A 144179-nucleotide genomic window follows, 5' to 3' on the forward strand; every position below is an offset into this window, starting at 1 on the left:
ACTCCTCTAGCCCGAGCTGGCCCGCTTTGGACCAAGGTATTCGACAGGCCAGAAAATCCTGGCCGTTGGCCCCGAGTAAGCCCCGAATCAAGCCCTGAATCAAGCCCCGGAAGTGACAGTGGAAACGCGACTGGCCCTGGCACGCACTAGCACGCCCGGCCCTGGCCCGACAGTGGAAACGCGGCTAATGATCAGACAATTAACCAATGACAAGACACATGGCAGGATCACATGACAAACAAGGAATCACATGACCAGACACAGAAACATGACAATGACAAAACCAAAATGTTACAGATCCGCCCCTCCCCCTCTAAGGGCAGCTCCCGACGCCCAACAAAATCAATACCAAACATAAGTCGAGGAGGGTGGTGGAGTGGAGGAGGTCTTGGGGGAGGGATGGTGGGGCAGGCCCGTGCAGGGGGACAGGACATGGGATGTGGCATGGCGTGGGCGGGCCTGGGCCGTGGCATGGCGTGGGCGGACCTGGGCCGTGGCATGGCGTGGGCGGACCTGGGCTGTGGCATGACGTGGGCTGACCTGGGCCGTGGCATGGCGTGGGCAGACCTGGGCCGTGGCATGGCGTGGGCGGACCTGGGCTGTGGCATGGCGTGGGCTGACCTGGGCCGTGGCATGGCGTGGGCGGACCTGGGCCGTGGCATGGCGTGGGCTGACCTGGGCCGTGGCATGGTCTGGGCGGACCTGGGTCGTGGCATTGCGTGGGGGGACATGGGCCGTGGCATGGCGTGGGGGGACATGGGCCGTGGCATGGCGTGGGCGGACCTGGCAGGCTATGAAGCCTCCAGGGTGGCATCAGCAGTTCAGGGGGCCAGGGCGGACCTGACAGTTAAGGGAGCCAGGGCGGATCCGACAGTTCAGGGAGCCAGGGCGGATCCGACAGTTCAGGGAGCCAGGGCGGATCCGACAGTTCAGGGAGCCAGGGCGGATCCGACAGTTCAGGGGGCCATAGAGGCACGGCCTCTAAAAAAGGGGCAGCTATGGGGTTATGCTCAGGAACAGACACCGGCTCAGGAACAGACGTGGCGGCGGCCATCTCTGCTGAGGTCTCAGGTTCAGGCGTGGCGGTGGCCATCTCTACTGAGGGCTCAGGTTCAGGCATGGCGGCAGCCATCTTGGGACGAGTCTCTGGCATGGCGGCGGCATCTTGGGACGAGACTCTCAAGCTTATTGAGAACCCAAGTGCAGTTTATTACAAACAAGATTAAACATGAAACAAAAACATGGCGTGGCATGATAAACTCAAAATGAAGACATGAAGACATGAACATGAATATTAACCAATGGCAAGACACATGGCAGGATCACATGACAAACAGGGAATCACATGACAAGACAGAAACATGACAATGACAAAACCAAAACGTTACACAATGACATCTGGATCACGTGCAGTGTGAAACTCAATACACCAGTCCTCTCTCAGGAGCACACTGTGTGAACCACTGACTGCTATTGTCATGTCATAAATCAGGGTAACTTGTACCCTCAATATACATGAAGGTAACATTCAATCACAATACAAGCAATGACGAGTGCAACAAGTGCAAATTGTGATAGATGCAAAATAGCAGGACTTTCTGTCCTAGTAGTGTAAATAGTAGTTAGATTTTATAAATACTTAATACTGTAAATCAGTGTTTCCCAACTCAATTCCTGGAGGTACACCATTTTGGATGTCTACATCATCTGACATATCTATTTCTGGTCTTGGAGTCTCTACTAACGAGCTGATGAGATGAATTAGGTGTGTTTAATTGGGAAGATGTGTAGTGTTGGTGTGCCTCCAGGAACAGGGTTGGGAAATAGTGGCAGATATTATTTGCACCCCAGTACATTATAAAACAGTATGCAATAATAACAGTGTTGGCGTCATGAACGAGCCCGGGGTGTGGCTTGGAAGGGGGTGACTGACTACTTCAGTCACTGTGCCCCTTACTTTTTAAAGTCATAAATAAATGCCTTATTGGCATTAAATGCCTTATTGGCCCTTAACCCTATTGAACCTGCTGATGAGTAAAGGTGTATCCAAAGGTCCAGAAAAGGAGCCAAGTTTTTTTTTTCTTTCACACGCATCAAAGTATTCCACTCCTCTGTCATAATCAGCCATTTCAATATACACATACGCAAGTTGACAGTCAGTAAGTCAGTCCTGGTGAGAGCGGCCCCTTTGTTTTGACAACTCCACTGAGGCCTAGTGTTCCCTTACAACCAAACACACACCGGTCTATCGGCGGCCAAATGTCAGCCCGCTGACTTCCAGACATCCTGCAGAGGATCAGGTTTACCTTTCACTACGTTGCCCATTAGCCAGGAATAGATCCGTCTAGAGCAACGCCATATGATCTCTTTTGTTACCTTAAACAATAGTGGCGATAAAGACATGAGGCACGTGTTGAGAACTAAATATAACAACATGTAAAGTTATTCGCTGGCTGTACTGTCACTAATGCGCCATTTTCAAATACATGCCCATGAGAGCCAGAATTCACCTTACAGATCATCATTATTTAATCAACCCTTGTGTCAGTCCCAACTTGTATGTAGTTATTTTTTTCCATGCAACACAAAAGTAGAATTAGAATGGAAAATGAATTGCTAAAGTGTGTAACAGACACCTTTCATGCGAGTTGTGTCAGAGGCATGTTGCTACATTACGCATGCTATACTTAAGGGGAAACTTAAAATGACTGATGTAGCATCAGTTAAAACTTAATTCACAACAAACTGACTGGCAATATCTGGTATGTGCAAACACAATTCAGCCCTCAACTTCCTCCCAAACTAACGGTTTCACTGACACAGTCTTAGCACACTGTTTTGAGTGACTTAAAACTAAAAATATCTTAATAAAGCCATAATTTATTTTACACTAAATAAATAAATAAACATATCATTTTGAACAGTGATCTCCCCTTCAAAAGTTACATGTTTTCATGTTTCTGGTCTTATCTGGAGACAATATTAAGAAATGTAATGTGATGTGTCTGTATGAATATAGACTAACAGCTCCTTTTAGAGCAGCACAAATGAGGGACCAGAACACGTAGAATGGACAGACATTTGCCAAGTGTAGATGAAATATAGATTCAAAAACATCCAATGTCCTATTTAACTATTTCACATGTGTTGCTATGCATTTAAAAATGTGTTGGTAATTTTAAAATTGTGAAGACATGTTATTTGATTGGCTCAGGAGACAGCTTTTTTTTCCTGTCCTCTCCCACTGTACAAGAATGGCTCTTTGGGGTTTGACATTTACTATAAGCATCACTGTAAATAATAATAATAACTTTTACAAAAAAAATAATGTAAGGTAGGGTGGTAGCCAAAGAGCACAAATAAGTCTCAGTAGTAGACAAACAAAAACAGAATGCAGGAGATCATTGGAGAGTTAATAATAGGAACTTGGGAGATTGCATACCACACATGAACAAATGAGAACATACAAGGATTAACTGGGGTTAATCACAGGGCTTAAAATACACAGGGCAAACAAAGGAAACTAGAAAAGACACAGGTGAAACCAATTAGTAACTAAGGCAACTAACTAGGGAGAATTCAGGGACTAAACTGAAAGGGAATACAAGAAACAGAAACAGAAACACAAGAACAAAATGACAACTCTTACATAATGACAGCCCCCTCCTAGAAGGCACTTAGGAACTTGAGGGGAGGAGGAGCCTGATAGAGCCGAAGGGATGGATGGAGAGGCACGGATGGAGAGGCACAGCCGGAGGCCCAGAAGTCCACTGCTGAACTAGGACGATGATGGACCAAGGCGGAGCTGGAGGATTGAGGGAGTCCGAGGGATGATGGGCAAAGGCGGAGTCAACGGACTAACAAGCCAAGGTAGAGTCATGGGCCCGTAGGCCTGAGGTGCAGCCAGGGAATCCGCCTCACAAGGCCAAACTGTTGTTAGAGAGGCCCGAAGAGGAGCAGAAGAGCTGAAGGAAGCCAGCAGAGAGAGAAGAGCCAAGCAGGTGACCAGCACCAGTAGAGAAGGTGGATCCAGAGAAGTGGATGGAGCCAGTGGAGGGGGCGGGGATTAATAATAATAATAATAAATAATATTAATGCATATCATTTATAAAGCACTTTTCCTAAGCTTAAGGTCTCTGTACAGGAAAATAATGAAGTAGACAAGGAATCAACAAATGGGAGCAGTTCATCCAATAAGCCTAACAGGACAGGCTGAGGAGGAGAGAGTTCTGGGCTGTGAACTTTGGTAGGGACTGGCTCCATAGACCACAAATTAATTAGCCACAGCTTCTCCTCTGGCTCTGGGGTGGACTGGTCTATCGGCACTGACTCCAGAATGGGCCTGAGGCAGGTCCGGACCTCAGGACAGATTCTGCGGTCAGCTCTGGCTCAGGAGAGTCGGACTTGATGTTGTCTTCCTCAAGATTTCATATAATAAAGTCGAATAAAGTCGAGAGACGGAGAGTGTCTTTTTAAAGATGTCTTTCCGCCTGTGTTTCTAGATGCGGTCAAAACCTTTTAGCCTCGGACAGTCATGATTGCTGTCTCATGTGTTTGGGTCTCACCCACACTGAGGCAGCTTTTATGGATGGCTCATATCCTCATTGCGAGAACATAACTGTCAAACCTGCGATTGTGATGTTTCTGCCGGGTCAGTCCCCAAAGCCTTCTTCTTGTATGTTGTGCCCGGTGGAGTTCCCGGATGACTTTTACGGTGCATCACATAGCACACATGATTGCTCATTTGGGGCTCCAGATGATGGAGAACTATCGATTGCAGCATCAGAGGACTTGGCTGGATTCCCACCCTCAGGTGCAGAAGCTCAGTTTGAGTCTGATGCAGAGTTGGCAGCCATGCTTGCCCGGGCTGCCATGAACATCGGGCTGAAGTGGAATCCTCCACCCTCTTCCGAGCTTTCACATCTGGTTAATTGGTATCTGGACTCAGAACGCAAGTCACAGCCCCAGTGCCTTTCTTCCCGGAAGTGCATGACGAGCTGTCAAAGTTGTGGAGGGCACGTTTCAATACCCGGTCCCACTTCACAAGCTCTTCCACCCTCCCTGTCCTCAATGGTGGGATGGCCAGGCAGTATACGGACATTCCACAGGTGGAGCATGCGGTTGCGGTGCATTTATGCCCGCAAAATACCGCCACCTGGTGGAATCGTCCCAGACTGTAACAGCAAAGGCTTACAGTGCTGCTGGACAGGCCGCCTCCACTCTGCATGCCATGGCAGATTCATCAGGCAAAAGCTCTAAAAGAGCTGCTCAAGGGAAGTTCTGAGCCGGGATTGATGCAGGAACTGCTTGGCGACCGACTTCGCTCTCTGAGTGACGAAGGTCATAGCGTGGGCTCTCGGACAGGTGATCTCTACACTGGTGGTCCATGAGCGCCATCTTTGGCTTAACCTTGCTGAGTTGAGGGAGGTCGACAAAGTCCGCTTTCTTGACGCCCCTATCTCGCAAGGTGGCCTTATGGTGACAATGTCAAGGATTTTGCCCAGCAGTTCTCTGCAGTCCAGAAGCAGACAGTGGTGATTAAACACATCCTCCCTCTCTCCACTGCCCCCTACAGGCCGCCGAGGTCATCGTCATGTCCGTCTGTGGCTGCCACATCAGCTCCTCTGCAGCCACTCGTCAGGTGAGCATCAAAACCCCAAGAAGGCTTCGATGCATCCCTGATACAATGACCCAGAGGTGAGAGGAGCTGCTCTTTCCCAGGAGATGGTGAATGCACCGCTCCTTCCCTCGGTGGAGGGCCAAGTGGAGAATCTTTGTGGTTTTTTTTCTTTTTTTTTTCTTTTTGTTCCGCCACTCACCCAAGTGGCAGCGGTACCCCAATTTTCATAGAGAGAGCTCACATAGGGTCACATAGCTCACAGCCAAATCATAATGGACGCAGACTTACCACCTCCTCATGTTCAGGTCAGTGTGGCTGGATGTGCGGCTTCCTCAACCATCACAGGCTGGTTCCCGTGTGAATCAGGGCCTTTCTTGCTGTGAGGCAATAGTGGTACCCACTAAGCCATTATGTCCCACTGTTCATCAGAATATGTTTTACTGATACTAAATATTAGAAATGCCATGGCAACGTAATCACTGTGGTTTTGGGTCTTGTGTGTGGTAATATAGCATTTTTTTTTATATTTGATACAAACGTAGGCCAGGCAAGCTTTTTATGGCCCTTAGAGAACCTGGAATACGAGTGTGTAAATCATACTTTTTTTAAGATTGTTCATATGGAAATGGTGCAGAAAGAACTTATAGAGCCACACAAGGGTGCATTTTTGGGTGAACTATCCCTTTAAGTCTTGCAGACGTGCTGTCTCTATCAGAGCAGAGTTTGTGCTTGTAGGAGAGAGATGACCTTTGGGACAAGGGCAGATTGACTGAGCCTGACAGGACGGAGACAGTCTGTAACATTATTGAGCTAAAAGTCAGCTCAAAGTCTACTGTGATAAGATCATTTAATTGAAAAGGGTCTCTAAAATCTGACTTTGTCCTTTCATGAATAGGGAATAAGCATTTCATTAGAATAATTGGGAATATTGTTGTCAGTTAAAGGTGAAGTGTGTAATTTCTTTGCCACTGGAGGCACCAAACAGAATTGCAAAAATATCATTTTTTTTTTACATTTTCTCAAGAAAACGTGAAGATGCACAATGCTAGGATGGTATTTGCTAGGATGTGCCAGAGTGTTTTATGGCAAAATAATGTTCTTGTTTTTTCCCCCCTGTATGCTTAGTATAGTAATAGCCATGTGATTTGAGCTATCATTCACAACCAGAATGAGTTATGCATTTCAGAATGAGTCATGCAACTTACAATACCTACTTATAATAACTGTATAATAGTGATGCTTGCCATAGCAAACACCACTAATGATAGTCTCCAAACAATTTTCGTGAAAACTCGTCCAGGTTGCATTCAGTTTAAAATATTCACATGTGTCACGTTCCATGAATACGCACAGTCGTGAATGAGATTTGATGTGTACTGCAAAGGGAAAGATTTTTAGTGAGTAACAGCTTGACAGTTTTTACAAAGTTATGTTGTTAATTGAAAAGAGTAATTGCACAAGTCCTATGGATTTTGTGTGTGTGTGTGTGTGTGTGTGTGTGTGTGTGTGTGTGTGTGTGTGTTGGTGCTTTTACTATCCACCTTTGTTGTATGGAAAACAACAACCTTGACGTTTGTGATATAAATAGTCAAGACATAGATATACAGGATTGAAAAAGACGGTTTTCATTTTTGGGTGAACTGTCACTTTAAGGATTAAATTAGTTTGCATTTTTCATAGAATTAACTTTTAAAACCAGAAAATCGTATATAATATAGCATATGGTACAGTGTTATTTTAGTATCATTGAGATACTTCTGTAGTATTTATTAATATTTTGAATGCATTTGCATTTTTATATTTTCTGTTTTAATTTTAGTTAAAGTTTTAGTCATTTTGTTGTGTGTTTGTAATTTTTACTGGCGTCTTTGTAAATATGTCTGTTTAGTTGTTATAGCTTTTTATTTAAATTTTAAATTGAGCTATTTTAGTACATCAAGGCCTTGTTTCACAGACAGGAATTAGATTAAGCCAGGATTAGGCCTTAGTTAAATTAAGACATTTAAGTAGCTTTTATAAACGTGCCTTAGAAAAAAGAAAAAAAAAACATTGTTTGTGTGCATCTTGAGACAAAACAATGGCACTGACATATTTTATATGTCAGTGCAGTTGCTTTCAGTCAAGAGAGACAGCTCAAATATGCATTTTTGTCTGGAACTAGACTCAAGCCTTAACAGTGAAACCGGGCACAAGTCAATCTAAATGCAAAAGAAAGTACAAGATTTGCTATATTTTATATTCTTTCAGTTAATGTTTAAGTAATGGAAATGATTTATGGTTTTAGTTTTAGTTAACTACAATAACCCTGACAGTATCGTAATGATTTTTCACCAGTGAGTTTATTTGTATTACATTTAATTCCTAATTATCTTCTTACAATATTATTGAATGCCTTTCCCTACATGCTGAAGACGTATGATGAACCAGCCAGTCAGTTTTCGGCTCTCAGCCTCTGTAATGTCTGCTCTTTGCACACACGCCGTCTATTCTTCTCAGGTTCTTCCCTGATGTGACCTGCCACAGTAAAACAAGCATCCCACACCCGTGGCAGCGACCACCATCCTCAAAGCCTCCCACTGGCCACTCGCTGCGCTGCTGTGTGACACGACAGCCCCACCCTTACACTGCAACCGCTGCTCCCCTGCCATTGGCTGGCCAGAAGGCATGGGCTAGAATATATGTGGCCAACCTTGAAGTACTAAACTAGGGCACTGAGAGGGTTAGAATGCTAGAATGAGGGGAGGAGAGAGAGGGAAATGTTGAGGGAGTGGTGGGAAGGCGGGGTTGGGGGGGACAAGAACAGAACAGGGCTGTGTGCTTTGTGTTTTCCCCAGTTTCAGCACACAGCACACTTTAGCAACATTACAGGGCAATAACCGAATGGCTGTGATATATACAGATCATCTGCATCTGAGTGCTGTTCATTTATCATCTTGGAAAGGTGGAAATTTTAACAAAAATATATTTTGAACTGAATTATCTTAAATGTTGTTAGTGCAGCCCAAATGGGGTTCACGAGAAAATCTGCTAATGATTAATTATATCAAATGTACAATTAAAATAAATATATGGGGCTGTGCCATAATCATGATGCACCTTTTGTGAACATTGTGTGTGCTAAGGTTTGCTTTATTTACTTATTCACATAATTGCACATAACTCTAATAAATGCACAAGCATTTCAACAGTATTCTTCCCAATTTAAAAGCTTGAGGATTTAAAATCTCGATGGTTTGAACTTTTGGAAGTGAAGAATATATACATTTAAATATATTTCTGTCTTCGGTTTTATAATTAGAGTTAAAACATTATTATTATTGAAAAAAATAATGATGATGATGATAATTAATAGGCCTACATAATAATATGTCTGAGGGGTTTGTCCAACAAAAAAGTTTGGGAACCCCTGGTTTAGTCAAATAATACAAATTACTGTATCCCAAATAAATACAAATTGTGAAAGGAATTACCGTACTTCTGGTTAAATTGTTAAACTGCATACATTGCAAATCCTGTGCATTAAATTTTGGGATACAGTATTTTGGTGTATGCCAAGACGGTTCACTACAATTACAATGAATGGGAGCAACTGCAGCACGCAATAGTAAAAGGAAGTCCCGCCTTCTAAATGAAATAGCCAATCGGCAATTGGTAACGTCATCACATCACTGCAGATGCTGGTAGACACTCCAGTTCCTGTAGAAACTCAACATTCAGAAAGAGTCCTGAGACCACTGGCTGGACCAACCTGAAATATATGCTTTTTAATGCTATTTCAGCATATCAGATTTTATTGCTGATTTGAACTATAGTGTTGAAGTGCTAGACGTTTTAGAGATTTCAGTAAATAGGAGTTGGTCTTGCATGACCAAAACAGCTGAGAGAAACAGACTTTTGAAAAGGATTTTGGTGGTGTGTTCTGTTGAATACTTCACATTTTGTCAAAAACTATAGGTCATCCAGGTATTCAGTGCATACAGAAAAATCACAAACAGTGCATAATGCTGAAATAGCAATAGTACAGTATGTTAATATGCTAATACACTTTTTGTCTATGAAGGTACCTCAGATTTCAGCATGACTTCCAAATCTAGAACAAATTTGAAAAAGTGAGTCTAAGACCAAATCAAACACATACGTAATGAGTACAATGCAATACTTTTATCTCTTGGTAGAGATAAGACATGGTTTCACGAAAGTGAATTTACTTATTTTGATTTACTTTACAGCCATTTTTATTTGTTCTAGAAAAGTTCCAAATGATACATATATGCTGCTGCCAGTAACTGACCAGATCAAGGCATCTTACCCAGACAGCAACATAGTGTCGTCATTGTTGGGCCGACACTAAGTTGCTGTCTGGGTAGTAAACAGGTTCAGGGCTTGACATTAACACCCGCCAACCCACCAAATGCGTGTGTATTTCAGCAATGGCGTGTAACGCAGTCACTCCTACTAGCCACTTTGGCCTATTTAATATATAAAATATATACATTTTTCTATTATAGTCTTTTAAAAAGGCATCTGAAATAATAAACTAAGTGCAATGTACTGTAGTGTTGTCAAAAATATACATTTTTCGATACATATCGATACTAAAATATCTGAAACGCTTCCAATTTTCTGTAGAACAGATCCACAACACAAGCTGTAAGTTTTCTCTCTCTCTCTCATCTCTCCGACAGCGAGTTACTCACAAACCCGCCTCCTCTCACTCGTTTCTTTCGCTCCGGGTGAATATCACATGAATATGTTACAGGGCTTGAATTTCGGTGTGGGATTGTGTATATTGCGCATAAATTTAACTCATTCCCACAGATTTTCTGCTCACACCCAAAGTGCGGCACATAAAGCCGCCTCTCAGCACTAAATTGAGTTCTTTTACAGTGCTTATTGCGCTTAAACAGACAAACACACACAAAATAATATCAAAATGCCGGTCTTGGCGAGTGTTCACGTAAACACAGTCGGTTATGTTTTAAGTGAAAGTAAACAGTTGAGAAAGAAAGCGCATGTGTAACAGTATAATGGGATCTGTGTGTTCGGTCTTAAAGTGACAGCAGCCTAATGCCTACTGCCAAATTACGAATTAAAAATATCTATATGTCAGTTTTCCCCCATGGTATCGATGTCAAAATTGTGGCCAGTGAAAATTGTGAACTTTGGGACACCGCTAGCCACAGTGGCTGGTGGGCAAAAATGTTAATGTCAAGCCCAGGACATGTTGTCAAATGTGCCTCTTTCAGAGCCACTTCCCAGATCAAGAGATTGCTATAGTGATCACTTAATGTGGTTTCACCAATTACAAAATGTTCCTGGATCAACATCTTTGTTGATACTGGAGCAACATTCCAATCAACCAATCAGATTTGAGGGACAAGTTTACAGTTAATGTCAAGTTTAGGTTTACAACCAGGGTTAGGTGCTTCTACGTCAGTGTTATTCACTATCATTTCCCTCATATTTTCGTGATAAGTTATGGGTAGGGTTAGGTTTAGGGGAGTGGATATGGTTAGGACTATGTTTTTGGACAGGAATGTTGTTCCAGGATCAACAAAAGATGTACAGCATATCGTTTTGTGTTTGACAATTAGATTAAATGACCAGCAAGTGTGTCATTCTGCTCATGAGCAACTGTAAAACAAATAAAATAATAAATAAATAAAAGATGAGTCCAATAAAGCTTGTGAATTTGACTGCTCAGCTTCACAACTCAATCCAATACCGGGTTGCAGTGTTGCCTAGTAACGATGGCACACAACTGACCTTATCTCGTGCGGTCATAAAAATGTATGAAGTCCCCCCTATTTTCCTTCCTCGGTTCTCTATTCCCCGTTCTCCATGCACAATCACTCGCACGCAGCCAAGGGCAAAGCACACTATGCATTTTCTTATTCCCTACTACAGCACTGCTATCGTGAGTGCGTGAGTGTGTGTGTGTGTGTGTGTGTGTGTGTGTGTGTGCTTTGCCTGGGAGCTCCCTTGTTTCATTACAGCGTTGTTATCTGAACCAGAACACTGTCTCACAACACACACTGGGTAGGAGGGAAGCAGATCACATGGTTTAAATTTAACACACACACACACACACACACACACACACACACATTTCTATATGGGAGAGGGAAAGGGAAATGTCTGAAAGGGAGAGGGCTTATAGAAGAGGCTGTACCTTTATTGGATTGGCCTTGACAGTGATAATTTCGGCAGAATCCATTCAGCCTCCGGGGGGAGGACAGACACCAGCGTTCAATAACACCTGACACTTTTTTCCCATCATCCACCACACTGAGGCTACAATGTAATTCTACTGTGTCTGTTGCAGCATTGCGCCAATTTCTTTGGAATATGATTTTACCTCTAAAGATTGAATAAATGTACAACTCTGAAACTGCAGGCTGCTTTAGGGGACACTGAAGAATATTTATTAATGTTTTCAAAGGCAAGCATCCATATTGCTTTAGCAGATTTGAACAAACCTCCATTTCTAAGTATTACATTTGGGTGTGTGCCTCATACCTCAGCCTATGTGGTTAATTAGATTAATATACTAAAATAATTAAATATAGTTCATTTTGTAAATCCAGAAGCTATGTTCTGCAGTAAAATCAATCGTTATTGAAGGAAAATGTAAAATTTCAGTTTACATTTTGATGTGTTTTTTTATATTTGTGATATAATTTATCAATTTAAATACTTTTAAGTCATCCAGCAGCCTCCTTGGAAGTTTGTTGAGGCCAAATACCACTCATATTTTATTTAAAAAAGAAAACATTGTGACGATATACACCAAATGTTTTGAATGCGGCTGATTTCGGACAGATGAAACTGGATAATTTTCTTACACAAACACATCGCTTCACTTCAGAAGGCCTTTATTAAACCCCCTGGAGCCGTGTGGAGGACTTTTATCATGGATAGATGGACTTTTATGGACATCAAAACAGAAACAGCAATTCACTGCCATTATAAAGCTTGGAAGATTGTACTCCGATTGTATTCGTCTGAAAGAAGAATGTCATTTAAACCTAGGATGACTTGGGGGTGAGTAAATCACGGGCTAATTTTCATTTTTGGGTGAACTATCCCTTTAAGTTTATTCCGTGCACTGTCAAGTGCTTCATCATATTTGTCGTGTTGGCGGTCTTGGCAGCAATTATATTGTCGCAAATATTGCTTTGCGTGCTGTCGGCATCAAGCCTGGTGAAATGTAGCCACACTTTTCATCTTTTCCACATCTTTTCCAACCATCGGGGTTGGGACGCTTACACCATACAGCCTCACGTGTGAGCCACGTCTCTGGGCGTAACCGCCGTAAACTAGTGTTTATTGGCTCACTGTCATTGACGATATTAACCCCAAAGATATCGAAATTGGGTAACAAATGACAAGACAATTTTTAATACCCAAAGATATTGAGGCAATTCGGTCGGTGCCTAAAATGTATCAAACTCAATACTTATAGTCAACCAGCCCTACTTATAGTCAACAGAGGACCATCAAAATAAAGTGAAACCAAAACGTGATCATTCTGTCCTAACTGTGTATTTATACTGGCAGGGGTTAACAGGGCCATGCTAACCAGAGACACCTAAACCCCTTGGGTCTAACATCTCATCGTTCAACTGTCCATTTTCCTCGTCCTCCATCTTCTTCAAGGGTAAACCGTGTCAAGTCATGTTAGATTGAGTCAGGTCAAGGTTCAAAGGGATTTTACACACTGTCATCCACGGCGCATCTGTGTCACATGAGTAAAAAACGGATTTGACTGCACTGTGAAAGCAGCCAAAAGTGGATTGAACTTTTAATGGCGATTCTAGGCCTTTTCTCCTCTATGTCCTCTAGTTCCTTTTCAAAGGAGCCGGTGATCAACACACCTCGCGGTCATATCACAGAAGGTGTTTGTGATGCCGAGTGCAGGACGGCTCCGGCCCCAGGGGGCACCGTGAGGCAGCGAGGGTGGCAGCAAGACTTCACCACTCGACCTCCCGCTGTCCTGGGAACAGCTGCGGCGCAGTGTGGCGCACCAGCGTCTGTCGGGGCGCAGATGGTGGGCGAGGGTGATACCTCAGAGATGGCAAGCGGGCGATGCCCCTTAAGAGAGCAAGCTGGCAGGTACAGGGACGGTGAGCTTAACCCTGCCAGCGGAGCGGGTCGTCAGCAGTAGTGTAGTAGTGTGTAGTGTGCAGCGATGCTCACTGCAGTACGGACAGTTACACACCGCAACAGACTCGCGTGTGGCAAACCTAGTGTACTGTAGCTGAATGCTGTAGGGTACAAAACAAGCAGAAGGAAGGAAGGAAGGTAGGTAGGAAGAAAGAAAGAAAGAAAGAAAGAAAGAAAGAAAGAAAGAAAGAAAGAAAGAAAGAAAGAAAGAAAGAAAGAAAGAAAGAAAGAAAGAAAGAAAGAAAGAAAGAAAGAAAGAAAGAAACTTTTCCTGATGTTTCTCATATGGTTCAGTATGAGAAATCCAAAGAGAAGACAGTACAGAGCTATAAAATGAAGGTGGATCACCAATGTGATAAATGCGATAAGAAATCTTATGTTTGGTTGTAGACTGTGATATCTTGGCAAGGTCATTTGAGACTTTAAAGTCTCCTAAGGAGACAACTGAGATTACTGGACTCTTTATCAGGATAAGCAGGACACTTGTGCAAATGTCTCCATTTGTTCTCCAATGAATCTCTGGTGATTGACTGAAGTCATGGAGATAAAATAGGAGAAAAGCTGCTTTTTCTTCTTCTTCTTTATTACAGACAGGACTGAAGATGAACCCAGAAGAAAACTGAGACTGATGGTTAATAGGTTATTGGCCTATACTTTTCAATTATAATGTATAGACTCAAATTTGTATTGGATGTTTCTTCTGAACTTCCTTAATGTGGATATCATAGATCTGATCTTAAACTCTTTTTCTTAAAAGATCTTAAAAGTTGTATTCCTAAACAATCCCAATCTCATTTGGGTAAAATTAACATGGACGGAAGTGGGAATAGAGAGAAAAATAGTGACATAATGTGATCTTTGGTTTAAACATATTCTACTTCTACTACTACAGTGTTTGTGAATCCAGCTATAGCTAGTTTGGTGTAATCAAATAACACGTCTATTTTGAAGAATTTGACTGGAATTACTGTAATATCAACATGTACTGTACATGACCAGCTGTTCTTCAAAGTAAACCCCTTTAAGAGAAAATGTGTGAAGATTCTCAGATATCAAGGACAGTTATTTTCTAATCAACTGGATGAGTTTGTTGCTCAGGGACTCTTCTTTAAATACATAGCCAGTGAGAGTTTACCAGTTACTAATGATGAATCTTTAAACAAGCTTTTAGCAGAAACGCTCTGCCTGATTCAATTTAGCAGTTACGCAAGTAATACACACTGGAGATATAAAACAACATAAAACTAGCTATAAACATTCAGATGGAAAATAAAAACATGCAGAGAGAATTTAGGGAAGAAGAAGAAGAGAGGAAATAAGAGAAAGCTCAAGCCCCATTCTCTATTACTATATTTTATAAGATTTATCATGTTTAAATAGTTTTTCCTTTCATAATTTATTAGAATTTATTTCTGTTTTGTTTATTTAATTGAATTTTCTTTATATCTTTATAATATTTTATTATTTTATTTTATTTTTTACACTGTTAGCCTATTTTAACACTATTCATTATACTTGTAACCATTTCCTGCACTTCTTTAGAAATATATGGTAAATATACAGTTCATGTCATGCCAATAAATTCACTAAACTGAAACTAAAAAGTAAACTTTGCTTTGCTTAGAGCAGGGTGCCCAGACAGCAACATGGTGTCGGCCCAGATCCGGCCCACATCTGGTACACGACACGTGGATTCCATACGGCCCAGATGTGGGCCGGATCTGGGCCGACACTATATTGCTGTCTGGGTGGTACATTTCTCCTTGTGTTTTGGAACTTCCTCTGCCCACTTTTGGAACTGGATCATTGCTTTAATAAAAGCTGCTCCATCACCTGCACACTAAATGGTCCAGGGTGGAAATTAACACTAGAGCAAAATCATGTGGACAGGTCACTCCTACACACATCCCTTCCTTCCCCCTTAATCCCAGATTGTCCAGCTCCTCTTCCCTGCCTGTAATTACACAATATCACCATGCAAGATGCCAACAGATGCACTGCGTCTAAGACAAGCATTATGGACTTAGAGATGCTTCAGTAATTCGGCCTGCAGATTACTCTATTGAACAGGTCTTAGGTCGAGCGGCAGAAATGTACAACAGGTGGTCAGTTTCAGGGTGAACATGGCGTGAGACTGAGGGGGATGTTATAAGAGGAGGCGAGCATATGCTGTTAATAACCTTAATTAAATATTGGTTTTTAATATGAAATATTAGGAGACACTCTACGGTAATTGTTAAAGATAAATATGTGTAATTGGTTTCCTTGTTTTTCTACTAAAAATATTTCATAATCTTATATATTTTAAATCACTTAATTTGTTATTGTTTTGCATTTTAATATTTTTAATATTTTTTTTTTATCTTCAAAGGATTGTGGTGACTACACTAAATATAAAATGCTATAACCCACCATCTTTCCAGACAAAGGTGTTTGAACGTGCTGGGTTAAAATGGCAGTGGCTCTGTGGAGGAAGATGGGTGTTGTCTTGAGGTAAAAGGACGCTGGTGCATTTACCTCTGACTGGTTCTCTGTCTTGCTCCTCAGGCTTGTTCCAATCAGGGTTCGTGGAAGATTAGGGAGCAATGTTCCAGGAAAGGCGATTTGGACTGTAAACTGTTAGCCTGCTCACTCCGATAATCTCCCTCATTTACCGCACAGCTTGTTAGATGGGGTTAGTGAGGAGTGAGGAGAGGTGTACTGTGCCCTCATCTGACGATCAGCGGTACTGCAAGACAATGGCCCGAAGAATGCAAGGAGATTTATGAACATAACTCTGCTCATGTAGACTATTGTAAAACATGTTAATACACACACACACACACACACACACACACACACACACATATATATATATATAATTTAAAAAAAATTATGTTTTTTTTTTATGCAAATGACGTACACGTATGCACGGGGTCCCCAAAAAGGTTATGAATGAATGTCATTGTGGGTTTTTTTGTGTGTGTTTTTTTGTCAGCTGATTTTTAGTTCCTATATCAATTCAGGTCCCTTCAAGTTCATAGGGAGACAGACTGACAGACGGACGGACGGACGGACGGATGGATGGACGGATAGATAGATAGATAGATAGATAGATAGATAGATAGATAGATAGATAGATAGATAGATAGATAGATAGATAGATAGATAGATAGATAGATAGATAGATAGATAGATAGATAGATAGATAGATAGATATTCCTTCAGAAAATACAAATAGTTTTCTCGTTAGACTGAACACAGCAAGATTAAATTTACTCCCCAAAAGATTGTCCCCCTTTACTGACTCTCATTTTATCAGATTTATCAGCCTGGCCGCCCACAAATGCTGCCTAGGCAGTAGCCTACACTAACTTTTGAGACACAGCCCAATACTATAGTGTTTCCCTCTCCAACGCCTCTGGCCCTGGAATGTTTGCGAACGCTCGTCATATCCGTCATGTGCTCTTTCAGGAAGTTATCAATTGAACATATTACACACACATAGCCTACTTTATTTCCCCGCGGCATCTGTCTGGTTCACACACTCTCTGCCGAAGATTATTCCCATAACTAATAATCAGAATGGAACTTCAGCCGTCAATGACAGAGTTCTGCACTTTGAAGCAAAGCTGAGTGTCTATCACGGTGAAGTTTGGCGAGATGCGGCTCTACTACGGTCTCCTGCTACTTTCTCTCTCCTTCTGGACGTCCCATTCAGTGTTTCAAATACCTTTGAAAATATTTGCTGGGAATTTCGACCCGTCTGTGCAGCTGGACCTCAGGCCTTTGCGACAGAATGAAGAGGCAGTGGAGAGCGGACTGTCCCTGGCGTCAGACCCAGCGGGCATCGTCAACTTTCTGGACATGATCAATAATTTAAAAGGAGACTCTGGTAGGGGATATTACATGGAGATGGTCATTGGGACTCCGGAACAAACGGTATGTAGCATACACATTTTGAAACCTCAATCTATTTCATGTTTTCCTTTGTACATGAAGTGTCAAAATAGTTTCCAGTTAAAACCCTGCGGCATCTGTTTTACATAGTAACTTTAACTAGATTCTCTGTCATAGCCTCTTCAAAAGTATAGACATTTAAGTCGCACGAGCAAGATATCAAACCAACCATTATTTATTTGAAAGAAATATAGCACAAGCACACACTTTTCACAACAGCAGATGCGCTACATTTTATATGCTGTTCAAAACTAGGGCCAACTGTGTTTTGACACTTTCTGGAGGTCAAACACTTGTGGAAAAGGACCATAGTTGTGGTGAACTGCACCTGTGGTTACTCTGAGAGGAACTGACATCATTTACATCCACATAAAAACAACTTGGGACAGGTAAAAGACAGTAGTTCTGAGAAAAGCATCAGCATGATGTGATATTTTATTATATGAAATGACATTATATTTCTAGGCATGTGTTTTAAACCTTTTTTCATGTGGTTTGCCCTTCACAGTCTCGTTCAAAACTCGGCTGATCTCTGATTAGCTGTTACTGTGCTTCAAAAACATCAGATTAGATGGGGTACTGTAGGCCAGGCTGATCTCAGAGCAGTGTTTCAGCCTTTAAGAGCAAATCAGTTCAAGAAGCATGTGATGCGAAAGTCTCTATGAGACGCCTTGGGCGCCAAAGAGCCCTTGATCTTTGTGCTGAGAATAAGTAAGAGCCAACTCACATGGGTTCACATGACAGCGGGCCCCTCCATCAGAGCAGCTGACTCAGATTAGGGCCTGGAGGAGATGCGTGTGTCTGTACAGGCTTTATGGCCAGTCACAATTGCCGTTGTCCATTTCTCTTTCTGATCAAAAGTGTTTGGTTAATATTAGATGTGTTGATTGTGTAGATGGTGAAAGGTTTTAAGTGATCGGACTGTACGGTCTACCTCTCACAGCCTTGTTTTCAAACCTATTTTAATTGATCAATACATTTGATTCTTTGCTAAATTATATTGTATTTTGAAATATGAAATCTGGCCAAATTTGGACAGTAATGTAATTCATTTGTTTTGGGATTATTCATAATTAAAGCACACACACACACGTGCGTAACTGAAGCGACAATTGCATGGATCTGTTCTGGATATTAACTGAATGAACTGTACAACAGAAATTGGTATAACTGTAATTGCATTCCTCTCTCTTCAGAAAATGAAGCTTGACTGTAAGTGATCATAAATCCTTCACACGGTGTGTCTCTCTGGAAATATTGTAATGAAATCTCCAGTGTCATTGAACATCATGTTTATTCTCTCATCTCATCACAAACGAATGAGTGAGGTGAACTGCGAGAGGCCAGGATCTTCCCGCATCCTCTGCGAATATGTAATTAAGGGTACTCATGTTAATTGAGGCGCTCTTTCTAAACGAGCCACTAATTGCGGAATCTGTCGTATGTGCGGAGGCGTCGGACTGGAGTGGCTCACATCTGCTAATTGGTACAAACAGGTAGCAGATGCGTTCCCAGTGACAGAGCGCCTGCCAATTAGCTAAGCCACCTCGATAGGGGTGATTAGAGCCCGCTTTTACCAGTAGAGGAGCCATGGGAGCGCAGAGAGGAGGAGCGCAGGGAAGGGGCCCGATTCCTGGAACCAGCGGGAGTATGTGTGTGCCAGGGCCCTGCTGTGGACACACTTAATGTTACCGAAAGAAGCCAGTAGTCATGACGGGAACATTGCCATAGTGAGGAAGTTGTCCTTAAAGGCCCCCTGAAATAGGTTTTTAGTATGAATATGTTAGCCTTAAGGTTAGTCTCTCACTTCCGCTAAAATGGATCACGGAGACTTCAGCTTCTCATCACATCTTCTGTCCAATCAAATGCTCTTTAGAATCTAAAGCTCCGCCCCCTATGCTATAAACGCCACCTGGCCAAAGCGATCGTTTACACTTCACGGAGAAATATGGAGATGTGTGTTTGATTGCTCAAATGCTCGAGATTTATTCTGTTTTCCAACTGTTTGTTGGTTATGAATGAAACGGCTAGAATTTATTCACAGCTCTACTATTGAATCCAACGTATCATCAGCGCTCGGATTCACTTCCATGTCGCTGTCAAGTACGACTTGCAGTCTGTGGGGTAAACTAAACGCTATTGGCTATTTGAAAAGGGGGAGGAGCCATTTAATATGTCCCGCCTTAGCTTCCTGTTTCAGTGGGAATTGTCAACGCATCAAACAAAGCTGCGCGCTCCAATGCACTTCAGTGGGACTTTAATGTATCCTCCAGACTTATTAGTTGTAAGGCAAGCACTACTGTTAATACTGAAAGACCCCTGAGTTTTTAAACTATTGTTATTGTATTTATCTCTCCTCTGAAGAGTGTGATTGCAACCGTGATCGAAACAACGGTTGCACTTTGTGCCGTTTTCCTGAAAATTTGTCCTCAATAATCGTCTTGAGTTAAAGCTGGTAAGGAATGAGGAATTACACACAATAACAGGCAACTCTGATCAAGTTTCGGCTTACTTAGAAAGGTCTAGTTAAACAGAAGACGATTGTTCCTCTTGAATTTCTTTCACACCCTACACAAACAGAGGCTATGCTCAGAAAAACAAAAACGTATTTCATTCTATTTCTGAAGTACTTTACTAAGCAAGTACAAAGCAGACACATTATTGGCCAATGCTTGTTCTTATCAGTTTACTTGCTAATGTGAAACTATGTGTACTAATGTGCATCTTGTGACAAAACATTGGCACTGACAAGATTTGTCAAGGGAAACGGAGGGGAGTGGCTATCAGACTCTAATGTTGAATGACAAAATAACCATATCAAATTCATACACTACACCGTTAAGTGTATAGTGCATCATTTAGGACACAACTGTTTCTTTTTCATACTATGTGTATTCATTTCCCATATTACAGTAGACAGTATGCCGTACAGTAGTATTGTGTTTCAAACATAGCCGGGGCCTTTCATTCTCACTTATTCCTCCTCCTCAGAATAGATCTAAAAATCATTACTTAATAACAACTGAAGATTTTCCATAATGTTTAATTCAAACACGGCATTAAAATGCGTTCCTAGGTTCAAGAGTTTAAGTGTTTTTAAATAAGCTGTTAGGATCAGTGCAGTGGAGCAGATCTGTGTGTATATTATGATGGCGTTAACGATGAGGAATGCCCATAATGGCCTCTTTGGCAACTGGGTGAGATGGCACAGCTCTGTTATCTCATTAGTTCCCCCTCGTTGAACCAGCGCTCCAACAACATTATTCCAACTGCTGTGACCGCCTCGCAAGCGCCTGGCTAACAGAAACATGTGTGGAGAGGCTAAATTGGAGGGCTCTGTGCCAGCAGGGTTTGATGGTTTTTAGGTGGTTGACATTTGAGGCACAAAGATTTAATATAAACTAAAACAATACAAGATAGTTGTTTGTTTAGCTTTCGGTACTCTGAAGATTTGTATTTTAAAGATTTGTAAAAAATGAAGATGCATAGATGGTGTAAGAGAAGGATGGATGGATCCCAGACTAATTTGTAATCTAGACTACTCAAATCAAGCATTTGTTTATTTTAAAATCAATTCTTAATTTCTTTTTGTTGTTTAGACAGAAAACCATTCTGATATAATGTCATATATAATATTATTGTTAAAAGTTTATGCAAATTTATATATATATATCTATATATATATTTTTTATATATATATATATTTTATATTTTATATATATATATATATATATATATATATATATATATATATATATATATATATATATATATATATAAATAAATACATTTTATATATATATATATATATATATATATATTTATATATATATATATATATATATAAAAAAAATATGCATATCCAATATTTTCAGAAACTCTTATAACGTTAATTCTGATCAACTACTAAAATATTTTTACTTGGTGACATCAGATTTGGGATTATCAATAGATTAAAAACTTTGGTCAAAATAAAAATTGTGTGATATAGTAATTAATCAAACTAATCACAATTAATATCAATATTAGCTGAGAAAGGCTCCCAAATAAAGATAATTCAAAGACACTACATTATTGTGGCTGACTGCAAAGACATTATATACAGTGGATCTACTGTAGAAAGTTATGATCTAGAAATAAATCTCGTCATAACTTTTGCACCTCTATTGTAAAAAATTACAACCTGTGCAATGCCACTGAAAACCAGTCACACATTTCAGTACCTTCAGGGCATGGTGCTGATGGCATATACTGAGTTTCGTAATGTTACACCAATGCATTCGTTAATTATAGCATCACAATTAGGGATGTCCCGATCCGATCCACGTCATCGGTATCGTGCCGATACTGGCCCAGAACGCTAGATCGGAGATCGGAGGGGAGAAAAAAATATGATCCGATACCTATTAGGGGTGGAACGGTACATGCAACTTTCCTGCAAGCGGTTCTATGGGCTGCCATAGACTTCCATACAGAAGAAGAAGCGGGAGAATAATAAGAACGCCAACGATTTCAAGGGGTGCCTCCGCACTTTCAGTGCTTGGCCACTAATAACCTAAATGCATAAGTGTGCACACCCTCTTATAATTGGGTATATGTACTGTAGCTGTGTTTAGAATTAATCATCAAGCTCATGTGAAAGTACACTCCTGTTTTCACCTGAAGTGACTCAAAATAAACCTTAACTGTTGTTATAAGATTTTTCTGACATCTTCCTGGTTGCATGCTACTATAAGAGTCATGGGCCACAAAGAACATAGGAATAACTCGGATTAACGGGATCTCATTGTTGAAAGGTATCACTCACGTGAGGCATTAGATATACCATGGTACACAGTGAAGTCAGTCAGCAACAAGTGGAGAAAGTATGGCACAACAGGGATATTATCTAGAACAGGGTGTCCTTCTAAAACTGATGAGAAGTCAAAGAGAAAACTTGTCAGGGAGGCTGTCAAGAGGCCTACAGCCACTTTAAAAGTTTCAGCTCTTTCTGGCAAGTACTGGCAACATAATGTCGGCCCAGATCCGGCCCACGTGGATTCCACACGGATCACATCCAGATGTGGGCCGAAACTATGTTGCTGTCTTGGTTAGCCAGAGCCCAGACCTAAATCCCATAGAAAATATGTGGGGGAACTTGAATAGGGCCGTGCACAGGAGATGCCCTCACAATTTGACTGATCTGGAACATCTTTGCAAAGAAGAGTAGGAAAATATTCCCAAGTCAAGTCACCTTTGTTTATATAGTTCTTTTTACAATACAGACTGTATCAAAGCAGCTTCACAGTGATAACATGAAAATAATACAACAAAGTTTGTTTTTATAAGAAAATTGCATCATCGTCCACCTTAAGTAAGGCAGAGCAATAATATTGTTGAATATTAAATGTCCCCAACTAAGCAAGCCAAAAGCCAAGGCGACAGTGGCAAGGAACCAAAACTCCATCAGGTGACAGAATGGAGAAAAAAACCTTGGGAGAACCCAGGCTCAGTCGGGGGCCAGTTCTCCTCTGGCCAACGAGCGAACAGTGTATGCACAGGTCAGAAGTCACATTGGATCAGAACATTCAGAATATTTATCCAGTTCCATCTGGTTGGAAGTCGGAGTCATCACGCCGGTATGGAGACGAGTTTGTTCAAGTCAAGATGTGCCAAGCTGATAGACTCCTATCCAAACAGATTAAGTGCTGTAATAAAATCAAAGGGTGCAGTGTAACTTTATAGGTTGTAATTTTAACATTAAAGTCCCAGTGAACTGGAAGTTGCAACCGACTTTACTTCATTGTGACGTATTTCCAAGTGAAACGGAGTATTGAATAGAGGGCGGGGGGTTATTTTAGCGCACCTCCTCTCCATCCCCCCGCTCATAGCAGACTGATGGTTGGAGGGGAGTGGTTAAGGATATTCTACCCAAACCGTCAAACTGATCCAGAGCGGAAGCAAATTTGCTAATTTTGATTAAAGATTACCATGACAAACAATTGTTTTTCTATGTATTAACTTGCTCGGGTCTAGTCAAGTCTAGTAATGTGCGCTAAGAAAGTAGATGAAACTTTAAACATGCAAAAGTTCTGATATGATTTAAATTTTTACATCACAAAAAAAAAAAAAAAAAAAACGCTGTTGGTTGCTAAAAGGTGTGTAGACTTTTTATATCCACTGTAGACATGCAAAAAGTAGCTCAACATTTATTTCTTTTTATTTCCGTATATTTGAACACTATATGGCCAAAAGGATTGACCCCCTTCTAATTAATGGGTTTGGTTATTTCAGTCATTTCTCTAAGGACAAATCTTAATGCTACACGATACAATGGCATTCTAGAGAACTGTGTGACTTCACACAACAGCAGGGAAGGTCCCTTTTTTTATTCCAGCGTGGCAATATTCCTGTGAACATGAGTCTGGCAGAACATGACTGCCTGTGAAAAAAGCAGACAAGAACCCCACTTAACACATTCAGTATCAAGTGGAATGGGAGCATATCCCTGCATGTTCCAACATTTAGTGGAAGACCTTTCCAGGAGCGTATAAGCTGTTAAAGCTCTTGATGAACCCGGTAACTCTCATATGATATGGGATGTGATGTAACAATCCTTAAAGAACTTTTCACATGGAGATAACTCCATCCACAAGAATTATGTCGGTAGCGAAGTAGTCCCACTTAAAAAACAAATAAATTAGACTTTACAGCTCAACAGTTTTTAACAAAAAGAAGCTATACATTTCTGCTTAACAAAAAAGCATTCCATTAAAAGTACATTTATTTGTTGTTTTTTCTTTAACATTACATTTTATCCAAAGTGACATACACTGCATTCAAGTTAAACATTTACATTTAATCGGTTCTTTACTAGCCGAGTGATGTTGTTTTATTTTCACCGTTAATCAACAGCATGTTACAGATGATAAGAAGTTATATTTAATATGGAGTATTCCTCTGAAATGTCATTATTACCAAGTAATGCATAAAAAATGTGTGTAACATCATTGTTTTCTGTCATTGCAGCTGAACATCCTGGTTGATACTGGAAGCAGCAACTTTGCTGTAGCTGCAGCAGCACATCCCTACATCACACACTACTATAACAGAGCACTGTAAGATCACATCCCTACATCACACACTACTATAACAGAGCACTGTAAGATCACATCCCTACATCACACACTACTATAACAGAGCACTGTAAGATAACATCCCTACATCACACACTACTATAACAGAGCACTGTAAGATCACATCCCTACATCACACACTACTATAACAGAGCACTGTAAGATCACATCCCTACATCACACACTACTATAACAGAGCACTGTAAGATCACATCCCTACATCACACACTACTATAACAGAGCACTGTAAGATCACATTCCTACATCACACACTACTATAACAGAGCACTGTAAGATCACATCCCTACATCACACACTACTATAACAGAGCACTGTAAGATCACATCCCTACATCACACACTACTATAACAGAGCACTGTAAGATCACATCCCTACATCACACACTACTATAACAGAGCACTGTAAGATAACATCCCTACATCACACACTACTATAACAGAGCACTGTAAGATAACATCCCTACATCACACACTACTATAACAGAGCACTGTAAGATCACATCCCTACATCACACACTACTATAACAGAGCACTGTAAGATCACATCCCTACATCACACACTACTATAACAGAGCACTGTAAGATCACATCCCTACATCACACACTACTATAACAGAGCACTGTAAGATCACATCCCTACATCACACACTACTATAACAGAGCACTGTAAGATCACATTCCTACATCACACACTACTATAACAGAGCACTGTAAGATCACATCCCTACATCACACACTACTATAACAGAGCACTGTAAGATCACATCCCTACATCACGCACTACTATAACAGAGCACTGTAAGATCACATCCCTACATCACACACTACTATAACAGAGCACTGTAAGATCACATCCCTACGTCATACACTACTATAACAGAGCACTGTAAGATCACATCCCTACATCACACACTACTATAACAGAGCACTGTAAGATCACATCCCTACATCACACACTACTATAACAGAGCACTGTAAGATCACATCCCTACATCACACACTACTATAACAGAGCACTGTAAGATCACATCCCTACATCACACACTACTATAACAGAGCACTGTAAGATCACATCCCTACATCACACACTACTATAACAGAGCACTGTAAGATCACATCCCTACATCACACACTACTATAACAGAGCACTGTAAGACCACATCCCTACATCACACACTACTATAACAGAGCACTGTAAGATCACATCCCTACATCACACACTACTATAACAGAGCACTGTAAGATCACATCCCTACATCACACACTACTATAACAGAGCACTGTAAGATCACACACTACTATAACAGAGCACTGTAAGATCACATCCCTACATCACACACTACTATAACAGAGCACTGTAAGATCACATCCCTAAATCACACACTACTATAACAGAGCACTGTAAGATCACATCCCTACATCACACACTACTATAACAGAGCACTGTAAGATCACATCCCTACATCACACACTACTATAACAGAGCACTGTAAGATCACATCCCTACATCACACACTACTATAACAGAGCACTGTGAGATCACATCCCTACATCACACACTACTATAACAGAGCACTGTAAGATCACATCCCTACATCACACACTACTATAACAGAGCACTGTAAGATCACATCCCTACATCACACACTACTATAACAGAGCACTGTAAGATCACATCCCTACATCACACACTACTATAACAGAGCACTGTAAGATAACATCCCTACATCACACACTACTATAACAGAGCACTGTAAGATCACATCCCTACATCACACACTACTATAACAGAGCACTGTAAGATCACATCCCTACATCACACACTACTATAACAGAGCACTGTAAGATCACATTCCTACATCACACACTACTATAACAGAGCACTGTAAGATCACATCCCTACATCACACACTACTATAACAGAGCACTGTAAGATCACATCCCTACATCACACACTACTATAACAGAGCACTGTAAGATCACATTCCTACATCACACACTACTATAACAGAGCACTGTAAGATCACATCCCTACATCACACACTACTATAACAGAGCACTGTAAGATCACATCCCTACATCACACACTACTATAACAGAGCACTGTAAGATCACATCCCTACATCACACACTACTATAACAGAGCACTGTAAGACCACATCCCTACATCACACACTACTATAACAGAGCACTGTAAGATCACATCCCTACATCACACACTACTATAACAGAGCACTGTAAGATCACACACTACTATAACAGAGCACTGTAAGATCACATCCCTACATCACACACTACTATAACAGAGCACTGTAAGACCACATCCCTACATCACGCACTACTATAACAGAGCACTGTAAGATCACATCCCTACATCACACACTACTATAACAGAGCACTGTAAGATCACATCCCTACATCACACACTACTATAACAGAGCACTGTAAGATCACATCCCTACATCACACACTACTATAACAGAGCACTGTAAGATCACATCCCTACATCACACACTACTATAACAGAGCACTGTAAGATCACATCCCTACATCACACACTACTATAACAGAGCACTGTAAGACCACATCCCTACATCACACACTACTATAACAGAGCACTGTAAGATCACATCCCTACATCACACACTACTATAACAGAGCACTGTAAGATCACATCCCTACATCACACACTACTATAACAGAGCACTGTAAGATCACACACTACTATAACAGAGCACTGTAAGATCACATCCCTACATCACACACTACTATAACAGAGCACTGTAAGATCACATCCCTAAATCACACACTACTATAACAGAGCACTGTAAGATCACATCCCTACATCACACACTACTATAACAGAGCACTGTAAGATCACATCCCTACATCACACACTACTATAACAGAGCACTGTAAGATCACATCCCTACATCACACACTACTATAACAGAGCACTGTAAGATCACATCCCTACATCACACACTACTATAACAGAGCACTGTAAGATCACATCCCTACATCACACACTACTATAACAGAGCACTGTAAGATAACATCCCTACATCACACACTACTATAACAGAGCACTGTAAGATCACATCCCTACATCACACACTACTATAACAGAGCACTGTAAGATCACATCCCTACATCACACACTACTATAACAGAGCACTGTAAGATCACATTCCTACATCACACACTACTATAACAGAGCACTGTAAGATCACATCCCTACATCACACACTACTATAACAGAGCACTGTAAGATAACATCCCTACATCACACACTACTATAACAGAGCACTGTAAGATCACATCCCTACATCACACACTACTATAACAGAGCACTGTAAGATCACATCCCTACATCACACACTACTATAACAGAGCACTGTAAGATCACATTCCTACATCACACACTACTATAACAGAGCACTGTAAGATCACATCCCTACATCACACACTACTATAACAGAGCACTGTAAGATCACATCCCTACATCACACACTACTATAACAGAGCACTGTAAGATCACATTCCTACATCACACACTACTATAACAGAGCACTGTAAGATCACATCCCTACATCACACACTACTATAACAGAGCACTGTAAGATCACATCCCTACATCACACACTACTATAACAGAGCACTGTAAGATCACATCCCTACATCACACACTACTATAACAGAGCACTGTAAGACCACATCCCTACATCACACACTACTATAACAGAGCACTGTAAGATCACATCCCTACATCACACACTACTATAACAGAGCACTGTAAGATCACACACTACTATAACAGAGCACTGTAAGATCACATCCCTACATCACACACTACTATAACAGAGCACTGTAAGATCACATCCCTACATCACACACTACTATAACAGAGCACTGTAAGATCACATCCCTACATCACACACTACTATAACAGAGCACTGTAAGATCACATCCCTACATCACACACTACTATAACAGAGCACTGTAAGATCACATCCCTACATCACGCACTACTATAACAGAGCACTGTAAGATCACATCCCTACATCACACACTACTATAACAGAGCACTGTAAGACCACATCCCTACATCACACACTTCTATAACAGAGCACTGTAAGATAACATCCCTACATCACACACTACTATAACAGAGCACTGTAAGATCACATCCCTACATCACACACTACTATAACAGAGCACTGTAAGATCACATCCCTACATCACACACTACTATAACAGAGCACTGTAAGATCACATCCCTACATCACACACTACTATAACAGAGCACTGTAAGATCACATCCCTACATCACGCACTACTATAACAGAGCACTGTAAGATCACATCCCTACATCACACACTACTATAACAGAGCACTGTAAGATCACATCCCTACATCACACACTACTATAACAGAGCACTGTAAGATCACATCCCTACATCACACACTACTATAACAGAGCACTGTAAGATCACATCCCTACATCACGCACTACTATAACACTGTAAGATCAAAACACCTTACAACTACATCACACTGTTTTATAACAAAGCATTCAGACAAAACTTACATTCGTTAATTCCAGTCTTTTAATGTTTGTTAGTGAATTATGTTTGTATTGCATTAGTGATAAATCAATGTTATGATGGTTTGCTCAGTTCCAGTACATATCAGAGCACTGGGAGAGCAGTTGCAGTAAAATACACTCAGGGAGAATGGGAGGGGGAACTGGGAACTGACCGCATCACCATTCCTAAAGGGCCCAGTGGTAACATCACCATCAACATAGCTGCAATCCTCACCTCAGAAGGCTTCTTTCTGCCTGGAATCAACTGGCAGGGAATTCTTGGACTTGCTTATCCTCTATTGGTTCGGGTAAGTCACATGATGGTGTTACATAGGTGTTTTATTTATAAAAGGTGTGTTATGTTAGCAATGTGTGCAAACTGTGTAATTTTGCTCTGCTATGGTTGTTACGTGATAAGTTAAATGTCACAAAGGTGTGGTTTAGATCCTCAAACATCAATGGTGTTTTGAGTTTGATAATGGTTTATATACTCTACTAGTGAACACAATAATAATTGTATATTTGCTATTGTGACATAGTTTGTTTTTTTCAAATAGAATATTTGTGTTGGTTTCAAAGCAGTGTAACAGGTATTTTGACATGTATTCAAAATATTGGTATTCTTTGATGGATGGTCCCACTTTATATTAACAAATTGTGTAAATACATGTTGTTACAAAATGTAGTTAATAATTACATGTGTACTTCTGAATTGAAAAAAGTGTTGTTTCAAATGTCCTATTACACATTTGTACTTACACACACCATTCTGTGGGTTGTTACATATGTGTAGGTACACAAATATTACAGCTGTAGATATCATGGACCAATGTGTACTTGCATGGTAACTACATGTGTACATAGTATGTAACTACAGTGTAAGTTCACAGGTAGTAGGGCCACTTAATATAAAGTGGGACCATTTGGATTTAGACTATTAGTATTATTTGATCTGAAAATACTATGAGCTCCTTAAATAGGATGCATTTTGTCTCTTCTCCTCTCAGCCCGACCCATCAGTGGAACCCTTCTTCAACTCTGTTGTGCGTCAGACTGGGATTCCAGATGTGTTTTCTCTCCAGATGTGCGGAGCAGGAGTCTCAGCCAGCACTACAGCTGACCCAGCAGGCGGCAGCTTGGTGTGTACCAAACCTGAAGCAGTCTTACATTGAACTGCAAAAATATACAATCCAAATTAGTACAAAACTAATCCAACTACTAGGAGTGAACTGCTACTGTGTGTACACCAATTTGTTTATGTTAACATAAAAACGATACAATTTTCATGTGAAATAAGTTTCAGTATTAAGTATCTCTATTAATATTTATTAATTTAGTCACAAAACATTCTTTAAATAACTTCAGCTATAAAATAAATGTTACTGTCTTTGGTAATATCTCAAAAATACTTATGGCAAGAGTTGTTTAATTTTGCTAACACTATATAACTTCTTTTTTTAATTAAATGTTTTAGTTTTTTTTAGCATACTTTTGGTAATGTTTCTAAATTAGGGAAACAATGTATGTTAGATAACTTATTAATGTCAATATGATGGAAAGCATTTTGAGTTAAGCAAGGGTGTTTTTAAAATGGTAAAATTGTACCTGTAGTCAATAATTTTATCCCTTAAAACTCATCTTTGATCAATAAAATTACATATTTAAACTTTTTTAACTTGAAAACAATTTATCCATGCCTTATAATAGCTTGAATGTAACTCTACACCCTTTCCTCACTTAGTATATGCGGTTCTATGAATATGCAAATGAGCCCTGCCTCCACTCACTCACACCAGCTCAGAGATCCACTGGTTGACGATCACACGTTGATCTGATTGGTTACAAGGTAGTTTGTGACGTCAGAAACACCAGCGATTTCAAACCGTGTTTTTGAGACTGTCTTTGGTTCACTGCAGTTTTAAGGAGAAAATACTCAGCAATGGAGTTGACTGATGAATTTATACATGATTTTTCTAAAGCACATTAAAAACACCACATATACATATAAACAACATTAAAAGCTGGATTTTCACCACAGGGGGACTTTAAATGGTAGAAAATGTTCAGTACAGCTTATTCTGCCCAAGAACTGCAAGAAGAGACCGTTTATGTGTAGGTTTATTAGAAATAGATTATTATAGACGGCACCACAATATTAGACTGAAAAGTGTATTCAAACAAGGAGCAGCGGTCTCTATGGACAATTTGAACAAATCTGAAGAGTGGACCAGAGTTTGAGCCCATTGTCTACAAAATCAGAGACCCTGATCACAAGTGTCCCCTGGTAAAACATTTGAGAACATTGTTATTAACAGGTATTATTGATTTTAATCATACAAGTTGGTGCCGTAAGTAGTATTCCGGATTCCTGCTCTCATAAATCAGACCCGTTTACACTCATTCAAAGACAGATGAGATTGGGTTTCTCAGTGCTACTCAAGAAACATAATAAGCTCAGTGCGTCTGTGTCTCACACCTCCGCTGCCTCCTATAGGATGGCGTGTCTCGTTAGTGAGAAGCTAATTAAGCTAAAGAGAGCCCCCTGCTGCCAGCACATTCTGCTAGCAATACGGGAGCGCTGGAAGAAGAGACGGCCACGTGTCCCGCAGAGAGGAGCAGATGGGAAGAGCGGTGGGGAGGGGTGTGTCCTGTGTCCACCGCTGAACAATGTCCAAAGCCTTCTGGAAATATTTGACTAGCCTCTTAATTAGAGGCTATTTGCAGAAGGCAAATGCCAGATCTAGTCAGTTTTATTTTTTTTATTATCTTCATTTGAATGTATTTTGATAATCTTTTGCTTTATCTAATATTCTTAAATATAAGGAAGTAGATGCTGTAGATCCACAATTATATTATTGTTACTTTAAAAAAAAAGAGAACATGGGGATTCAGATGATACCTTTTCTGTCAAAATAGTTTTTCCATTCGTAATTTTTATTTATTTATAAATAAATAAAATAATTTTGTATTCATTTTAATTTATAATTATTTAATTATTTATACAGAGACTTTTGATAACTTTTGCTGTCAAGTAGAAAAGCAGAATTAAACTTAAACAGATAAATGAACAATAAATACAACTAGAAGACACCCTATTTTTGTATAGTGGAGTTGAAAACGTAGTAATGAAACACCAGCACTTAACTAAATATTTCGATAAAAGAAAAAGGGACTTTACCTGAGTGTGAAAAAGATTTAAGTTAAGACACTTTTTCTGGCTGTTGACAGTATTTTCGTGTTTATGGGGTGATTAAAAGAGATATCGAAAAATCCCCTCTGTAAAAACCTTTGGATAAAGCCAGATTAAAAATTATTATTTTTAGATAATGCCCTATTTGCATATTTAAACGTAACATTTCAGAAAACCTGCAATACAAAACAATTGTCTTGATGTGTCTAATCAACTGGACAAGTATGTTGATATCTATTAGTTAAATTAAACCCGTATTCACCTGTAGTTTCTTGCCTTAATTTATATCAAGAGTATCCATTGTTAAAGTCCCCCTGTAGTCAATCATTATTTCTCAAAAATCATCTTTGATCACCAAAATTACATATTCAAACGTTTCTTCATGCCTTAAAATAGCTTGAATGTAACTCTACACTCTTGCCTCATTAATATATGGCGGTTCTATGAATATGCAAATGAGCCCCGCCTCCATTCACTCACTCCAGCTCAGAGATCCACTCGTTGACGATCACACGTTGATCTGATTGGTTACAAGGTAGATTGTGACGTCAGAAACACCAGCGATTTCAAACCGTGTTTCGGTTCACTGCAGTTTTAAGGAGAAAATACTCAGCAATGGTGTCGAATTTGATGAATTTACATATGGTTTGTCTTAAAATGAGACAAACCATTTTGTACCATCATAAAGCACATTAAAAACACCACATAGACATATAAACAACATTAAAAGCTGGATTTAATTATCTTGGAAGATTTTTACAATAAACAAAAGAAAGATGATATGCCTCAGATGACATGCTTGTACAGTATGTCTTTGTGTTGCGTTTCAGATCATGGGAGGAGTTGAGCCAACCTTGTACCGGGGTTCAGTTTGGTACACGCCAATCCTGGAAGAGTGGTACTATCAAGTGGAAGTCTTGAAGCTTGAAGTTGGAGACCAAAATTTAAACCTAGATTGCAAAGAGGTACATGACACAGTCTAGCCCAAAAAAAGAAGTAAATTCAACCAGAAAATCTAGTCCATCCTTTTAGAAAAACACATTTATAATTACTGGAATTGAGCCAAGGGTGAGTTGAAATTGTACCTTTAATGGCTGCCAGTGGAGTAACTACAGCATTCGATAAAATATACGGCAGCAATAAGAATGTAGTGATCTTGTTTTTGATTGATCTTTCTCTCCCTTTGGTCATTTTGTTCAGTACAACTCAGATAAAGCCATCGTGGATAGCGGGACGACTCTACTGCGACTTCCTGGAAATGTGTTTAGTGCTGTGGTGGAGGCTATTCTGCAAACATCATTGGTATGACCTTCCGTTTTTGGCAAATTATTTACCTCAGAAACACACATTTTGTGCGTATTTAAGGGGTTCAGTCTTCAGTCTACTCTAAAACGACTCCTCAGTTACAATTGATTGGATGTAACCCTGCTCTCCTAGATTGAGGATTTCTCTGCTGGATTTTTTGACGGCACCAAGCTTGCGTGTTGGATGAGAGGAGAATCACCATGGAGGCTTTTTCCCAAACTCTCAATCTACCTCAGAGCAACGAACACCAGCCAGTCCTTTCGCATCACCATCCACCCACAGGTCAGGACTATCCTTAGAGAAACTGAAATAAAAATAATTTAATCTTTGTTATATTTATAACCACGACTACAACTGAAGTGTAAAAATAAAAGCTATTTCAAAATATTAATTCTAATATATTACTAACATTGGTTTGAAGCAGTCAGTTTTCAGGATTTTTTGGGGACAATCTCTTACCAAACATTTGTCTTTACTGGTGGACAGTTTGTGTCTGAGGAAGAGTGTCTTAAAATTCAGCGTTGGTTGAATCAATGTGTTTCGCTCCCCAATGGAGGGGGGAATCGTCCCGTTACGGCACCCCTGCTTGTACACAGGACCCTTAGGCTCCAAACCCATGATATACTTTGTGGTTTTTGATGTTGCATATTTTCTTAAATTGAACAGAAAATGAGATTGTACATGGCTCACAGATCTTCTTTTGACATCAGTTTTTCTCTCCGCAGCTGTACGTCCAGCCAGTCACAGATATTGACGGGACATTGGACTGTTTCCGGTTCGGAGTCTCCCCTTCAGCCAATGGCTTAGTCATTGGAGCCACTGTGATGGAGGGCTTCTACGTCATCTTTGACCGTGCACAAAAGAGGGTGGGCTTTGCTGTTAGCACATGTGCAGGTAGGTGGGACACAAGCAGACACAGGGGTTCGGGAGCCTCAAAGACGTGTGCCCAGGGGTGTCACAGCTGCATTTAGGATCAGTTTTCTGCTACGAGACTATTTAATTTAAAGGTGCAGTGTGTAGATTTTAGCAGCATCTAGCGGTTCGGTTGCGAATTGCAACCAACGGCTCAGCCCACCACTCCCTTTTGAAGAAGCTACGGTGGCCAAAACAGGACAAACATGTCGTCGTCTGAGACGTGTCAGTGTCTTAGTCGCTGACTTTAGCTAGTTAGCACAGTAGCGAAGCAATGCCAACAAATAAGTTGCACTTTATTTATGCAAATTCTGAAAGCAAGCATTATTGGTACACTGTCCTGTTATATGAAATTACAATCCAATGACATATTTTTCAACATTGACAAGGGAAAAACGTTACTTCTCGCTATGATTATGCCCATTTTGTAGCTAAAGAAACCAAACAACAGTTTTCAATTAACGTTACATTGCTGAAGTTGGACTAACTTGCCTGTCCAGCAGAAAACAGGCAATTTCACCGTCGTTTTTATTTCATTTTCCTGCATCAGCATCTTACATCTGGAAAAAGCCACACCGATGTTAATACAGGATTTCTGCCGTTGTCTGTCCTGACTTTGTCTGGCTGCATCATGTTTTCTTTTCTTTGCCTGTCTGGAAGGGTTGTGGTGAACAGAAGCCCAAGATATTTTCACGTTGTATTCTATGACATAAAATCCATCAGTAGTTTCATCAGTAATAAGAATGCATGAAGCTGTTCAAGCAGAGGGTTTGTTCTTTCTTTTGATACATTGCATGTTCAGATGTTCATACAACAAAATATTCTGGCGGCCATGAAAGTTTTGTGAAAATGATCAAAAACGCTTGCAGTGGCTGACTTAAAAAATAAATAATAATAATAAAAAAAAAAAAAAATATATATATATATGTTTAAATGTAAAAAGTTAAATAACATCACTCCGAACATGAAAACACATCTACTCACTGGTCTGCTTTCACAGCCTCATTGTCAATAATTCATAAAAGTTCATAAGTTGTTTATTTATGAAGACTATCATGATGAACAAAACGTGTAAGAATCATAAGATGTTGTTGGTCACAGAGCTTATTTTCTGCAATAATCCGAAATCCTATTGGGTTTTTGCCGAGGGAACCTTTTGTAGGTTGGCCAACAAAAATTTGTCAAGTAACTTAGATTAAGTTCAATTCAGAATTAAAATGTTCTTGATAATTTACTCACCCCCACGTCATCCAAGATGTTCATGTCTTTCTTTCTTCAGGCGAAAAGAAATTAAGGATTTTGAGGAAAACATTCCAGGATTTTTCTCCATATAGTGGACTTCAACGGTTATCAATGGGTTGAAGGTCCAAATTGCAGTTTCAATGCAGCTTCAAAGTCTCTACACGATCACAGCAAAGGAATAAGAGTCTTAACTAGCCAAACCATCGGTCAAATGTTAAATTTTTTTAGAAAATGACAGATGGTTTCTCTAGATTTCTCCTTATTCCTCGGCTGGGATCGTGTAGAGACTTTGAAGCTGCACTGAAACTGCAATTTAGACCTTCAACCCATTGATAACCGTTGAAGTCCACTATATGGAGAAAAATCCTGGAATGTTTTCCTCAAAAACCTTCATTTCTTTTCAATTCAATTCACATTTGTATAGCGCTTTTCACAATACACATCGTTTCAAAGCAGCTTCACAGAAAATGCATGAGTCGAGTCCACATTACAATTTAGTGACCGTCTTAGTTATGTAGTATGTTCAGAAATGTACATATACAAATCACAGTTAGCTAAAAATTTATTAATTTAAACAATGTACTTCAGGACCAGGGTTGGGAACAACCGAAGTCTACTTGGGGATAAACTGTTCAAATGGCCTCAGGAATGTTTGTTTGAGTGGACTAGTGTGTTACTGCAGCCATCTTGGTTATCGTTCTTTCTGTATACCTCTCCTGTCCTCCAAACAGAAAACGGCGGTGTACCCTTTGCAGAGATTGCCGGGCCGTTCCTAGCCGAGGGGGTAGCGTCCGACTGCACCAGTGGCGTGTCTCTTAGGGAGCCTATGATGTGGGTGTTCGCATACGCTCTGATGGGCATATGTGCAGTGGTCCTGATCGTACTCCTCATCCTGCTCATCCTGCCCTGCCGATGCCACCGAGACGGAGAGATTACGGACGAGTCCTCTCTGGTGCGCCATCGCATCAAGTGACGTCAGGCGTCGACGGAGGACGAGGAGACACCGACTCGGCAGAACAGGGCTGAAGGGAACTCAGGGCAGGTAACAGGTGAACACACTGCACTGAGCTCTGGGTGAGTGACTTTCCCCAAAGATCACAGTCCTGTTTGTCAAGATGCCAGGATTTAAACATTTCTGGACACTTTTTACGGTAGATTGAACTTTTCAAGCAGGACAAAACTACTGAATGATGAAGGAATCATGATTATACATGTGACTTTTATAGTAATCAGAAATCATAAAGTGCCAAAATATGAGTATCGCACATTACAGTGGAGCATCAACATTACCCTGTACTTCACTTCAAAGTATGCTGCTCTTTTTATTCGTAGTCTTCAATAGAATTGTGTCAATAAAGCTACTGGAAATCAGCAATTGCCTTAATGAGGTTTATGGTCCAATGAAGTAAAGTCTATGTACTGTTCACATCTAGAGGCTTTGGCTTCCTTTTAGATGCAGTGCTTTGAAAGGAATGTTTCACCCAAAAATTAAATTTGTCATAATGTACTCAACCTGTATGTTGTTTGAAACCTGTATAATGAAGATGTTTGGCTCTGCTCTTTTTTCGTACAATGAAAGTAGGGAGGGATGCTGTTGAGCTCAAATAATTGCTACGGCTTCAGAAGACTTGTTATATAGCACACAAGCAGTATGGACTACGATTATAACCCTTTTTGTACGGTAGTTTTCTGCCGTGTGACTGCATTCAGGAACTTCAGAAACCAAAAAACGCACAATTAAATAATAAACCTGGCTTCACATTCCACGCTCTCTGTATATGTACAGACTTCCGTGTCCCGCCACTCCGAATGTCTTTATGCCACATATATAGTAAACTAAGTGAGTTTGATTTTCTCTTTCATGTTTGGTATCAGTTTAAAAGTGTCTGTGTGATTGATACAATGATGTCATTCTCGTACCTATATAAGCTTGTTTCCGCCACAGAATAAAAAAAGGTAATTTCGACTTTTTATCTCACAATTCTGACCATTGCAACTTTTTTTCAGAATTGCATGTTTATGTCTCGCAATTCTGACTTTATAACACGCAATTGGGAGATATAAAGTCACAATTGCGTGATATAAAGTCACAATTGCGTGATATAAAGTCACAATTGCGTGATATAAAGTCACAATTGCGTGATATAAAGTCACAATTGCGTGATATAAAGTCAGAATTGCGTGATATAAAGTCACAATTGCGTGATATAAAGTCAGTCTTTTTTTCCTTAGAATTGGACTTTATAACTCACAATTGCGAGTTTATAGCTCACAATTCTGAGAAAAGATGTCAGAATTGCGTTATATAAAGTCACAGTTCTGACTTATATCACGCAATTGCGAGTTTATATCACGCAATTCTGACTTTATATCACGTAATTCTGACTTTATATCACGCAATTCTGACTTTATATCACGTAATTCTGACTTTATATCACGCAATTCTGACTTTATATCTCGCAATTCTGACTTTATATCACGCAATTCTGACTTTATATCACGCAATTCTGACTTTATATCACGCAATTCTGACTTTATATCACGCAATTCTGACTTTATATCACGCAATTCTGACTTTATATCACACAATTCTGACTTTATATCTCGCAATTCTGACTTTATATCACGCAATTCTGACTTTGTATCACACAATTCTGACTTTATATCACGCAATTCTGACTTTATATCTCGCAACTCTGACTTTGTATCACGCAATTCTGACTTTATATCACGCAAAAATGTTTTATTTTGTGGCGGAAACGAAGCTTCCTTGCGTACCAGCACGGCAGATCATAATAAATATTTAAACCAATGGGAAACTCTTCTCTGCTTTGAGGGTTGTGCCTTTCTTGTGTAAAATCTCCCCTTGATTAAAAATGACCTTTTGCTCCAGTTAAGCTGTGACCCCCGGGGTCATGGGATTGTGTTCAGATCAAATTTGATTTAGTTATTAATTCCCTCAGATTTCTTTAATTTCTGATCTGGGTGTTTAAGAAAGACTGGCAAAAGAGCCAGGAGAAAATCTTTAGAAAAATGTGCACTTTTTATTGCCTGGTATGCTTCTTGGACTTATTTTTAATGCTTTTTGTCATTGATTTTGGATAGATTTTTTGTTTCCTAATTCTTTCATTTACATGTGTAGTCCTACCTGCTAAATAAATTGTTAGCCTGGAATCTTGTGAAATGATTATTTCTAGTAGATTACAGGGCTTTTCACACTTAAAATAATTAAGCCAATTATTATCTGATTTGGCAAGTATGTACGTGACGAAATTAATTACTGTAAAGTTGTGGCGGGTTTGTAATGCTGAGAGGTGAAGCTGGTGTGACATTATGACTATAATTTAGGTATGTGAATCAAATATCTAAAATAATGCTCAATATTTAGTGAGAATCTCAGTCTAATTCAAGTGTATTTAGAGTTGGATAAAAGGATTTAATTGATGATGTTGTTGTTTTAACAGAAGCACAGGAAACGAGAAACCATTCAATATCCCATTCAATTGTTGGGTCAGTATTTTTTAGGTCCATCCCCATTCATTGTATGGAAAAGAGCAGTGTAAACATTCACTAAACATCATTAGACGATCTCACATAAGAAAGAAAATCATATGTGAAGATGGGCTGGAAAAATCTGGGCCTTTACATTGCAAGATCATGAGAAACATTCAGTTGAGTTTTTCCAGACTTTTAAATGTGAAAAAGAAATGCAATATCATATACATAACTGTTTTCAGTGGTGTATAAAGACCTTACTTAATGAACCGTTATGTTTTTATTACCTTCGAATGAGCCATTTCTATCTACACACGTCCGCTTACATTGTAATGTGCCGACATGTTTCTACAGTGGCCCTGAACGGACAAACGCGTTTTGTCACTATGTTGTTCTTCGTGCAAAGAAGCTAGCTAAAGTCAGCGAATAAAACACTGACACAATGATGAACAAGTAACAATAATATTCGCAATAACATCGTTTTACTGAATAATTAAGTAAACCTAATTTCTTACTTTATCGTTGTAAAGAAACCTCATTGTGTAACTGGCTACTCTCTGCTGTCTCAGACAACGACATCTCGTCGGCCACCGTAACTTCTGTTGGTTGCAATTCGCAACATCACCACTAGATGGCGCTAAAAATCACACACTGTACCTTTAACTGATGTGATATGTGATTTAAGGCCAGATTTAGTAACAGCTTGCATCAGCACAATCCATCTTTTGGTGTTAATAAATTAGGCGTGGACGGTTGTTTTTGCAGCTGACCTTATTATTGCATATGCATTTTTATGAGTTTCCCTTTTAGACGCAAAATTTAAGGGAGGAGAATATTTAATTGAATCATGCAACGTGATTTACTAAGGTTTGTGCTAGTCGATTTACTATTTGCGCCATTGTTTTAACACCCCCCAAAAGCGTGTCTTAACCCGTTTTGCGCTTGACATGCTGTGATAGTTGCTGTAGGAGGAACTGCAGAGAACAGAGAGAGTATGGAAGAAGGGACAGAATTTTATACACTCGTGTTTTGAATTGTGCATTTTGAATGCCAGAAGACGACGATATCCCAACATATAGTTTGCCAAGCCATGCTATCTTCAATTTTCTGTTCCTGTATTGTTAGTAGATTACCCACACCTGATTATCATTGGCTCTGCTTGTTTACAAATCTACGTTAATTTGCGCTGCTCTTGGTAGATTGTGTTGGTCATTATGGAAATGTTCATTGTCAGAAGATTCACCCGCAGAACATTCCCTCATCTGCACTTTTATGGGATTGCGCTCTCACGCCCTATTTAATAAATCTGGCACTTAATTTAAATTGAATGATTATAAATGTATTTGAATAATTTTAATATACATGTATATGGCTAATTAATGATTATTTATTATTAAAATCGATATTTAATTGGATATTTCTACTCACTACTCTAGAAAGTTTTAGACAGATTTGAATTGAACCGCTTTAGTCTGGAAAATCTGAAAGGTAACTGGAATAAATGCAAATGTCCACAAGCTTCCATGCCTCGATTCTTTCCTCAATCTCACATTAGTGTTTTGAGTGCAGTGCTCGACTCTCTGTGGATGAGCTCATATTCAGTCCAGGAAATGCTGAACACTGCCAGAAACAAGCAGGTCAAACTCCATTAACAAGATCTTCCGTCATTTATGACACATGTTTTTCACTGTTATACGGTAGGGGGCGCTGTTACAGATCTTCTGAAAGAGTACAGCATCTCCAGATCCAAAAACAAGTGACGATGATGATCTGCGTAAACTAGATGGGGCTTATAGAAGTTGCATACGCACAAGTAAGCTAACGTGAGCGTCAAACATTCAACAGCATATAAATCAAAACTGCCAGATGTTACCGAATTAAATATCGACCAGGACGAGGCCATTACAATTTTGTGAATATGATGAATATGAGGAGTTAAATGTTTAATAATTTGTCAGGTGATGGTAACTTAGTAGTCGAACTGAACTGGTACTCCAAAGTTTGTATGTTTTTCAGTACTTTCCAATATCCCACTTTATCCCCCACAACCATGGTTTTTAGGTGGGACAACTTTGGAGTAATGCCTCCAGAGATCCTCCATATGGACTGTCTCTGTAGTGTTGTATTGTATTCCATAAATAGCTTTGGATAAATCATTGGCTAAATAATTACTAATATCAACTTGGGAAAATCAGTAGAACTAGCTAGATTTTCAGATTGCGTTTTTTGTTTCTAGGGTTTTGTGGTCAGTTTTTGAGGAGTTGCGCGCACACACACACACACACACACACACACGCACACGCACACGCACACACACACTGAAGTCGTTTTGTGAGTTATGTAACAGCCTCTCGGCAACTGTTTTAAAGCATGTTTGCCTCATGAAGCCACTAATGAACCTCAAGCATCTCTAATGATTGTGCAGCTCAACTGCGGTCCTTCCACTGACTCTTTATAACTTCATTAACTGCACCCACACACTGATTAATGAAGCAGAGATTGTACAGTATGTGGTTAAGTCTCATGGGATACTGTAGTAGGTGTACAGTAGAGACAGTATGAGGTTATCAGGGGTACAAATCTGCTTCTATCGCCAGACATGCAGTGCCTTACGAAAGTTTGGAAACACTCTAGGTTTCAAAGTGGACAATATCAGCATGAATTCTTATTTCTTGGCTTGTATTACATTGTGAAGGATATTTAGGAGCTATGATAGTGATCAGTGTTGAGTACAAGGTTAAATAAATGTTTGAAAATGATTAACAGTTGAAAACATTAATTAGATAAGTAATCAGTTACATTACTTTAATAAAGTCATTGAAATAGGTACACTACGTATTACATTTTAAACAGGGTAACTTGTAATCTGTAACCTATTACATTTCCAAAGTAACCTCCCCAACACTGCTGAAATCATATTTCTGCGCTAACATTACAATGTTTTCCGAAAACCCTTTAAATAACAGTATATTGTTGATGGAAATGGTTTCTTTCATTGGAAATAAACTGGTTGTGCTTGTATCAGAAATACAATGTATAAAAGCTACAGTAAAAACCTGATTTTTGAGAGTTACATTGCAATATTTTACAGTAAAACTGTAACTATATGGTAAAGTTGGTTAGCAATACAGTTAATAATTTCCTTTAAAATAAATATATTTAAAAATACCCATAGCTTTACATTAAATATTAAAATGTTCTGTTTATCACCTTATTTACAGTATGGTGACCGTATATTTGAGTATTTTATGTACATGTTTTTGTAATTTATTATTTTGTAATATTGTTTTTGTTTAAATTTGTTCATGTTGTGTTTCTCTTTTTTGTGTGAGCAACACTTCATGTTCTTATTACCTATTAGTAATACCTATAAATAGTTTTAATATATAACGCCCCATTTATACTGTGTGAAAAAAAACGTATTATAAAACATGTTGTTTGAAAACCTTTGATCGAGATTTAACCAAATGCAATTCCACATGTTAAAATCAAAAATGTGTTTTAAACTGAAATGATTGAGAGCTTAACAGTTTAACCGTGATTTATTACTGTACTGTGAACATGAACCAAACTTTGATAGAATCAAAACGTGTCAGACCCAGGCCTGCCATCCGGGGAAGAGGCGGCTGAGGTTTTTGGGGTCCATCGCCTGCTGAATGAGGAGGTTTACCTGGCCACCCACACTGAGCACCGTCCCGTCCTCAACACCCTTTAGCTTCTCCTGCAGGCGCAGTAACACTCGCTCCGCCACTTTATTAAAGCTCTGACTGTCACTGCACAAACACACAACACACAATCACTGCTTTGCTGCAGGAATCCAAAGCGCCATGTAAATAATCCTGACTGTTAGAAACATGGCTTTGCACTGGAGAAATGTGTACATCACCTGTATTTTCACTTAAAACCTTTATTCAGATTAGGGTGTGAGTGACTTACCAACTCTATACTGCCGTACAAAGGTAAAATACTGGAACTACACCAGTACTGAGGTAAACGGATATACAGTCAGACCAACATTCATTCAGACACCTTTAACATTTCTCACATTATCACAGTTTATTCGCTACAGTTTAGAAAATGGTAATAAATATGACAAGAACTCAGTTGATATTTCACTGGTTTTGTCCATTCTTCTGTTAGACTGTGTCGCAGATGAATTATGTTGAATATCTGTCAGATGTTAAATTTAACTACACAATTAGATAATACCAGTTTAGCTCAACCGATCCCCAAGCAATGCTTCATTTTCTTCAGTCTGTGTGTATAAAGGTCGCAAAAATAAAGGTAAAAATGATCAGGTCAAAGTGTCTGAATAATTTTTGGTCCCAAATTTTAATAAATTTTACTGGTAGTCACTGTATGAAGAATGTTTGGGTATACTATGTCACAGTTTACTTTATTTTGCTCTCCTCACTTACATAAATGAATTATAGTGTCCTGCACACACTAGTAAAAAAATATCACAAATTATATCTGGTGTCTGAATAATTTTTGGTTTGACTGTATTTAGCAGTTATAGCCAAATCCTGTCATTGCGCAGATCATAATTTAAGAGACCCAATTGTAACAATTAGCACATTTACGAGACATTGTATATTTCATATTTGATATGGAAAAATCCTCTAAATTACTAACATGATCAAAACTTGCTGAAAATCCTATTGTGTAAAATCGACTATATGCCGTCTGATTAATAGTTATTTGTTTAACAAGTAAAAGCAAGTCTTTTGCTGTGAAATCTTAACTGTTTTTTTATAGTAGTAAATGTAAATAACTTTTATATTGTTAGTAATATTTCAAGATGAACACATACTGGACTGAAGCAACTCGAAGTTGACTTTATTATCCATACATCATTGTTTCGAAAACATTTCTAAATGTATCAAATATGATAAATCAGGTTTTTAATGAATGCTTATTTGTACAATCATCATTGCATTACATATGTTTTTCCCTCCACAATAAAAACTACAAGGCTTTGATCATAAAAGACAAACAGGAGTGCAACATTCTCGAAAAACAATAAGCAGCAATTACTGCAGTCTTCAACATGGCTGTGTTTACGATTAGAAATGTCAAACAAATTTCGCCTACGTAGGCGATTGTAGACCGTAGCCCGAATCTGTATCTGTGTGCATGAGACTGTCTGAAAACCGGCAGAATTCACAGTTGTGTAGTAATAAGAGAAACATTATGCAGAAGTATTGTTATGTGTGTTTGTCCGAGCCTGCAGTTGCTGTGTGACGCGCGTTCGCTGCGGGCGTATCGTGACGAGCTGGACGCGCTCCGAGAAAAGACCGTTAAAATCGATTCCCTATTTTCGTTTTCGAAACTTGTGTTGGTTGGTCCGATCGATTGTGCAATCGATTTTCGAACGTAAAGTGACAGACCTAGTGGTCGCACCAGTGTGACCTCTTACATTTACATTTATGCATTTGGCAGACGCTTTTATCCAATACTTGCGTTATCCTATACATTTATACATAGGCATGTGCAATCCCCTGGGATCGAACCCACAACCTTGCGTTGTTAACGCAATGCTCTTACCACTGAGCTACAGGAAACCTCTAACAAAGTTCAGTCGCACCGGCAAGAAAAAAGGATGAAAATGCGACCGCATCTGACGAACAGGACGTGGAACCGAACACCGGACTCTTAAGTGTGTGAAACGAGTGTTACCTGGCCTTGCGATGCGTGTCGATCTCGTCTGCGCCCGGCGTGGGGTTGAGCGTGGCATTGAGCTCCGCCTGCTCATCGTGCTGCTGCAGGTAGAAGGCCTTCAGAGGGTTCATGGTCCAGTCAAACAGAGGGTCGTACAGCAACACCTGCACACACACACACAAAATCAAACATTACTTTACAGACGAATGACACCTGTCAGTGTGTGAGATGGGATAAATTAATCTTGTTTACCTCCACAATGGTCAACAGGGCTTCCTGAGAACTCCTCATAACTTCCATTGTTTTCTCACAACATCTAAAAAAAAGATAATAATTGTTCAGTTCCTTTCACAGAAATGGATTATAATGTCACAAAACATCAAGATTTCCATTTTGGTGTTTTTACACTTGATTCATTTCAGTTATAGGTTTCAGAGTAGGTTTAGAGTTGCCAAAACCCGGTTTAGATCCGGTTCAGTGGGTTCAAATGTGAGAACACCTCCTTAAGACTGACCTCCGGAAGACACCCTCCACCCCTGTGATGCCCATCCCATCCACGATGTCCCGAGACAGTCTGAAGGGAACCGTCTCAGGGGTGGGCAAGATTTTACCCTGCTCAAACGCAACACCTGTGCGGAGAGACGACGAAGGCGAAAATGTAAAACACGAAAAGAGCCAAGACCTTCTGAAGCGTTAGTTTTCAGTGTACACATACCAAGGTCAATGTGGACCAGTTCTGCAGTCTGTTCATCAATGAGAATGTTCTGAATGTGCCGATCGCCCAGGCCGACGATGTAACCCACTGTCAGACACAAGACACATCACTACTTTCACATGACTGTCTATGAAATTCAGGGAATAATATTGTTTTAAAGGGGTTCGGAAAATCTGAGGCCAGATCTCTGTTCTGTCCCGCAGAAATTAACTTTTCCATTAATATTGGAACGGTATTGATTTCCAGGGGGATCTTTTTTTTTTTTTTTTTACCTTTGTAAATATCTAATTAAATGTATCCGTGTTGCCTTTTACGTCAAATAGGACTACATACATTTAACCAAGTACTTAAATCTATCAGAATACTACAGACCATTATCAATAAAATGTTATCAACATTAACAAATGCCATCTTTACAGCTAAGGTAGAACAGAAGCTGCATCTGACATAGCATTTATGTTTATTACACAGACCAGGGTTCGTACAGATACTGTAAAATGAAATTCCAGGACTTTTCAAGCACTTCTTATTTGGTTTTCAAGGGATCACACTTATCAAATAATATCTTTAGTGTTTTTTTAAGGATTTTTTTAAACTCAAATTACAGATATAAGGTATCCAAAATACAACTTACAACGTATTTAATGTACGAGAACATTTATAATGGCTATTATTGTTCAATAAATACTATTTTATATTATAATGTTGGCGTACCGTATCGAGAAAAGGTCTGATGGGGGTTTATGACACGGGCTGCAGTGTTCATTTTGCGTGAAAAGATTGCATTTGTGTGTTTTTTTTCCGAAAAAATTTGTCATGCACTTTTCAAGTCCCTCTTCGTAAATATGGCTGTTTTCCAGGACTTAAAACACCTTGTACAAACCCTGAGAGTTACTCAAAGGTGGTGATTATTATTGTAGTAGTAGTGAGTATTATTAATGTCATTTAATAAAATACATTTAAAAAAATGTTTTTCAAGAAATGGCACGTCATATTCTTGCTACACAGACATTTATATATTTGTTTATTGCTTTTTACACATTAGAACACTTCACAGTAGTTATTTTAATAGCATGTGAAACAAAACTAGGAATAAATTATGTACAGAAAGTGATACGATAGCATTCCCCATCACTGAATCGGTCCATGACTTCAATGAATCCTTTACTTATATCGTATCTGCACTTTGTTGTTTATGATGAGAGAATCTACGGGACAGCAGCATTTAGTCAGTGAGCAATGAACAAAACCCCAGTGTTTTCAGCGGTGACTCAGACTGGCCTCTGCATTCATAAACTCAACAGAAACGTCTGTGATTGGATTTAATGCTCAATGCTGCATCTAAATGTCATGTCGCAATCAACATTTTCATTCATTTCATGACAGGCTGTATTAGATTTATTTAGAAATTGTAGAGGCGCATTTTCTGCCCCCTTATCTTGAATTTGGAGACCATTTTTGCTCATTTTGGGTGTATTTTGCCCCAAGCCCCCGTTATTTTCCGACCCTGCATGTCAGCAATAATCAGTTTATGGTCAAATGGAAAACTTGTGAGTAATGATGTTGTGTGTATGAGTACCGATAGAAGAGGTGGCCACACTGCGAGTGTACGCTAGCTGTCTCTCCAGCCACACCGCAGGATCTAGGAAGCGCTCCATGCAAAAGTATCGGAATACTGGCCGGAATTTCTGGCACACCTCTGTGAAAGCCTGAAGTTTGTCATCGAATTCCAGCCTTTGAGCCTCCTACATCATCACAACGAGAACATGAGTCAAATATTTCACAAATAATCGTTTTTTTTAAAGACGATCCCTAATATTACAAACAAAAAGGTCATAGGAAAATGCCTGTAAGAATGAATTAGCAGGATGACAAATGAAATAAGGCAATAAAATCCAGTACCATCATTTTCTTGCGACAGGACATGTTGGCCCAGTCTTGTGGGCGGAAGCGTTTGTGTGCCCCCTTCTGTGGGTCCACCAGGAACTCTCCAATGGGCACAGTACCAGAACACCACTCCAAAACACCACTGCGCTGGGAAAACGGCACCACCTGGTACAAACACATGGCTCAGTGTTGATAAAGTCATATTTACATATTCATTACAGCTCTAAAAGCTATTTTACTTGACCCAGTAAGCACACACATTGTCAATTCGTGCATTAAATCGTGTATTCAAATCGTTTAATGCACAGCTAGCCGTGGGTTAACCTGCTTATATCATCGTTAATAAGTTAAAGCTGCTATTGATGTTTGCAGCGCAATATTTGACTAGAAGGGTAAAAATGATGTGTGTTTTTTTTTGCCTTTCAGTTATTGCTCATTAGATCTAGCATTCTGCCCACTTTAAATCAGACATAGAGATGAAGCAGTGTGGCAAGATTACTTTTATTTGATTTATAGCATCTATTTGCATTAATTATTGAGAGAGAGAGAGAGAGAGAGAGAGATGTGTGTGAATTACCTTTATCTGTGCAGCATCTCTCTTCTACCAATGAAGCTGTGAGTTTAATTACTTCAAAAACAGCGACGCTACCCCCTCATCGCTTATAAATATAATGTAGCAATTCAGAAGCAAAGCTGTTTTATTCATAAAAGCCACAGGGCAATGTTGATAAGATTCTGTGCTTCTGAATGTTTCTCCGTGTGCGAGTGTGATTCAATGAAAACAGTGCATTAATATAGAACGGTGATTAAACTGACTGGAACTACCTGTGCAATAAAGTCCCCCTGTGGAGAAAATCAAGCTTTTAATGTTGTTTATATGTCTTAAGTGTTAAATGTTTTTAATATGTTTTAAGACAAACCATGTGCAAATTTATAAGTCAACACCATTGCTGAGTATTTTCTCTTGAGTATTGTCTCAAAAAACGCTGTTTGAAATCGCTGGTGTTTCTGACGTCACAAACTACCTTGTAACCAATCAGATCAACGTGTGATCGTCAGCGAGTGGATCTCTGAGCTGGTGTGTGTGAGTGGAGGCGGGGCTCATTTGTATATTCATAGAACCGCGTATAATAAATAAGGCAAGGGTGTAGAGTTACATTCAAGCTATTTTAAGGCATGAATAATTTTTTTTCAAGAAAAAAAACTTTTAAAGGGGTGGTTGAATATGATTTCACTTTTCTATCTTTAGTTAGTGCGTAATGTTGATGTTTAAGCATAAACACAACATCTGCAAAGTTACAACGCTCAAAGTTCAAAGCAAAGGGAGATATTTTCTTTTAAATAAATTGCTTTTTAAGGACTACAACAAACGGCTGGTAGGGACTACACGACATTCCTGCCCGGTTTAGTGACATCACTAACCCTAAAATGTACATAAACCCCGCCCCTGAACACGATTTAAAGATTATCAAGACAGAATATGCTAATCAATGACTAGAAGATAACTACACATATGCTACATAAATTCACCAACTAACCATTTTGAAATGTTGTCTACATGTCACTTCTTCTTGAGTTTCTCCATCTTTCTGACTTCGGTTTGAACATAAAAGGCTAAAAGTTTTTGAAATTTTCAGTGCATGTCTGTGTGAGGTAAAAGGACACGAGCTGTTGTAGCTCCGCCCCCTGTGACGGGAGCAGCAGCTCATTTGCATTTAAAGGAACAGACACAAAAACAGTGCGTTTTTGCTCACCCTCAAAAAGTGACAAATTTAACATGCTATATAAAAATATCTGTGGGGTATTTTGAGCTAAAACTTCACATACACACTCTGGGGACATCAAAGACTTATTTTACATCTTGGAAAAAGGGTATTATACCACCACTTTAAATATGTAATTTTGGTGATCAAAGATGAGTTTTAAGGGATAAAATTACTGACTACAGGGGGACTTTAAAAGATTTTAATGCGCAACGTGTATTCAGACAGACCATGGTATTACGTTTTTAAGTGTATGCACAAAGTTTAAATCACAGACATCATCAAAACGTCTGCTGAATACTGTTAATGAATGTTTTAGTTAATGAAACCAGATGTGCTATCAGGATAGTGTATGAAAGGTGTCTTTACTTTGTAACGGCGGATGTTGAGCTTCCTCTTGCGGGTTTCTGCGTTGCGCTGGAGAAGAGTGGAGCACATATGAAAGACCTGCTGCATCACTGCGTCCTGCCGCAGATCATCCTGACCCTGTGTCAGAACACATTACCTCACTTCAGATTCAGTTATTAACAACACTGACTGGCAAACCTACACAAGTTTTAAACAAGTAGTAAGAAGATTAAGACATGTGCAAGCGATTTTGGCAGATTTTGTCCCCACTCTGTATCTAAAACAAGCAAAGGGGTCTCCAGGATTTTAGTGTCCAAATACTTGAAAGAAGAAAAGAAAAGAAAAAAACACAAAACAACTAAGTGAAATAAATAAGAAATCAGCTTTTTGACTGGATGTTGTTATTAAAGGCACACTATGCAGTTTCCGTTTTTCTCAAACAGCGACCCCTAGAGTCACTGTGGAGTACTTGTATTTAACGTTACTGTCGTAAATACCACTCACGCAGAGCCGTCTCTGCACTCTTCCAACCGCGCTTTCTTCGTCAACTCTGCCATGATTCACGTCTGAAATGCGTGATAGTGTCTTCCATAGAGTCAGGGTTTCTGCAGGTTTCAGTAAGTCAAATTTAAGACCTTTTTAAGACATTTTAAGACCATAAAGATTGAAACGACGCATTATCCAAGTTAGATAGATAGTTACCTCGGGATCATTAGAGTATCTATCTATCTAGGATTATCTGAGGCACTTTTTGTTTACGTAAACATTAAAATACCATTAAAAATGATGGCCAGATTTTAAAAGTGTGTCTTGCAACATGTTATCTACTAACATGTACAAGTTCAAATAAAGTTTTGACAAAAAAGGTTTTATACAAAGATAAACCTCATATTTCAGCCTTTAAATTTTTTTTTTTATATAAAAAGAATGAGTCAAAAAAGATAAATTACTGACATTTACACATTAGCTTATATTTATTAGTAGTGTTTGGGTGCACCCCCATCCTTCATGTTGACTGAGCTTTCAATGTTGTTAAGGAAAGGGGTGATTGGTTGGTTCCTGTCACATGACCTGCGGTGCGTTTGCGGCATTCTGAAAAGTTTAGATTTTTTCATCTCGTTGCGCCTGGTAAAAAAAATGTGCGCGTCGCTTCAATTATGAGCGCGCTTGCCGCGTGCCTACATTTGAACAAACTTGAGCACGCAAAAGACGCGATATGTGAACGGCCTCTGGCGAGCTAGCTCAAGCCACGAGGTATTGGAGCACGCGAGCGACGTGTTGGAGACCCCTGCTCTAGGGCTCCGCTTTGTAGGCTACAACTCGATACTTTTTTGCTACTTTGTAATAACTTTCTGTGGCCAGCGTTTCTGGAAATGAACGAGGGTAAACACTTTTTTAGACCTGACTAAATGAAATTTAAGACCTAGGATGAAAATCTGGCCGTTTTTCCTGAACTTAAATTTAAAGTTCAGAATTTTAGACTTTTTAAGACCCCGCGGAAACCCTGATAGAGGCTGCTTCTTATGTTGTTGGTGTATGTGACATCGTGCCGTAAAACGTTGTGATTCTGGCGAGATTTGGCAGGGCGCCACCTCGAAAACCTGCATTGCTGGTTTTGCCAGCAGCGTCTCCCCCTGCTTTGCTATCGGGATGATTCGCCCTACTACGAGTTCGTTTACCATCGAAATGATTTCGAAGCTGTTATACTAAGGTACAAATCTTGCATAGTGTGCCTTTAAGAAAAAAGAAAAACTCTGAAGAGGTGATGGTGTTCTTGGATAACCAGACCTTGACTAGCTGTCTCCTGCTCTTGCCGTCTGAACCCACACAGTCGATTATTTTGGGTAGGTTGACACCTCCAGCAAGGTGAAAGTGAGGTTTGAATGACCTGACAGTCACAAGGTCTTCATATTTGCCTGATGGGTCCACCTGAAAGAAATGGCCACATACACAACAACAAACTCAAGTAACCACATCACAGAGCACAGGCTTCTCTGACAAAAAAGAAGATCTTTCAGTGATCATATGTCACCTTGATGTCCATGGTGGGAATGACAACATCATTGAGGTCTTTGATTTGCATGATGGGTTGTTCTGGTGGAATAGGTATGGCTTCTGCACAGAAAAGACAATCATATTTAACAATAAACGGTCTGTAGTCAGAATATAACATTTATAACGTTGACCATTTTGACTTTAGTCTATAAGAACCACTTGCCTGAAAGTCACCATGAAATCAAAATGTACAATTCTTGTTTTTTATGGAATATTACAATATATATATATATATATATATATATATATATATATATATATATATATACACACACATTTTTTTTATACATGCACATCTTTTAAAAAAAAAAATGTATTCAAGTTCCTCATAATCTTTAATCAAAATAACTTCCCCGCCCTCTTGCAGCTCATCTCTTCTCTTCTCTGATGATGTGTTTACTGGCGTGAGGGCGAAGCAACCTGTCACTCACATGAGATCCACCAATAGCAAACCACAACAATCCAATAGATTTCCAATGGACCAAATCAAGTCCCGCTTGTTCGAGAAGCATATGTCACGATGCAAGAAAAGACTATTTCGTTTCTTACCTATTTTAACAGCATGTTAAGCACAATCCTGTAGTGTTATTGCACCCTATTAGTGTAAAACTCTGATAGGAACCATACAATAATATTGCTAATTAAATAACTACTAATTAGTAAATTACCTGGTGCTTTTATCCAAAATGACTTAAAGTACAGGTAGTACAAATTTTGTGGGTGAAAAATGGATCTTAAAACAATTATAAAAATGTGTAACAAATGGTCAGTAAAAGCAAGTGCCTAATCCTAAAAAAAAATATTAGTCCATTTTAGGACATTATATATTGTTTTTTAAATATGCAGTTTTTGCAATCATATTAAAATTGTAGACATGTCTAAAGGTTTAGTTTTAAACCATGATGTGTGTCTTTTTTTCCCTTTTTTTGGGCAATAAACACTAAATACTAACATAAACTAAATAAATAGATACAAATTATAATTACAATGTTTAAATAAAAATGTCAAGGAGGGTAACAATATTGACTCACATTAATATCAACACTTTCACAACATTGTGAGAATAAGAGTGGCCAGAATATTCACTTGGGTTTAGAATAACATAAAGGTTTAAATGTTGGTGAACTAATAAGTTATCATCCCTTAGTAGAGGCTAGTTAGTTTGACAAGGGCTCTGACATTAATAAACTAATACTTCTCATATATTAACCCTCTGGGGTGTTTTTAGGGTTAAAAAAGAAAAAAACATTTGTGCAAACATTTGAACAGCAATTAAATTACTTTTTACTTTCTAAAATGAAACACTGAATTTGTACTTTAAGTGCAAACTGACTTGCGTTATAATGGGAATAGACAGGAAGTGAATCTCATCAGATGGTTGACTTTTACTCACTCTTTTCAGTTTTATGGCGACTGGCGTCCATGTATGCCAACGTGATGTAGGCATTGCAAAGTGTCTCAATGTCTTTGACCATCTTGGGTCTCTTTTTACGAACCACGTCAATGATCTTTCGAGCGACCTCGGCCCGTTCCTACAGACCAACACATGTCATTAAGGTTTTAGTAACAAAAAGGTTAGTCAGGACACAACGCTACTGTAAAATTAGATTTCTACATAGTATGTTTCCATGTTTTATTAACAGTTCATATTAGTATTGTGTATTTAGCATGGTAACTTAGTTTCCAAATATTTCCACAACTTACAAACTTTATTGTATTATGAAAAACTAGTTTGGGACTGCCATTTAATAGCCTTCCCTTATACTGTTATTCATCAGAGTTAGTGAAATTCTTACAGTTTATGTGTCTGTTAAATAAAGTGGGACGGTACGTACGTGTGTGTGTGTGTGTGTGTGTGTGTGTGTGTGTGTGTGTGTGTGTGTGTGTGTGTGTGTGTGTCAACTATTTTTGAGAAATAAATAATTCAAATTCCTGAAAATTTAGGTCACGGCTTAATGACAATGGGAAAATGTGCGTCCCATGGCCAAACCAGTTGGAAACCACTGATTTAGACTTTATAGCTAGACATGAAAAACTCCTAGAGTCTTCTCAAAACAAATGTTTAGCCAATGCAGCCAAAACGTAAAAGACTTATGATTATGTCTTCTGTGTTTTATACCAAGTCCAGAGGTGAAGGTTGGCGGGCACTGCTCTTGGATAGACGACTGCGAGAGAAACTCTCATCCTTGTTGGCGTTGACCAGTGCCAAAATGATGAAGAGAGTGTGGTGGGGGTGGTCAGTGGATGACTGACAGATCAGCTGATGACAGAACACATGTCAGTTGTGCGTCTATGGTAGATTTCACTTGTGAGGTTCAAATTCTGAATAAAAATAAAGGAAAATGTTACCTGGTTCAGAACATGATGGAAGCCCACGTCCTGTGAGGTCATGGAACTGGATACTTTAGTGCCCATCCGAGCAGCCAACTGGTACATCAGGGGCAGGAACTTATGTGATGGGATTTTCTTTACACCACTCTAATAAAAGCACAAACACAAATTACAACACAGAATCTTGACCGTATTTAGAGACTTTCATCTCTGCTTCCTCTGTACTTCTAGGAGATGTTGTCATACCTTCATCATGTCATTCACGGTCTTGACATCTGCATTCTCCAGCCAGAGGGAGGCCAGTCTGAAGACCCAGGTGTCATGTTCTTCTCCCAGCTCCAGGCACTGAATGTAGTTCTCCACGGCCTTGAGAAGGAAGCGGTTGCGGTCGGTCTGTAGGTTAGCCAATGCCTTGACGTCCAGCTCTAGTTCTCTCTGAACTTTCACTGTGTATCTACACATGAAAAAAAGACGTGTTTAACACTTCGTATATATGTGTCACTGGTGAGCAAAAGATTTCTAAAAAAGGTAGTTTCATGCTCACCTGTTGTTGCCGACCTTCCTCTCCCGCATCAGGTCCACTTCCTCCTTGGCCTTCTCCAGGAGAGCATGCTTGTTCTCAAACTCGGATGACTTCATGTAGTTTTCGATGCTCTGGTACTGTGCGTCAGAAAAACGGGCCAGCGAAAGGAAAGCCTGGGTCTTCTGGCTCTGGAGTTTAGCGTCTGAATCTCCACAGTGGTCCTCAATGACCTCCACAGCCTATCCAACAACAACACATTATTAATACAAACACAAAGGCTATGGTACCATGGTATGACCATGGCACTTCGATATACTGTAGTGCTGCATGATTTGGGTAAAAAAAAATCTAATTTAGATTTGTCTTATAAAAATTGTGATATAAAATGTGATTTAAAAAAAATCCAGGTTTGCTGTGCTTGTTTGTATTTGTATTTGGATACAATTTTGTGGTTTTATATTAATATGGCAATAATAATAATAATTTATTTAATTATTATTATTACTAAATAAAAATATAAAAATGTCTGAATAAAACAAAATAAAAACAAAGATTCATACTGTTATATTTCAACTGTAAAAAAATATTTGAGAAATATAATATAATAATAAAAATTATCGTGTAAAAACAAATTGCCGCACATACATTTATACATTTATTAAAAGCACATACATTTATTTCATTAAATTGCAGCCTTTGCGATTTGATAATCACACTCCACTTCACTATGGTGATCCGCATTAGATATTGATGGTGTATTGGCCAAACCTGTTCTTACGGTTCGCAACCTAGGGGTTCCCTTCGATTCCACACTCCTTCACTTCACACATTTCTTCTCTCACCAATTTGTCCTTTCTTCATCTCCACAACATTGCCAGGCTGTGTTCTATGCTTAGCTCCACTGATGCTGAAACCTTTGTTCATGCATTCGTTACATCACGTCTTGATTCCTGCAATGCTCTTTTTTCGCTCTTCCCAATAATTTAATCAATAGGCTCCAGAACATTCATAATTCTGCTTTAATGGATCTCCCCTTTTCCAAACAGTGTTCTCATTTCACCCCATCCTCCGCAATCTACACTGGCTGTCTGTTTCCTATCAAATCCAATATAAATTCCTCCTCATCATTTTTAAAGCTCTCCACTGTCACTCTACAATATATTTATGATCTCCGTCACCCCTACTCCCCACGTCGCTCGCTTATGTCCTCCAGTAAGGGTTCTCTTGGTTCTGATATGATTGTAAAGCGCTTTGGGTGTACAGTAGTACATATGAAAGCGCTATATAAATGCCTCATTCATTCATTCATTCTCTTGTTACAGGTTATCTCCGTCACCCCTACTCCCCACGTCGCTCGCTTATGTCCTCCAGTAAGGGTTCTCTTGTTACACCTTGCTTTAAGCTGTCAATATTTGGAGGTAGGCGTTCAGTGTTGCCGCTCCCAAATTGTAGAATTGTACAATCGCTCCGGGATATCTCCAATATCCCTGACTTCAAGAGAACTGAAAACCCACATCACTGTAAAAAATCTAACCTCCCCAAATCAAAATTTTCAAGTGACTGGTCAATACAACAATAGAAAAATACAACAAAATTTTTCAATTGGCCCAAGTGAAATTCTGTAAATTATCAAATTAAATTTACAGAATTTCACTTGGGCCAATTGAAACATTTAGATGTGACCAGTCACTTTATTGTTGTATTTTTCCATTGTTGTATTGTAAAGCGTCCTTGAATTGGCAGAAAGACGCTATATAAAATAAATATTATTATTATTATTATTATTATAATATCGGGTTTTTGGTTTTATTTTGATTAAACATGCAGCCCTACTTTGTTATTTACCATTGTACAGAATTGTGTTATAAAGCTTATTCTATATGAATATCATATGCAATGGCACAAGAAAAGAAATAGTGCACAATTAGACTACTTCTACGTCACTGAATTCCTTTTATTTCCCATCATGCCTTGCAGAATATATGAGCACTTTACCCTCTCCAGATATTTCTCCAGTATGACAGCAGGGCTCTCCAGACAGGATTCAGCCAGCCAGCTTCCACACAGTCTCAAACACTCAGAATACACCGGCACCACAGCAGGGTTCACACACACCTGCTCACACAAAGACGTTCTGTGTTATTCAGCAGATATGCGAGTCCTTGGCACATTTGGCATTATCTACACCTGTGAAAGGGACTATAGAAGCCACCTTAAACACACTTCAACTCACCAGATCCTCTAGTTTTTGGATCATCTGTTTGAGCAGCCCCAGAGCCAGCCCGTGTTCCTTCTTCACCCAGAACACCTGAGCCTCCTCCAGCTGGCAGGCCCATGAGCGGCTGCCGACGCCACCACTGACCAGGCTGTGCTGCTTCATGTGGAAAACGGCTCGCTCGGCCAGCTAGAACAACATATGCATGACATATGCCTTTGCATTATATAAGAAAATACCATAAAAGGGGCATTTTATGTCATGACAGAGCACAAACACACTTTTCAGGTTAAATATTTCACAATAAGTTTGTTAGGTATTAATATATGAAGCAAAAGTCTTATAGTTCAAAATAATGATTGATTTATACAACTATAGGTATACCCAAGATTACCCGGATACATACAGTGCACTCATGTTACTCAATTCGGACTTTTTTCTCGCAATTGCGAGTTTATATTTCTTTATATCATGCAGTTCTGAGATAATAAGTCAGAATTGTGAGATAAAAAGTCGCAATTACCTTTTTTATTTTGTGGCGGAAACAAGTTTCCATCGACATCGGTGTTTATACAGAATCTGAACTATAACCTTTTACCCCAGTACTTCTGTGATCATTTGAATTATTGTAACACAAAAATGATGATACTGTGTGGTTAAAAAGACTGTGTGGCCGCAGATCTGAATCAGTGTGATCGTAGTTGTCAAAGGTTTAATAGACTCAGCCGAATCGTTGTCATATAGGAATAAGATCGTGTGGGTGTTTGAATCGAGATCACGATCTTTTAACGATTAATTGTGCCGCTCTATCACCCAGGGATAAATTAAACATTTATATATAATACATCCTACTTTACCTGCATACATACAGTATACTCATGTAAAGCAATATATGGTATATTAAATCTTTGCTACCTGATCGTTTATATCGTATCAAAATGTGAATTGTTTATTGCTCAGCTCTATATATAAAGCTGGACATATAACCAAATTTATCCACACATATACGGTACACTTTATAATATATACATATATATATAGCTAATCTACCAGATTTATATTAGACAGGAATTATCGGCCAGCTCTTTATATAAACTTGGATGTCCAACTTTATCTGCATACATACAGTATACTTGTGTAGGGCATGTATTATGTGTACTATATAGCAAACTACTTGCTTGTATCGTCACAAAATGTAAACTATATTATTGCCCAGATCTGCTAAAAGTGACTTTAAGGCATTAAGATGTTATAAGCATTAACATCATGATTTTCTGTTTAAAACAATGTGTATTGTGAAAAATGCTATACCAATTCATTTGACTTGTTCATTTGATAATATAATGCACTTCACCAATGACACATGAGTCTGGCTAACTGACACACAGACAGACCTGTGTGTTTCCTGCAGAGCGAGCCAGCTTGCACAGCTCCATCAGGTGGGAGGAATAGGCAGAAAGCAGGTATTTCTTCTTCTCTGGGTCCGTCTCTGAGGAAATCAGTGTTTCCTGTATGGAGGAGCGCAAGGCTAAGACGGGCTCCACCAGACTGAAATCACTGTCGTTTAGGAGATCCGAGTGCTGTTGCCACTTCCTGTAGACTTCATTGAGGCTGGAGTCACTTACAGGCCTGGCAAGAACAGAAACATACTATATATTAATATACAGTCATACAGTCATATACACTCATTTCTTGTCTTTGGATCTATAATAATAAAAAATAAAATAAAATAAAAAGAGTAATCACTTATTTTACCTTTTTTTAAGGAAAAAAGTAATTAATTACTTAATCGTGCATTACACCCAACACTGCAGCTATGTATGTGTAATATCAGGTTATTTTTTAACATTAAGGGTCAAAGCACTTCCAGATCTCACAAAAAGGAGTAAAGTTCTTGCATTAACATGGGGTTGCTTTAAATAAATAAAAACTGCATCTGCTTTGTAAAACAGATTTTTCAAGATTGTTTATGTCTATATAAAAAACTAAAATGATCCGTTTGAATTTCCATTCATATCAATAAGACTCAATACTTCTTTTGTTGATCCCTGAGGGGAAATTAAAGTGTTAACAGAAAGAACAAGACACAAAACTAAATAAACAATACAATCAATACTCACAATAACTCAAGAATATTTATCATTACAGAGTACCATGCAAAGAGCTAATTATCATAGTAAACTCAAAAACACCTCCACTCACACACAGACAAACTTACGCTCTTATATTGCATTATACCTTAACCGCCAAACATATGCCACTCGGGTTCTTAGTCCAAGCCAAAAAATAGTTTTATAGTTTTTGTTAATGATAATGATAATAACCCTGTGCAGAAGTATATCAGATACTCAGTTCTTGCTCAGTTCTGCTGGCAAGCTGATCACTTGAACCTAACATCACATGTGACTAACGACTACATACTAGGGGTTGTACCGACTAGTCGATTAGTCGACTAGTCGACCTTAATGCAATGCCGTGACGCTTTAAGCTTGACGTCGACTAGTCGCGTTGATCATGTGACACTATGATTGTCACCATCAAGTGTGTGGAAATACTTCACTAAAGATGAAGCTTGTAAAAATGTCACTTGGAAAGTAAGTCTGTCCTGAAGTACAACAAAAGTACAAGTGCAATGCACACTCATCCGCTAATGTTAAGTGAGGAATGCAAATCATCTCGACAGCAGTAAATTTACCCTTCGCAGGGAGTTTGATTGACAGGTGATCTGACCAATCATAATCCGCCGAATCCGCCATTTCTGTCCGACAAAGCAGTCAGGAGAGTTAGTAGATTAACGTTGGAGGATTTGAACTTGAATAACGGAGTGTACTGACGTCTTTCTGCAGTTAAAACAACATTCCTTCTTATGTATATTCATGTTTATTTGATGCTATAAATTAACTAGAAGGAAGAGATGATTGGTTCACGAGCAGCTTTAAGAGGCTCTACAGCGATCTGCCACAACACATTAAAGAGCCACAAAACGGTATTTATTGTTTAAATTTCTTTATAAAATGACCAAATATGAAAGTTGAGACTTTGTTTACATATTAAAAGTAACCTGTTCTGTCCTGTCTGTCAGCACGTTGTCAGTGTCCTCTCTGCTCCGCGATGTATATTTCACTGTGTCGGACATAGCAACAGTAACTAAAGGGGGAGGGTCTTTGCGAACGGTCAATTAGAAACTTCACTAAACATGCAAACCATGATCGAAAAGTAAAAACTGTGAATGAGCAGGACTGTGACAGTGAGTAAGTAGGCTTACTTACAGCCCATCTTGCATAAATGGCATTGTTATGCCAACATAATGCATCACTAAAAAATGTTTGCACTAAAACGGGAGTTATTGTTGCATTGTTACCGTTAAGTTGCAACATATTATGAACTGTATGTCAGCATCTGTATCATTTTCTGCTAATAAATTGCAAATTGGGGCATGTTGCAAAGCAGTCCCATCTCTTGTGTTTTTATGAATGACGTGAGTGACTAGTCAACGTCGACTCGACTTTGATGTCATAACAGTCGACTTAAAAAAATCTGAAGTCGTTCAACCCCTACTACATACACATGAAAATTAGGGCTGTGCTGATTGGCTGAGGAACATTTACAAGCCATTGAACTACCATGTCATCATAGAATCATATTTTAAGTGACTGTCAATGAGAAAGATGCTCTTTGCACCCAGATAGTTTAGTCACAAAAGCTACATAGCACAAATTTGACCTTGACTTGATAGAAACATATACAATCATATTCAGAATCTATGAAAATTTTACTCTAAAGTTCTTAGATTCCTCAAGAAAAAAAATCAAGTTTCAAGATTTGATATGATACTCAATTATCATATCAAATCTTGAAACTTGATTTTTTTCTTGAGGAATCTAAGAACTTTAAGAGTCAAATTGTCATAATGTAGAACCCTGCAATAGTGCTTCAGGGAACAGTGCTTTTGCTTCTATGAATGTAACGTGACCTGGAGAAAAGCTCCTCGACGCCCCGCAGCTCACTGATCCTCTGCAGGTTACAGAGAGCGGGATACAGTGAAGACACGGCCTCCAGACTCCCACGACACAACTCCTCCACCTCATGACCTCTGGCAGAACAGGCAAACACATACAGGTCACATGGATGATGCCTCGTGGACAGGATCTATATTCGTGAGTGTTACTCAAGTCATAAAGTGAGGACAAGTATCCACAAAAACATCCACTTATTTTACCAGTGTAGAGGCCCATTCTCACCAAGAATGATAACTATAACGATAACTATATAAGCATCCACACCAATGGATTATATCGTTGTTTATTATAAGAGTGCGCTGCAGCTTTGTCGTCTGCCACTTTAAACGCTAAAACATTTTAAAGTCAGATGGGTTGAAAAGTTGAAAGTTATAGACTTTCTTATTAGTTATAGAAAATATTACATTGTTATGCATTGTTATGTGAAGTCGTGAACTTTTTTCTGTAAAAGAAATTGTATAAACTGCAATCTATTCTTTTAACCAAAGACTTTGAGACTTGTTATGCATTCTTGTATTTCCAAACGTTGGATTATTGTAATGTTTTATATAGTGCTGTCAAATGATAAAAATATTTAATCGCGATTAATCGCATTAATGTCATAGTTAACTCGCGATTAATCGCAATTAATCACACATTTTTATCTATTCTAAATGTCTCCTGATTTCTTTTTGTCCCATTATTTTTTCTCATTTTAATGCTCTTATCAACATGGAAAAGTGGATCGGCTTGCTTTGTGCAAATGTTTTTTTATTGAAAACAACATTGGCATATACTGTAGTGTTCAATTTCACACTAACATTCTCACTTGGAGCAAATAATTTCTCACACAATGTAACACTGTCCATCAATAAAAGGGTGAAAGAACACTGGACGAGAAGCGAAGCGCCTCGTATTTAAAATTCGAACACATTATTCTCTATGAGTGTACACACACCGGCGGCGCCATTCAGCGTTTTTATTGCTGGCCATAAACTGAGAAAGTGCGCGTCCGAAGTGCGATACAAGTTGTCCTAGACGCGGCTTCTCGGAAGCCCAAACAAGTGTGTGCGGCGTGCCTGTTGTTTTGTTTCCGGTCTAGCTAGATCCGGTGTGGTGTTGTCGTTTTACTAACGTTACTAGTTGTTGCACAAGCATGTGAAAAAAACTACAAAGTTTGCTAGGCGTTAATCTCGCGATAAAAAAATGTACGCCGTTAAAATGGGTTTGCGTTAACGCGTTAATAACGCGTTTAACTGACAGCCCTAGTTTTATATTTAGGCATTAGTGAAGCATTAGTTGTATACTTTTAGTATGTCCAAAAAGCTTCAGCAAGACTTTTAACTAATACCAGGAAAAGCGATTATATAACACCGGTGTTGATATCTCTTCACTGGCTACCTGTAATATACAAAATACAAAACAAGGTTTTAATGTTTGTCTACAAAGCACTGCATGATCAGGCTCCAAAGTATATAATTTAGGTACAGCACTTTGGTCTACTTTTTTTGTGGTTTTGAAAGTGCTTTATAAATAAATTTTGAGTTGAGCTGAGAATATTACTACTTCATATTAGGTCACCATGATTTTACAAAGCAAGACATGTTCCTGGGCTGGGTCAACATATTTTGTTGATCCTGGAACAAAATTCCTGTCCAAAATTTGAATCCCAACCATAACCCTACCTCTAAACTAGGGCTGCACAATATATCGGAATTATCGAAATATCGCAAATGTATATATCGCGATATGCATATCGCAACGGCTTGCAATAACTGGGGTCAAGAACAAAAGACAAAGAAAATCACTCACTGCTCTTGGCTGAATAACTTTTGTAGCTTTAATAAGAATCAGAATACATATTTAATTCATTCAGTGAAAACTAAGCAGTGTTTTATTTTTACATTTGATTATTCAGTTTCTGTTGTTAAATAAATCTAATGAAGGATAACCTGAAACCCTAAACCCTGTGATTTACACTGATGTAAACATAACACTTCTTTTGTTTCAGTAAAACACTGCTGTTCACTATCAGAAGTTGTAGGGATGTTTTCTTGTCACAAAAAGAATGTGAAACACGCATGTAGGTTATATAATTTTAAATATATTTTAAAGATAATTTAAGTTCATTTTACACACTTTAAGCATAATCGTCTCGCATATCGAATATTGCATTATTTAATGAGTTATCGCATTTTTCTTCAATATCGTGCAGCCCTACTCTAAACCTAACCCTACCCATAACATTTCTCTAAAATCAGAGAGAAATGATAGTGAATAACTCTGATGTAGAAGCACATAACCCTGGTCGTAAGCCTAAACTAGACATAAACTGTAAACTTGTCCCTCAAATCTGATTGGTTGATTGAAATGTTGTTCCAGGATCTACAATGATGTTGGTCTAGGAACATGTCGCACTTGGGTGAAATTAGGTTTGACCTTCCTATACGCAGAGTACTCATTCTGTACTGTACGCATTAGCCACTTACCTTCTAAAAAGAGGGCAATAATCGCGGTTAAATCAAATAATAGATATTTAATAATCGCGACAGGCCTTGTTATCGTTATAATTGTGGTGTGGACGTCCCTATTGTCATTGAATTAGAACGATTATATTAACTTTATAGTTATTGTTATAGTTATCGTTATAGTTATCGTCCTTGGTGTGAACAGGGCTTAACACAGTGTAAACTGGTTACCTGGCGTAGTTGAGGGTTTGCTCAAATAGGGACAGTTCTCGATCTCGCAAAGCTTGGAGGGCATTGAACAAGGACTCATTGATGCCAGGCTTCAACTTCTCATTTCTGAAAAAAAAAAGACAGAGGGTAGAGCACAACTGAAAAAAACCTTCACTACAGTTGAAAGTAAGTAATGATTCTTCCGTTCCATGGTTAAGGCGGCACACACTGCGCGAGTTCAGACACTCGGGAGGTTTGTGAGCCACTGCACACGTCACGAGTCAGTTAACCTGATAATCTCGTCAAAACAGCTGGTACACGGCACGACTGTATTACAGGGTGAGCTGGCGGCGATCACACGAGCTTTCGCACTGAACACGAAGATTGGAGCTTTCAATGTTGCTGCTCTAGCGTCAGATAGAAAAAAGAAAGAAAATAAAAAGACGAGTGTGAAACTGACGCATCTGCAGAGAACGACGCAGCCATTCCTTTCAACAACTAGAGAGTGTATTTGTGTGTGTCAGTGTGTGCGCACGCTGTAGGGATCTATAATAATATTCATGGATCTAGCCTAGGGGTAGTCAATTAAAGTTCCAAGAGGTCCGGCCTCTACATTTCCTTCCCAGCGGAGGTCTGGACAATACTTTTTTGGAACAGTTATACATTTCCATCGAGGCACAAAAAAAAAACGAAACACTCAAAATAGTCATCAAAGATTAGAATTTTGGGCCAAGAGAGCCAAAACAGTGATGTCTAAGAATTTTTACTAAAAATGTATCCCAATAAGTAAATATTTCTACCAACTGGATATAAATATAAAAAGGTTAGATCAGATGTTTTAATGGGCCATTTTTATTTATTTATTTATTTTACATTTAGACACCTACGTGTACAGTATATGGCACATTGAAGGCCTTGGGACTGAGAAAACATAAACATATGTTCAGGATTACCTCTTAAGAAAAGTATGGACCATTTTTATATCTTGCTCAAAGCAATAACCTACTAAAAACAAACAATGTACAAAGTCTAATAATCAAAACTTTCATCATGAGGACAAAACAAAGTTAACTAGTAATTTAAAAGTTTTTTTGTCTTTTAGTGTCTCTATAAATAATTTTCCAAATTATATTATGAAATGCTCTTCATATGCTGATTAATAATTCTAAATGTATGAAAAAACGTCTAAAAAACAGATGAACTAGTTTAGTTAAACCATCAGAATCATCTGAATGACAGATCTAAATAATTGTATTAGCAATTCTCATTTCTCATTTTCTGCAGTGTTTTAGCAAAAGTATCTATTTTGCTGCTCACCATGTTTCTGCTACTGTTATTAAAATAACTGTGTCGTCTGCAGCCATTAATGTGGCGCTTTACGTTTTAAGCGAGGGAGAGAGAGAGAGACACACACAAGAAGGGAAAGAGCTGTTAACTAAAGAGTGTTGATCCAAACACACACCTCTCAGGCAGGTCACAGTCCCACTGTGTGCTTCTCCAGGCGGCCTGAAGGCGCAGCTCTCGGAGTTCAGGACTCCACTCCACCCCCTCTCTCTCCAGCCCGTGGAGATACGTGCGCAGAATGCCACACAAACCGAAGTTCTGCAGACCCTGAGAGAGACACACACTGACCGCTGTTACCCAGAGACCACCACTTTAAATCGCATCCTCATAATTTGGAAAGAAGCTTCAACCGTACCTCTACTATGCCGATCTGTCGAGTGACCTCTGGGAGGTTGGAGTGAAGGTCATACGAAACCAAAGCCTTTTCCCACATGGCCTCATGTTCATACGTCCGAATTCTGGAGACCACACACACACACACACACACACACACACACACACACACACACGCACACAAAGAAAACATCAGGACCTTTACATTTAGAACTTAATTAGTAAGAAAGTAAAAATAGCTACAGGGTAACACTACAATAAGGACCATTAATTAACATTAACAAAACATTATTAAGTTAGTTAATAAATAAAAAAACGTTAACACTTTACAATAAGGTTCAGTTATTAAACATTAGTTCATGTATTAACTAACATAAACTAACCATGAGCAATACATTTGTTACTGTTTTTGTTCATCTTTGTTAAAAATACAACTGCTCATTGTTCGTTCATGTTCGCTAGTGCGCTAACTAATGTTAACAAGATTTTAATAAAGAAATTAACATTAACAAAGATTAACAAATGCTGTATAAGTTCAGTTCATTATTTCTAACTGTATTGTATTTGTAAAACAACTGTTCATTGCTAGTTCAACTTTCATGTTGAACTTTTATATGGATATATGAAATGAAAAACAAGCAGAATGAATTTGTGTAAATTGTAAAGTTGTTTTGATTTATATTTTTTACATGAACAAAATCATCTGAAAGCTTTGTTTTCTTTTAGGCAAACTGACACTGCATTTAACATAATAATATACAGTATAGTGACCAAATTAATTGATTATCCAATAAGTTAAATTTTAAAAAAATTATAAAAATTCTTTAATAAACAAAAATGACTGAAAACAGCCGCAGTCTGGCTTTCTTTTTATTATAGATACTATGGTAGTACTTTATTTTACAGTCCTGTTCCACATGAACATACTAAATTTATTATAGTTATTACAATAACTGGGTCATAACTAGGTTCTAAATCTGAACCTAACCTTAACCCAAGTAGTTACCTTATATTAACCAGTACTTTCTTAGGTAAAACACTGTAAGTACACATAAATGCATGTACTGTAAAATGAAGTGCAACCAATACTATTATTCTGATCACCAGTAGAATTTTTGTGCAAGCTTTAATTATTTTTGTAGGGCATATGGCCAAATAGTCTCTTTTGCATTTATGCAATATACTGGAGCCAAACCTGAGAAGGAAGTGCAGAAGATCCCACAGCAATCCTGTAGTAATTATGGGTGGTGATTATGCTAATTTGAATGAGCGAGTAAAAGTGCCCTATTTACGAATAATTGGAATTCATTACCGTTCACACGTTTAACTATCAAATCTACATAACATAAACAAAAATAGATTAATGAAGCATTTGTGAACCCAAAGGAGTTTTGGGAAGGTCCATTGTTTTGCACAAATTACTCTGAATTTACTTAATTTCTATATTTATTTGTTAATTCATATATGTATTCCTCATTCGATCTTGAATGAGGCCCATTGTGCATATAGTGTATATTCATATTTACATTTATTAAAACAGCTGGGTTTATTTAAAAGATCATCTATTGAGTTGAAAAGTCTCACCTAGTCAGAGGACTGATTAACTTCCCCCCTCCACATCCATACAGGCTGTCAGGTTCTCCAATGCACCTGTACACTTCAATCAGAAGTTCCTGACACAGACCAATCAAAGTCTTACTGAACATCCCAGTGTTTTCGGCATTATAATCAGTGAAGGAGAGTGTGTGAGCGGTGCAGAGAAGTGGAGTTACAGTGGCTACGTTTACATGCAACCAGATAATCCGTTAGTAATGGGGTTGACGGCTCAATCGGACTGAAAAGCCTTCATGTAAAAGCCTTAATCGATCCGACTGAGCTCGAGCCGAACGAATTTTCGATTTCGATTGGATTAAAAGGGGTGGTTTATTCCTTTTCTAATCCAATCGAGAGAACATGTAAACACTTGATCGGATTGAAAACCGAAACTGAAAGGACTGTGCATGTGCAATGACGTTGAAATAGCGTAATGACATATGACGCGCTGAACGAGCTGTTCTTCCTGTTGAATAAAGTGTCATATAAATGAGTGTCCCGTCATTCTGAAATTCTCCTTTCACAGCATCGGTGAAGTGGAGCAGGACAACGGTAGCCTGGTTAAAACCAGACCATTCTCAGTAGTAACTGAGTTATGGTCTGGCAAAGCTTCATTAATAACTCATTTCCAAAGGGGCGTCACCAACGGACGTCGCTCAAATGCCTCTGGGCACAATTGGATAGACCTAAAACCAATCAGAGCGATCGTCATCGTGTAAAAAGCCATATGCTGCGTCCCAATTCGCCTAAGTTACACAACGCCATAAAAGTACGTACTCTTTTTGTGAAGAAAATGTATTTACTTTTGAATGTGTAGCAAAAAAGTAGGCAAGCTTTGGGACATACTACTTCATCATCTTTATCGGACGGATCTGTCGCGTGCATCCTGTCATGTAAACTGCCCTGTCAATCATCGTGTCACAGTTAAAATCCTCTATTAAATCTAATTTCATTTCCTACCGTTTCGGAGAGAAATGTAGTGGCACGTTCATCTGCCAGTGGGTCTTTCATGGAGACTGTCCTCATGTGTTTGCAATTTGAATATAATAATGCTGCATTTAAAAGTCGGTGCGCTTCCCCAACGGACGTCACTCAAATGCCTCGGGCGCAATTGGATAGACCTAAAACCAATCAGAGCGATCGTGTAAAGCCCGCCTCAACGTTTCTGATTGTTGCCTCGATTTGGACGGATTAGAAATCGGCTTGAATGAGCTCTTTGCCAGACTACTTGCAGAGCAAATCTAAATTTGCCGGAAGTTTGTCTGGGTTTTCCCAGGCTAGGACAACGGCACCACCAGTCCTTGTTTCGGATTCTCATCCACGTTCGGATTCATCAATCGGAATGAATACAGTCCGATTGAAACAAAAGTTGTGCATGTAAACGTAGCCAGTGAAGAGTGGAGTTGAAGCGCAGTGATGAAATGGCGGTCGCTCCACTTCGCTTCCAGGCTCTGATACCCATCATCACCCACCTGGAGACTGATGCCAGAGTCTTCTAAACTCTTCTCATTCATGCTGCTGATGGACAGAGTCTGGCTGCTCTCATCAAACGTGATCCGTCTCGACACTCGAGACTGTGAGCTGAGACAAACACATGCCATTGGTCACTACACGGCTCTTCAAACAACAACCGTTTATAAGCAAGTCAGAGTGTGAACTGGCAGTACCTTCGGCTCTGCTCCATGTTGGATCTGATCTTGTCCACGTAGATCTCAGAGTACAGGAGAGCGGTGAAATGGGCCGAACACACCTGGGCGGCTCCAGCCACCTCCAGGTAATTCAGATCCAGCCAGAAATTAGAGTCACACACCGTCCCATATTCATTACTTTAAAAAAACAAAACAAAATGTTATAATTTAAATCACAATTACTGCACTTTACAATGTAACAACGTACTTTAAATGAATAGTTCACTTAAAAGTTTGGAACAACTTGAGGGCTTGAGTGAACTATTTCTTTAACTATTTAACCAGATCTCATTACAAATGCTCAACAAAGCAGAATCATGGTATCGCACAGAAAATATATAGTTCTGTCCTCACTACAATCAGTAAATGTATAATTAAAAAAAATACTAATCTTATTAAATTCCTCAAATGAGTTTCTTCAGATACGGGCACTTTTGGCCCAGTGACACACTCTCAAGGTCTATTCAATTTTTTTAAACTAATTACATTAGTTTACCAAAAACTAAAATATTCCCCAAAACATTTGTTCAAGAGAACAAAATCGCCACTTTCTGGTACATTGACGTAAATATCTAATAAAAATTGAAGTTTTTGTCATCGGGGAAAGCCACTGTGGTCTTTGAATGACTTGTGTCTTAGAGCGGCAGATGAAACGCAATACACACTGTCATGATATCTTGCGTTCGGAGGCGGATACCTAGTGTTTGTGAACGCAATCGTGTGAGATATTTAGAATTTATGCGCATTTTGGCATTTTCATCCAGGGTTTTTTTATGCGACATCATAAAATTTGCATTAAAATGGGTGGATGGAAACATAGCTAATATTTAATTGTGTACACGGTACATACAGTATATTACATTTATGTCCCTTTTTCCTGTTTTTGTCTGAAAGTCATCAACATTTCCACCACATCCGACATGGTTTCAAAATCCATAGTGAAATGTCTTTAGTCATGCTAAGGCTTATTTTAAAAGACAGAAATCAATGCACCGTAAAATCACACATCTGTATAATCTGCCAGCAAAATCCAAAAGTTTTATAGTGTGTAATTTTTCATCTGAAGCAGGTAAACAAATACATTAACATTGTTTAATACTTACTCAGCAATGACTCATTAAATTGATCAAAAGCGAAAGAAAAGGCACTTAAAATTTTACAAAAGATTCTATTTCTATCCTGAAAAACCTTACCGTCCTAACACACACACACACACACACATATATATCTGCAAAATCGGCGTGGAAATCCTCACGCAAAACTCTCGAGCAGCAATAAATGTTACCACCCCTAGGGGCAGTAGGGGTGCATGCATATTCAAAACATCAAAAATAAGAGCATTAATAATAATTATATACTTTGGCCACACAGAATTTGATAGAAATGAAACTTTTTCCAACCTTCCAGGTGCCACTGGGCGGCTCTGTTGTCTGAGATAGTCTATGACAGCCAGCATGCTGCGGAGTGAGGTTTTGTCTATCTGGCTCTGGTTGGCAACATCAATAATGTTCCCTGTTAAAACAGAAAAAACGCTCACTTGTACAGAATAGAGAATCTCTAATAAGGCAGCACTGCAGCAGAGCGAGTTGTTATTGCCATATTAATGAAGACTAACATGGTTTTGCACCTGAATCGGAGAGCATGGGGGTGGTGGGGCGGCTGGTGGGGGTGGAGGGTCTGCGGTACTGACTGAAGAAACTCTGGATGTGTGTGGATAACAGCTGCCTCCAGGAACCCTCCACATCTCCCAGGAGGATATCATGAACAAAGAGCGGCAGCATCCTCTGACAAAAATCTGTGTTCACCTACAGCAATAAAGAAGTTGCTTTACGTTTACACTAAAGCTTTTGGGTCAGACAAACACACATCAGCATTATACACTGGATCACCGAAATACAGCAACTTTTTCATCAGTGTACCTCGCATAAAGGTCTGGTGAGAAGTAGAGCTTCATTTCGGACCCCTCCACTGTCTAACAGGGCCATACACAGGTTCTTCAACCAGTCCTTGTGTCCACCAGGTGTCACTAGCCACAGGTCCGAGCTGTCCAGCCTGTCTCTGGACTCTGAGCTCACTTCCATGGTCATGATGGGCTCCTGTACAAAAGAGCAGATAAGTCCTATAAGGTGTGGACTGTAGTATGGGTTACTTTTATTACTGCAGGTATTATTTTAGTTGTCATTTAATGGTTTATTTATTAAAATATCTGTTATTCAATCATTTGTTTATTAAAGTACCTCTATTATAGCCTAGAAATCTAAACGCACCCTAGCGGCAGCACATTTTATTTTGCAGCCAGTGTCGTCTAGCAACTCTTCGTTGGCTTGCAAGCTGGAAAAACCAAACTCTAGTCAGGCCAATCACATCGTGTATAGAGTCGGTGGGCGGGCTTAACATAATGACGGCTGCTGGCGAACAGCGGTCTTTCGAATCGGCTTTGGCCGCGACTCTGGAAGACATGGAGTTAAGCTTTTCTTTGAGAAAAGAACAAAGAATGTCACCGAAGTCATTCTTAAAAAAGGAAGATGGGTTCGGAGTTTTGCCGACCGGATACGGCAAAAGTTTAATCTATCAAAAAGCTCCGCTGTTGGGAAAACGCTCTGGTTGGTTGTAGCGCTATTCTATTGCGTGCAGAGGGAATTTGTAGGACAACCGTTTATCTCGCCCCTCGGGTTGAGCCCTGACAATGCCAACATCTTGATGTGGGTCTGGCTTTTCAGGCTACCTCTATTATGCTTTTTCGGATATTACCTTTCATGCAGTGTGTAATACAGCTGTGAATGAAAAAAGTCTGCGAAGTTTCAAAGATTATTTTCTCCTAAAAGAAAGAAACAATTCTGAACTGACTGAAACAAGTCATCAGTCTTACTTCCTGCTCGAACGTGTGTGGATTTGTCACAAATTTGCATAATGCCAGTCTATGGTCTTCATTGGTGGCCGTCAAACAGCGTCTACTTCGACCCTCAAACACTGTAGTTGTAGCTGAGGCCTGGAAGAGTTTGATTCGTGCTGATGACATGTCGAGAAGACGCTGTTTTATGCGCTGTGAATGCAAATTCACATTTCACGCCCTTCCAAAGGATGAGGAATCAGGCTCGAATTGATACGGTAAAACCGATGCCATCATTACTGTTCATATCACTGTGTATAAAGTGCTGAGGAAGATCCAGAGCTGAAATTAAGATATTGTAATGCCAATCAGAGCAGAGCAGACCAATCACAACAGACTGGGCCATCTGACCAATCAGAGCAGAGGAAAGGAAGGGTTTATTGAGAATGAATTTGACTTGATCAAACTGTTTCAGACGAGGTGATGCTGTAATGTATATTATCAGAAAATTAAAAATATATATATATATATATATATATTTTTTTTTTACCTTGGGTGCATGTAAACCTATTGCAGGAGACCTTTAAAACAAAATAAGTTACTTGTAGCATAACAGAGGTACTTTAATGGTTCATTGATTCACAAATATTCAGCGTGCAGTTGGGATCAAGTGTCCATAAAAAGGATTTAATGTAGACATATGCAGATGTGAGACACTTGCCCGTCTCTTGGCAGAGCGGAAGGGGTTCAGGTATGCCAGCAAAGGGTCCCTTTTACTTTTATACATTTCTCCGAAATCAAGCCCAGACTGTGTGGCCAAGATGTCCTTTAAACACACACCAGCAGCCTGACGCACCGTAATGCTGAAATAAAAGAGAGAACTATGATGTAAGTGATGCAGGCACATTCAAAATAAATACTATTAGAAAGCAAATACTAGAAATTGTTTCATGTGAATTTGTCATGAAGTTGATCCAAGAACAGTGTGAAAGTCAGGGATGCACTGATATGAAAATTTTGTCCGATACAATAATTCTTTATATTTGAAAGCCGATAACCAATCTATTGGCCGATAAATCTAAATCCAAATTTTTATATAACTTTTGAGAGCCTGATTACAAAAACAAAAGTCACACCATGACAAGTCATGTCCCAAGCACACAATTATAATGTTCTCATTATAATTTGATGTTGCCGATATGACAGACTTGCGCTGCACATGTTGCATTGAACTGTATTTTCCTTTTTCAAAGTGATTCCAATCTTATTTCAAGCAATTCAAAAACATCATGGCAAACAGTGTTCATCTGAAGGGAATAATCGAATAATAATAAATAATCATTATTTATCGGCTTTAACTCATTGGCCAAATTTTCTTATCGAACCGATAACAATAACATTACAAATGAACATATATCGTCCGATACCGATATGTCAAGTCAAGTATATTTGTATAGCGCTTTTCACAATACAGATTGTATCAAAGCAGCTTCACAGTATTAAATTAAAATAATACAACAAAGTTTGTTTCAAGAGGAATTTATTGATTGATAAAATGAAATTAAATATCCCCAAAATATCCCCAACTGAGCAAGCCAAAGGCAACAGTGGCAAGGAACCGAAAAACTCCATCAAGTGACCTAATGGTGTCCTAAAACTCCATCAGGTGACCTAATGGAGAAAAAAAAACCTTGGGAGAACCCAGGCTCAGTCGGGGGCCAGTTCTCCTCTGGCATTTATGAGCTAGAGGCCGGATTGTAGTTTGAACTGTAAGATTATATGAATGCCTGGCTGAAGAGATGCGACTTTAATCTAGTTTTAAACTGGGAGAGCGAGTCTGAGCAACGAACAGTATCAGGAAGACTATTCCAGAGTTTTGGAGCCAAATGTGAAAAACCTCCTTTGGTGGTTCTGGATATCCTAGGTATGACCAAAAGCCTTGAATTTAGTGATCTTAAAGAGCGCGATGGATTATAGGGCGATAGAAGATCCGTTAAATAGACTGGAGCTAAGCCGTTTAGGGCTTTATAAGTCAGTAGCAATACCTTGTAATTAATACGGAACTTTATAGGTAACCAATGCAGTGATGATAAAATCGGTGTTATATGATCATATTTTCTTGATCTCGTAAGAACTCTAGCGGCGGCATTTTGGACTAACTGTAGCTTGTTTATTGAGGATGCAGGACAACCAGCTAATAAAGCATTACAGTAATCCAGTCTCGAGGTCATGAATGCATGAACTAACTTTTCTGCATCAGAAACTGATAGCATATTACGTAGCTTAGCAATGTTTCTAAGGTGGAAAAAGGCTGTTTTTGTAACATATGAAATATGATTTTCAAAAGACAGGTTGCAATCGAGTATAACACCCAGGTCTTTTACTGTAGAGGATAAAGTAACAGGACATCCTATGATGTTAAAGTTGTATTGTGCGAGTTTTGTGTTCGAGATAAGTATTACCTCTGTCTTGTCTGGATTTAATAAAAGAAAATTACGCGTCATCCAATCTTTTATATCTTTAACACACTCTGTCAATTTGGAAAATTTTGCGTTTTCATCCGGCCGTGATGAAATATATATTTGAGTGTCATCAGCATAACAATGGAAACTAATTCCATGTTTCCTTATAATATTTCCAAGTGGCATCATATATATTGAGAATAACAGAGGGCCTAATACAGATCCCTGCGGCACTCCATAGTTTACTGGAGTTATGATCGATTTTTCTCCATTTAAATAGACAAAATGGTAGCGGTCAGATAGGTATGATTTGAACCAGCTTAATGCTTGTCCTTGAACACCAGTATAATTTTGTAGTCTAAGAGTAATGTGTGATCTATAGTATCGAACGCAGCACTAAGATCAAGTAAAACTAGTATTGAGATACAGCCTTGGTCAGAAGCTAAAAGTAAATCATTTGTGATTTTAACGAGCGCAGTTTCAGTGCTATGATGCGGTCTGAATCCAGACTGAAACTTTTCATAGATATCATTTTGTTGCAAGAAAGAGCCCAGTTGAGCGGACACCACTTTTTCTAATATTTTAGACATAAATGGAAGATTTGAAATGGGTCTATAATTTGCTAGATTATTATGATCTAATTGTGGTTTCTTAATGAGAGGTTTTATAACTGCGAGTTTAAATGTTCTTGGAACATGACCTAAAGATAAAGACGAGTTAATAATATTGAGGAGAGGCTCTTCCACTACAGGTAACACTTCTTTCAGTAGTTTAGTTGGTATAGGATCTAATAAACATGTTGTTGTTTTAGATGTAGTGATACGTTTATTTAACTCTTTTTGTTCTATAGTTGTAAATGTTCTTGCGGGGTGATAATTGAAGCTGAATTATAAGGCGCAATTGAAGATTGAACGTTTACAATTGTGGTTCTGATGCTTTCTATTTTCTCAGTGAAGAAGTTCATGAAATCATTACTACTGAACTGTAACAGGATATTTTGTTCGGGTGACGTCTGTTTATTTGTTAGTCTAGCCACGGTGTTAAATAAAAACCTTGGATTGTTTTGGTTGTTTTCTATTAGTTTGCGGAGGTGCTCAGCCCTGGCCGCTTTTAGGGCCTTTTTATAACGTGACATACTGTCTTTCCACGCGATTCTAAAGACCTCTAAATTAGTTTGTTTCCATTTACGCTCTAAAATACGGGTTTCTCTCTTTAAACATGCGTCGTATTGTTGTACCATGGTGCTTTAATTTTCTCTCTGACCTTTTTTAATTTAATAGGTGCAACCACATCCAATGTTCTAGAGAGAATGGTGCTCATAGTGCTAGTTAGTTCTTCTAGTTCATCTGTTTGTTTGGGTTCAGGCAGCAGCTGAGACAGATTAGATAAGCAATTTGAGAAATTATCTATGGTGGATGGGAGGATTGTTCTGCCTGGTTGATAACGTGACGCCGCATGACATATTACAGCAGTATGTAATATGCAAGTTACCATGTAGTGATCAGTGACATCATCACTTTGTGGAATGATATCTATATCGGTTGGATCGGTTCCATGTGATAAAATTAAATCGAGTGTATGATTAAGACGATGTGTTGGTCCGGTGACGTTTTGCTTGACCCCAAATGAATTTAATAAATCTGTAAACGCAGCCCCTAACGCATCATTTGGATTATCTACGTGTATGTTAAAATCTCCAACAATTAATGCTTTATCGACATTGACTAGTAGGTCTGAGAGAAAATCTGCAAACTCTTTTAGGAAATCAGCGTAAGGCCCTGGCGGTCTATATACGGTAGCCAAGGCTAGAGATAATAGGGATGTTTTTCTAACATCTAAGAGCGTAACATTTAGTACAAGTACATACTGGTGGCCGATATATCATGCATCCCAAATGAAAGTGTAAGATCTGCTAAAGGAAGTAGTAATGAAGTGCCTGTGATGTGTGAGTGCATTGTCCATGCAGTTCAGGATGATGAAGATCCACTGAAGAGGAACATCTTGGAACATATGGGCTGCTCTAGCATACAGCTGGTCTTTCCCATGATGCAACGCAATGGATGACAGGTCAACAGGCCCAAGTTCTCCCAGGCACCGACCAACAGCCTCTGAGGAGTAAATGATAAAAACAAACACGACTTTATTCAACTCTTCATTTTTTTCTGTGTGGGCCTCTGAGCGAGTTCACGTAGTGTAACAGCGCAGCGCTTCTGGGCCAGCATCACACACATGACCAGCGTCAACCAATAGTGAGCCTACGTTCTGACGTACAACCCAGAAGCGCTCCGCTGTTACACTACGTGAATTCACTCAGAGGTCCACACAGAAGAAAATGAAGAGTTGAATAAAGTCATGTTTGTTTTTGCGCACAAAAAGTATTCTCTTCGCTTGATAAACTTAAGATTGAGTCACTGTAGTCACTTGGACTATTTTAAACATTGTCTTTACTAACTTTTCTGGGCCGGCAAGTTTCAATAACAGAGAAGCCTATAAAGGAGTGAGACAGCTCTCAGATTTAATCAAAAATATCTTAATTTGTGTTCCGAAGATCTCCGAAAGTCTTACGGGGTTGGAACAACATGAGGGTGAGTAATTACTGACAGAATTTTTATTTTTGGGTGAACTAACCCTTTAAGTAATTTCAATGGGGTCTTTATGTGTATGGCAACAAGGAAAGCACTTACTCAAGATGTCTCCTCCACCAGGGTGGTTAGCTGCGATTTTGCAGAGCTGAAGGAGGTTAAGAACCAGCTTCACCAGAATACAGCTGGCAGGATCGGCTAAACACATATCAGATATAAACATGAGCATTATTAAGACAGTGCTAGTAGAGTTAAATATATAAAGACCTATAGCACCTTTATCTGACGGTAGCATAAAGAATTATAATGTGATTCTGACCATGGCATTCTTTCAAGAGTTGTCCTATCTGCTGTTTGTGGCTGTGAAGTTGCCTTTTCAAATCTTTCAATCCCTCCAAACGTGCCAGGGGCAAAGAATCGCAAGACGTAACAGACAGAAAATGCTCGATTTCCTGCAATAGACAGAAAAATAGAAGGAACAGGCACATGAAACGATGTTTAATAAGAGCAGAATTACATAATAAGAACAAATTGTCAATGTTAAGCCATATCCCATATCAACTGTGATTAGGATCATCAACCAATTATGAATTACTTAAAGGACAAGTTCGGTATTTTACACTTAAAGCCCTGTTTACAGATCGTATCTGATGAAATAGAACGGTTAAGATTAAAATTTGGACACATGCTCCTGTCCCGAGAATTTTAGGTTTATTTCGCTCCCCCCCCCCACCCCCACAATGGTTGTCTATGTGCACTGGAAGATTCCGTCCTAAAAACACATTCAACTTTCGTTTACAAAGACGTGAAACTCACCGAGTGGTCAGGGGTGTTCACTGATATGTTCACTCAAAAATCGCTGAAAAAGATGCATTCCAACAGGTTTTATCGTAGTTTTTGTCCAACTCCATTGACTTAATAGGACGTGCTGTGAGACCGCAGCACCTTTACGGTATTACTCCGCCGCTTCTTCTTCTGTGTATTCAATGAAATGCCCGTGGTTTGCTTGCAATTGGCAAAGGTGCATTATCGCCACCAACTGGGCTGGAGTGTCTATTATTCAAGCTCTCAACGGAAGAATCACGGGTGTGACGCGTTTGGCAAAATAGGTCCACAAAAGCGAAATAAACCTAAAATTCTCGGGACAGGAGCATGTGTCCAAATTTTAATCTTAACCGTTCTATTTCATCAGATACGATCTGTAAACAGGGCTTTAAGTGTAAAATACCGAACTTGTCCTTTAATTTCAAATTCATTCAAAATCAACTTCTCCTATTTAAATTTAGTTCATTATAATCCCACAACACAACATATAGATATATTTAGACATGCTAAAGGTGCAGTAAGCGATTGCTGAGAAACACTGTTGACATCTGAAATCAACCCATACAAACACACCCCTGCCTTCATTGCTTCGCCCACAAGAAGCATTAACATGCAATGCCAGAGTGGATGTCTCTTTATCATAGCTGAAGGAAAGCAAAATATGAAAAATAATGCAAAGATGACACGAATAACAAGGAAGAACAAAAGATGAACATACAGTACACAAGAGCATATACAAGCGAGAGTTTGTTGCACAGAAGCTCCAGACAAACCATGACATTCAAAACTGTCCTGTTACTATAGCTAACATTACAACAACAAGCATATAATGGTTCTGTGAAACCGCAAAACCAATGTTACTCATGTCCGGTTTCAGGCCTTCCCGCTTATATTAACGTGGGTCCTAAATAGGGATGCGCCGATCTGATACTCAGCATCACACACCCGGTATACTCAGTATCGGTATCGGCTTCGATACTCCCATTCTTTGTCGGATCGGGTATCGGTCAGAGGAGACCAATCCAAATCCGATATTGTGCGTATACTATTCTGTGTTATTGTCCCACAAAAGGCACAAAAACATCATAAAGCACCATAAAGTTTTCGTGTACTATATTATAAGTGTTTTGAAGCCATTCTATAGTAAAATGTGAGAAAGAAATGAATATTTAACTCATAAAATTCAAGATCACGTAAACGTTTCCCTCCACTGCGGCTGTCAGTCATATCCACTAATCTAGTTTATAATAGCATTTTTGTCAGAGATTATGATCATATATATATATATTTTTTTTTATAATGAAGTTGTCTGTATTAAGTAGATTGTGTTTAACACACAAAAGAGTGATTATCAGTTCAACACACAGAGTTATAGAAATTCTACTTGATTTAAAAAAAACTGCGCTGGTATCGGATTGGTCGATACTCAGAATTATTGGTATTGGATCGGTTTGGTTCTGAAAAAATGGTATCGGTACATCCCTAGTCCTAAAGCTCTTGCCTGATCATAACCGTTGTTGCTCTTGCCTGATCATAACCCCCCCCCATCATGAGTGGACACGCCCCCTACTGCTGATTGGCTACAAGTGTGTTGTGCTGCTCGGCCCAATCCACTTTCAACAGTATTTCTCAGAAATCACTTACTGCACCTTTAATGTTAAATAATGTGGGTCTACGCAGCATTTCTGATGTTGACCTGTCTGAGAGAGAAGGCTCCAGAGCTGTATTTGAGGGCATGTTGGGCGGCTCTGAGCTCTCTGAAGTTTGGTCGGTCAGGGAAAGGCTCCAACAGGGGAATGGACTTTCTCAACATGCTGTTCTCCGGGTTTTCTATTACCAGGAACCTTAACAGACGGAGGACCTAAAAGCAGCCGCATGTACAACATGTCAAATAATGAATAATCAGTCAAATCATGCATCACACTTAAAAATTATATTATTTTGTTAGTGAACACTGTTAACATCGTAACTGACTCTAATGTGCTTTAAATCAGTACTATAATTCAGTTTTGCATCCACCTCTGGTGTCACGACTCTTAACAGAAACTCAACAGTGACTTAAAACCCTAATTACAAAAAAGCATTTCAATTTACATTTACATTTCAGTTATTCATTTCCAAATATATTTAGATATTTCCAAATCAGTTATTTTCCAGTCGTTGAATTCCATGAATTCTGAAAAAAGATTTTTAAACACATTTTGTAGAGATTATGTCCGTGTAAATATGTCAAACTTTTAATTTGAAAAATGTATATTCTCTTAACTATACCAATTTCCTTGACTTGTCAGAACTGTAATCATTTCCATAATTTTTCCAAGTCCGAAAAAAATTTTAAGCGATATTTTTTTAGCGCTTAAAAATGCACACACTCTTGTGGCCAGATGTGTTGGGGCCAAAAAAATTTAATGTGTGGCTTTAAAGGGATAGTTCACCCAAAAATTTATTTACTCACCCTTATGTTGTTCCAAACCGGTAACCAAACAGTTGATGGACCCAATTGACTTCCATTGCATGGGGAAAAAAAGTACTATGGAAGTCAATGGATATCTTCAAAATATCCTCTTTGTGTTCAGCAGAAGAAAGAAACTCATACAGGTTTGGAAAAACCAGAGCAAATGATGACAGAATTTTCATTTTGGGTGAACTATCCATTTAACTGTATTTTAAAAGGCTTTATTTGAAATATACATAAGTAAATGTTGTTTTTATGGTAATAGGTTTCCTGTGGTACATCTGCTGTTTTCGAACACTTTTTTTTTCAATTTACAGATACTAGGAGTGTCCGTAGATTACAATAAGTAACTAAAATAATTATAATAAAATTAAAATAAAATTTAAATAATACAATTTCAGAATTCTAGAAGTTTGAAGAGCTGAATATTTTTTTCAGACATTGTTTTATCTTAAAACTTGTTTATTTTGAATCATTTTAAGTAATCTTGAGGCCCCTCGGACGTTTGCTGAAGCCCCCTAGTTGAGAACCTCTGCACTTGTTTGTGACTTAAAGAAAACCCTCTCTCAATTCTCTCTCACCTGCTGAGATATGGCAGACTGTTCGGTGACCTGTGCTGTGAGAGTGGCCACTATGACCTGCAGGTGACTCTCCAGAGCATCATCACAGTATTCAACAGCCGTCTGACAGACCAGCGAGAGCAGCTCACAGCACAGGGACAAACTGCGAGAGGACACCTCATCCTGAGGACATGATCTGCAGCAGAACACAAGAGCTCAGTCATTCCCAGCAAAATCAGCCTGTGGACTCCCACTAAGAGAGGAAACGGCTTTGCTCGTGCGCGAGGTTAAAGTGTGCAAGCAGACCATTTACGGGACAAGCCGGATTCCACCATATCTTTATGTACACAATAATAATCTTTTACATAATCCTTTTATTTTTAAAATATGGCATGTTTGTGTGCTGCTGCACGTCCCTGTGTGTTTAATAAGCAAAGTGTACGTGCGTTGTGGACCCGCCTATAGGCGCACATTACTAAAGCGCTCTTTAAATAACAAAAACATACTGCGCCATTGACTTTAGACCATGTTTCAGTTGGACCAGTTGGTCAATGGCGCAGTCTATTTCAGTTCCTCAAAATAGCAACGCGCCAACAATGCGCCAGAACACACCTCGTTTTCAGACCAGCAGCCCATGGGCGAACAAATGGCCGCAAATGCATTTGCTATTTAAACAACGTGGACTATGACGTGAAAATGATGACTGCGCCGGTCTGAAATGAACAAAACACACTTGCGTCGCGTCCGGCGCTGCATTGCGTCGAGTGTGTGATAGGGTCCTAAAACAGCCCTAATGTGTGTGTGTGAGCAGACCTGCTGTTGATGTGGTGAATAAGTGTATAGATGATGTCCCGCAGCACAAACGCCCATGCTCCGCCCAGCCCGTCCTTCACCTCCCTGAGCAACAGGCTCACAAACAGGTGGTACATCATCAGTATGCGGTGCCGCTCGTAGGCGTTGGTGGTCTCGGCAGCCTTCTGACAGATCGCTATGAGAATCCTCTGAATGGACATCTGAAACAAACAAAACACAGACAGGCACCAATGCACTTGCTGCACATGTATACGGTTTCTCAGGGGAAATATGAATATGGAAGTTTGAGTGTGAGGCTCACGGGAGTCTTTGACAGGATGGTGACTAGAGACTTGTGGTTGGCGCTGTGGCATTTGCTCAGGTAATCCAGCGTGGCTTTGATCACATATGAGCTGAAGAATGGCGGGTTTGGCGCGGGATCCAACTCTCTAATTACAAAAATGCAACATGTTTAAAAAAAGGTGGATGGAAACAGCTATTTTCACTAAGAGAGAAAGTTCTCAAAGTTTCAGTATTTTTCATAGTGTATCAACTCTCTTTTATCTCAAATAAACAATGAATATTGATTCCTCTTGTTATAATCTTTTTAATGATCTGTTAGATCAGTGGTTTTCAAACTGTGGGTCGCGACCCACTTGTGGGTCACACAGTGAGAAAAGGTGGGTCGCACAAAGGCACTTAGCTGCAGCTAAATTTACGTTACAATGAGTGAAACAAAACCAGTCCGATTAATGACCAAACGACTATGAGTTTTAGCGCCCGTCAAAGTGTTATTTGATCGCTGAGTAATGTAGATGAACTGCTGCGCTTGTGACAGAGTCACAGTGCATGTTTAACTGAAAGAACGAGCAGAGAGAGTCCTCGGTCGCGCGCGCTCTCTCTCTCTCTCTCTCTCTCTTCGGAGCCAGGCGAAAGTGTAAAAAAGACTTCACCGTCTCCAAACTAAGCGCTGTCTTGCTCTCTCTCCCTCGCACATATTAATCAAAATAAATCGACACGGTGGTAAAAGGTCGGAAGACCAAAGTTTCATGTGGAGCATTCGGAGATTTTTTTTTTCTTCCTCAATTACCGCTGGGTGTGAATTGTGCTAAATAAGTTGTTGCCTTATCTTCTCTGAAAAGCGTCCCAGACATTCAGCTGACATAAAACAACACTTTAATTAAACGAAAAAAACTATCCAGTGATGAAATGATTTCTGTGTTGACACAAATTTCGGATGTCTATGTCCTAACTGCTGGGATAATCACACAACGCGCAGGACACGTCCAATTCGCAAACTAATTACTCCTTTGAACCGATTCATTTTAATGAATGGACAACTGATCTTTCCAACAGTGAACTCAGGAGACGATTGAATCAGTAACACTTTACAATAAAGTTCTATTTATTACATAAATTACATAAAAAGTACAGTTTGCTTACTCAAGCTTAAGCTTTAAAATAAATAAAAACCCTTGTTTTTTTTTTGAAAAGCATATGACTACATTTTTCCACACAGTGCTATCAAGAATCGATAAGAGAATCGTTAAAGAATCGGATCGATAATCAGAATCGTCAGTGGCATTATTATTATTGATAAAATCTTATCATTTCCCATCCCTATGTGAAGACGGTAAAATTATAATCAAACATTAAAGAACATAGGCTACATGTTTTTCAAAGTTTTTTTAAGAGTTAAAAGTTTAAAATATTTTGCTAACATGAAGGCTTGTCACTGTCAGTCTTTTTACATCAGTGCAAAACTAGGGAATGCAGATTAAGACCATCAGCATGCATTGATTAATCCCATGGCATGTAGCAAAAAAAAAAAAATTGCGACCAAATCATGCTGGTGCGACCAACTGAGAAAGTTGGTAGCACCAGTGCAAGTGGGTCTTGAGATTGATTATACCTGTCTAGGTGGGTCCTAGAACGAAACCCCTGTGTTAGATGATAAGAAATAAATATACCCAGTAAATTTCTGTAGGTCTCCACTATCCGCAGACGCTCCTCCTGCAGTCTCATGCAGTGTCATTAACAGCTCCACCACAATGTCAGCCAGGTTGTTGCAAATCAAACTGTCAATTTGCTGAAGGAAAAAGAGAACTGTGTATATAAAACATTCTTGAGCTGTGTACCAATTGAGTACCAACTGCATGTACAGAAAGATACAGTTTAAGTGTAGATCAGTAATGTACTAAATATCAGATGAATGAATTGAAACACAACTGTATCCTCACCTGTTTTCCCAGGAAGTTGCTGTCCTTCAGTATATCGTACACCCTGTGAGCCTTGTCTCTCTGCTGGGCCACATGGGTGTCTTGCCCAGCGAGGGCAAAGTGAGGTAGGATGTTCACCATGATCTTGGGGAAGCAGTCAGCCAGCAGCTGCTTCCAGTCCTGAGCCAAGTGATTCCCAATGGATTTCACCTCCTCAAAGTCATTCAGGAAGACCAGGTGTGGGATCAGCACATGGTAGGATGACCTAAAATTATAAAACATAGTTACAGTATAATCAGTACAATACAGTATATTTACAGAAGAACTTGGGCGAAAAAAATTCCATACTATTATGTATTTTTGCAATGAAAAATGTAAAATGATAATGATTCATTGATTAATTGACCATATGCACGGTTACTTCCTGGTTTTCGATAAGCCAGCTTGGGCATTTCCGGTGAACTGTTAGCTGTCATTCTGCACTCGCTGTACATCGACACAGAATCATCAATGGTTGACTTTTTAATATTGATTTACATTTTAATGCAGTTAATCACACTCACCTAATTTGTCAATAAACCATTGACAAATTTAATTTCATTAATTTCATTAAAGACTTAAAGCTAATGGGAATGCTGGAATAAGAAACCATCACAGAATAAATACAGAATAAAACCAAATGCAGAATATGTCTGTATTTGGACATGCACACACACACAACATTTTTCCAGCACTTCAAATGTTATTTTTTATTTGATGAACAAAAACATTATTTGTTCATCCTTCTGAGATTGTCCCCATTTGTAAAACCGAACGTTTTAAGATGTAGGAAATCCAACATTTGATAGAAAACACTTTTATTTTTAAATAAAAAAGACATTAATTACCACTATAACCAGTAGATGGCAGCAGAGTAGCATTTTTATTGGCTCATATTAGCCATTACCTGTAATATTTTTTTTTACACGTTTTGCTTTTGAATAAATATTAAACATTATAAAATCCCTAGTTTTAAAAATACATTTTGTAAAGGTTTAGCACTTTTTTGTAGTGAAGTATGAAGTTGGAAAAGTCTCATGAAGAACAAAAACTTTTCTTCAAACTGCGAATGAATTACACAGAAAGCGAGCACCACACTCTCCCTTTATAATCACAGGAGCTGTCAGGAAAACTCCTATTTTGTTCAATAAATCTAACTAAAGTGCACAATAAATCTTTCATTTACAGTGTTGACTCTTTTTATGATTGCTGAGGAGGAACACTGAGGGCGTTTCTATGGCGTTTCACGTTTGAATAACTCAAATGAATGCTAGGCCTGACTATTTAAGTGACTATATTCTGATTATAAACTAAGTATTACACTAATGATGCTGTTAAAGCTACCCGAGGACACTGAACATACAGACACACCAACAAGTGACATTTCACCGGAAGTTTTCCAGCTGGCTTATATTACTGCGGAAGCTATTAAGAATGTATTCTCAATTGCCATGAAAATAAATAATGTTAAAATAGCCTTCTCATACCATGTATGCAAAATATGATTTATTTTGATTTGGGCTGAAATATGAGCAGCATGTGAGATTCAGCCTATGGCAGGAGCACAAACCTGTAAAACTCGTCCAGACTGCAGAAGCCCAGCAGTGTGTAGGGGAAGGACTGCAGCGTGTACCTCGAGTCGGACTGTTTTTGGTTCAGCCACTCAGCCACCAGGTAATACAGGTGTGAATGAATTAAACTCTTCGAGTCCCTGTACCCAAGCGACCGGGACACACCTCTTAGCACCTGCAGAGTTCACCACAGAAAAACTTTTTAATGGAGGATACAAAGGAATATTTGGATAGTGTTCAGTGTTGAATATCTTTACCTTATTGATGAGCTGTTCATCAATGCTGTTCTCCTTGTAGGACTGAAAGAGTGCAAACAAGGCTTGCTTCTCACACACGGGGCTGCAGGATATCACCATAGAGACGCTTTTCAGCAAGGTCGCCCGTCGATTAAAGGTCTCGTCGGGTAAGTCTTCTGAAGGACAGCTCTTCTGTACAACATCAGCATTAAAGTATTAGAAGTATATTCTTAGGATGTCAAACCAAGTCAATACCAAAACTAAAGATGTTTTACTTTTTTTATAGATATATTTCTGAGCGTTTACAAACTTGTTCACTTGTTCATCTTCGTATATCTGTTCTATTATTTTTTTTCTTCTCTTTTTTCTCTTTTTTGTAATTTGTGCTCTTTATTTACTTGAATAATTACTTGTAAAAACTTGTTAATAACTGATTGCTACATAACATGGTTTTAATTCAACATTTATAAATCTACACAATTAATTTTGTTTATGTAATATTTAATTTTTAAAATAAAGGAGTATGTTCAATAAGATAAAGGATTTAAGAATCTTGAAAACTCACTCGTATTGATATCAGCCACTGAAATTTTAATGTTGTAACAAGTCTTTTTATTGGATTAATTATGTCATAAATGACCTATAATCATAAAGATCAAACATTAAAGAATTAGAAGTCTATTCTTAGGATGTCAAAGTAAGTTAATACCACAGCTAAACTAAGATGTTTTAGTTTAAAAATTCATTGGGTGTTTTTTTTTTTGAGCGTTTACAAACTTGTTCACTTAAAATCTTTGTATATCTGTTCTATTATTATTATTTTGTTGTTCTACTGTTTGTAATTTGTGCTCTTTATTTTATAACTGACTGCTTGCTTGAATATTTCCTTTTAAAAACTCTACACAATTAATTTTGTTTTATTTAATATGTAATTTTTCAAATAAAGGAGTATGTTCAATAAGATATAGGATTTAAGAATCTTGAAAACTCACTGGTATTGATATCAGCTACTGAAATTTTAGTGTTGTAACAACCCAAGTCTTTTCCATAATTATTGGATTGGTTATGCCATAAATGACCTAATCAGGTAAAGATCAAACACAGTATAGCATGAGTTTTTCCCTTAGTTCTGAAAGCGTATTTTAATATCTAAAGTCATTTGATTCAACTTCTTTATGCATCAAAATTCATTGATGCAATGGGCAATGAGTTATTAAAAAATACAATTTCATAGCACATTAATTTGAACAACATTTAAATTTAATTTAAAAAGTTTTATTTCTGATGAACAAAAAAAAAATAGGGGTGTCTAGTCATAAATAAGTTTATCTTTAATTTCTGGAAAAACGCTGGATTTAGAAAATTCTCAGAAAATTCTCACAGAAGTCAGATCTGTGCTCATAATAAGCTTACACAACGCTGACAAAGAATGGACAATGAAATGAGAGTAACTCAAAATTGGAGTAGCGCTATTTAAGCCATTTACTATATCCTTCACATGTCAGCATAATCTCTGTAAAACTGCATATAAACACACCATTTAGACGTTCAAATGAAGGTGAAAGAGTTCTACCTGCCCGCTCATTCCTTCCTGAGCCTTGAGGTAAATGTTCTCAAAGGCCGTCTGCTGGTTCTTCATAGGAAGCATCATCTTGCCTTCCGGTCCGTTTTTAAGGAACAGGCTAGAATTTAAAAGCCCATGTGAATAAAGGAAGACCAGTTTCAGCAGAAGAGGTTATATCTTGAGCTCAGCCCACCTCTCCACAGACAGCGCCGCCAACATGCACACATGGTGATGTGGATCTGCTAAATGAGCCGAGAGAACCACAGACACGGGCAGCTCCTCGTCCCTCAGCGTCAGCGTCGCCCACTTACAGCGAGGGTCCACCTGGGGAAAACAGCGAGTACACATATGCAAACCTCTCCTGGAAACAGCCGTTTTCACGGACTTGAACGTCGGAAGATGATGTAACTGACTGTTATACTATAAAATAGTACTGTTTAAAATAGTACATTTACCATTTTACTGGAATACAAAATGATACTGTACTTACCTCCAGCAAAGCCAGTAAACACTGCATCAGTGCCACTCTCACCGCTGAGGTACATTTGCCAGATTTCCCTAAGATGCTGTACAAAAAGAGTGAATTTAACCTTAAGAAGCTCTTGAAGAATCTCTTTTAAATTTTGTATCTCTTTTTTTTCCTTTTTAACAACTCAAGTATTTCTTTATAGTTAAGCAATTACCGTTATATAATGAAGTAAATGTATTAGAATAAAACCATCTCTAAAACATTTTAAAATGAGAAATACCACAGTACCATGTAATTTAATATTCAACAATATTATTGATCTGCTTATTGACACCATTATGAGAACTGAACTGAGCTAGACAATGACATCACTGTTTTCTCCAGTGATGCTATTTATATAAAAAATTATAAATATAATAAAAATATATATTTTATGTAAACATGCCTTTAGTCCACTAAAATTTTTTTTTTTTTTTTTTCTAAGGCCAGCGTATTTTTTTCAATGGGAGTGCCATGAATTTAAAAATGGCAGCCACATGACAGCCGTCCAATCACAGCAGAGGAGGGGCGGGACAAATACCACACGACCAACGACAACAGACGGCAACAACAAGCACAGCAACAGAACAAAATCATTTAAAACAAGAGCCAGAGCAAATACTTAACATTGTGTCACAAACTAGTGACACTTCCTCCGATATTCTGTATCAAATAAAAAAAAACCTGCTCTCAAGCGCCCAGAGCAAGGCGTTTTCTGCTGGCAAAAAATTAAACAATCAAAATAAACGCTTTATGCGGACACAGCCTAAATGATGACCATATTCAAGTATCATGATATTTGAATCGATATTACTCAAAGGAACTCGGAGTAAGAACTTCAGTACCATATACCATAGTACTACCATGGTACATTTGTGTTTGTGATTTTATTAATGATAATTTAACTGATACTATCGGATAAGAACAAAACTTGAACTGAATTGAGCTGAATAACGATATTATTGTCTTCAGTAGAACAGCTTATAGCTGAATTGAACTAGTTTCATTATGAATGAACGTTACACAGTTATTGAACTGAACTGAATCATCACTGAACTGAACTGAGCTGAATAATGACACTATTATCTTGCTGCTTTACAGCTGAATTTGAACTTCTCATATTTTAAGTGTGCATCACTACCTATGTTTCCATCCACCTCATTTTAATGTGCATTTTGGGATATGGCATAAAACGCAGGGTGGAAAATTAAAAAAACGCGCATAAAAAACATTGGTTACACTTTATTTGAAGGTGTCATTGTTACAGTGTAATTATATATTTAAGTACTGAGTAATATTAAGCAACTACATGTCAAGTCAAGTCAAGTCAAGTTTATTTGTATAGCGCTTTTCACAATACAGATTGTATCAAAGCAGCTTCACAGTATTCAATTTAAATAATACAACAAAGTTTGTTTCAAGAGGAATTTATTGATTGATAAAATTAAATTAAATATCCCCAAAATATCCCAAACTGAGCAAGCCAAAGGCAACAGTGGCAAGGAACCGAAAAACTCCATCAAGTGACCTAATGGTGTCCTAAAACTCCATCAGGTGACCTAATGGAGAAAAAAAACCTTGGGAGAACCCAGGCTCAGTCGGGGGCCAGTTCTCCTCTGGCATTTATGAGCTAGAGGCCGGATTGTAGTTTGAACTGTGGGATTATATGAATGCCTGGCTGAAGAGATGCGACTTTAATCTAGTTTTAAACTGGGAGAGCGAGTCTGAGCAACGAACAGTATCAGGAAGACTATTCCAGAGTTTTGGAGCCAAATGTGAAAATGCTCTCCCTCCTTTGGTGGTTCTGAATATCCTAGGTATGACCAAAAGTCTTGAATTTAGTGATCTTAAAGAGCGCGATGGATTATAGGGCGATAGAAGATCCGTTAAATAGACTGGAGCTAAGCCATGTACTTGCTATACAGGGTTAGGGTTGGATTAGGATTTGGTTGAGGGTTAGTTGCATGTGATTATGCATAATTTACTGTTATTGCTACGGTAAGTACATTTTTTATCCGATAAGAATTCTAAAACTACAATGGAAACACATTTACTGAATAAATCCCTTGATGCCCAACAAAAACATGACTTTGCCTCAACAGAGGATGTGATTGGTCCGCAGGTTAATCCAGTTATCCAATCACATCGCACAGCATCTCAAATGTTGGTTTGGTCGCTCTGAAATGCAAAGTCTGTCATCAGAATGATTTGGTTTAATTCCCTCCAGAAGCGTCTCACACGATTGCGTTCCCAAACACCAGCATCCCAACGCAAGAGAACATTCCAAACATTCCAATTTTGCCCACTTTGAATGGAAACATAGCGACTGTTTCTGCTACTTTCCTGTGTATTATCGTGAAGCTGCTTTGACACAATTTCTATTGTAAAACACGCTATAAATTAAAGTTGTTCCAAAAGGAATAATTTGGTTCATTGAGGTCTTGGTGGCCTCACCAGAATCCGGACACGACTTTGAGCAGCGTTCCTTTGATATGTGCCAGGTCGTCGTCCTGCTCGCTCACGGGGGGCGATCGGCCCAGACAGCGGATGGAGGGCAGGAGAGAGCGCAGGACGGCAGCACACACCTCCTGGTCTTGCCGATACAGAGAACACACATCTCTGAATGAAAAACACCAAAACGAATTAGAAAAAGATCGTTATTGGAATACACTACTAGCTAAAGTTTGGAATAATTCAAGTTTTATTTATTTTTATGCTTCTCTTCTGCTCAAAAAGGATGCATTTAATTGATCAAAATCAAAATCAAACCAGTAAGAACAGTAATATTGTGAAATATTATTACAATTTAAAAGAACTGTTTTCTTTTTTACTTTTTTTACTCCTGTGATTGCAAATCTGAACTTTCATCATCATTACTCAAGTCTTCAGTGTCACATGATCATGATTCAGAAATCATTCTAATACGCTGATTTGGCGCTAAAAAAAACATTTCTTAATATTATCAATGTTGAAAGCAATTTTTACTGCTTAATATATTTGTGAAATCATGATACACTAACATTCAAAAGTTTGGGTTAAGATTTTTAAAAAAGAGAGTGATTAATACAAAGACGCAATACATTGATCAAAAGTGACAGTAAAGGCATTTATACTGTTTCAGAAGATTTTAGTAAAGCTTTATAATAAGGTCTTATTTGTTAACATTAGTTCATGTATTAACTAATATGAACTAACAATGAGCAATACATGTGTTACTGTATTTATTAATCTTTGTTAAAGTGAGTTAATAAAAACACAGTCGTTCATTGTTTATGTTAGTTCAGTGCATTAACAAATACAACTTTTGATTTAAATATATTAGTAAATGTTGAAATTAACTAAGATTAATAAATGCTGTAGAAGTTCATTATTAGTTCACGTTAACTAAAGTAGTTAACCAATGTTAACAAAAGAAACCTTACTGTAAAGTGTTACAGAGATTTCTACTTCAAATAAAATGCTGTTCATTGAATATTCTACGCATCAGAGGATCATGAAAAAAAAATGCATTACAGTTTCCACCCAAAAAAATTTAAAACGGTTTTCAACATTGATAATAAGAACCATTAGTAATAATTGAGCACCAAAAAAACTTCAAATGTTTTATAATATTTCACAATATTACTTTATTTATTTATTTGATTTTTGATCAAATAAATGCAGCATTTGAGTGAGAATAAGAAGCTTCTTTCAAAAACATAAAAAAAAATCTTAATTATTCCAAAGTATTATTGACAGGTACTGAAGTTGGTTTCATTTTTACATTTTCAAATACACTTTAGAAGAATTGAGATATTAGTTGTTCGATCATTTATTAAAATAAACTTTAATGCACCAAATTTAAGATATTGAAGTGAACAGAACATAAGTGAAACATAAGAGGAATCCTTACGCCAGAGGCCTGAGAAGAGTATCAAATTCTTCAGGATCCAGAGATGAGACTTCAGCTGGGAGTTTCTTCAGCAGGGAAAGATACTACACAAGTAATGCATGAAGAAAAAAAGGAAAAAACATTAAAATATGTCATTTTGGTGATCAAAGATGAGTTTTAAGGGATACAATTATTAACTACAGGGGGACTTTAAAAGAATAATTTATTAGATGCAAGCTGGGTGCACACCCCTAAACATGACGTGGAACAAAACAAACTGTGATTGGTTGCGTCACATGTCAGTCAGACGGCCTCTGGGCGGTCCTTGGCCAATGAAAGCTGCGATAGAGTCCAGACCTTCTGCCGTCAGTCTGAAGGTTTGTCTAGAAGAGGCTACTTTCCTAGATAACCCCATGAACAGTCTTTGACATAATTCAATGTTTCAATTATATAAGAGTCCCATAAAAATCCCATAGACTGCCCATGTTAACATGCCCACCTTTACAGTAGAAAAATATATGTTTTCAGCCGGGTACAAAAAGTGGTTTTGGTCTGTATAGCTAATTTTGCTCTTCATGACAACTTGAATTAGAATTTTTCAATTTAACTCAATTTAAATTATATTAAGCCTTAAAGTTCTGCATAATTAAGGGCATGGCCACTTGAGTGACAGGTGAATTGCCGCTGATGTCACTACTAGCCGTTTGTCTGCTGTTAGCGTCACATCACCTCAGCTAATCCCGCCTCTTTGCCCATTTTCGGTTATCAGAGAGTGTCGCGCTGCCAAGATGGCGACGGCCGGCTCCGCCCACTTTGGACTTAAAAAATGCTCTCCAGAAACCTACGGTCACGTCATGGACAATACGTCCATTGAATAATACAGTCTATGGAGTCAGTACATTAAGAAATCATAATCACCATGTGGAGGTGAAGCATCTGAGAAAAGTCTGTGAGGTCCAGTAGTTTGAGCAATTTGCGTTGAGTGTCCAGAGGTTTGAAGGAGAATCCACCGTTGAGCTCTGAGGATCCACAGAGCGACAGGAATCCAAGCACAGACAGGAAGGCCAAGTCTTGTCTAGATAAATGCTCCTCGGATAATGCACTCTTGGTCCCTACGATCGAAAATGAAGAAAAAAAAATCAATTACGTGATCTTAACAGCTGCGAAATATGAAATCCCATCCCTGATTATATTGAGTTCTCCAGTCTCGCTGAGCACCTGTGCTGAATTTTGAATCGCAAGCTTCATCATTGGACTGGCAAGGTCTGGAAGTGCTGAGGTGCGTCTCATCTCCATCTTCAAACAGATCAATCTCCTCCTGATTGTCCGTTTGGTTTCTGCTCGTATCCACTTGATCTTCATCCATTGGGTCGTTCTCCATGACTGTGTGGTCCTTTTTACTCGAGTTGCTCAACTGCAAAAGTAAAAGGTGCATTTTAGATGAGTGTCAAATAACAGAAGTTTGTAGGGGTGTGTGATATGATTTTAGATTGTGAAACCATAGTAATCATAGTGTCATAGTATTGTGCTACAGTGCAATCAGTTCTGGCACCTCTGTCCCAACATACTGTACAATGCCACATACATTTACATCACATGATTAGCAGTATATACCGGCCTCATTCGCAAGCTGTTCTGAGTCTGTGACATTAACTTATCATATCACCCACACCTAGAATGTTGGTTGTAAAATCTCAGTATCATCTCTAACTGAAAAAACATAAATAATAAGGTAAAACATATAATTTCTGTGTTTTCAAAAATGGGATTGGTGATCAAATTTACATTTTTGCTGCTTATTCATAAACAAACATGTCTCCCGTAACTTCCTGTAGACTCATTCAGGAGACGTGAACATCTGTAGTGACGTGTCAGTAAGTCTCACCAGTAGCTTAGATATGTCACACAGGTCGTTCAGCAACCTCACAGGCAGAGTCTTCATGAATAAAATGCGAGATATGGTAGAAACTTTGTCATCCTAGAAAAAAAAAAAATAAATCAGTGGAGTTATTTTGAGGTTCCTGGATAAGGATTTTTTTAAAATGCAACATTCAGACCTATGAACCTGTTTGATCAAACCTTTGAAAAGAACTAACTTGAAAGAACAATTTGGCTCACAAGGAAGTTTTACACACGAGCCAATGACATATTTTGGAGCAGAAAAGTATGTATATTCACTGTGCAATCCCATAGCTCAAACAACAGAGCATGGCACTGGCAATGGCGAGGTCATGGGTTTTTGATTCCCAGAGAACGCATTGACTTGCAACATGAGGCACTTTAGATAAAATCTTATGCCAAATGCATAAATGAAATGACCTTTGAAGAGATAGCCCAATGGAAAATTAAATCTTTGTCAGATTTTCTTCTTTTTTTTAAGTTAATGGGCTCCAAAGTTCAGTTTCCAACCTTTTTCAATTTCCAAAATGTATTATTTTCTGCAGAAGAATAAATGTCAACCAGGTTTGGATGGAACAACTTCGAGGTGAATAAAAAGATGACAGAATTTACATTTTTGGGTGGACTATCCCTTTAAGAAACATTGGATTTTTGATTGACCTGAAAATATATTTAAATAAAAACGTATTACAGTATTTGTAAAATACAAAACTATAAATATCGAATAAGAAAATATTTAACAGTCATACCTTGTATTTGGTGATATACTGTAGCTTACCTTTTCTCTTCTACTAATACTATCAGAGCACAACAGCATCACTGACTGAATTGATGTGATGGTATCGTTCTCAGCCAATCTGCTCTTTGCCGTTGATAAGTAATGACTAAATTCCTGAACCAATGCCTACAAAGGAAGGAAATAGTAATTAATTACCAGGCTCTAGAGTAATGAGTTATTTACATGCATTTTAAATCAAATAATTAAGGCTGTCGATGGTAGAAAGAAAAACAACACAGATTTCTGACATTTTTTGCACCAATAATTTGTAATCATAAATACATTTTCAATTGAAGCTCCAAATCATTGTGGAAACAACAGAAATACGATATTTTCAATATTTTATTTTTTTAAATGTTTGTTTAATGGCATCTTCTGCTGAACACAAAAGAAGATATTTTTGAAGAATTTCTTTTTTCCACACTATGGAAGTCATTGGGGTCCATTAACCCTCTGGGGTCTAAGGTGTTTTTGGGGTCCTTGAGATGTTCTGACATGTCCTGACATTTGTGCTTTTTTCAGTTGCTTATAAACATATTAATGGCAAAAAAAAATTACACACTATTTAGCACAAACAGGGCTACCATAATATTTTGAGCAACAAGAATGTACATGTCTGCATTTTTGAGAGAATAATGTTTATGCGTGGTTATTGAAAAAACTAAAAACTAAAGTTTCTGAAATAAGGCCATAAAACACATGCTAAATATGTGCCAATAAGACTTTTGTCTAATAGATGTCATTGCCTAGTGTTTTTTCTTCAAAATGATGTGAAAATCATCCTGCCCTTATCATTCACATAACACAATACATTGATTTGAATTTTGCAAAGCACTTTCTGTTTGGAAAGGCAATATGCGGAGTGGGCGTCAACGATCATGCATATTTAGTGGTTCACACCTTAGGAGACAATGGGGCCTGCATACTTAATGACCCTTTCATTCAGGTGAGTCACTGAGCCACAAGAATGCAAGAGCAACAGTTGGAAGCATCTCAATTATTTTTTATTTTTCCACATATTGTGCTTGCAATTTGGCCTATAATATCCAAGGAAAACATGTCTAGTAATTGTGCAGTTAATTCTCATACTGTATTTTCAGTTTTGGAATATTTATCCTCTCCCCAAATTTGTCACTAATAAAACACAATAAAAATTATTTAAAGAAAAGGCTTATTACCTTATTACCTTTTAATAGTTTGTTTACATCTACCTTGTAAATATATTTTTTTATTAAAAAGGTTACAATTACAACAACAATTCAAGTGTAATCTTTCTTTGTAAAAACTAAAGTATACATTTTATCATACATATTTCAAAGTTAAGGATTTGATTGATTATTTGATTACTTTATTTTTGACAAAACATACTATATTTAACATGAGCAAATATTGGCAAACAAATATTGGCTTATTTGAGTTGGCAGATATTTTACAGTAAAAATGTATAATCTATCCAAAACTAATCAACGAAATGTTGTCTTTCATATGTCTGTAACATAGGTCTTTCATTTTTATTATAAGAAATATAAATGTTAATTTGCAGTTTAATACGTTGCTTATACAAATACATTTTATTTCAACATTTCAGTCGATTTTTACTCAGTATAGCAATACAGTTTGCTAAAACATCATCATTCATTCACACAAAGACGCAATTTAAATTTAAACTGTCTTTTTGCGAGCTGTGATAAACAGCGCGCATCTCTGCGGCTGCCGTTCATTCATTCACAGAAACGCGATTAACTTGAGAAGGAAAAAAAACTTACTACATATTCGGATCCTCTCTCCTGCAATACCCGCACTCTGAGGTAGATTTTCCGTTATTATTATTCCTCACAGCGCTGCCAGATGGTGTAAACACGTAGGCTACAATGATATGATTAAACTTGTGTTTCCTCGAGCTGATATGGGGGCGTTCACAGGTTTGCCTCAGTAATTTGCGTTTGAATAGCACGCGCTCTCCGTGGGCGGAGTCACATTACCTTTGAATGAGCTCTAATTAGCTCGACTGGAATCGCTCTTTTAATACAGATTTCACAAGATGAGAATATTTGTTTTTTATATAAATTACCTCATTTTAAAGAAGAGAATTCAAGCTTCATGCCTGTGTGTCTGTATGCCTGTTTGACTCAGTATTCGCGGAGTTATTGTTCATTTTCGGACGCGTTTCAGAATGGTCTTCACTGACAGAGAGAAGGCAGAACTCGCATCACGTTTATTTTTCTTTATTTGGCAAAAAGCACAACACTTTGTTTTTATTGTGAGTATACACAAAAATAATACACATTTAACAGAATCGATTGATGTATGAAACTTGCTTGTAATATCAAAGTCAACAGAGCAAAATTAATTTCTTTTGAACTGAACTGAAAAAAATCCAGCAAAACGCGCGGGCGCGTTTGTCGACCTCAGAGGGTTAACTGTCCGCTAATCAACATTTTTCAAAATATCTTCTTTTGTGCTCAGCAGAAGAGAGAGATTCATACAGGTTTGGAACAACTTGAGGTTGAATAAATGATGACAGAATTTTCATATTTGGGTGAACTATCCCTTTAAATGGATTTTATTTATTTAGTACCATTTTTGGGAATACAATTAATAATGATATCTTTTAAATTAAGTCAATTTGAAGGGGTCATGCATGTACAGTACATGGATTTTTTTTTTAATATTTGTTTTTAGATATGTTCCTTAAGGTTCACTTATAATGTTAAAGTCCCCCTGTGGTGTCGAAAATCAAGCTTTAATGTTGTTTATATGTGTAATATGGTGTTTTTAATGTGCTTTAAGACAAACCATGTTTAAATTCCAAAGTCAACTCCATTGCTGAGTATTTTCTCCTTAAAACTGCAGTGAACCAAAGACAGTCTCAAAAACACTGTTTGAAATCGCTGGTGTTTCTGACGTCACAAACTACCTTGTAACCAATCAGATCAACGTGTGATCATCAGCGAGTGGATCTCTGAGCTGGAGTGAGTGAGTGGAGGCGGGGCTCATTTGCATATTCATAGAACCGCGTATACTAAATGAGGCAAGGGTGTAGAGTTACATTCAAGCTATTTTAAGGCATGAAGACATTTTAAATATGTAATTTTGGTGATCAAAGATGAGTTTTAAGGGATAAAATGATTGACTACAGGGCACAAAAAACACACAAATGTTTATGAACTGAAAAATAAATATTTTCAACCCTCACTCTGACCCTCTGTCTGAAATGATCTTGTTTTAAGGGGCGAGCCGCTTTAAGGCTTGTCAGTAAACAGCCACTGTTATGATTGGCTAACTTCACTGTTGAACATGAGTTAGTGTTTTGAACACATTATCCATTTAAAACCATAATTTACATGATCAAATTGTTCCCTTGCGGGTTGCGATAGCTGCTGTCAGAGCCAAGGCTGCTTCATCTTTTAACAAAAGGGTATTTCGCACCGGAGGAACCTTTTCATAGTTCCTACAACTATTGGTGGAAGTACCCGGATTTTGTCGTATTCGCACCGCAGGAACGAGGAACGATTTTAGTTCTAGGAACTCCTTTTGGAGGAACTAATTTATCTCCTACTTCAGAGTCGGTCTAAACCAGCGGTATAGGAACTACCAGTGACGTTGGTGTTCGCTGATTGGCCGAGCTAAACATGATGATGTATTTCTGCTCAGCTAGCGACACTGGACATCAACCACACGGCATACGCTAACACCTTTTCATATACGGTCTACTTTCTATGTATAACAATTATATCTAATAACGTATTAGACAGGACTGTTACACAGATTGTAAACTAATGAACATGGAGAATGCGAGCGCTGTTTGTTTGCTCAGGCTCTGGTGTTCTCAGTCAAAATAAAAGTCACAACAAGTGCGGCTCACTTCACTTCTGAGTTCCTACTGGCGGTGCCAATGCAACCAGGAAAATGTTCCTAAAGGAACCATTAGTTCTCGGGGAAACACACTGGTGGCTAGTTCCTAGAACTAAGTTCATATAACTATCCGGTGCGAAAGCCCCTAAAAATTTCTTTGCAAACTCTCCATTACACTGTGCCTCATTTACAAAACAATCTGCAGTCAAATGCTCTGAACAAACTTCAGACACGATCTGGGAAGCCATTCAAATAAAATGAGCTGTTTGAACAGGGCGTGTCAAAGCATTTTTTTACTTTTCACTTGTCCTGTTTTCGACAGACTCGAGTGTGTGGATACATCAGAAACTGAACATACATCTGTAAACTGTATCTAGTGTAGACAGCATCACTGATTATAATGGCTTCTGTTTGCTTTAGACGTGGGTTTTTTTAAACAATATTGATGACAATAAATGGATGTCATGGATGGAAAACCCCACCTTGGCTTTTAGGAAGAGGGGCGAGCGACAGGCCTCTTCTTCTGTGAGGAGTCCCATACACACGTACGCAGCCAGAACTCCAGTGAGCAGCGAAGCACAGCGCAGCACACACTCGTGAGGAGTGTTTGAACTCTGTGGAGAGAGTGAGGGGAGATAAATGAAGACACTACAGATCAGATCTAACTGCAATAAAGAGTTCATATAGTGTGAATCAAATGTTTATTGGTTTGTTTCAGCCCTCAGTTTTGCAATTTGTGAAGCAAAATGTGTCTATTATAGTATAGCGGTGCTTAAAAAAATTTATTTTTAATGTTGTTATCGAAATTCTACCATTGCTTTTGATGTTCATATTCTATTTTCATAGTCTACTATACTTACATCAGGAGAGTAGCAGTTAAAGAGCTGCTCAGCGACAGACAGGAGACTGAGCTCGAGTTTGCTTCTGAGAGCTGGAATAACAGTGAACTGTGGTTTCTCTGAGTAAACACCGTCTCCATCGGCTGTAACTTTAGTGCTGGGAGGGGTGTCATCAAAACTGAACTGCAGGAAGAGACTTTCAACCTCTCCCAAAGTGTCTTTCGCCTCAGTGAGGGGAGAACTCTGGGAAGAGAAACTGTATAGGACACAAAGACATATCAGACAGAACCATTAATATTATTAGAGACATTAGTAACAATTCTCAACTTTTGAAGTCACCATTAAATCAATATTGACAAATCTTTTCTTTTTTTTATGTAATATTGCAGTATTTATTATAAATGATTTACCTGTGCACGTCATTATTTGTATTTATTCATTTTTATTTATGTTCCCTCATAATCTTTAATCAAAATAACTTCCTCTGCCTTGTGCAGGAACATCTCTTCTTTTCCATGATGATGTGTTTTCTGGGACAAACTGTCACTCACATGAGATCCACCAATAGCAAACCAGTATGGCTTAAACGTTAGTCGACAAGAAGAAGCTTAGTCGACCAAGATTTGATCAGTCGGTTAGTCGTCCTTGTGGTAATTACAGTATGCCGAGTGGGAAATTCAAACGTTCGCCTAATTTCCATCGACCTCAAATATGACTTATCATTTACATTTTACATTTAGTCAAGGCCGATTCCTGACCTCAAGTATTTGATTCCAGAATTGGAATCGATTTTCGATTCCCAACCCTAAATATACCCCCCAAAATATTTGCAAACATAGCTGGTGACCTGGGTACTCCATGTTTACATAAAATCTGCATACTATGCACAATAGTATGAGTAGTATGTTAGCCAGTTTTGTTACACTCACCTCTCTGGCTTCAGGCTGCCCATCAGAAACGTTAGTCCTGCCCTGCTGTCTTTCAATGTCAACGATACTAGAATCCTAGGAATGAGGTTCAATGGAAAATCCCTACAAAGACAAAAAATATTATTCAAGGCAACCAATATTTACAGAACATTAGTAGCAACTTCAGTTGAAATTCAAAGGTGAAATGTAGTGGCTTCCCAAAAGAATTTGAGAAATTGAATAAAATGATTAATCACTAAATTGAAGGAAACCAGAGTGGTGCTTTCCCATGCAAAACTGGCCACTATGCTATGCTAACTGGTGATGCTGGACCTGGTGATAATGAGGTGAGGTCTGCAGTTCTCCTCCGTCTCCTCGTTGTGTTCGTTCATGAGCAGCCAGCTGATGACGGAGTCTCTCAGGGTGGGCGGCTCTCCACCCGTCTCCATCAGCACTCCACTGATGACGTCACGACTGTGAACGCTTTTGGGGACGGAGCACTTCAACAACGCCTGGGCCAAGCTGAGGGCGCCAACGCTGAGGAGAAACAATAAGAAGTGAACGTTACTGACAGTTTTGAAACATCAGATAAATATTCCAAGTTAAATGGAAATTGAATTTAAGTTCAATCAACAACATATATTGAATGTTACTTCTGGAGAAAATAATTTTGACTACTGTAAATCTGATTGACAGTAATGCACTTATAATGGAAGTCTATGTGGTGTAGCAGAAGGTTTAAAAGTAGTGATGTATTAAATTGTTTTTCAAAATTTCTGCTCATTCAAACTTTTCGCCAATGTCGAAATTGTTAAAATGATTTATAACACTTTTTATGAAGACTTAAAATGAATTATAGCTCCATTTATACTTACAAGTATTACTTTTTAATAAATACATTTATAATGACTTATTAAGACCTATACTGCATTATAAGAACAGTTATAGTTACATTTATATACATTTTATAATTACTTATAAATCATGCATTTGCTTTTTTAATTGGCATGCTCATAATCCATTATACACTGATTTATAAGTATTAATTAGTCAGTCGTATAGTTACATGAATGTATTTATAAAGATTCAACCAGCATTTCTATAATGTTATATTGTGGTGACCCACAAGGAAGTCTGAAAGAGACATTCACCAAGGAACTGTACCTTTAAGGAGAGGGGGGTTTAGACGATGACGAGTTCCGGTTTTGACGTTGTGTTTTGGTTTTGATATCACTCGCTGTACTGTGTGATAGTTATATTGAAGTGGATAGTAAAGTTGACTCGACGCATCTCCGTCTCTTGTCTCCTCACTTACCGCACTCCACATTGGTGACCCCGACGCGAGTTGAACACGGCTGAATTATGTCACACAACGACGGTGGTGAAAACGCTGCGGCCGCGGGGCCGGCCGCTGCTAGCGGCGCGGCTAATGTCGGCGCGATCTACGCAGCCACCATCAAGTTACCGGACTTTTGGCAGCACAATCCACGGCCGTGGTTTCAGCACATCGAGGCACAGTTCCAGCTGAGAGGAATAACACAGGACGTTACAAAGTATTTCCACGTGGTAGCGGCCTTAGATGCCTCGACGACGGCCAGGGCTATGGCGCTGTTAGAGGCTCCTCCAGCCGACGGCAAGTACGACGCACTTAAAACGTTCCTGTTGAGCCTCTTTGAACTGTCAGAACTGGAGAAGGCAGACCGCCTGCTGTCCCTGAACGGCCTTGGCGACAGCAAGCCGTCCGAGTTAATGGAGAGGATGCTGGCGGTGCTGGGCGCGGCGGATCCCTCATTCCTTTTCGCCCACATATTCCTGCGGCAGCTTCCAGCACCCGTGCGTACCGCACTGGCTAGTTCCCCCCTCCCTTCCTCCAGAGACTACCGAGCACTGGCTGTGGAGGCAGACAGGATTTTCCTCGCCAACCGACAGCAGTTTGTCCATGCACTGCTGCCCACCCAGCGCACGTCTGTTCCACCCTCGGAGGACGACCCAGACACTGCAGCTGCTGTGACGGCCCGCCGACAGCGTGAGGACGGGTGGTGTTATTACCATTCCAGGTTTGGGGCCAAAGCCAAGCAGTGTCGTCAGCCTTGCAGTTTTGGAGCCCAGGGAAAAGCCAGGGCCGGCGCTCATTAGCAGCTATGGGCGCTGGCCGTGACTGCAAGCTGTTGTTCATCACTGACACCTTGTCCGGCCGGCGGCTGCTGGTCGATTCTGGGGCTCAGCGCAGCATCCTGCCAGCGCAGCCTGTGGACACCATGGCTGGCGGGCACGGCCCCCCGATGGACGCCGCTAACGGCACACCCATTCGTACCTATGGCACGAGGCATGTGGAAGTGTGTTTCGGCGGGCGGCGTTTCGGCTGGGACTTCGTCATGGCTGCTGTATCTACGTCGCTCCTGGGGGCGGATTTTCTCTGCGCTTATAGACTGTTGGTGGATGTTACAAACTGCCGCCTGATCGACGCCCTCTCTTTTGCTTCGTACCCCTGCACGCTGGGAGGGACAGGGGCGCTTTGTCTGTCAAACACGCTGGCCAATGGGAACCTGTATCAACGCCTACTTGCTGAGTTCCCTGACATCACCACGCCCACGTTTTCATCGGCGGTGGCTAAGCATGGCGTGGAGCACTACATCACCACGGTGGGCCCCCCAGTCTACGCACGAGCCTGGCGCCTCGACTCTGCCAAGCTCGCTATCGCCAGGGAGGAGTTCGCCACCATGGAGCACCTCGGCATCGTGCGCCGCTCCAACAGCCCGTGGGCTTCCCCCCTGCACATGGTGACCAAGGCTGATGGCGGATGGCGTCCCTGTGGAGATTTCCGTCGCCAGTGCCGCACATCCAGGACTTCTCCGCCCACCTAGCCGGCGCCACCATTTTCTCTAAGGTGGACCTGGTGCGCGGTTACCACCAGGTGCCTGTCCACCCGCAGGATGTCCCCAAAACAGCAGTCATCACACCCTTTGGCCTTTTCGAATTCCTACGGATGCCTTTCGGCCTCAAGGGGGCAGCGCAGACGTTTCAGCGTCTCATGGACTCGGTGCTGCGAGATATGCCGTTCATGTTTGTTTACTTGGACGACATTCTCGTGGCCAGCGCGTCCGCAGACGACCACCGGACGCATCTCCGGCAGCTGTTCGGCCGGCTCAGTGAGCATGGCCTCATCATCAACCCGGCCAAGTGCGAGTTTGGCCGGTCATCCATCACTTTCCTCGGCCACCACGTCACCCCACAGGGGGCAGTCCCCCTCCCTGCCAAGGTGGAGGCCGTCGCCAGTTTTCCACGCCCACGCACTGTGAAGTCCCTGCAGGAGTTCCTGGGCATGGTGAACTTCTACAACCGTTTCCTCCCCCGTGCGGCCCAGCTCATGCGTCCATTGTATTACGCCTTGCGGGGTAGGAGACCGGCGGACGTGTTGGATTGGTCCCCAGAGATGACTGATGCGTTTGATGCTGCCCAAACTGCGCTGGCCAACGCTGCTCTGCTGGCGCACCCGTCTCCGACCGCCCCAGTTGCTCTTACTACGGACGCCTCTGATTAAGCCGTGGGGGCTGTGTGTGAGCAGTGGGTGAGCGGAGCCTGGCAGCCGCTGGCCTTTTTCAGCAGGAAGCTCCGGGACAATGAGAGGAAGTACAGCGCCTTCGACAGGGAGCTCCTTGGTCTTTTCCTCGCCACCCGTCATTTCCGTTTCCTGTTGGAGGGTCGGCGGTTCACGGCTTTCGTTGACCCCAAGCCGCTGACGTTTGCTATGGCCAAGTCTACGGAGCCATGGTCTGGTCGACAGCAGCGTCAGCTCTCGGCCATCTCCGAGTTTACCACTGACATTCAGCACGTGGCTGGCAAGGACAATTTCGTCGCCGACTGCCTCTCCCGGGCGGTCGCTGGTTCCGTCCACTTGGGCCTCGACTATGCGGCTATGGCTGCGGATCAAATGGCGGACTCTGAGGTGCAAGCTTACAGGACGGCCCCCACGGCGCTGCTCATGGAAGATGTGTTTTTTGACACGGCCAACGCTACACTCCTCTGCGACGTCTCCACTGGGCAACCTCGCCCCATGGTACCTGCTGCCTGGAGGCATAAAGTTTTTGATGCCATCCATGGTCTTTCCCACCCGGGGGTGAAGGCCTCTACCAAGCTGGTGGGGGCCAAGTTCGTCTGGCCGGGCCTGCGGAGGGACGTCAGGGCCTGGGCTGCGGCCTGTGTGGCGTGCCAGCGCGCAAAGGTGACTCGTCATACCAAGGCTCCTTTGGCACCCTTCAAAGTGCCAGAGAGACGTTTTGATCATGTGAATGTGGACCTGGTGGGCCCACTTCCCCCCTCCCGTGGTTACACCTACCTCCTCACCATGGTGGACAGGACCACCAGGTGGCCAGAAGTAGTTCCCCTGTCCTCCACTACATCAGCGGAAGTGGCCCGGGCGTTCATTATGGCTTGGGTGGCCCGTTTCGGCACACCGTCCGACCTCTCCTCGGACCGGGGTCCGCAGTTCACATCGGATCTTTGGTCTGCGGTCGCCGAGGTCCTTGGGGTGAAGGTCCATCGTACCACAGCCTATAACCCACAGAGCAACGGATTGTGCGAGCGGTTTCATCGTGACATGAAGGCCGCGCTCAGGGCCAGCCTTACGGGCAGCGACTGGGCTGACCGCCTCCCATGGGTTATGCTTGGCCTTCGCTCCGCCCCCAAGGACGATCTTCAAGCCTCATCGGCCGAGCTGGTGTATGGCCAGCCTCTGCGGGTCCCGGGGGAGTTTCTTCCAGATGCCACGGCCCCGTGGTCAGTTGCCTCGCATCGGGCTGCGTCTCGGGACATTGCAGACGCTTTTGTTCCTATTCCAACGTCTCACCATGGCCTTCCCCGGTCCTACGTGCCCAAGGATTTACCATCAGCCAAGTATGTTTTCATCCGCCACGATGGCCATCGGACACCTCTGCAGCCCCCATACGATGGGCCCTTCCGTGTCCTGGTGGGGGGGTCTAAGAACTTTGTTGTGGATATGGGGGGCAGGCCTGAGCGGGTGGCTATTGACCGTCTCAAGCCTGCCCATGTGGATATTGGCGAACCGCTTCAGCTGGCCCTGCCCCCGCGGCGAGGGCGCCCACCTGCGGCAACCTCGCCCCCTGCCCCGCCCCTTGCCCTTGGCCCCTCTACTGTTAGGCGCAGCCGGTATGGCCGCCCAGTCCGCCCCCCTGTACGTTGACTTTGTTGAAGGGACTGTTATGTGCTGGACTGTTCTGTTTTGCACTAGTGCATAGTGTCACATGTTCGGCCTGGCCCTGTTATTATGGGTGAATTCTGGGGGGGCCTGTGTGGTGACCCACAAGGAAGTCTGAAAGAGACATTCACCAAGGAACTGTACCTTTAAGGAGAGGGGGGTTTAGACGATGACGAGTTCCGGTTTTGACGTTGTGTTTTGGTTTTGATATCACTCGCTGTACTGTGTGATAGTTATATTGAAGTGGATAGTAAAGTTGACTCGACGCATCTCCGTCTCTTGTCTCCTCACTTACCGCACTCCACAATATTATAGTTACGACTTTTTAGTAATTCAGATTCATTTCTGTCAAGTAAGTGAATATATTGTTATTAATAGCCGTGTTGTGTTCTTATAAATACTTATTGTGAGTGATAATACAGTTACTAACCTCTATAAATGCATCATTGATGGCTTTAAGTAAAGTGAAAACATAGGATGCAGTTTTCCTAAAGCAAATGTTAAGAAATCATGAAGATTTAAAGATTTTAGTATAATGAATCATGAAGCTCATTATACATTTCAAGTTGTTTACTTGTAGATGTAACTAATGAACAATAATCCCTTTAATAAAATAATGGGGGGGAAAAACACAGAAATCATTAATACAAATGCATGACCTCTAATGCAAACAGTAGCCATTAAAGACATAATTAATAACTAATTGGTACAGCAAACAAGTGTCTCTGGAACTATTTTATATTTGATCATTTATAAGGCAGTGTATAATGGATTATGAGCATGCGCATTGAAAAGCAAATGCATGACTTATACGTAATTACAAAAATAATACAAAAGTAACTATAACTGTTCTTATAAAGCAGTATAAGGTCTTAAGGAGTCTTTATGAATATGTTTATAGAATAGTAATACTTATAAATAAGTATAAATGGGGCTATAATTCATTATAAGCATGGGCTTCATAGAAAGTGTTACCAAATGATTTGTGATAATTTTGGAAACAATAAACATGGGTTGAAAATTAAACATTTATCAACCTATTCATATGGAATATAATTTAGAATCAAATTTTTATATATTTATTTGCTGTAGAGAAAATTTAATGATGCTTATTTTTATAACCATAAAAATTACACAGCCAAAAATAGTAACAGTCATTTATATCCTTCAGCATATTACTGTAAATTATTTCTTTTTTTATAAACTGAGAGATGAGTGCAAATAATTCTCCGCATAAAAGATTTAAGTTGCACTTCATTTTAAAAATTCACTGAATAAGGAACTCCAATATTGTTACACTCAAGCTAAGCTTGTAATGCTGAACTGTGCAAAGAAACTCACAGAGAAGGCTTGCAAACGGCACCAGAGAAGACTTTCCAGAACTCTCGATCAACAGGCTCCAGAGATTCCTGCACTATTGTGCGCAGCAGTTCCAGACTCAAAGTGCCGGTCTGGGCTGAGCCGACTCCACGCAGAGCCAGAGCCCAGACCCTGGCCCACAGACGGGCCAGCTCCGCAGTGTGAGCCGAGGCGTTGGAAGAGCCCGTGGCGTGGCAGAGGGCCAGCTCCCTCAGACAGCGCAGGACGTACGGGCCCCTCTCGCCCCGACGCTGCTGTTCGCCCTGAAGCTGGCAGAGCAGACCCAGCAGAGGCACGAGCTCGTCCACAGGCAGTATCCAGGGGTATCGGGATATCAGAGCGGCTGCCACCTGTAACCTGTCGATGCACATAAAGAGATACTATACTGCAAACACGCAATATTAAGATACTAGGGGCCAGATTTACTAAACAGGGCAGATTAGCATGAGAGCGCAACTCTTATAAAGCACAGATGGGAGATATTTTTATTTATTTTTGTTTAAAATACTCCCACCGGTTATGAATAGACAACTAAACAAAATCACATGTAATTAAAGGGATGGTTCGGAGTAAAATCAACCTAGGGTCCTTTGCACCATGACCTCGAGCCAATCTTGATTTGAAGTTACTTTCAAAAGGTGATTTGCTCTATTTCGCTACCGATGACATCGGTGTTTATATACGGACTATAAACCTTTTCTATACATCTATACATGACAAGTGCTCTCTCTGGATTAGCCAGTAGCACCTCACTGCAGTACACGAGATCCAGGGGGCGGAGTTGGATCCAGATATAAGGAGTGGAGATAGGTAGGTTTAGGGGTGGATTTAGGGATCAGGGGGTGGAGATGGGTAGGTTTAGGTATATGTAAGGTGGGGGGAGTTGGATCTGGATCCAACTCCTCCCCCTGGATTTCGTGTTCTGCAGAGAGGACCTTCTCAGATAAGCAGCAGCTCTAACACAGATCTGAATGTTTGCTGTGATAGTAGTTGTCAAATGTAGTACTTGTTGATGTATGTGACATCGTGCCGTAAAGCAAGTCGTGATTCTAGCGAGATTTGTCGGGGCGCCACCTTTCAAACCTGCATTGCTGGTTTTGCCAGCGGCCCAATATACAAATATATACATTTTGTTAATGAAGGATTATTTGTGCTTTAAATTGAAATAAAACTCTACCAGGGTATAATGTCGAAGTCGCTGTGGTGTGGCTGAAGTTTGGATCGTATCCCCTCCCAATTGGTCAGCGGCTGCTCGACTCGCCTGTGTTTGCAGCTCTGCGGACTGTCCCGCTGAGTGTCCCGACAGACTGAAGATGTCACTTCCTGTACATGAGTGCTTTGACTGAACAACTGCAGAAACACGGCACATTCGTCAATACAGTAAGCCATTAGAAATCAACATATCAGAATTTGATGGAAACAAGTGATACACAAGATTAACCAAATCGACAATGTGCTTTGTTATTATATAAACAGTACAGTGTACAGGTACAGTGATGATGGTAATACTAATACATTGATATACCAAGGTATTTATTTACTGTATTGGTATTTAGTACTCCAACCAAGGTACCTAATTAATATTAAACAAGAAGAAGAATGACGATTGAGCAGCAACAGCATTAAAACATCCATGAATCACCTGGTGGCAGACGTCAGCGGTCAGTTCAATGAGATTTTCTTTCACAGCAATATGCCGAGAGCCAGTGGCATATTTCCCTCTGCTGCCGATCTGACTGATCTCACTGACGAGGGCATCATAGAGGGCGCAGAGCTGACCCTGCCATCTGACCCAGTCCTCCGCATGGGCACCTGAGCCAGCAAAGAGTCATGGTCAAGACTTCATTAAAGCTGCAGTCTGTAACTTTTGGCGCTCTAGCGGTTAATAAACAGAACTGCATGCGTCTTGCGGAGGAACATTGTAGCCGGAGCTACTTCTCTCTGTTTCTGTCTATGACGAGTCTATGACTGGGCTCCTCCGCAGCAGTACGACCCGAACCAGTCTAAAATAGTCCCAATATAAACACTTATTATAGGTGGACCGTAGTAATTCAGATACAAAAACACAGTTTGGAAAATGGATTCATGATGTACTCGCTCATTTTATAATTTTTGTCCCTGAGTTCAATATGCGCAACCTCCTTTTTCCTGAGCATGTTATTGGCCAAGACTTTCCGTCCTTGGAACAAGCTTACAATCCTCTATAATAAACAGTAGATGGCATCATAAAGCCTGTTTTTTCACAAATGGTTGCTTTTAAAATATATTATTTGGGGTTTAAACCATTTTGCCCAAATAGAAGAAGAAAATATCAGGTACGGTCTCTTTAAATATATACTACTGTTCAAAAGTTTGGGGTGTGTAAACTTTTCTTTTTTTAATATTTTTGAAAAAAAGTTTCTTATGCTCACCAAAGCGCATTTATCTAATAATAAAAAATATATATATATATAAAATTAAATAAAAAATAAGTCCAATTAAACAGTAATATTGTGAAATATTATTACTTTAAAGAACCGTTTTCTATTTTAATATAATGTAATTTATTCCTGTGATGGCAAAGCTGAATTACTCCAGTCTTCAGTGTCACAAGATCCTTCAAAAATCATTCTAATATGATGATTTGCTGCTCAAGAAACTATATTTTTATTATTATCAATGTTGAAAACAGCTGTGCTTCTTAATATTTTTGTGGAAAGTGTGTTACATTAAATTGTCAGGATTTTTTTATGAATTTTATTTGAAATGTATCTAACAATGTAAATGTCTTTACTGCAACTTTAGATCAATTTAATGCTGAATAAAAGTATTAAAGGGATCATGAAATGCAATTTCAGATTTTTATATCATGTTATTTATGATTAGTTTATAAAGTTTGCAATGTGTTTTTGCAACAAAAAGGTCCAATAATTGTAAAAGAAATTGTAATTTCCCATCCTCTGCAAGGAACACTCAATTTGAGAAATCAGTTGTCTCTTGTGCAAATGAAAGTAAACTTCATCGCACCGAAGAAGATCTTTAACAGAATGTTCACACTATTAAAGAAATTGCAAGTTACAACGGTGTGTTTGTTTAAACAAATGCAAGAGCAAAAAATACAAAAAAGCAGTACATTTTAAAATGACTGTTGTATCATTACCCGTCTCTAAAGTCTTTGCCCCTTTCGGGTGATGAACACAAATCTGCAGCTGGAAAAACTTCACGAGCTCGTCTTTCAGCGCGGAGCTGGGTCTCATCTGAGTGTAAACACACAGCATAGCGGACAGGACCTCCTCGCCCAGAGCACACGCCCTCCTCCTGCAGGACAGGAGCACTGAGCGCAGAAACACGTTCACTGCAGACACCAGGTTGTCCAGAACCATCAGCTGTCTTTCTTCCCTGAGGAACGGCATCACAACACAAGTTAAGCATGTGATTTTTTATTAGAAAAAACAGAATTGGCATGTGTTAAACGATACCTGGTGTTGATCAGAGCCTTCAGGAAGAAGTTGAAGAGAGTGTGGGACAATCCCTCCGTTTGGACACAACAGCCCCAAACAACCGTGTAGAGGATGCGACTCACTTGGACTCTGTTAATGGACTTGGATCTCCTATTGAACAGCCCACAGTACAGCTCCAACAGACCTGCACAACAAACAAAACCACAACAGGAAGGCTGATTAACACTATTAACAAATCTACATGTAACGTTATTAGCAAAAAACAAAAAAGTATGGATAATGCATGTCTTTTTTGCAAAATAAACACTGACCTGGGTTATTTTAAAGTCCCCCTGTGGTGAAAATCCAGCTTTTAATGTTGTTTATATGTCTATGTGGTGTTTTTAATGTGCTTTAAAGGGATAGTTCACTTTGAAATTAATTTTTGGTATGTTTTAGCTTACCTCAAGGGCATCCAAGATGTAGGTGTCTTTTTTTCCGCAGTAGTTTCAATTTTGATATTTTTAGGTCAAACCGTTCTTGTCTGTCAGTCATATAATGCAGGTCTATGGTCACTGTCTCAAAACACAAGCACAGAGTCCAAATTAAAACAATTCCCCATCGTCCAAATTAAACAATTCCCCATCGTAAGTACACATTGATGGCCTAAGACACGAAACGAGCGGTTTGTGTGAGAAAACGAACAGTATTTATATAGTTTTTACCTCTTATACACAGCCATGTCGAAGTGATCTGATCTGACGTGTACGCAGACTGGTACATAGATATATATACACTAGATGTTGCCTTGTCTACGGCAGTTCATTGGAACGAATGTCTTTAAGGCGACATCTAGAGTATATATCTATGCACCAGTCTGCGTACACGTCAGATCAGTTCAATTCGACACATCAATGTGTACTTACGATGGGGAATTGTTTAATTTGGACGATGGGGAATTGTTTTAATTTGGACTCTGTGCTTGCTCTTTGAGACAGTGACCATCATTATATGACTGACAGACAAGAACGGTTTGACCTAAAAATATCAAAATTGAAACTACTGCTAAAAAAAAGACACCTACATCTTGGATGCCCTTGAGGTAAGCTAAAACATACCAAAAATTAATTTCAAAGTGAACTATCCCTTTAAGACAAACCATATGCAAATTCATAAGTCGACACCATTGCTGAGTATTTTCTCCTTAAAACTGCAGCGACCCAAAGACAGTCTCAAAAACACAGTTTGAAATTGCTGGTGTTTCTGACATCACAAACTACCTTGTAACCAATCAGATCAACATGTGATCGTCAACGAGTGGATCTCTGAGCTGGAGTGAGTGAGTGGAGGCAGGGCTCATTTGCATATTCATCGAACCGCGTATACTAAATGAGGCAAGGGAGTAGAGTTACATTCAAGCTATTTTAAGGCATGAAGAAATTGTTTTCAAGTAAAACAAGTTTAAATATGTATTTATATTAAGGCTGGGGGAATTAACGCGTTAATCTTTGCGATTAATTCGAGATGTTTAACGCGTAAAAAAAAAAAAAAACGCAATTAACGCAGCACTTCTTTTTTTGCCTCGTTTTAATGATTTCCTGTTGCGGCTGCTATTGAAAAGGCCGAAAATATGCCGTCCCGCCCCTCCGTGTTCGGCGATCAGGTTTCATTCACGCGCAGCTTTCATGAGCGTGTCTTTTCCGCTTCGTGTGTGCGCGTGTGTCGGCGCGCTGCTGCGCTCTCTGCTCAATGTTCCGCTCCGTGTTTGCGCTGCGTGTTCTGCTCTGTCGTTAACAGCCCAAATGCTCCAATCATGTACCGATCACGCACTGGAAAAGCAAAGACCGCTCAAATAACGTGAAATTTCTCGGTAGTAGACTTCTGTTTGCAATAGCCCTACTGAGCTGGGCCGGGTTTCCCGATAACGATGTATCTTAGCTCTTAAGAGCGCTTTCTACGTGCAAAGTTACGAACGCTCGCAGCAATTCCACGAGGGTTTCCCAAAAATGCACTTAACATGAACGCGCGAGAACGTGCTACTTAAGAGTCGCCGTCTATTCGCGAAGTGCTGAAATATAACCTTATATGGAATCGTATTCTGAACGTTTAACCTAATAATTGTCATCTGTTGTGGATTAGCAATCAAGACAAGTCTATATAAAGCACCTACAGGCGGAGGCACTGACAAAATGGCAAAAAAAAAAAAATCTAAAAAAAGAAAAGATACCTTTCAAAAAGATGAAATTAATGTCCTTTTAGAGGAGATAGAGCGAAACAAAGATGCCATTTTTAACAGATTTAAAGGATTTATTTTATTTATTTTTTGTTCATTCATTTAATTTTGATTAAAATTATTAGATTCAATTATTTCTATTTTTTTGTTTTGTTTTCTGACCTTTTTAATTATTGAATTTATACATTAATTTAACCAACAACAAAAAAAGAGTAATAAAGAGTACAATAAAGTACAATCAAAACCTTAAATTATAATCACATTGCATTTGAATAAAGTTAAAGGTGTAATCTGCCGGTTGTCCTGCAGGTGTCCTCTTAAATCTGTCTTCTTACGATGCACTTGGGGATGTACGATTACTCCAGAGCACTCGTAGTTCTACGAAGATTTTCAAGTGCTACTTAAGCTACGATGCTTTTGGGAAACAGACCATAATATTAAGATCAGTCGTACGATCGTTTTTACGATCAACTTAGGCTTACGATGCTTTTGGGAAACGCAGCCCAGGTATAGTCATGCTGGCCAACAATGGTAATATTACCTGCTCTGATCACATGCTCTGGTAATAATAGCTTTGTAGGACTATATTTTATTTTGATAATTATTCAAAAAGTTGATTATGTTGATTGATTATTGAAAAAGAATATTATATTGATATATTGATGTTTAATATTATTTTAAAATAGGGCTATTTTCTGTTCCTTTTTTCCTGTGTTGTTTTATTTAATTAGGTGATTCTAAGTTTAAATATTGATGATTACAAGCTTGGGGGAAATGCAATTAATTGCAATTAATTACAGCAAATTAGTGCAAATTAATTAATTAATTAATTAATTAATTAATTAGTTTTAAAAAAAAGTATCTATTCCCAGCCCTAATTTTTAAATATTAAATGATTAAATAGTTTAAATATTTTGGTGATTAAAGATGAGTTTTAAAGGATAAAATTATTGACTACAGGGGGACTTTAATGTTTCAGAGTTCAATACAAGAACCTCAGGAATAGGGAATACAGAGAAATGGGGATGGTACACTGGTCTCGCACTCACTGTGCCACTGCTGCTGGCTCATCTCACACCAGTATTTCCGCACCGACAGGACGTCCTTGAGCAGAATACTGCTGTAGTCCTCGCCGTACGCCCCACAGCTGAACTGGTTCTGCAGGACCTCCACCACATGGGACAGCAGCTCGGCACACTTTAACTTCGGACCACCTGTAGAACAGAAGCGGGATGTATCTAACGTACAGTAATAAACATTGATATCTACAATACTGTCATGACATGAACAGCGACTGTAATATTAGTAGCTCAGACATTACGTTGGTTGGCGCATCTGATGAAATACTTCATCAGGCTGCTAATTTCCTGCATCTTTTTCTGCCGGTTTGCTTGCGTGGTGGCGGATACGTTGGCTTTTCCTGACTTTAGAAGTTCTGTCTCTTTCTGAAGGAACTTTTGTAAAAATCTGTAGGGAAAAACCATTGTGAGCGCACTGTCAGCTCGCCTCGCACCATGGAATTACATAACGGAAAAATAAAAACTGAGATAGACCGGAAAACAGCGTCCCAGGTGAGCTGCTTGGAGCCTTTGGAGGCTTTGCATCCCGACGTCCGATCGAGTTCCTCCACCGTGTCTGGAGAACGGATGAGTCTCCTGAAGCGATCCACCTCTTTCTGGAAAAAACAAAAACAAAAAAACATCAGTCAAGTTTTATTTATATACCAATTTATAAAATACTGATTGTTTCAAAGGAACCTCACCTTCAACTTCAAAGGAATGTGCAAAATTAGCCTATTGATAAATTACCTCATTTTAACAGTTTCTGGTCCCCATTGCCTTTCATTGTAAGAGAAATAAAATACTATGGAAGTCAATGGGGTCCAAAATATCTTTTGTGTTCAGCAGAGGAAATAAACTCATACAGGTTTGGAACAACTTGAGGTTGAGTAAATGATGACAGATTTTTCATTTTTGGGTGAGCTATCCCTTGCTTTGAAAACCCCGGTATGATAAACGTGAAGTTTTAGGAGTGGGCTTCAAGTCAAAATAACGGTCTCAAGAAAATTGTTTGTTATTTCTTTTTACTTGACTGTTACACCACTTGATTCATTTACAGTAAGTCTATTCATTGAAAATCAGGATATATTTTTTAATTGATCACACATTGTTCTACATTGCCAAAACAAGCAATGTTAGACATCAGTGATCGACCGATAACCGGTGTTACCGATATTTTCCCTGATATTTAAGCATTTTTCCATAATCGGAGAAAAGAGAAAATAACTTGCCAGCCTTAATTAGTCAATTATATTTAACATAACAGCCATTAACGCACAAATGAGATATGTTACATGCGTGATATGTAGTTTAAACTTGGTGCTAAAAAACAGAGACAAACTGATGGAGTCACGTTATCCATCAAATCCTGTCCCAATGAAGTTTTTATTGAAGAGACTCTTTAATGACAGACAGTGCTCTTTATTTGTTGATGTAGAAATGTGTTTTTCTATGTATGAACATTACAGAATTTACAGTATATAAAATAAGTTTTAGAACAGTTTTGTTCAGTTCTGTTATTACTGTCAAAACAAATATAATATTGGTTCTGTATATCAGTTATCGGCCATATCATCATGCAAATAATCAGAATCGGTATTGATTATAAAAAGTCAATATCGGTCGATCTCTAATAGACATCCAAAGTTATTTTATGGTAGAGCACCACATTATCAAATACCTATAATACTAGATATTTAACATAAAAATGTAGGGTAAATTACAGCATTCGGAGATATGTAACTGTCCACTAAATATAAAAAAACATACACTGAAAACATTAGCATATATAAGTTACATCTAAATTTCTATATAGGTATCATTGTCAAATATTGATAATCAATATCATCATCCAGGGTTTCTGAAAGTACCTCATATGTTGTTTTTATTGATTTTATTGAATGATTACTCAATTTAAATCTCCCTCCTACCACTCAAATTCGCATTTCCTTCCTCAATTCATATTCAGAAATTGAATTGAATAGGCATTCTCAATGTAACGCTGATGTTTTATTGGTGAATATGATTTGGCATGTCTGAAGTTGAGGCGAATGTCAATCCTCGGGTCATTGATTAATAATGCATAAGAAAAGAGATGTTTCACACACCTTCCTCTCAGTGGCTTTCTCATTCTCCAGTCCTCGACAGCACAGCAGCAGCTCCTGCAGAGCCAGACTCATTGTGGTGTTTCAGAGGAAAGCCATCACTTGTGTTTTGGAGAGTGTACAGTGTGACAAGTGTCTATTTTACTTTACATCCTGCGGATTTCTGCTCACTGACAATCCGGCGTACAGATGCAATCTATTCAATACAAGAAGAATAAGCCTTCTCTGCTATATGTCTGCTTACAGTACTTTATTTATCATACATACGCTTCTTCTTCAACTTTCTTCCACACTCCTGTTTTCCATGCGTGTCACAACATCAGTACCGCCTTCCGCTCTTCTTCATCTTCATTGACGATGCCTGAGCTTCATTACTGCCATCTGAGGGCTGGAGAAGGAACTAGCTCATGAATATTCATAATCACAACGCGCTGACGTGTGAGACTTTTAGAGTTACTCTACAATGCTCATCCTTCTATACATAAAAAGACGTGGGCTCAATGCAAACCATATTTTTCACATTTTAAAAATTACTTTAAATTATATGTAAGTCTTTTGGAACAAGCAAAAAACAAAAACAAAAAACGTTGAAAACATGTAATGCTTTGAAAGCACTGGATTTTTATGTAAAAAAAATGCATTTCCTGGCAGCTAATTTTAATGTCATATTGTGATTATGCAATACCTCTTGTTCTCATGGCACTGAATTAATAAAAAATAAAACAATGCTCATCCTTCATTTATTTTGGCACTGACCTTATGTGTCTATTTATTTATTTATTTTGACAAAATGTACTTGTTGGAAATGATTTTACATTACCTACTGTGGAAAGATGTTCTACTAGGTATTTTTGTAAACTCCAAAGATATACAACCCCGCACTTATTATTATTATTTTATGGCTAAATGTATTAAATAATTAAAAACATGTTTTATTGCATTTAAAAATGAAGTGAAGCGTTATAGCTATTAGAATTTCACAAACACTCTTTAAAAGGAACCTCGACTAGTGCGGCATGTTGGCCTTATAAGATTAACATTAACAGCTATAAAAAGGTGATACAAAAACACTCCAAATGTTTTTGTTTTTATTAAAAAAAGCCGAAAATCCGTTCACTCGTAGGCCGCCATAGTTATTTACGTCAAATGGTTCATCAAGAACAGCATCCAATGTATTTTGGGTATGCCTTTTTAGGCGTTTTAGGGCAAATTTTGCAGGGATTCTGAAGGGTTAATAAAGCAATAAATAGTTTACTCGGTAAAAATAATTCTCAATATTATATGTTTGTTTGTTGAGCTGTAGAGATCCCTTGCAATGTTTAATTTTTTTAATGAACAACACTACACCTGAGAGAAAGTTTAACATTTAGAATACAGCCTCTTTTTTTTAATGCATTTATTCGGAGACATGATGACACTCCATTTGTAGTCAGATTGTCAGATCTGCTAGAGGGAGATCATTCACTGTCAGACTCGTCTTGTGTCTGGAGTCTCGTAGGGCAGCATACTGTGCCATGTTAGGCAATCCTGATGCTACACAACAGCTCAGAGCACCGCGGGAAATGGCCATTTCACTTGCATCAAACCTGTATAGAAAACAGATGCAGAGAATGCAATGAAATATAGCCTGCATTAGACTTACACTTATATCTAATGCAGTGTGAAATGATTTGTGAGATTTAGTGTTTGTGGAAGTTATGCACCAACCTTTACAGTTTTCAGTGACAATAATCCATTGACCTATGTCCTGACATCTGCGAAGTTGAACGCCACCGGGTGTAGGTGGGTGTCAGAGCTTGCAGATTTTCACTTCACCATCCGCTACCGTCCAGGTAAAGAAAACATAGACGCTGACTCACTCTCTAGGATGCCAGTGGATCTGGAAACAACGATGAGAGAATGTACTGAGCAGTTTTCACCTGACTGTGTGGGAGCCGTGATCCAAGCTGTGGAGTCCCAAGGGAATCCAGATGTGACTTTTGTATTAGCCTGTCAGAGTGTACTGGCAAGTGTGGAGAAAAATGAGGGACACGTCAAACCCCTGTCAAAAGAGGAAATCAGACAAGCACAAAAGGATGACAAGGACATTAGAGTAATAAGTGAACACTTAAGTGAAGCAGGATCTAGACCTCCTCAGCAGTGGCGTTCAGTCAACTCGCCAGCCAAAGTTCTTCTGAGAGAGTGGGAGAAGCTGAAGCTAGATGAACATGGCATCCTGTTCCGCCAGACGTCACAAAGAAAACAGCTGGTGTTACCAACACAATTCAAAAGAACTGTTCTGAGAGAGATGCATGATGAGATGGGTCATCAGGGACTCGATCGCACCACAAGCCTCATTAGGGATCGGTTTTTCTGGCCCTACATGCAGAAAGAAATTGAAAATTATGTTCTTAGAACCTGCTGCTGTATCAAAAAAAAAAAAAACCTGTCGTGAGACAAGAGCGCCTCTTAAAAATATCAAAACGACCCACCCATTTGAATTGGTGTCCATTGACTTTCTCCATCTGGACAAATGCAAAGGGGGCTATGAGTACATTTTGGTAATCGTCGACCACTTCACTCGATTTGCCCAGGCCTATGCCACCACCTCAAAATCAGCAAAAACAGTAGCTGACCGGTTATTCAATGATTTCGCCCTGAAGTTTGGGTTTCCATCCAGAATTCACCACAATCAAGGGGGAGAATTTGAAAACCAGCTACTCACCCAACTCAAAAAGTACAGCGGCGTTGCCAGCTCAAGGACCACCCCCTACCACCCCCAGGGTAATGAACAGGTGGAACGATTTAACCGGACATTATTGCAGATGCTGAAAACCCTGACTGAAAGACAAATAGCTGTCCAATTGCTGTTCGGACGCTCACCAAAGTTGCCCATCGATGCTCTCTTCGGACTCAACTCCGACAATAACTCCCAAAGTTACAGTGAGTACATGGAAAGATGGACAAAAGGAATGCAGGAAGCTTGTGAGATTGTGAGAGAACAGGCAAATAAGTGTGCAGAAAGAAACAAAAGGAATTATGACCAACGAGTGAGGTGTACTGACCTGTTCCCAGGAAGCAGGGTCCTCGTAAAAAACCTGACTCCAAGAGGTGGGACCGGGAAACTGCGGAATTACTGGGAGGATGAAGTTCACGTTGTCACACGCCAGGTGGCAGATGATGCACCAATCTACGAAGTAAAACCTGAGCAGAGTAAAGGTAGATCAAGAGTTTTACATCGCAATCTTCTTCTTTCCTGTGACCATCTACCTCTTAACATCACACCACCTCAAAGTGTCAAACCAAAGCAAGGACATCAACCAAGAAAAAGCAGAACTCAGCCCACCAGAGAGAGAGAAAGTGAGCCAGAGTGTGATAATGAAAGTGAAGAGGATGAGTACTACTTCAGAGTGGAGCCTTATGAGAAAAGACCACAAGAAAGCAGTGATATCCTAGGAAACAGGGATCCGTTACCACCACACTCATCAGTACCTTGTAAGCCGCTATCTAGCTTTCCAGTGTCATAACTATGCCCACAGTCACCTTCGGTCAAGTCAGAAATAAATCTTCAAGAGCCAGCCCTTGCACCTGTAATAAGACAAGAGTGTCATGAAAACGAACCAGCTGTGGACCTAATGGAACGAGACTTACCTGTTGACGAAACAACTGGAACGCTTGAGTCCAGGTACAGGACCTCAGAGGAGGACAACGAGCACCAATTCACCAGGAGGAAGCGACGGCCACCCAAAAAGTTTACATATGACAATTTTGGGGTCCCATCATGCTACAATGTGCGAATGGTGGGAAATAACCATTACCCACACTATGCCTCTAGTGGAATGACTGCTGTGACACCCTGGTTAGCAACGCCACTTTGTTACCCCCAGCCCTCATATATGTGCTATTAACTCTGAAATGCACTACCACATGAAACCCCCACGTCACTAGTTACAGTATGGTCTGTGTTGAAGGTGAAGTACCGCTATACACCACACTACCCAGAGACTGTTTATTGCCCATAGTGTGAAACTATTGGGAAAAAAAAGAGCAAACAGAAAAACAATGGACTGTTACCAAATATTAAGAAAATTGACTGTTGTGCGGTCTTGAAACTGTGGACACTTTGAGTCACTTTGAGACTTTCTTGTTGACACTTTTTGAATCTTTTTTCTTGCTTGAAGGACTTTCTGCCATTTTTGCCGGGGCATATTAATGGACTGTTTTTTCCCCCCTAAAAGAGACTCTGTGGTTTTAAAAGAACTTTCTTTTTTGACACTAAACCATGGGACTTTTACGAACAAGTGCCTCTGGACTATTAAGTAATATGGACTCTTGTATGGTCAAATGATTGCTTGTGAAAAAAAAAGAATGTTGTGCAAGAAAATGTTGGTAACAGTGTTGTGAAATCTGATGTTACGTAAAAAACCTGCTGGGTGGAGTTAAATATTGTAAATTGAGCATTGCTGTAGCCTAACTGATTACTTAAACAATGATGTAGGGACGACATCTTATTTTGAGGGGGAGAGTGTGGTGGTTACAAAATAGATAAGTAATTGTAAATCAATAAGTAGATAAATAGTAGTAAATATGTTATATGTAAGATATATGGATGACAAGAGAATTTATTCCTTGAATGTGTTTATTTCGTTGATTAATGTTCCCTGCTCAATCGTTCGATTATTTGATTGCTTTTCCTTTGGGAGGTGTTCGCCTGCTTGAGGCATAGGCTTGAGGAGGGGGCGCGCGCGCTGCTCAAACAATACAGACTCTGATAAGTGAAGCAGCAGCAGCTCCGTGTCCTGTATTAATATATCTCCCCTCATCAGGTATGAATTACATAAAAGCTTTTCTCCTCTATCATGCTCAGCTCTCTGGGGGAGGATTCAAGATGGCGGAATGAGAGGTCTAACTTTTGCGGGCTCTGTATATTAGTTGTTATTTAGTTCCCAGATTTTGACATTCAAAGATGCAGCAATCATAATTTTCATCGGAAGTATTGTTTTTTTTACTTTTGGAGTAATTATCACTCGCACTGAAGGTTTTTTTTAGTTTTGTGAAGATGGCTGATCACAACTATAATCTGTTAGCCCTACACGAGGCTTGCGACGAGAGTGATTTAGAAGGCATGGATGTAGCCAGCTCAAAATCTACCAATCCTACTCACACGCCGATTGATAGCCCGCTCCCGAAAAGGTTGAGATCCGTGGAAGAAGGTGAAACTAGTATGGCTATTCTCAGTGCCTTACAACTGTTAACCAAAAAAGTGGATGAGCAGACCGAGCTGTTGAAAGGCTTTGATAAGCGTATTGAAGTTAACAAGGGCGCCATCTCTGAGAACAAGGTAGAAATCTCCGTGCTGCAGAAGAAAGTCGCTGAATTACAGTTAGTGAACAGCTCTCTCAAGAAAGCCCACGAGGAACAAGCTCGCTACAAACGAAGATGGAATCTGAGAATGATTGGTCTGCAAGAAAAAGACGGAGAGGATGCAAGAGAATTGGTGATTGGGATTTTAACCAGAGTGGTTCCGCTTTCTGTTGATCGGCTGCGAGACACGGTGGATGTTGTTCACCGTTTGGGGATCAAGAGAAGTGATGGCACGCCAAGGCCCATCATCATTCAGTTCGGAATGAGGAATGTACGTGATGATGTGTGGAGAAAGTCCAAGGACGCGAGAGTATGCAAAGATATGCATATTCGGTTCAAGGAGGACTTTTCCAAAGAAGACAGGGAAGCTCGGGCAAAGTTATGGCCGTTGGTTCAAGAGGCTCGGAAGAGGGGGAAGCGAGCGTTCCTTAAAGAAGGTTACGCTTTGATTGATAACCGGCGTGTGGACCCTGAATGACTGATTTAATGCCTTGTAGTCTAAGGTAATGTTTGACTTAATGACAATAGTGCTTTTTTGGTTGTTGCATCTTCTTTGTTGCTGAGAATTTAAAGGAACATATTCTTCTCGTTCCTGCGCATCGTCCTTATTGTTTGGTTTATTGAGACACATTCGATTTAATGGTGTTATCATTTCTTTCTTTAAATTGTAGGGGGCTAAAAGATAATTTAAAACGTAAGGCTATTTTTCTTTATTGCAAGGAGCAAAAGACGAATTGTGTTTTTTTACAGGAGACTCACTCTCAGGAAGTTGATGTTAAATTTTGGAAGAATCAATGGGGGGATTCAGTTTTTTTTAGTCATGGTACATCCCATTCTGCAGGTGTCATGGTTCTGTTTAATAGGCTGCCTTGCAATGTTTTATGCCACCTAAGTGATTCAAAGGGTCATTGGCTTATGGTAGTAATTGAACAAGGAGGTATTAATTTTATTTTGCTGTGTATTTATGGATATAACCAAAAAACGCTGAATAGAGAATTGCTTGTTTTTCTTAAGGAGTCTGTCAAAAAATGGAGAATCACCTATGCTGTTGATAGAATTATTTTGGGAGGGGATTTTAATTTGGTTCATGATCTTTGGTTAGATCGTTCTCCTCCAAAAGCAAATTGTCATTGTTATGAGGAAGTTATTTCAGATTTGATTTCAGAATTACACTTAACAGATTATTGGAGATGGAGAAATCCTCACAAATCACAATTTACATGGTTCAGTTCTTCTAATAAGGCCCAATGCTCAAGACTTGACTACTGGTTGATATCTAATAATCTAATTAACAACGTATCGAAATGTGACATTTCAGTTTCTCCCTTAACCGATCATTGTGCAGTTTTGTTATCCTTTTCTTTCCTTAAATCAGGTTGTGAGCGCAGTGTCATTTGGAAGTTTAATGACAGTCTTCTTGAAAATGAGGGTTTTTGTGAAAAGGTTAAAGAAGCTTTAAAAGATGTTAATGCAATGGAAACGTCACCCCTAAGTAAATGGGAATGGTTTAAATTTAATGTTAGAGGATTAGCTATAGAGATTGGTAAACAAATTAGCAAATTTAAAAGTATGAAACGGCTTGAATTGATAAATGAAATGCACAAATTTGGCAACAAAACTGATTTAACTATAGATGAACAGATTCAGTTAAATAATTTACAAGCGAAATTTGACAATTTATACTTGGAGAAGGCCAAGGGAGCCTTCATTCGCTCTCGAGCCAGATGGTTAGAAGAAGGGGAAAAAAATTCTTCGTATTTTTTTAATTTGGAGAAACAAAGACAAACTAAAAAGAAGATTCAGAAATTGTCAATCAATGGCTTAATTATTGAAGATGATGATCAGATTAACGAAGAAATTAGAACTTTTTATTGCAATTTGTATAATTCTAAATTCTCCGGTATTGAGTCTTCAATATTTTTCACAAAGATAAAAGAACTAAGAAAAGAGGAAATAGAACAGGATTTCAAATCATTTTTGGACGAGCCCCTTAAAATAGAAGAACTCGACAATGCTATTTTTATAATGTCAAAGGGTAAATCTCCAGGCTTAGATGGTTTATCGGTGGCATTTTATCAACACTTTTGGACAGACATAAGACTTTTGCTTTATAATGCTTTTTTAGAATGTATTTCTAGTGGCAACCTTTCACCTTCAATGAAAAGAGGCATCATTACATTAATCCCTAAACCCAATAAAGATCATTTGCTGTTGGACAACTGGAGACCCATAACTCTGTTATGTAATGACTACAAACTATTAGCTCATGTTTATTCGAGAAGGCTGGATAAAGGTTTGGCAAGAATTATTGATGAATGTCAATCTGCCTTTATAAAAGGTAGAAATATTCATAATCATACTAGATTAATACTGGATATTTTAGACTACAGTGACTTTATTAACACAGACAGTTATATTATGTTTTTGGACTTTTTTAAGGCATTTGACACTATTGAACATCCCTTCCTTATAGAATCTTTACGTTTTCTTGGTTTTGGAGAGGAATTTTGTAGCATTATCAAAATGTTTTACACTGATATTAGTAGCTATGTCTCATTAAATTCTGGTATGACTCCTAGTTTTATAGTGTCAAGAGGGATAAGACAAGGTTGCCCCATTTCTCCAAAACTTTTCATTTTGACTACTCAGTTATTAACATTGCTAATTAATAATTCACATGATTTACAAGGTATTATTATATTTGATAAAGAGTTTAGGTTAAGCCAATTTGCTGATGATACATCTATTTTTTTAAAAGACAAATCTATGGTTGAAAAAACAATTAATATTATTCAAACTTTCTCCAAAGCATCTGGCTTAACTCTCAATTTAAATAAATGTGAATTACTTCCAGTTCATACGAGTGTGGATTCTACCATTAGTAATATTAAAGTTGTTCAAGAAGTAAAATATTTAGGAATCACAATATCTAAAAATCCAATTAGAAGACAAGATGTAAATATTGGCAATCGAATCATTGACACGGAAAAGTCTTTAAGTCATTGGTTAACCAGAGATTTAACAGTATTTGGTAGAGTTCTTCTGTCTAAAGCTGAAGGTATATCCAAATTATCTTATCCTTGTCACTCTCTTTATGTCTCCTCCAGCAATATTAGTAAAGCCAACTCTGTTTTATTCCATTTTTTGTGGAGAAACAAAACCCACTATATTAAGAGATCTCAACTAGTCAGGGATTATAATGAAGGTGGAATTAAGGCCATTGACTTTGAGGCACTAGTAGGTGTGTTTAGGATTAAGTGGATTAAAGAGTTTCTTTCTCAACCAAATTCAATGTGGTTCCACATTCCCAGAAGGTTGTTCAATAAGTTAGGTGGCCTGGAATTTCTTTTAAGGTGTGATTTTGAAGTTAATAAAATCCCTCTTAGAATGTCTAATTTCCATAAACAAATCCTTCTTTTTTGGAAAATGATATTTACACACAATTTTACTCCCCATAGATCCACACTCTGGAATAATAGGGTCATTTTAATAAATAAAAAATCATTATTTAAGAGGAATTGGTTTGAGAAGGGCATTTTATTTGTGACTGATATCCTTGATTGCAGTTGTAATTTCCTTAGTTTTGAGAGTTTCAAAGAGAAATATGACGTGGCTTGTACAACAAGAGAATTTGACAAAATCTGTAAAGCCGTTCCTCTTCCCCTTTTACAATTAATTTGTGGTACTTTAAAATATTACAGTAGCGAGCCTTCTCTTCCGGCCCTACTGATTAGTGGTCTAGATTTAGTTGATAAGAAATGTAGTAACAAGGTAATTGGTTTGGTGTTAAAATCCAAAATATATACAGATTTTAACAAACCACTGCCGGTTCCTGAATTTTTATCGCAGTCCACTATGATAAAGGCTGTCTCAAAATTTATTAGATGGCCTGTTTCTCCCAAAGTTAAAGAAACTCATTTCAAAATAATACGTAATATTTATCCAGTTGCTGAATTTCTTAAAAAGCGATTTAAATTCGTGGTGGACGCTTGTGTCTTTTGTGGAAATTTCGAGGAAACAGTGGTAAGCTGTTCTGTGATCTGAGGGCGCGGGCGGGTATAGATATATACACTAGATGTCGCCTTGGCTACTGCAGTTCATTGGAATGAAACCGTAGCCAAGGCGACATCTAGTGTATATATCTATAGACATATACACTAGATGTCGCCTTGGCTACTGCAGTTCATTGGAACGAAACCGTAGCCAAGGCGACATCTAGTGTATATATCTATACCCGCCCGCGCCCTCAGATCATTTGGACGCGGCTGTGTTCAAGAGATAACAACGATATAAATACTGTTCGTTTTCTCACACAAACCGCTCGTTTCGTGTCTTAGGCCATCAATGTGTACTTAAGATGGGGAATTGTTTAATTTGGACGATGTGGAATTGTTTTAATTTGGACTCTGTGCTTGCTCTTGCTCTGGTGACCATAGACCTGCATTATTTGACTGACAGACAAGAACGGTTTGACCTAAAAATTGAAACTACTGCGGAAAAAAAGACACCTACATCTTGGATGCCCTTGAGGTAAGCTAAAACATACCAAAATTTTATTTCAAAGTGAACTATCCCTTTAACCCATTTGTACCGGATGCTGCGCGCCGCAACATTACATCTGCCGCCGGTTACTGCATTGCGCAACTCTGAACATCCTGCCGGCTGCTGCGTGGCGCAGCATTTTGTATTCGTCATGCTTTTCATGACGCGCGCAGCATATAACGCACTGTCATTGGTTCAAATGCACATGTGGTGGGTCTTGTTGATTTTTTAAAGACCACGTGACCCCCAAATTGTACTGTGGTTCGCTGAAAATCACGTCAATCAATCAGACATACACGTGCACTTGTTTTGGATTTTTTTTTAAACGCGAGCGGGAAAATGGCAGCGACTGAAGATGATTTTGACAGCGAGGGCAGTGATATTGAGTTGGATGATAGTGAGGAGTTTGAGAGAGAGGAGGTGGTAACGTTAGAGGATTATGATGAAAACGATGATTCTTTGGATAGAGCACAGGAGTGGGATTTGTGGGACACAGACGGAGAGGAGGAGGATGGCTTTTACGGATTCCAGGTAGACTAGAGAACTGAGGGTTATCAGCCGCGCAAGGCGAAGCAGTTCACCCGCAAACCGGGGGTGAAACAGCCGATCCCCGAGGATGCTAGCCCTCTGGATGTCTTTTCGTGTATTTTTACCGATGAGCTTTGGGACATGTTGGTGATGGAAACTAATCGGTACGCCGAACAGACGCGCGAACATTCCCCCACCAACTCGAAGTGGAAACCTGTCTCCAAAACGGAGATGAAGACATTTGTCGGGCTGTGTCTCGCCTTTGGTATTATGCAGCTGCCAGGACGCAGGGATTTCTGGAGGCAGACAAAATGGTTGTACCAGACCAACGTCCCCAAGGCAATGGCAAGAGACCGCTTCGACATGATCTGGAGGTAATGATTTTTTTTTTTATTATTTTTTTTTTTTATGAATAACTAGCATAATAAATAACATAATAAATAATAATATAATAATGTGATGATGGTTTATAATGATAATAAATAAATACAATATTGTTAATATATAAATACTGGCATAATGAATAAATAATGAATAAATAGCATAATAACTAGTAATACAAAAATGGCATAATGAATAAATGGCATAATAACTAGTAATACAAAAATGGCATAATGAATAAATGGCATAATAACTAGTAATACAATAATGGCATAATGAATAAATAGAATAATAAATTATATAATTATAGTGATGATGGTTGATAATGATAATAATAAATACAAAAACGTTAATATATAAATACTGGCATAATGAATAAATAGCATAATAAATAATACAATAATGTCATAATGAATAAATAGCATAATAAATAGTCATAATTATGGCATAATGAATAAATAACAATACATATACTGTAAATACTATAAATTTACACACATGACAATACATATAAATAAAATAAATACAATGATGACAATAAATGTTATGTTATAAATTAATCTTATCATATGCATTTTCAGATATCTCCATCTCCAAGACAACATGGACCCTGCCGTGGACAAAACGGACAAGCTCTGGAAGATCCGGCAGTGGATGGACCTCCTCCTGGTTAGATTCCAGGCGCTCTATGAGGTCAATGGCTTCGTGAGTGTGGATGAGTCCATGGTAAAGTACAAGGGACGCCTGGGCTTCCGGCAGTACCTCCCCATGAAGCCGGTGAAGTGGGGAATAAAGGTGCGGGTCATGGCGGAGAGCAAAACAGGCTACGTCACCAATTTTCAGGTGTACACGGGTGCCATTCAGGGTAAGACGGAGAAAGACCTGGCTCACCGGATAGTGTCAGACCTAGTGGCCCCTTATTACGGGTCCAACCTGTCCGTATACATGGACAACTTTTACACCAGTGTGAAGTTGATGGAGGACCTCAAGGTCAGGGGGGTGCAAGCTTGTGGAACGGTACGTGCCAACAGGAAGGACCTCCCCAAGATTAAACAGCTCACAAAGAAGGCTGAGTTGAACAAGCATGAGTTCAATGTGGCGCAGCGGGATGACTTGACCTTCTGCATCTGGCAAGACACCAAGGCTGTGATGGTCCTCTCCAACTACCATGACCCGACAGCTCATGGGTTTGTGAGGAGGAAGGCCAATGGTCAACGCCAGACAGAGGTTCGGGTGCCAGCATGCCTTGCTGACTATCAGCAACATATGAAAGGAGTCGATCTTCTGGACCAGATGGTGGGCTACTACCAGATCCATCATCGGTCTACGAAGTGGTGGAGGAGGCTGTTCTTTTACTTTGTTACGGTGGCGTGCTACAATGCCTTTGTGGCTGCCAGGTCTGCGGGAGGAGCGGAGTGGAAGTACAGGAGGGGCGGCTACAAGGACTGGCTGGAGGTTCTGACCCAGGAGCTGATCGTCCCCGTCAGTGCGAGAAGTGCTCCTAATGTGCTCCCCACCAGCCCAACTGGAGCTTCTGCTGAGCATGATCTGGTCCAGATTAACAAAAAGAGAAAGACCTGCAGGGAGTGTTATCTGAAGCACTGCGGCACCGACGTGCGTCCTGGGTCAACTCTGATGGGGTGCAGGCAGTGTAACCTTCCCTTGCACCGCGAGTGCCTCATGTACCACGTCGTTCGCCACAAATGATTTGTCTGTCTATGTGAGGAGGAGATGTGAGCCATGAGCTCAAAGACTGAGACTGTTCCCAGTTCCACCTCAGGACTTTCCCCACCTCTCTCTCATAACAAGATGCCTTGTTCAATGTGTTGGCATGTTTAAATGTCATTTGTTATATTTTATATGATTAATTTATAAATGTTTTCTTCCCCATATGAATTTGAGAATTTTTAGAAAAATGTGTTATGTAAGTGCCAATTTGCCATGTTTTAATAAAACCTGAGATTCTTACCTTTAAATGCATTTTATTTCATGTTTCTAAGTGCTACAGAGGCTTAGATATTAAGGTTTTGGTAGGCGTTGACAATTCTTAGTATTTTTTCTGAAAACCCTCAGGAGATAAGGGTATTTATCCTAGAATAACATAGGTTTTTATAGGCGTTTTTAGCAGGCGTTTTAGGAGTAAATGGGTAAAAGCTGTAGTCTACGATGTTGAAAATCGGTCGAGAAAGCCTGAGACGGTTGGGAAGTTTTAAAAAACTCATCCCGCCCCTCCACACACACACCCCTCCCCTCTGTGCTACCTGATCCCTCCCACCGGGAAACGACCTGAACAACATCACTCAGTCAAGCTGTGATCACCAGTAGTAAACATCGGAACAGAGATTTACTATGTGCGATGTTGGATTCGCAGGTAAAGCAACATTTAAAAAGTATAAATAAATGCTTAACTGCTCAACAAAAAGTCAGCCGTGTCAGCGTTGGTTTTCAGTCCCAAATCTCCCTGAAGCTTCCTCCAACGGCCAATGGTGGACCCTATATTGATTCTACTTTGAGTCCGGCGTTCTTCACATTTTTTTTTTTTATCTCTGCTCTTTCCTCTACAGACTTTATCTTTCTTCCAACCTTGACTGTAGGGACAAGCAGGGGCCGTTTGCTGCTGTCGGTTTGTTTTTTCTCCATTGCTGAGCTGATGCTACTTTGCTAGCTACTTTGCTAGCGCCAGGTGGAGTTTCAAGTGGAGCGGGGGATTGGATGAGAGCAGTTGACCAATGTAAGCTGTCCGGCCGGACAGCTTACATTGGTCAACTTCTCTGCAGCTGTACACCCAATAGAGTGAATGGATTTTTTTCATTCTTTTTTCTCTTCATATTGTTAGGATTTTACTGTAGAACCATAACCAGCATCTAAACGAGGTTATTAATAATGAACAATCTTTGAAATCGTAGACCATAGCTTTAACTAAAATGTATAATGCATTAATAAAGTGACCAAAGTATTACTGTGAACTTATTTCATTTGAGGCCACTAAAAAGCTATTGTACATAAAACGATTTCCACTGGACCAGCAACTACTCAGTCACAGCCTGTTAAATAAAGCAACACACAGCATATCATCAATGTTTGTAGATCTTCTCCTGGACTGAAGCACAGGCTCTGCTCTTCAGCACAACGGTGACCCAAAAAAATATATTTTACAGTAAACTACTGGCAACAGTGTTACTGTTTTATAACTTACAGTTTATTACTGTTAAAATACATTCAGTGGGTGTGTCATTTCATCTTACACTGTTAGCCCTTTCAACCCCACAGGAAAATCCACTCTACAAAGAGTAAAAGTAACATTGACGCAGTGTTGCAGTGAGATAATTAAGTGAATATGTAAGTGATTGTTGAGCATTAGTGATGAACACCTGCTGTAAACAAGCAGAATCACTAAAGGAAAGAGAAACACAAGAACAGAAAATGGAGAAACCCTAGCCTAGAAATCTAGATGCACCCTAGCGGCAGCAAAATGTATTTTGCAGCCAGGGTAGTCTAGCAACTCTCCGTTGACTTTCGTGCTGGAAAAACCTAAATTGGGTCAGGCCAATCACATCGTGTATTGGTAGGCGGGGCGGGCTTAACATAATGACGACAGAGTTGTGACGGTCCTGCTACTTGAAAACAAAGAAGAGCTGCTGCTGGAGAACAGTCTTTCGAATCAGCTTTGGCCGCGACTCTGGAGGACTTGGAGTTAAGTTTTTCTTTGAGAAAAGAGCAAAGAACGGCACTTAAGTCATTTTTAAAAAGGAAGATGTGTTTGTTGCCGGCTATCAACTGACGTTAGCGCCACTGTTGGGAAAACGCTCTGGTTGGTTGAAGCGCTGTCCTATTGCTTGCAGAGGGAATTTGAAAGACAGCCGTTTATCCCGCCCCTCGGATTGAGCCGTGTCTATGGTGAGTTGCCAGACCTAACATCTTGATGTAGCTAGAGAAACACAAGAAATGCAACTGACTTCCAGCCATTACACATTATTACACTTATTATTAACCAGTATGACTTTATTTCTGTCATACATCTACAGAAGTTGTTATTGAGATGTTTAATTGAAAATGTTTGGTTTGAAGTTACCATTATAGAGATCAGTGTTTGCTTTAGTTGGGTTCTGGACTCTTGACATTTTAACTTAAGTTTCTCTCTTGCTGTTTTGAACTGTGTATTTGTAGGTCACATGGGCATACACGCATGGTTTGAGAATGATTAAATTATCATATAGCCAGTTTAATCACTAACCTCAGAGTTTAATCCTGTATCAATAGTGTTACATTACCACCACTGTGAAACTACAGCAATGAGTTACAATGATGATTTTTTTAACACATCATGCACAACCAAAGAAACACAGCTACACTGTATTGTAGAAACACAGAGATATCAAAATGTTTTAATGCACTATATGATTTCAATATCCTTCAGAATAACTAGTTACAGAAATATTGCTGTAATTCATGTTGTATATTAACAGATGTACGATAAATATTAAATACCCATAAATTCAAAGCTTATATACTGGATGTGATCAGAGAATCAGACATGTCCAGGATGGTTATGGCATCATCTCAACAGCCTAAAACACCTAACCATCTTCCTCTTGACTTTTTCTTGTCATAACAAATGTGTTTTATAAGCACACAGTTAAAGCAGCCAGAGAGAAACTAATATTATAAAGTCAAGGGTCAAGAGCCCAACTAAAGCAAATACTGAGCTCCATCATGGTGATAACAAACTTTATTATATTCAATAAAACATTAACAACTAAATATCTGTTAATTCTCAACAAGAACTTTTGTACATGTATGAAAGAAATCGTAAACTGGTTTGTAAACTGGTTTCACACTCGGTGGCTGGAAGTCATTTGTAGTTCTTGTGTTTCTCTTTTTTCTGTTCTTGTTTCTCTGTCCTTCAGTGATTCTGCTTATCAGGTGTTCATCAGTTTCTCAATTCACTCACTTCTTTTCATTCACTTTGTCAAGGGGACTATATTGGTGAACTAATGTAGGGTATAGTGAATGAGGGTATTGGGTGTGATTGTGAAAACAGCCTCTGAGTGTCGATTTTGAGCACTGTTAATTTACAGTATATTTCTGTAGGCTATTTTTGATTTCTACGGTATATTACTGTTTTAATGGAAAATGGTATGAATTTGGCCTTTTTTACAGCAAGGGTTAACAGTGTATATAATATATTAAGGAAATTAAAATACAGTATATGCAGAAACTCTTGTGACCGTAGGGCATGTTAAAAGATGAACTTGTAAATTTAATTTAAAATATAAAAGGTTTAAAGATGGACATTATTAACTTGAGAGATTGTTTATAAACTTTACAATGGGAACCTTATGTATAACAAGGAACAAATTGATTTATTGACTTATAAAATTTATGTTTGAACATATATAGTGTTCTCAGAAATGAAGGGAAACATTAGAAGGATTACTCTGGATACAAAGGTTTAATTATTGGATTGTTCTGATTATAGTAAATGTATGAAATGTAACCATAATTAACCAGATAAATAATTGTAGGATGTGATATATGCAACAATTACTACCCAAGGGGGTAAACACTTAATTTTGATAGTCCGTTTGTTGAGACTATACTAGTTATTAGTAGCGCTGCTCAAACAATACAGACTCTGATAAGTGAAGCAGCAGCAGCTCCGTGTCCTGTATTAATATATACATATATCTCCCCTCATCAGGTATGAATTACATAAAAGCAATGAGAGTATGTTTTTTGACATGTAAGAGTTTAAGAAATGTTAACTACATTGTTTAAAGTGTTTAAGTTTACTGTTATTACGGACATGTAAAAGTTCGCTTCAAGTCACGTCTGTGTGCTGCGTCACGCGTGCTAGTTACACATTTTCATGCTAGTGATGGAGACCATGCGGTCTCAGAGAAAATACGCCATATTAGAGTAAAGTCCACAAATAACATGTGTTTTGGTGAAATAATACAATGAGTAAGTTGTAAGTGCCAAATGTGTACTAAAAAGTGTATCAGAAAGAATAATTCTGGCAAACATGAACACATTTTTAGGATTTATTCACATGGAAAATGTCATAAATGTTATCAGTGAATATCTCATAGTACATAATGCTTAATCTGTAGACACAGCAGTAAAGGTTACTGTATGTATATGTAGTTCTGTTCTATATTTTGTGATTACTACTCTTGAAATGATGCGCTGTCATTGATTGGCATAAGAGTGATTGAACTGTTTTACATTGTATAAAAAAACAATACAGACTCTGATAAGTGAAGCAGCAGCAGCTCCGTGTCCTATATATCTCCCCTCATCAGGTATGAATTACATAAAAGCAATGAAAGTATGTTTTTTGACATGTAAGAGTTTAAAAAAGAACTACATTGTTTAAAGTGTTTAAGTTTACTGTTATTACGGACATGTAAAAGTTCGCTTCAAGTCACGTCTGTGTGCTGCGTCACGCGTAGGCCTCCACAACTCTCTCCCCATATTTCGAACAAGGGTGATCAAAATCCCGAGATAGTACCATCATTGTACCTCATTGTACATCACCTAGCAGCAGCAGCGCCGCATCAGACACGCTTCTGGTGTGCTAAGACATAGAAAACAGCAGCCAAATTAATTATACTAGTTATAATAAAAGCCGCATTATATATAGCCTATATATAAATATATTTTTTTAACCTTTATATACCAGCTGACAGGGCTCTCAGCATTAGGTGAGATTTTTTTTTTCTTCAGAAAAATGAACATGTAACGTTATTGATATTGAATCAGCATCAGAATCAAATCACAAGATTTGAATTGAAATCGTGAAATTTGTGTCAAGCAAATATAAAACCAGTATAGCCTACCAGTCATTGTAGATGTACACATTGTAACTTGTTGTCACTAAAATTCAGTTTAATTATCAAATTGACAATCATAATACACTTATTGTTATGCAAGGCTTTTTTTTACATCCTGTTTTCCCCTCATTCATTATGCTGATGTCTTCAGATCCGTAAATTGCAACATTAAGCTTATTTTATTATCAACAGACTTGAGCAAACGACAGGATCAACTATTGTGACATCTACAAGATATAGGTAAGTTTTATAAAAACATTTATTTCATTCATAAACCATGTTTCACATAAAACACAAAAACTAAGACAATAAACCAAAAAAGTTGTCATGTTGGTGTTTTATTTAGTGGTACTAGCAAATTTGTACAATTTTATTTCTATTCTTTCATTTTTATTCTTACATTGTTTACATTTGGTATTTTTAATTGTTGTTTTTTTTGCCTATATTAATGAGAGGTAAGATAAATGTAAGAATTTAAATATGTTTATGAAATTCTTAGAAATAAAAAGAGACAGAATTTGTGAATTAGTAAACACTATGCAATTCATTTACTTAAAAGTTACTTTACTAGATGTAAAGGTGAACATAAATACTTGTAAATCGGTATAACAACATAATTTAATCTTGATTTTGACAGATTTTTAATGCAATCATCATTCTTTTACTAATGCTCACATCAATTCACTAATAAATGCTGGAATATTCCCATCAGCTACAAGTGAAGACGAGCATCAAACCATCAGGAAGAGCTGAAATCTGCAAAGACAGAGTTTATTGAAGGACCGTGAGAACATGAGTGATCCAGAACACTGCAGAGTGAAACACACTGAGGAACAAAGAGGTTGGTGTTTATTCCTGATTCATCATTAATGAGGCTGAAGAACATTAAGGTTATAAAGAAGTTTATCAGATTTAGTGTTTGTAGTAGAAAAAAACTAAAGAGTTGTGAAAAAAACTGTTAAACCAATAAGTAATATAGGGGACACTTTATATGTGCATTGGTACAAAATAGGACCTGAAACTCAATTTTTTTTTTGGATTTTCTTGTTTTGATCCAGTGGTCAATGCAGCAAGATTTGATAAACAACCATTGATTGTCAACATCTGGGGCCGCCTTCACAAAGCTATTTTAGACCGGTCTATATAGTGTTAGACACGTCTAAAATTTGCTCAGACTAGTCTAATGCAAGTTAGGCTGTTTCACAAAAATAAAGACGGACTTAATTTAGACTTAAAGGATTAGTTCACCCCAAAATGAAAATTTCCTAATAATTTACTCACCCCAATGCCATCCAAGATATCCATGTCTTTCTTTCCTCAGTGGGAGAGAAATTATGTTTTTTGAGGAAAAAATTTCTGGATTTTTCTTCTAACAATGGACGTCATTGGTCACCATCGTTTTTTATGTCCAAATCAATGCAGTTTAAAAAATCTTTGAAGTGTTTAAACGGGCTGTACGCGATCACAGCTGAAGAAGAGGTTGTTATCTAGCGAAACGATAGGTCATTTTCAAAAATAAATTATAATTTATATACTTTTTACCTTCAATAGTTCGGATTGAGCAGATCAACAAACGGACAGGGAACTACGTCATCACGTTGAAAGGTCACGCCGGCGCCGGCAGAAGTACAAACACATTTTAACAAAAAAAAAGGTAAAACAATGATGGCAGACGATTTTGAAGTTGAGGGAGAAAATGAGATCGCTTTTTCGCTTAGAAAGAGCGTTTGTCTTAGTCTTCATACAGTCGCATTGTAAACAGTGTACTTCTGCTGGCGCCGGCGTGACCTTTCGACGTGATGACGTAGTTCCCTGTCCGTTTGTTGATCAGCTCAATGCTGGCTCAACATCATGATGTCTTGTCCTTAGAAACATTGCTAAGAAACATTAGAAACATTGCTAAGCTACGTAATATGCTATCAGTTTCTGATGCAGAAAAGTTAGTTCATGCATTCATGACCTCGAGACTGGATTACTGTAATGCCTTATTAGCTGGTTGTCCTGCATCCTCAATAAACAAGCTACAGTTAGTTCAAAATGCCGCCGCTAGAGTTCTTACGAGATCAAGAAAATATGATCATATAACACCGATTTTATCATCACTGCATTGGTTACCTATAAAGTTCTGTATTAATTACAAGGTATTGCTACTGACTTATAAAGCCCTAAACGGCTTAGCTCCAGTCTATTTAACGGATCTTCTATCGCCCTATAATCCATCGCGCTCTTTAAGATCACTAAATTCAAGGCTTTTGGTCATACCTAGGATATTCAGAACCACCAAAGGAGGGAGAGCATTTTCACATTTGGCTCCAAAACTCTGGAATAGTCTTCCTGATACTGTTCGTTGCTCAGACTCGCTCTCCCAGTTTAAAACTAGATTAAAGTCGCATCTCTTCAGCCAGGCATTCATATAATCCCACAGATCAAACTACAATCCGGCCTCTAGCTCATAAATGCCAGAGGAGAACTGGCCCCCGACTGAGCCTGGGTTCTCCCAAGGTTTTTTTTCTCCATTAGGTCACCTGATGGAGTTTTAGGACACCATTAGGTCACTTGATGGAGTTTTTCGGTTCCTTGCCACTGTTGCCTTTGGCTTGCTCAGTTGGGGATATTTTGGGGATATTTAATTTAATTTTATCAATCAATAAATTCCTCTTGAAACAAACTTTGTTGTATTATTTAAATTGAATACTGTGAAGCTGCTTTGATACAATCTGTATTGTGAAAAGCGCTATACAAATAAACTTGACTTGACTTGACTTGACTTGTCAGCCATTGCAATGGACGATGGCATTGTCTATCGGCCCAACCCTACAATGGCTAATTAATTGTTCATTTTAAATTAGTAAGTATTTACAACATTTTTATTAAAATAAATGTAATATTTATCTGAGAGACTGTCAGAACTGTATTACTGTTGTATAGTTTTAAAATGTTAATATTATTTTAGATAATTGTGCAGTTGATCTAATATATGCTACAGAAATATGGGACTTTTAACTATCATTTCAGATGTGATGCTGGAGAATGAGGAGAGTGAAGAGGAGGAGAAAAGAAGAGACAAGAAATGTTTCCCCTGCCGTCAGTGTGGAAAGAGTTTCACACGCAAACATAATCTCGAGATTCACATGAGGATCCACACTGGAGAGAAACCGTTCACATGTGATCAGTGTGGGAAGAGTTTCGCACAAAAATCTCACTTTAAGAATCACATGAGGATCCACACTGGAGAGAAACCATTCACATGTGATCAGTGTGGGAAGAGTTTCGCACAAAAATCTCACTTTAAGAATCACATGAGGATCCACACTGGAGAGAAACCCATCTCACCCAACCTCCAATCCCTCCACTGGCTCCCTGTGCACTTTCGTACTGATTTTAAAATTCAAATGTCTGCATGGCCTGGCCCCCCAGTACCTGTCTGATCTGCTCGTGCCCTACACCCCCTTTCGTTCGCTCCGGTTTCGCACACTGGAGAGAAACCGTTCACATGTGATCAGTGTGGGAAGAGTTTCACACAAAAATCTCACTTTAAGAATCACATGAGGATCCACACTGGAGAGAAACCGTTCACATGTGATCAGTGTGGGAAAATGTTTTTCAGGGCTTCAGACCTGAAGAGTCACATGCTAGTTCATACACAGGAGAAACCACATTCATGTTCTTTGTGTGGAAAGAGTTTTTCTTATCTGCAGAATTTAAAAGTTCATCAGAAAATACATACTGGTGAAAAAGCTTATTTGTGCTTTGAGTGTGGGAAGCCTTTTATTACAGCTACACATTTGAAAAGACACGAGAGGATCCACACTGGAGAGAAATTGTTCACATGTGATCAGTGTGGTAAAATGTTTTTCAGGGCTTCAGACCTGAAGAGTCACATGCTACACTGTTAGACCTTACCAGGTTTTTTCACAGTAAAATACTGGCAACACTGTTGCCAGTAATTTACTGTTAATTGTACAGTTCTTTACTGTAATCTACAGTATGTTACTGCAATGCACTAAATTAAAACTCGAGTTAACTAATTTCACTTGCAGAAACCGACTGCCTTAAATTGACCAACTGTCATTTAAATGTATTAACTAAAATGTATAATGCATTAATAAAGTGACCAAAGTATTACTGTGAACTTATTTCATTTGAGGCCACTAAAAAGCTATTGTACATAAAAAGATTTCCACTGGACCAGCAACTACTCAAACACAGCCTGTTAAATAAAGCAACACACAGCATATCATCAATGTTTGTAGATCTTCTCCTGGACTGAAGCACAGGCTCTGCTCTTCAGCACAACGGTGACCCAAAAAAAATACATTTTACAGTAAACTACTGGCAACAGTGTTACTGTTTTATAACTTACAGTTTATTACTGTTAAAATACATTCAGTGGGTGTGTCATTTCATCTTACACTGTTAGCCCTTTCAACCCCACAGGAAAATCCACTCTACAAAGAGTAAAAGTAACATTGACGCAGTGTTGCAGTGAGATAATTAAGTGAATATGTAAGTGATTGTTGAGCATTAGTGATGAACACCTGCTGTAAACAAGCAGAATCACTAAAGGAAAGAGAAACACAAGAACAGAAAATGGAGAAACACTAGCCTAGAAATCTAGATGCACCCTAGCGGCAGCAAAATGTATTTTGCAGCCAGGGTAGTCTAGCAACTCTCCGTTGACTTTCGTGCTGGAAAAACCTAAATTGGGTCAGGCCAATCACGTCGTGTATTGGTAGGCGGGGCGGGCTTAACATAATGACGACAGAGTTGTGACGGTCCTGCTACTTGAAAACAAAGAAGAGCTGCTGCTGGAGAACAGTCTTTCGAATCAGCTTTGGCCGCGACTCTGGAGGACTTGGAGTTAAGTTTTTCTTTGAGAAAAGAGCAAAGAACGGCACTTAAGTCATTTTTAAAAAGGAAGATGTGTTTGTTGCCGGCTATCAACTGACGTCAGCGCCACTGTTGGGAAAACGCTCTGGTTGGTTGAAGCGCTGTCCTATTGCGTGCAGAGGGAATTTGAAAGACAGCCGTTTATCCCGCCCCTCGGATTGAGCCGTGTCTATGGTGAGTTGCCAGACCTAACATCTTGATGTAGCTAGAGAAACACAAGAAATGCAACTGACTTCCAGCCATTACACATTATTACACTTATTATTAACCAGTATGACTTTATTTCTGTCATACATCTACAGAAGTTGTTATTGAGATGTTTAATTGAAAATGTTTGGTTTGAAGTTACCATTATAGAGATCAGTGTTTGCTTTAGTTGGGTTCTGGACTCTTGACGTTTTAACTTAAGTTTCTCTCTTGCTGTTTTGAACTGTATATTTTTAGGTCACACTTGTGCATACACGCATGGTTTGAGAATGATTAAATTATCATATAGCCTGTTTAATCACTAACCTCATTCAGAGTTTAATCCTGTATCAATAGTGTTACATTACCACCACTGTGAAACTACAGCAATGAGTTACAATGATGATTTTTTTAACACATCATGCACAACCAAAGAAACACAGCTACACTGTATTGTAGAAACACAGAGATATCAAAATGTTTTAATGCACTATATGATTTCAATATCCTTCAGAATAACTAGTTACAGAAATATTGCTGTAATTCATGTTGTATATTAACAGATGTACGATAAATATTCAAAGCTTAAATACTGGATGTGATCAGAGAATCAGACATGTCCAGGATGGTTATGACATCATCTCAACAGCCTAAAACACCTAACCATCTTCCTCTTGACTTTTTCTTGTCATAACAAATGTGTTTTATAAGCACACAGTTAAAGCAGCCAGAGAGAAACTAATATTATAAAGTCAAGGGTCAAGAGCCCAACTAAAGCAAATACTGATCTCCATCATGGTGATAACAAACTTTATTATATTCAATAAAACATCAACAACTAAATATCTGTTAATTCTCAACAAGAACTTTTGTACATGTATGAAAGAAATCGTAAACTGGTTTGTAAACTGGTTTCACACTCGGTGGCTGGAAGTCATTTGTAGTTCTTGTGTTTCTCTTTTTTCTGTTCTTGTTTCTCTGTCCTTCAGTGATTCTGCTTATCAGGTGTTCATCAGTTTCTCAATTCACTCACTTCTTTTCATTCACTTTGTCAAGGGGACTATATTGGTGAACTAATGTAGGGTATAGTGAATGAGGGTATAGGGTGTGATTGTGAAAACAGCCTCTGAGTGTCGATTTTGAGCACTGTTAATTTACAGTATATTTCTGTAGGCTATTTTTGATTTCTACGGTATATTACTGTTTTAATGGAAAATGGTATGAAATTGTCAGAATTTGGCCTTTTTTACAGCAAGGGTTAACAGTGTGTATAATATATTAAGGAAATTAAAATACAGTATATGCAGAAACTCTTGTGACCGTAGGGCATGTTAAAAGATGAACTTGTAAATTTAATTTAAAATATAAAAGGTTTAAACATTATTAACTTGAGAGATGGTTTATAAACTTTACAATGGGAACCTTATGTATAACAAGGAACAAATTGATTTATTGACTTATATAATTTATGTTTGAACATATAGTGTTCTCAGAAATGAAGGGAAACATTAGAAGGATTACTCTGGATACAAAGGTTTAATTATTGGATTGTTCTGATTATAGTAAATGTATGAAATGTAACCATAATTAACCAGATAAATAATTGTAGGATGTGATATGTTTATGCAACAATTACTACCCAAGGGGGTAAACACTTAATTTTGATAGTCCGTTTGTTGAGACTATACTAGTTATTAGTAGCCATTCAGTAGCTTGTCAACAGTGCATCAGTTGACATTCAACAACACTGTTTCAACAGACAAGTAACATACATTCAACTGACTGCCTATAGACTATAAGGTACAATTCAAGTGTTAATCTACAGATTTTACGAAAAAGTGCCTGTTGACTGTCAATGTTATTTTGCAACAGGTTATTAACCAATTGGCGACTAACTTTCAATTGTCAACTAACTTTCTGTAGATTGAGTACCAACAACTCAAGATCAATCTGTCAGTTAAATGTCAACAGTCATGTCAGCATATGAAGTATATGATACTGTATATCCTACTCAAGGGGTCTCATATGCATCAAATTAATGATTATTTTAGCTGATTTAAAAATGTTTTAAAAAATTGTTAACCATTAGATAATCTGTTGATTGTCAACTAAAGATTAGATCTGTTTTTTGTCAACAAATAAATTGTTTATGATCAGTAGACTATTAATAGACATTATCCACTAAGTGTTAGTAGATACATTTTAGGACTATCTAATTAAAGTGAAAAACAGTTTATATCAGTAGAAAGTCTATAACCTATCAACAGATTGAAAACATACTTTTTTGTACGTTTGGATAGATGCTGAAACGTATGATACAGACATGTCTGCAACGTAGAATTATTACGAATTCACAGCTACAAAACGTTTACGAATCATAAAGATATCTGTATCATTTCCCTTATACTGTTTTATAGATAAATGTAAGTTCCCTTAACCCTACTCCCAAACCTAAATATAAATTACTCATTTTATACAGAATATAAAAAGAATAAAACACTTTATGGACAGAGATGTGTAGGGAAATGCCAGTTTTATTAATAGCATTAAAATATATTTTGAGCCACTAACATTAATCCTACTCCTGCCCCTAAACCTACCCATAACCATTTCTTAAAACTATGCAGGCTAAAATTATGAAGAAAAACAACAGATGTGTAATCATAATAATTTATTGCGAAAAAAATTGGTACCAAAAGTCGCTCAAATGATGATGTGTTGCAGTCCTCTCTGGCATTATATAATAGTTTTGGGTAACACTTTAGAATACTGTTCCTTCATTAATGAATAACTACACAGGAACAAATGAGTAATGCATTAGTAACACTCTAGTAACTACTATTAACTAACAAGAAACTCTGATTAACGAATTAGTAATCGCGCTCAGATGAATGTAGTAGTTCATTATTAGCTAATCAATAACTACTATTTTTTTCATACCTCCCAGAGAACTACTATCTATAGGTTCATAATTAACATGAATAATGCATAATTTATAATAAAAGGTAATGGTAACCCACTAGTAATGACTCAAGTATTACTACATCATTTTAAAGGAACTACTAATTATTTGGATCAGTATTCTAAAGTGAAAAACATGATAACAACCTAATATTGACTGAAGTCATTGTAAACTTTTGAGATTTTTGTAAGATTTTGAATATCAATTCCTTCCAATGGATTTGGTAACACTTTAGTCATTACTAGTGTGTTCCCATGATCTTCACTTTAGAATACTGATCCAAATAATTAGTAGTTCCTTTATAAATATGTAGTAACACTTTATTCATTACTATCCAAAACCTTACAAAAGCCTTAAAAGCTTACAATGACTCCAGTCAATATTAGGTTGTTATCATGTTTTTCACTTTAGAAAACCTGTATATAGTGCTTCTTATAGTCTTCAGTGAGGTATGAAAAATAGTAGTTACTGATTAGCTAATAGTGAACTACCACTTTTGTAAGGTTTTGGATAGTAATGAATAAAGTGTTACTACATATTTATAAAGGAACTACTAATTATATGTAAATTACAAACATATCAATAATGCATGTTCATGAATGAATATGAGAGTTTAATTTTTTTTTTATTGTTGTTGTTTATCACATCGACACCTTCTCTAAAAGGCATACTATTTATATAAAAACAATAACATAAAATTGTGATACATTTTTTTAAATAATTGTGTTTTTAATGAAATTCATTTGGTTGTTACTTTGGTTTCAAATGGAGGGGGATGCAAATTATTTTGAGGGGATGTCCTGGGACCAGAACAAGGACAGGGCAGTCTCGTCAGTAAAGTGCTAATGATCAAAACACTAAGAGTACTAACTGTTCTATGTAGCACATCCTGTTTTGATCATTCCTTTAAATTACTAAAAACCTTCTCATTAAACAGGAAGACATGAACACACAAACACACATGGGTCACACAATGTAATGAGTCCATGTCTCCATGTAGAGTTGATTTACTAGAATCAGTCAGACTTGGATTTAGTACCTCAAAAACAAAACTGTGATGAAGCAGAAATATGACTTTAATAACTAGTTCCTGGAACTCGCTAATTTAGTACCATTTCAGCAATTTCATCTTTAGCAAGCTAGGCCTATATCATTAATATTTCAAATAAACATTTTACAAGTACCCACAGAAATGTTGCCGTGTATTAGAGCTGCACGATTCTGGATAAATTGTGAATCACGTTTCTTTGTTTTAAACAGAGATCACGATTCTGAACAGACAACTAAACAAAATAACATGTAATTTACTAGAGACACAATGGGACCTGCCTAAGCGCAAGATCACGTGCGTAGAGTTGTGGAGACTGGAACCCTACCGCATCTCCTTCCTGCTGTGCTCCATATACGACACCCTTCCTGCACACATGGGTGTTGAGGGACGACCTGTACTGCAAGCTCTTTGGTCAAAAGGGGACACTGGCACACATATTGTCAGGGTGCAAAACATCTTTAATTTTGTGAATTGGTAAGTTTCGTCAGGGCGTGAAGAAATATAGAGCTGCGTATCATCAGCACAACAGTGAAAACTGATGCCATGCTTCCTAATGATATCTCCTAAGGGTAGCATGTACAGAGTGAACAGCAACGGTCCTAGTACTGAGCCTTGTGGTACGCCATACTGAACTTGTGATCGATAAGACATCTCTTCATTTACTGCTACAAACTGATAACGGTCAGCTAATTATGATTTAAACCATGCTAATGCAATTCCACTAATGCCAACATAATTTTCGAGTCTATTTAAAAGAATGTTGTGGTCAATAGTGTCAAATGCAGCACTAAGATCGAGTAACACTAATAGCGAGATACAACCACGATCGGATGATAGCAGCAAATCATTTGTGACTTTAATGAGAGCTGTCTCAGTACTATGGTACGGTCTAAATCCTGACTGGAAATCCTCGCAGATATCATTTCTTTCTAAAAAGGATCATAGTTGTGAGGATACTGCCTTTTCTAGTATCTTTGACAGAAAAGGCAGATTCGAGATCGGCCTGTAATTGACTAATTCTGTACGATCAAGTTGCGTTTTTTTAAGAAGCGGTTTAATCATAGCCAGCTTAAAGGTTTTTGGTACGTATCCTAGTGACAAAGATGAATTAATGATATTAAGAAGAGGATGTGTGACCTCTGGAAACATCTCTTTCAGTAGCTTAGTCGGTATAGGGTCTAACATACATGTTGTCGATTTAGATGATTTAACGAGTTTAGTAAGTTCTTCCTCTCCTATAGCAACGTATTAAAGACTACAATGCACTGCCTGATGCGATTCTGTAGTAGACGGTTGCATAGTTATAATTTTCTCCCTGATATGATCAATCTTGTTAGTAAAGAAATTCATAAAGTCATTACTGCTGTGCTGCTTGGAAACGTCTGGGGTTGAATATTTATTTTTCGTTAGTTTAGCCACTATTTCAAATAAATACCTAGGGTTTTGTTTATTTTCTTCTAATAGGTTTGAAAAATAAGCAGATCTAGCAGCTTTTAAGGCCTCTCTGTATGCAATCGAGCTCTCCTTTCATGAAATGCGAAATACCTCTAGTTTTGCTTTCTTCCAGTTGCGCTCCCTTTTTCTGGCTACTCTCTTAAAGGTGGTATCAGTGATTTCAGGCCCAAAAATATTTTTATCACATTCATCTAATCTTTCCTAACGATCCGCTAGCTGCCCGCCCCATAAGCATGCCGTCTAAAAACCGCGTCTCTGTAGGCAGCCTAGGCTCTGAGATCTGCACACAAAAACAAATGGTTTAGCCAAACACTCAAAACCAAAACAAATAGTGTTCCAACCAATCACCGACAGGGGGAGGGTGTTGTGAGGTTTTGAGCCAGCTTTTTCTTCAGCTCTGACTTCGCGTGCAGCCGTGCACGAGCAAAAAACCTCACAACACCCTCCCCCTGTCGGTGATTGGTTGGAACACTATTTGTTTTGGTTTTGAGTGTTTGGCTAAACCATTTGTTTTTGTGTGCAGATCTCAGAGCCTAGGCTGCCTACAGAGACGCGTTTTTTTGACGGCATGCTTATGGGGCGGGCAGCTAGCGGATCGTTAGGAAAGATTAGATGAATGTGATAAAAATATTTTTGGGCCTGAAATCACTGATACCACCTTTAAGGGCCCGAGTGTGCTCGTTGTACCACGGCGTTGGACTATTTTCTTTAAGCGCAAAGGATCAGCTGTGTCTAAAGTGCTGGAAAAGAGAGTTAAAAGAGTTAAAAGTTTCTGTCGCAATATCTAGTTCTTCTAAGCTATCCGGGATGCTGAGATGATGAAACTGATCAGGAAGATTATTAATAAAGCAATCTTTAGTGGCAGAAGTGATAGGTCTAACATATTTGTAACACGGAGTCGGCTTTGCAGCCTTGGCTAAATGAAGTTTACACGAGACTACATAATGATCTGAGATGTCATCGCTCTGCTGCAGAATTTCAACGGCATCAACATTGATTCCATGTGATAATTTTAGATCTAGAGTATGATTACGAGAATGAGTCCTGACACGTGTTTTCTAACTCCAATAGAGTTAAGAATGTCTTTCAATGCCAATCC

General features: G+C 38.9%; 3 protein-coding genes across 4 annotated transcripts; 2 read left to right on the plus strand and 1 right to left on the minus strand.

The window, feature by feature from the left end:
- Positions 1 to 17225: 17225 nt before the first annotated feature.
- On the plus strand, positions 17226 to 39271 carry bace2 (beta-secretase 2). The gene is made up of 9 exons (XM_082180657.1): positions 17226 to 17707; positions 24734 to 24822; positions 29540 to 29756; positions 30456 to 30587; positions 33469 to 33603; positions 33839 to 33940; positions 34076 to 34225; positions 34669 to 34837; positions 36829 to 39271. The coding sequence occupies exons 1-9, from the start codon at positions 17429 to 17431 to the stop codon at positions 37068 to 37070; spliced, it is 1515 nt and encodes a 504-aa protein (XP_082036783.1). The 5' UTR covers positions 17226 to 17428; the 3' UTR covers positions 37071 to 39271.
- Positions 39272 to 40951: 1680 nt separating this feature from the next.
- On the minus strand, positions 40952 to 115236 carry atm (ATM serine/threonine kinase). 2 transcript variants are annotated; one of them, XM_082180600.1, is made up of 62 exons: positions 114910 to 115236; positions 113297 to 113418; positions 113065 to 113210; positions 112793 to 112957; positions 109550 to 109715; positions 109231 to 109469; positions 107734 to 107903; positions 107269 to 107441; positions 106074 to 106448; positions 99851 to 100054; positions 99539 to 99640; positions 98631 to 98865; positions 98253 to 98384; positions 93916 to 94041; positions 93124 to 93216; positions 92457 to 92652; positions 92157 to 92350; positions 91260 to 91342; positions 89822 to 89986; positions 87350 to 87425; positions 87053 to 87183; positions 86869 to 86977; positions 85317 to 85487; positions 85059 to 85234; positions 83471 to 83714; positions 83201 to 83319; positions 81553 to 81679; positions 81252 to 81451; positions 80460 to 80634; positions 79120 to 79284; positions 76918 to 77050; positions 76701 to 76796; positions 75953 to 76124; positions 72276 to 72417; positions 70644 to 70820; positions 70352 to 70529; positions 70125 to 70236; positions 68704 to 68862; positions 68509 to 68617; positions 67028 to 67116; positions 65466 to 65568; positions 65229 to 65377; positions 63788 to 63892; positions 61064 to 61183; positions 58485 to 58719; positions 57109 to 57279; positions 56871 to 56990; positions 54897 to 55114; positions 54599 to 54806; positions 54371 to 54499; positions 54141 to 54281; positions 53415 to 53553; positions 51999 to 52081; positions 51755 to 51895; positions 49988 to 50104; positions 47871 to 48020; positions 47548 to 47713; positions 45969 to 46055; positions 45768 to 45882; positions 45506 to 45569; positions 45272 to 45417; positions 40952 to 43365 (listed from the first exon to the last, which is right to left on the minus strand). In XM_082180600.1, the coding sequence occupies exons 1-62, from the start codon at positions 114979 to 114981 to the stop codon at positions 43185 to 43187; spliced, it is 9306 nt and encodes a 3101-aa protein (XP_082036726.1). In that variant the 5' UTR covers positions 114982 to 115236; the 3' UTR covers positions 40952 to 43184. The 2 variants fall into 2 exon arrangements, with proteins under 2 accessions (XP_082036726.1, XP_082036727.1); XM_082180601.1 differs by lacking the exon at positions 79120 to 79284.
- Positions 115237 to 124306: 9070 nt separating this feature from the next.
- On the plus strand, positions 124307 to 127579 carry LOC309505531 (piggyBac transposable element-derived protein 4-like). Its single transcript, XM_082178928.1, has 2 exons — positions 124307 to 125693; positions 126282 to 127579. The coding sequence occupies exons 1-2, from the start codon at positions 125461 to 125463 to the stop codon at positions 127405 to 127407; spliced, it is 1359 nt and encodes a 452-aa protein (XP_082035054.1). The 5' UTR covers positions 124307 to 125460; the 3' UTR covers positions 127408 to 127579.
- Positions 127580 to 144179: the final 16600 nt, after the last annotated feature.

The sequence above is a fragment of the Leuciscus leuciscus genome (assembly GCF_965113295.1).
Source record: "Leuciscus leuciscus genome assembly, chromosome: 9".
Taxonomy (NCBI): domain Eukaryota; kingdom Metazoa; phylum Chordata; class Actinopteri; order Cypriniformes; family Leuciscidae; genus Leuciscus; species Leuciscus leuciscus.

Bases quoted from the DNA above. Each gene is read 5' to 3' on its own strand.
- bace2 (XM_082180657.1), top strand. From the start codon at position 17,429: ATGCGGCTCTACTACGGTCTCCTGCTACTTTCTCTCTCCTTCTGGACG. The intron at 17,708-24,733 runs GTATGTAGCATA...CTGTCATTGCAG, and splicing joins TTGGGACTCCGGAACAAACG to CTGAACATCCTGGTTGATAC. The intron at 34,838-36,828 runs GTAGGTGGGACA...TCCTCCAAACAG, and splicing joins TGCTGTTAGCACATGTGCAG to AAAACGGCGGTGTACCCTTT.
- LOC309505531 (XM_082178928.1), top strand. From the start codon at position 125,461: ATGTTGGTGATGGAAACTAATCGGTACGCCGAACAGACGCGCGAACAT. The intron at 125,694-126,281 runs GTAATGATTTTT...ATGCATTTTCAG, and splicing joins CGCTTCGACATGATCTGGAG to ATATCTCCATCTCCAAGACA.
- atm (XM_082180600.1), bottom strand. From the start codon at position 114,981: ATGAGTCTGGCTCTGCAGGAGCTGCTGCTGTGCTGTCGAGGACTGGAG. The intron at 92,351-92,456 runs GTGCTCAGCGAG...TTTCGATCGTAG, and splicing joins CGATTCAAAATTCAGCACAG to GGACCAAGAGTGCATTATCC. The intron at 70,237-70,351 runs GTGCAAAACCAT...CTGTTTTAACAG, and splicing joins CCCCATGCTCTCCGATTCAG to GGAACATTATTGATGTTGCC.